Source organism: Solanum lycopersicum, chromosome 11 (genome assembly GCF_036512215.1).
Source record: "Solanum lycopersicum chromosome 11, SLM_r2.1".
Taxonomy (NCBI): Eukaryota; Viridiplantae; Streptophyta; class Magnoliopsida; order Solanales; family Solanaceae; genus Solanum; species Solanum lycopersicum.
The window spans coordinates 25,458,856-25,598,825 of NC_090810.1; the positions used below are offsets into that span (position 1 = coordinate 25,458,856).

Sequence of the window (139,970 nt, forward strand, 5' to 3'; positions counted from 1 at the left end):
CCTTGGGAGGGGATACCTGTTCTTTATTGTTACTTTGTTCAACTGCCTATAATCAATGCACATCCGCAGCGACCCATCCTTCTTCCTCACAAACAGTACTGGTGCTCCCCAAGGTGATGTACTAGACCTGATGAAGCCCTTTTCTAGCAAATCCCTCAATTGCTCTTTCAATTCTTTCAACTCAGCAGGTGCCATTCTATAAGGAGGTATAGATATAGGCTGGGTATCTGGCAGTACATCTATCGTAAACTCTATCTCCCGTTCTGGAGGAAGGCCTGAAAGTTCCTCGGGGAATACATCAGGAAATTCATTAACTACCGGGACTGATTGAAGAGTCGGTGCCTCTGCCTTTATATCATGCACCCGAATCAGATGGTAAATATAGCCTTTTCTAACCATTTTCCCGGCCTTGAGGTATGAAATGAACTTACCTTTCGGCGATACTGTACTTCCCTTCCACTCTATAATCGGTTCCCCTGGAAATTGAAATCGAACTATCTTTCCTCTGCAATCAACATTAGCATAACAAGCAGCCAACCAATCCATGCCCATGATAATATCAAACTCAATCATATTTAACTCTATTAGATCTGCTACGGTATGACAACTATATATAGCTACTGAACAATTCCTATATACTCGCATAGCTATGACAAAATCTCCTACAGGTGTAGCTACCTCAAATGGTTCTATCAACTCAGACTCTATTCCGATCCTACTAGCAACAAAGGGAGATATATATGATAAGGTGGAACCTGGGTCTACCAATGCATACACACTTCGGGAGAATAGTGATAATATACCTGTGATCACATTAGGTGACGCCTCCTGATCTTGCCTATTAGTCAAAGCATATATACGGTTTGAGGGACCGCTAGAACTGGAAGCTCCACCACGTCCTCTACCACGGCCTGCTGGTGCCTGAATACCCTGCCCCATAGGGCGCATAGCCACAGAAGAAGATGAACCAGCAATGGACCCTGTAGGCTGTGCCATACCACCTGCACTACCTCTAAGGTGACACTCCCTCATAGTATGGCCTTGACGGCCGCAAGAAAAACACGCACATGTAGCCCAACGACATTCCCCAGGATGGGACTTACCACAACGAGAACACCGAGGCAAAGGTGGCCTCGACTGGCTCAAACCCCTACCCATCTGTGACCCTGACGCCCTAGAGCTCTGACCAGGTTCCGAATATCCCATACGATCGAACCCCCTACCCATGAAACGTGGGGGGTGCACTCTGTGCTGGCTGGGAAGAAAATCTAACATGCTACTGAGACTGCCCGCTTTGAAACTCGTCAGAATAACCTGCTGATCTAGCCCTCTTATGCTGGCCTCTATTATAATCTCTATCTGGCTGACGTCCCCGGTGCCGATCCTCTACCCCCAGTGCATATGCCTGCACCCGAGCAATGTCCATACCTGGCTGAAGAGTCACTGTCATACAATCGTCAATCAGATAATGATCCAATCCCATCACATAACGATGTACCCTGTCTGTCATATCAGCCACAATAGTAGGCGCATGCCTAGCCAATGAATCAAACTCGAGGCTATACTCTCGAACGCTCCTGCCATTTTGCTTCAAACGCAAGAATTTATCGACTCTAGCTCGCTTCATCTCTGGAGGCAGGAAGTGGCCCTGGAAAGCCTCTACAAATTCATCCCATACCGCTGGAGGGGCACCCTCACCCCTAGGTAACTCTCAAGACTCATACCAATTAATAGCTACATCCCGCAAACGATACGTAGCCAACTCAACAGACTCGGTCTCCGAAGCCTTGATTATCCTCAATGTACGCTGCATCTGACGAATAAACTCTTGCGGATCATCCTGGGGCCTTGACCCAAAGAACTCTAGAGGATTACAACTTAAGAAGTCACGAGCCCTTAAGCTATCAGATCTGTCCGCATGATCAACTCCTAGTCCATGCCTGCGAGCCTGATCTGCCACTAATCTAGTCAGCAATTGAACCGCATCTCTCATGGCCCTATCCTCCGCCCCTGACTGAGGAGCTGGAGGTTCAGATGTTGGGGCCTCGGGGGCTGGTGGTGTCCCCCGAACTCGAGCTGCTGCTGCTCTAAGCTCTTCTGGCGGTGGGGGTGTAGCAGAGCTCTCCGACTGGAGCATAATACAAGGCATAGACTGGGCACGGGCCCTAGTAACTCTCCGGGTCTGACTAGTACCTTCTGCTACCGATTTTCCCTTCTGGGCGGCTGTCGCTTTCTTTGGAGGCATAGCTGAAAACACACGGATTCGTTAGAGAGGGATTATCCTGTTAATATAGCTCTATCGCACGATCTAGAATAAGAAGAAAGAATGACATCCTAAATGTCCTGTAGCTTCCTGTTTATAGATGTGGTGCACAACACACCGATAAACAAGACTCTACTAGACACGGTCTGTAGACACTTCCGAGGAAGAACCGCTCTGATACCACTCTTTGTCACGACCCAACCCGATAGGCCGTGACTAGTGCCCGTTTTGGACACCCACATACAAACCTGCTAAGTATGACCAACTGAAACTAAGACAATATGGAATTTAATCAAATCAAGCCAACCCCAACGTCATATATATATAAGAGGACCTGTCTCATAAGGAGTCATAACCATTCAACCATAACAGCATACGCGAGCCGACAAGGCCACCACTATTCAAAGCATAATAACATACGTATGCCGACAAGGCTGCCACTACACAATACACAATGATGTACGCAGCCGACAAGGCTGCCCCTGTACAAGCGGACATCCCAAACAAACCATGTCCAGACCATTATCCAAAACATATATATACAACCCACATAATGTCCACAGACCTCTAAGAGTACATTAGTGAAACTCGACGGGACAGGGCCCCGCCATACCCATAGACGAGCAAAAGACTACACAAAAGTAATGTACCAAAATGATTGGGCTCCGGAACAGTGGAGCTCTCCCAATCAGCAGAGTAGATATCCTAGGCAGGAGGATCACCGAACTGCGCGTCTACACCTGCGGGCATGAAACGCAGCCCCCCGAGGAAAGGGGGGTCAGTACGGACAATGTACTGAGTATGTAAAGCATAAGGTAAAGATGACAGGATACCAATATGGCAAGTCGAAACAAAATATCGCTACACATATACCTTTTAAGTGAAAATCATGCATATATTTAACATTTAAGGTGCCCAGCTTCCCTAGTAAGGGGCTCGGAAAAATAATCATCACGTCATCTCCGTCATCATCATCATCATAACCATCCTCATCACCAATCATATATATAATATACATACCCGGCCCTCTAGTGAGGAACTCGGTGACATATGCAAGAAACTCCGCACGAACATTACCCGGCCCGGGACTCGGTGAAATGATAAATGACTCTATGCACGAGCAGAATATTATGAGCAACCATATGCAATTAAAATCATTTCTTATAACTCAATAGAACAATCAACGTGAACCAGCAAGGAGTATTACCAAAGATTAATGTTTTATCAAGATTATGAACCTTTAATACGATATGGAAACGTAAAATCTCAATGACTCTAAGAAGCATTACCATAGATATTAGAGATCATCATAGCCTTAGACATAGCCGATATATAGAGGAATAATTGTGGAAGCAAGAATATACATCGCCTAGACGCTTTAGAGGTAAGTATCAAATCTGTCCGTTATTCGCTTATTTTTAAAAGTCATGCCAAGCAAAGAAAGAAGGGACAGCGTTACATACCGTATAATCGAGCCGCACGTCCAATATTTACTGCTCAAGCTATTAATCTATAACAAGCAACAATCGTGTCGCAATTAGATAAACATCGTGCTTTACTTTCTTGTAAGCTAGCTAATAATCTAACGAAAATTCGGCAGCACCTCCCCTATTTTCCTTACTTCGTCCCAATCCGACAACAATCCAAATTATCCACAGCAATACCAATAACACATATAACCCAAAGAATCATATTAAACAGCCCCCTCCCCAAAACAGTTCCGTCTCGGCAACTATAGCAGCGAAACAACGACACACCGAGCGATAACTCGTTTTATAATTTGCAACACATCTACCTTATCGTATTCATCCTTTGGAGTATATACTCATAATCACATTCAACATATACATAATGCCAAAACAGAATTTTCCTGCAGTTTGCTTTAATCAAAACAGCCCAAGCACCAACACGACACCACTAATAATCCGATTATGGTTTCCATTCATACTTAGCACATTCAATAACTAAAACAAACTTCCTAAGCTACTGGTCACGCCCCCTTTTTAAAATTAATGGATAATTAACAAGGGTATTCTAAAGAATTAACACACCAAACAAGGAGATTACTAACCAAATTATTTGCAGCTGCTGGCCAAGAGTTGCAGGGTTGGTTTCTCCATTTCCATGGCTGCCTAAGACAAGTGGTGAAGAAGAAGATGATATGCAGCAATGCATTTCACCACTTTATATAGCATGGAGTGGATTTCTCCACCTCATTTAATAGTATGAAGTGGAGGCAGCCCCCCTCTACACCTGTCCACTAAGGCCAGCCCACAATCTGATCCCTTTTTAATTTTTGCCTTGAGTGGTGGGGCCCATTGGATTAAATCAATCCAAATTAGCCACTAATTAATCCCTCACTTAAATTTAATGACACTTACATTAGCCAACTCATACTTAATATCACATTTGGAAATAACATCCTTGCCTAATATTTCTTTACGTCTTCTAGATCACGATGCGCACTACGTATAAAAAAATACGAGGCATAACAATTAGTGCACCTATACCCAGAAACAAAGTGAGCATAATGATAAGAGTTCACAACCCTTTTAGAGCTAGACGTGCCAATTCTTATGGTAGTATGCCACAAGGAGGTAACTTGGCTCCTACATATGCTAGGTGTGGTAGACCCCACTCAGGTATTTGTCGTGAGGGCTCCAAGGGTTTTTTCAAGTGTAGTCAGACTAGCATTTCATGCGAAAGTGTCAAAAAACATGCAAGGGAATGGTATTGGCGGAGTAACCAGCCGCTTGTATGCTATCTCAAATCACCAAGAGCAAGAGGATTCGCTGGATGTCTTCACTGGTATGATTCAAGTCTTTTACTTTACTGTTTATGCATTACCAGACCCAAGAGAGTGTTTATCTTTTGTAAGTCCATATGTTGCTATGAACTTTAATATTATTCTTTAGAAACTTAGTAAACCATTCAATATTTCCTAACCTTTAGTGAGTCCATTATAGTAGAGAGAGTGTATCGTGATTGTCCCATTTCCATCAATCACAAGAGTACCATGGATGATATAATTGAGTTCGACATGGTAGATTTTGATGTTATTCTTGGTACGAATTGGCTTCATGCCTACTATGCCTAGGTTGATTTTAGGACTCGAGTAGTAAAGTTTCAGTTTCCAAATGAGCTAGTCTTAGAGTGGAAAAGTAGTTTAGTAGTGCCTAAGGGTCAATTCATTTCATACCTTAAGGAAAGGACGTTAATTTCTAAGGGGTGTGTCTAGCATTTATTCCAGGCTAATGGCTCTAGTGTTAAGATACATCCTATCTAGTCAGTTTCACTTTCACTAGTAAAAGAGTTTCTAAAAGTCATTTAAGACTATCTTTGCGGAGTCCCACCTAAGAGAGAGATAGACTTTGGTATAGATTTTCTTCCAGATACTCGTCCTATATATATTCCGGCATATTGAATTGCACCAGCAGAGTTGAAAGACTTGAAAGAACAGTTGAAAGATTTTCTAGATAAGAGTTTTATTGGACCAAATTGACTTAGAAAATAGTTATGTTTCAACGGTCTATAACTTGTGAGAAAAGTTTTGAGGAATTGAAAAAGAAGTTGACTACCGCCAAGTTTGACTTTACCAAAAGGTAATCAAGGTTTTTGTGGCGTATTTTGATGCATCTACAATTTGTTTTGGGTTGTGTGTTAATATAGAAGGGCAAAGTTATAGCTTATGCCTCCAGGCAATTGAAAGTTCTTGAGAAGAATTACCCAATCCACAACTTAGAGTTGGCTGCTGTAGGACATCGTTATCTTTATGGTGTTCATGTAGATGTGTTCACCGATCACAATAGACTTCAATTTGTTTTAAGTTAGAAAAGAGTATAATCTCAAACAAATAGAGTAGTTATAATTGTTCAAAGAATATGAAATGAGTATTCTTTACCATCTAAGTAAGACTAATTGTGTTGTTGATGCCTTGAGAATATTATCCATGGTAGTATGACCCATTTTGAGGAAGGTATGAAAGAGTTAGCACAAGAGGTATATAGACTGACACGATTAGATGTTCGAATGATGGGTTCAAAAGAAGGAGGAATAGTGCTAACGGATGAGGATAAATCATCATTAGTGTCAAAAGTAAAAGGAACGCAAGACCATGATCCCTTTTGCTTGAATTAAAGGCAAGTGTTCATATGCAAAAATTATTAGCTTTTGAACAAGGGGGAGATAGTGTTCTGTGATATCAAGGTGGATTGTGTGATTGGGATGATCACCTATCTCATATTGAGTTGCTTACAACAATATTTACAATTCTAGTATCAAAATGGCTACTTGTGAAGATCTTTAAGGGAGAAAAGCAAATCGCCTTTTTAATGGTTTAATGTTGGTGAAGCAGGTTTGATAGGACCTGGGTTATTTCATCAAGATATGAAGAAAATGAAATTCGTTCAAGAGATATTGGTAACAACAGGGAGTTGTCAAAAATCCTACATTATTATTAGGAGAATGGAGTTAGAATTTGAGGTAGTTGATTGAGTACTTGGATGTTTCACCCACGAAAGGGTGTTAAGAGACTTGGAAAAGAGGGGAATCTCAATCCTCAATAGGTTCGTCCTTGCAGAATATCCAAGAGGATTGACAATGTATCTTATGAGTTAGAGCTACAACTAGAGTTAGCAACAGTCAATCAATCCGGTGTTTCACATCTCCATGTTGAAAAAGTGCATGGGAGATACCACACTTATCATGCCAACTGAGGATATTAAGATTAAGGATAGTATTTCTTATGAGGAGATCCCAATTCCGAATTCTAGATCGCCAAATTTGCAAGTTGAGAAAAAAGGAAGTAGCATGAAGTCAAAGTACTATGGAGAAATCAGTTTGTAGAGAAGCTACTTTAGAAAATAAAGAGATAGGAAGAAAATATATCCACATCTCTTTGAATCTGGAGAAATTATTGTGACCAATGTACTAATTTTCTTCTTAGTACCCCTAAAATTATGAGTAAGCATGTTGATTGTTCGTTTGTATTTTGTTGTTGGGTATTTGAACTAGATGTTACAACCCTTAGCATAGTCAGAGTAATCTCATTTGAGGACAAATGTTCACAAGGGGGAGATATTGCATCTTGCAATTAGAAAGAACTAGATGGAAGTGTAAAATCTAGAAATGGTTAATTTTTGAAAGTGTAAGGAAAACTGCAAAATTTTAAGTTCAAGTATGTTTTTTACCATTTTCAAATGACCTTAAATTCTAGCTGAAGATGAGTTAGAGAAATGGTGGAATATGGTTGGAAAGATCTTCGAATAAACTTTCCAACGTCGCCTTTGTTTATGCAATTTTAAGTATGCATGAGTGAGTTACGCCTTTTTGAAGTTGGGCTGTTGGATTAAGGAAATGTCCAAATGTATGATTTTAAAGATAGTCTTTTCACTATCCTATTATTTTATTCCATTTTTAGGATTTTAATATGAGTCAAGACTGACTTTTTCAGTTTTAAAAAATTAGAATTTTCATGCTAGGGCTAAGAAGAAAGGACATTAGAAATAAAGAAGGAAAACTGCGCGTTTTCATCAAGATCGATCAAGAAGGTTGGCGTTTTCGCTAAGGAATTATTCCTATCAGGTACGTGAGTCACTCATAAGTTAAGGATAGTTCTCCCATGTTCCATGCATGTTATTTCAGTTTGGATTCGTCCTTCAAGTATTAGAATATTGATGATTTGATACCTACAACTTGAATTCCTATGTTATTCTTGAATTGCCTGAGTTGAGAAGTTTCCTGAATTCGATATGTCGCATTATATGGTCATTTTAGGTTAGGTTCTTAGTTACATTTCTTGCGTATCTGTATTTAAAAGAGATTTAAGAAAAAAGAACCGAGCTTTATAAATTGGGGAAGAAAACACGGAGAAGAAATTTCGATGGGTGAAATATTAGCATAGGAGCACGTCGTGTGATCTGTTCCCAGAATTGAAAATTTTTCTCTGCATCCCAGAGCTGACGCGAGATGTTCTTCCTTAAAAGGCGTTTTTGGAACGAGAATTTAAATATGCCTCCACGTCACAGACTCACCTTCAAATCATGACTTTCCGTCTTTTCTCATGCTTAGATATCAAAAATTGTCCCTACACAACATGAGATTCTTCAAAACACAAATCTTAATGTTTGAATCCATAATGAATTCAAGGAACAGTGAAGAGTCAAGTTAAGATCACTTAAGAGTTAAGTCAAGAGCAGTTAAGATCAAAGTAAAAGAGAAGTTAAGAGTTAAGTCAAGATAAGTTCTTAAAATTTTTGAAAAGTCATTCACAAACGTTTTAACTTGTTTTAAGTCTTAAGTTTCAAAGTTAAGCAATTTGAAGTACTTTTCTTAAAAGAAGTATATGGGGACTATGTATTCCTAGAGAGGTTTAAAATGTTTTCACATTCAAATAAGCACGAAATCTGATATTTGCAGAGAGCCTTCGGGCTAATTTTCAGAAAAGAGTAATCGCTCTCTATGTTTTTAAGTAATAATCTCAAATAACAAAAGAAGTGTATTTTTTTAAAAACATAACATCTACTATATTATTGGAGTAGTATTGACCAACGATATGGGGGAGAGTTCATATAACTCCCATCCCCCATGGGTAAAAAAGGATCATACTTTTTAGATCAACCCTTTTCACAATATACTAGTGGATCCATTTGGCAATTAAGATCATAAACCTTTGGCCGGGAATGGGATGTGTTGGCAGCGTGAGGTAAATTTTTGTATCATCAGAATGGATCTTAAGTGGTGGTTGTAAGTTAGAGAAACTCCCACAATAGTTATAGCATGTTTTCTCAAGGGGTTCTGCTTAGCATGAATGGAGGTATGGGACTTCATTTATGCATTGCACATGTAGATTTTGAGAGGATGCATAGTATGTCTTTTATTATGATTATGAAATGACATCAATTTATTTTTTTCTTTTTACATACATCTTAGAGTATTTATATCTTTGTATAGATACAGAGTTGAAAACCATGTTTTAAAAAACTTTTTATGATAATGCACATGTCCTTAGACTTCCTTATATTGAAATGAGTTAGAAAGTATTCACGAGTTGAGAAAAGCCAAAGTAAATGTTTATTTTAGAATCTCTTTCAAGCCTATGTTGTTGGAATTTCAACTCACATACTTACACACAATAAACTGATGCCAATTGGCCTACATCATTTTATGATATTAATGCAGGTAACTATGATCGGTATTCCAGCGCATCGTTGATCTAGCAGTTCAGAGTTTTTTTAAAGCCTCCTTGCGCTCCGGAGCATCAATTTTCATTGTTTTCTAGTTTAGTTCATTACGATGTTGTGGGGTCTTTCCCAACATCCAATTCACTTATTAGAGGCTTCATAGATGGTCACTCAAATGTTAGTTCATTCATCATTTTTTTTATTGACTTGTGTCCAGATTTGAGTTGCCAATTTTTCTAAGTTAAATGTTTATTTTTAAAACATTTTTATTGCAGTTCCAGACAATTGAGTTAGTTAAAATTTGAATTCTTTTTGTAATGCTTTAGGTATTTTGCTGAGTAAGTAAGACAGGCCAAGGGTCTGCTCGAGCCCAGCAATGATCACTGAGTGTCAGTCTCGCATAGGGTGTAGGCTAGGGCATGACATGCATCTCCTTCAGCCAAATTGGCCTTGAAGGATAACCCTTTTCTTTGTCATTTTTTTATCCTCCTCGTAAATTATGCGACATGATGACCAAATTTTCCATAAGTAAACTTGGTTAAAATTGGGGTTATAAGGCTAGTAACCATTAGAATAGTTAACATACCGTTTGCTTTACTACTTTGGTCTTGTACTAAGTTTGCTTGCAGTGTTGATTCCTTTTTTTTTGAATGACTCATTTATGTAGTTTTTTTACCATAAACTTCTGATAGCATGACTAGAATTGTAGTCGTTATGGTAGCACCATCATAAATATTATTAGTCGTCATATCAACACATATATTCTTTGTTATAATTTATTAGACTTATTGGAAAAATATAATAGATGGGAAAATTATAATATCGATATAATAATACAAAAATTATAATATTTTAAGTATTATATATACATGAGTCGTGCTAGGCACTATCCAAAGAAACTATTTCAACAGTGTAAAATGTTCCTCAAAACTAAACAAATATTCTATAATTATTTATAGGATACAAGAATCAACAATATATAAATACTAGAAAACCAACAAGACAATTGAAGGGAAGTATTTTAAAGAAAAGTGTCTTTTATGTTTTTTTGCTAATTTGTTCTCACATAGTTCTCTCTTAGTGAAATAACTATTTATCTTTTTATAGAGGTTCTAAGTATGTTAATAACTAACTTACTTTGGTCACCAAGTGAAGGGAACACTTTGGCACCAAGTAAGACAATGCTTGGTCTCCAAGTTGGATGACAAAGTAGAATAAATATCACATGTCAAATAGTTTACTTTGGCTCATAGTAACTAAATCTTTTGAAATAATAATAATATTGCTAACAATGTAGCCCTATAATAATAAGATTGCATGATTCAAACTATGATTAAAGTGAGTGTTAGTTTTTTGGACGGTCACTTAACTTATGATAAATTATAATCTTCGAGGGACTATGATTATCATATATCGTAAAATTCGATGACCATCCAGACAACTAATTCTCACTTTAATCGTAGTCTAATTCATGTAATCTTGTTATTAGATACTATTCTTACTCAGCAAAATAGTTGTACAAGCTTATTAAGCAGTGATTTAAAGAGTTGTGATCTTGTTGGTAATTTATTTTTAAAAAATTGATCCAGAGAGTGGTTTTGATGGTGAAGTCTCGATCGAATTTCCATTTTTAATGGAGTTTGTGGTGTTTGATTTAGACTATATAAAAAGTGCATTATATTAGTGTTTCGATCTATGGTCTAAATCAAACACCACAAGATCCTTGAACATGGAAACTCGATCGGGACTTCATTCACCATCAAGACTACTTACTAGAACATTTTTGAAATAAAAATCATCAACATGATCACAACTCTTTAAATTACTGTTTGATAATCTTTTACAGCTATCATGCTGCGTAAGAACAGTATCGTATCAAACCACATGCTTCTGGTTTTGTATCTAATATTAATAATCAGAATTATGTTCTAGTTATTCCTTGTCATTGAACTCTTATAAAGTTAATAAGTAAAATCACAAAAATTTTAATGTATTTATAGGTTTGATTGCAACCTTTTTTTTCTTGATGCTGCACAAAATTGACAACCTTAAAAACATTTATCTACTTGACTAACTAAACTTCGATACACCTCCAATTTGTTGCATGACATAGCAAATTGTCTCAAACTCTTGTCGGAGCATGAGACTCCTTAAAAAAAATCGAGAGAAATGTTGTAGGGGTGTATTTCACCCGTGTTTCAAAATCAGAGGTATATTTAAGTTCCAATAGTCAAGTAACATGATGTTTTTTAAGTTAGTCAACAATTTAGAGATGAAATTAATAATTAATATCTAATATAGGTGTTTTTAATACTATATACTATTTTTTTCTTAAATTACTAAAATAAATAAATAAAAATAAACATTCACTTTTAACTTTTAATATAAGAATAAAATTTAATAAAACGGAAAGAATATTCGAGTATATTATGATACTAGTAAGTTTGACCACATGCCATAAATTATGACTTCGAAGATAGAAAAAAATTCAATCATGTTTAAATCATTTAATTTTGACACATTAATAGTATTACACTTATGGAAAAAAGGATCAAAATTATTCTTGAGTTTATTGTTAATAGGGTACTTTTACCCTACATTATCTTTTGGTGTAAAATATCATGACGATAATATATATAAGTATTAAACAACTTGTTAAGACCGAAATAAACAGGTATAATGCGGAAGCTAGCAAAGCAAACCTCAAAAGACAACGAGTAGGAAGATAGACAAGAAATATACCTACTCCAATAAAGGACATGTAACACCTCAAAAACTAGACTTAGAAAAGTGTAGAAAAATTTCACCTAAACCAGTTAACCACAGCAGGGTTCACGGACTGTGATAGGGTCCACTATATTGATCTGCCCATGTACTTCAGTCGTTACTCTTCCAGCAGTGTTGGACCACGAGACCCTTCATAGGACGTGGACCAACAGATAATCCATAGGAGAGCTCGTGAGAACTAGGCAGAACCCCACCAAGTCCATTATCAGACCACATGGACCTTTATGGTGAATCAATCCTCCGACATCCTAAGATAGTGCTAGTGGGCAATATCACCAACAAGGAGGAGATCAATATCAGTGTTATCATTGCTGAGGAAACTTTGTTAAAGAGATTTATTGGAGTGGGTGATTAGTTTTATGTAGTAAATTTAGGATTGATGTCTATAACTTGCTTGAAAATGGAACTTAACTGTCACGCCCGAGCCTTTACACTGGGGGAGGCTGGCACTCGAAGACTATTGAAATCCCTAAGAGAACCCCTGTCCTGGCTTGCTTAACTCACGAAAGACAATATTCATAATTATATAGATCGTAGAACTTAATTGAACTGAATAATAAATAATTGAGAATATTTTAAGATAAAATATTCAACTTGGTAAAAAATGGCAACCTATTTCTTAACAAATGAATAATAATGAAAACACCCAAAGGAATAACATCTGACTGTCTATCTATGAAGCCTTTAAAAATTGAAATGGATGTTAGGACAAACCCCACGACATCCTAATGAACTGAAATATGACTGAATACAATAAAGGGAGCCCTCCAGAAGGCAAGGAGGCTCACCAGATGACTCTGAGTTGCTCACTAGATTAAAATGTGTTGGATGCCAATCCTTGTCTCTTCTTCATAATGCGATGCATCCCAACTTATATCAGTACATTGAATGAACGAGTATGTGAGTGAAATGTTTACCATAACATAGGCTTGAAAAGAGTCTGAAAGAAACACTTACCTGCCTTTACTTAACTCAACTGATTTCAATATAAAGTAGTATAAATAAATGTAGTATAAAGAAAAGCTTTGAAACATGATTTTAAACAGTGTATTTACAAATATAATAATAATTTTTTATGTTTGCAAAGATACAATATAAACTCTGTTTGTATATGAAAATACAAATATTTCTGATTTATATAAAAATACGAAATACTTTTATGGGAGTTTCTCTTACCAACAACCATCACTTAAGAGATATAGTTATGATACAACATTTTACCTCATGCTGCCAAGGACCATTCTATACCTTTCCAGGGTATAGGACCTAACTCACTAAGTTGATCCACTAGTCTAAGTTAAAAATCACTAAAGGAATCATCTAAAAAGTATGATTCTTTTCTACCCACGATGGCTACAAGGTCTATGGGGGCTGTGAGTTCTATGAGCTCTCCTCCATATAGGTGCTCAATACTACTCCCAAAAATGATACTAGTTCTTATATTTAAAAACATACTTCTTTCTGTGATTTAGATAATTGCTCATAAACATAACTAAAAGGCTATCTTGGAAATCAATGTTTCACCTCTTGCTTAATTGTGAAAGCATTTACTCTTTTCTGAAAACTTTCTCAAAGTCTCTTTGGAAATCTCATTTTCCGTTCCTATTTAAATGTGAAAAACATTTAAAAAAAGTTCTTGGGAATACTTAGTTCCCTTATACTTCTTTGAAAAGAAGAACGTCAAATCTGAACACTTCGCTTAACTTTGTAACTTAAGCCTTAAGACAAGTTAAAATGTTTGTGAAAGCTTTTTGAAAAACTTTAAGAACTTATCTTGACTTAAGTCTCGACTTCTTGACTTGAATTTTTATATCTGGACTTGACTTAACTTGTTGACTTAACTCCTTACTTTCTTTGAATTGAATTCATGAATTCAAGGATCATAATTTGTGATAGGAAAAATATCATGACGTTCAGGAATAGTTTTAGATAGGAAGAACAAGGTTATTAAGAACCTTGGATTAAAAACTTGAATAGAAACCTTGAAGCCCTAGCTTGAAGGTAAATGATCAAGAAAACTTTTCTTGAGATTCTTGAATTACTTTCTTGAAATCTGTATGGCAAAGAATTAGGATTTTCACTAGTAAAGATGAAAATCTGATTGTTCCAACCTTTAATTAGTCAGCAAATTTATTTAGGGTTTTCTTGAAAGTAGATTCAATTACCTTTAATCGGATAGGTTATGGCTCACGTAACTCCTTATATTCTAAGAGATATGATCATTTTAATTTCACCCAAGTAGAAACTTACATCAAAACTTAATCCATAAGAAAACTTCAAGATAACTTATGAAGAACTCATCAAGACTCAATTTGAAAGATTTCAAGAACATAACTCATTGTAAGAAGCCTTATTCTGGTATGGACCTTGATGTCACAGACATTCCTTATCATTCAGAGAGTTAAGGGGAAGGCCAAACTATGGTAGGGTCATTGGCTACGTCAGTTCCTCGGTATTAAGTGTTAGGAGGACCGAGATTCTCCAAGGGTACACCTTAGGTAGGTGGTTTTATTGGTGCAGTTGGTGCTCCTTAGAGAAGAGTTGGGTTGATAGGTCCCAAGTAGGGTTCGTCGTTAATTTTTGACTATGTGTTGGGATTTCTAGATTGAGTAGGGTATAAACTCATATTGTTCCCTTCACATAAGCAGTTGAGTTAGGGGTTGGTAAGACGGTTGGATTTTCCTTTCCTATTAGCATCATAGCATCGAATATAGATAGAGCATATTTTTCTCCTTTTTTTGAGTCATGTGAGGGTTGTGGACCAATCATTCCTTGATATTTAGAATGATTGTGCTAAGAGTCTTTGCCATGAATATAGTAGTGACATAATTAAACTTTGAGGTGGGTATCAATTCAAAGGTCCTTCTTTCTTTTCAACCAATGTGTCCAATTGAGATGGCATCTCAGGTTCCATAAAGTTGTGAGGTAGGTCATTGTGCAGTAGGTAGAGTTTATACGAGTATTCTTATGTTGGTAATTTGGACCTTCTTGTGTTGGGTTTCATGTTATTCCAGTTGGGCCTTTGCATCCAGTAGCTCTTGGTAATTGCTTCGAGTTTTGTGGCTGATAGGCAACTATGTTAGTGTAACACAACCCCATTTTCTACGTAGACTAGTTCTATTTATAGGATAGTTATAAATTGCTTTGTGGTATAGCAATGAACTCGGTTCATATGCGACTAGTGACTACAGAATGAGTTTAAAGTGAATTGTCTATAGATATTAATGGGACCCAATTAAGTTGAAATCAATGGAAGTAATAAACTGGAGATGGTGGTTTATGAGTTTAAAGTTTAAATTGACATAGTGTATGTAAGTTTTAAGTTAAGATAAAGGTATTAAAGTCTAGAAATGGATTAAAATATTGAGATTCTTGCTTGACATAACTATGCTAGTAGTTAACATGTAGGTGGATCACCTACTTTGAGTTATTGACCATCTGAAAGAACCAAGTAGCTGCATCACCTACTAACACTCTTTTGAACATGTTATTGGGACAAATACACTACCACCTACTTGAATTAATCTAGACCAAGTTGATTAGCAGAATAAAGGGAAACAGAAAACCAATACATTACCACCTACTTGAATTAATCTAGACCATATTGATTAGCAGAATAAGGGGAAATCGAAAGCCAAGGCCCAATATTCTCAAGTACAAAAAGGCCCAATTTAAAAGTCCAAGTAGGTGGATCATCTTCTTGCATTAGTTATGGCTCAAATTGACAAGCATAGAGGGTTAATTTGCAGCAAGGCCCAACAAGTGTTTGAAGTCACGAAGTCCAAGTTAAAAGGCCTAGTAGGTGGTTCACCTACTGGAAAATATATGGCCAAAAATAGTCCAAGAAAGTGGGCATTGCTTCTCCTTTTTAAAGGGATAAAGATCAAATTTTTTGCTTCATTATTAACTTAGAAATGTAAGATTTATTAAGTTTCTCTCTTGGTCTTTCCTGGATTAACCCAATATCCCTAAAACACCTAGGTTTCTTTAATATTGTCCACTTTTCAAGTAAAATTTGGAGAGATTCAATTCTGGAAGTACAAGTTTAATAGATGAATTTCTAGAAATTAAGGTAAGGCTACTTCTCATTTTTGCCTCTCTATAAATACAGGTTTTGGGTGGAGAATTTTGTATACATTTGTCAAGAACTTATCCATGGTCCTAAATCCTTTAGTTCAATATTCTCCTGTTATGCTGAAAGATCTTTTGGGATTGATAGTGGCTACTATATTGTTGTTTGGGGCAGCTTGGGTATCTTGGCAAAGGATATATGAAGTTTTAATAATGGATAGAAGAAGGCTTTGTGGTTCACCACTTGTGTAATGGTTGTATAGGACTACATTTCTTAAAGTGTGTAGATCTTATTTTTGGAGGGCCTAAATTTGATTAGCTTCTAACATTATATTAATCGTGACTTGTATTATAGATTAGCACCAAAAAGGGTAGCTGAAACATGATATTTATATTTGTAAGAAAATAAGGTATGTTAGGCGATTCGATTTTCTATTTCATTGGCATGAATCCGACACCTGTATTACAAAGTAAGCTTTATAAGTTCTCTTGGTAGTTACTGAACCATATTTGTCTTTCCTACTCCCTAGAGCATTAAAGTGAGTACTATAATATGAGTTTATTACTAAATGTACGTGCTTACTCTACCAAGTAATAGCATGCAAGGTAAACGTATTTCCTTGTCAATGTACCCTTGACATATATTCCCCTTATATAACTAAAAAAGATCCTAGATTGCACATGGTAATATTTTTATATGTTGGATATACAATCTGACCATATCAAACCAACTTGTTTAACCTTTCTATTCTATGGTAAATATCATCTTTTAACATGTTCTTATATTCTCTTTATTAATTATTATTCCCACTATGTTAGACAATAATGTTACCCCACAAAATGTGTACTTACTCTATTGTACATTTTTATATGTACTTATTTGGGGTATGTATCCATCCTTCAGTTGAATTTGTCCACGTTCTCCCTTGGTTTCATTATCATACATACATTGTATTCGATATTAATTAGTGAGTAAATGGCTTGATTATAGAGTTCAAATCTCTTCGCTGAATGTTACTTGTCTTCACTTGATATTCTCCAATTTGAGATGTAAACATGCTTAGTGAGTCATATAAGCTCCTAAGTATTTCGTTGGTGTCACTTTTGCTTCCCATGTCATTGTTATTTTACCAAGTCCTTATTCATATGTCTTCTACTACTGGTCCATGCTCTAAATCTCAACAATAATTATTCCCACAAAAATAAAAATCTCAAAAGAGTTATGGTTATTGAACGAACAATCTCAAATGAGTTAGGAACTGATAAACAACAATTCAACTATTAAAAAGAATCTAAGTGAAACAATCAGTATAATTATGGGTGGAAGCCCAGAGGCAAATGCCTAGCATGGGTCAATCCCAATTGGTATAGAATGGTGACAACTCAGGGACGAAAGCCTTGCATGAGACAATCCGAATTTGTATAAAAGGGTGTTAACTTAGGGGAGAAAGCCTAGCATGGGTTGATCCTAATTTGTGGAATTATGAGGAAAACATCCAAGGGTTTAAAAGGCCTAGCATGGTTCATCTTCTTCTACCACTGATCTGCAGGTCATTTGTGTCATATGTCTTAAAATGATTATGACAAACAGAAAGGTAAAGAGAAGAATGTAACATACACGATTCAAAAGTATAACCAAAGACTGTCTCTAATCCCTATCTATTGGTATTTCGTTTAAGTTGAGTTCTCATTTTACATATGTTTTTATTATGCCTTACAGTACATTCTTTCGTACTGACATCCCTTATTGGGGACGCTGCATTTCATGTTGTAGGTACATGTACTCAACAAGTAGTTCTCCCTAATAGAAGAACATGATACTCAATGGTTATTGGTGAGCTCCAGGTTGATTTGAGGCTTTGTCGAGTCTTTACTATGTTTATTTTCATAGTCTTATAGTCATTGCTTCTAGTAGAGGCTTTGTATACATTGTAAAGCTATTATGTGTGTTCATAGTTTAAATTGTCAAAGGTATCAGTTCAGCTAGTCGACATGTGTTGTATATGAAGCTCCTAATTAGTAAATCTATCTGCATAGTAGTTTACTTTCTAATCATAAGCCACTTGTAAAGCATGTGTTCATATGGTACTTTTCCGCTTCATCTAGGGTTGGGGTGTGATAAAAATGTTATTTAAGCAGTTGATCTTAGGGATTCTACAAAGCCATGTCTAGTAGAGCCTTACTTATGAATGTGTTGAGCGCCACATTTATATTAGGGGCTTCTTGGGAATTTAGGAATTGTTACTTTTCTTTATAATCCAAATCGTGAGAGCAATGTTAAGAAGTCAATTTCCACTCACACTTGATCATTTAATTCATATAATGCTTACTATGTTTAAGGTTAATCGTTGCTAAAGTGTCAACATGTAACATACAGAAAGGATCATAAGTTATAAAAATTAGAGTAGATTGGGCTCATTTTATTCTACAATCCCACTCCATATAATATGTAAAGGTTTTTATGGTATTTGCATTTTAAGTTGCATTTGTACCCATTTCTACCACATTGGTTCAATTGAGAAAGATAAAGTATATGCTTAAAAAATGATTGGTTACCTAGTTACGTATATGAGCTACATCATTTCCAGGCAGATCTAGGAGGATATAACCAACTCTTGAGTTCTATATTTCCTCCATATTTGTAGGATCTATTCCTATAGAGGACACTCGTTCTTAGTTTGTGCTATACATTGAATTATTGGCATTCCACCTGTACTAGAAAGTGGTGTAGTTGAACCAGTTTCTTTTGGTTGGAAGAAAGCAGTGACACAATTTGATAGGTGAATGTATGAGTGCAATAGTGTTACTAGTGATTCCCCTATTTGGCTGACAAGGCCTATATTCTCACCATATATCATCCCGAATATGTTAATAGTTTTATTTGTATATTTCACCAGCCACCCTAAATAAGTACTAATAACATTTATATTCTTTTCATGGTTATAAAATTTAGGGATAAGTGTGGTAATTTTTGAAAATTATATATGTATGTTAGTTCCTATTAGGATGTACGTTTTTTATTCAGAGGATTAGGATGTGACTAAAGGGTAAGGTTAACAAAAGGAAAATTTATTGGTTAGACCTAAGTTGTGATTAGTCCGGTTGTACATAGTGGAATTAGAGTACATGAAGCTACTAGTTTTGATCAAAAGGTACTTAAAGGATAAAATGCAAGTGAGAATGAAGCTTGAGTGACACGGGCAGAAAATGTATGTAGAGCTTCTAGTTGGAAAGAGATGGGATATGTCAAATTCATAAACATAGGGGTGGGGTGATATGAGGATGCCCTAGAGGAGTGAGTTAGGTTGTTATGAAAGAGTGATTTCAAGTGTATGAGGAAAAAAAATGGTATCAATTCTTCAACCCTAAACTATATGGTGCACCTGGGAAAAACATTGTGAACCTTTGTTACACAAAGAAGTCAATTTTAGCATTGGTTCAAGCCTTGATATTAGGTCTTGATAACAACAAGAAAACGAGTTGAATAGAAAGGTTATCTATATAGAAGATACATGGGCCTAGTTCATCCATGTAATTAGTATAAAAGAGAAGTACAACATTAGACACATGTATATACATTAATGAAATTGATTAGAGTTACGACAAGATTCATTTAATATATGTGTGCATTAATTTGTCAATTATAGTCTATTGAATGAAGGGAGAGGAAAAATTGACCACATTCTAGTAGTTATTATTTCCTATATGCATGGTAAATGAGTCGGAGAACCCTCACTTATTATACAAAAAAAAGAGGTTCTATAAATATGACCAGACCTATCTAGTTAAGCCCAAAGCGGCTAACTCTAAGATTTTATGAATCCTGACTTTATAGTACCTGCCATTTACTTGTTAATATAGTTCTTGTTTTATAGTGCTTTCAAGCTTCACTATTAATTTTCTATTATGACTTTCAAGAGGCACCAGACATTGAGTGTGATGTAACAAGCTAGTAATGAAGGCAATGCTGACTTTGGACTCCCACTCCTACAGATGAACTATTAAGGATCTTATTTTTCTATCTTAACAGAATTATTTTTATTGACTTAGATAGAAGACAAATGTCACGACCCAACCCGATGGGCCATGACTAGTGCCCGTTTTGGACACCCACATACAAACCTGCTAAGTATAACCAACTGAAACTAAGACAATATGGAATTTAATCAAATCAAGCCAACCCCAACGTCATATATATATAAGAGGACCTGTCTCATAAGGAGTCATAACCATTCAACCATAACAGCATACGCGAGCCGACAAGGCCGCCACTATTCAAAGCATAATAACATACGTATGCCGACAAGGCTGCCACTACACAATACACAATGATGTATACAGCCTACAAGGCTGCCCCTGTACAAGCGGACATCCCAAACAAACTATGTCCAGACCATTATCCAAAACATATATATACAACCCACATAATGTCCACAGACCTCTAAGAGTACATTAGTGAAACTCGACGGGACAGGGCCCCACCATACCCATAGACGAGCAAAAGACTACACAAAAGTTATGTACCAAAACGACTGGACTCCGGAACAGTAGAGCTCTCCCAATCAGCAGAGTAGATATCCTAGGCGGGAGGATCACCGAACTGTGCGTCTACACTTGCGGGCATGAAACGCAGCCCCCCCCCCTCCCGAGGAAAGGGGGGTCAGTACGGACAATGTACTGAGTATGTAAAGTATAAGGTAAAGATGACAGGATACCAATATGGCAAGTCGAAACAAAATATCTCTACACATATACCCTTTTAAGTGAAAATCATGCATATATTTAACATTTAAGGTGCCCAGCTTCCCTAGTAAGGGGCTCGGCAAAATAATCATCACGTTATCTCCGTCATCATCATCATCATAACCATCCTCATCACCAATCATATATATAATATACATACCCGACCCTCTAGTGAAGAACTCGGTGACATATGCAAGAAACTCCAAACGAACATTACCCGGCCGGGACTCGGTGAAATGATAAATGTCTCTATGCACGAGCAGAATATTATGAGCAACCATATGCAATTAAAATCATTTCTTATAACTCAATAGAACAATCAACGTGAACCAGCAAGGAGTATTACCAAAGATTAATGTTTTATCAAGATTATGAACCTTTAATACGATATGGAAACGTAAAATCTCAATGACTCTAAGAAGCATTACCATAGATATTAGAGATCATAATAGCCTTAGACATAGCCTATATATAGAGGAATAATTGTGGAAGCAAGAATATACGTCACCAAGATGCTCTAGAGGTAAGTATCAAATCTGTCCGTTATTCGCTTATTTTTAAAAGTCATGCCAAACAGAGAAAGAAGGGACAGCGTTACATATCGTATAATCGAGCCGCACGTCCAATATTTACTGCTCAAGCTATTAATCTATAACAAGCAACAATCGTGCCGCAATTAGATAAACATCGTGCTTTACTTTCTTGTAAGCTAGCTAATAATCTAACGAAAATTCGGCAGCACTTCCCCTATTTTCCTTACTTCGTCCCAATCCGACAACAATCCAAATTATCCACAGCAATACCAATAACACATATAAAACCCAAAGAATCATATTAAACAGCCCCCTCCCCAAAACAGTTCCGTCTCGGCAACCATAGCAGCGAAGCAACGACACACCGAGCGATAACTCATTTTATAATTCGCAACACATCTACCTTATCGTATTCATCCTTTGGAGTATATACTCATAATCACATTCAACATATACATAATGCCAAAACAGAATTTTCCTGCAATTTGCTTTAATCAAAACAGCCCAAGCACCAACACGAAACCACTAATAATCCGATTATGGTTTCCGTTCATACTTAGCACATTCAATAACTAAAACAAACTTCCTAAGCTATTGGTCACGCCCCCTTCTTAAAATTAATGGATAATTAACAAGGGTATTCTAAAGAATTAACACACCAAACAAGGAGATTACTAACCAAATTATTTGCAGCTGCTGGCCAAGAGTTGCAGGGTTGGTTTCTCCATTTCCATGGCTGCCTAAGACAAGTGGTGAAGAAGAAGATGATATGCAGCAAATGCATTTCACCACTTTATTTAGCATGGAGTGGATTTCTCCACCTCATTTAATAGTATGAAGTGGAGGCAGCCCCCCTCTACACCTGTCCACTAAGGCCAGCCCACAATCTGATCCCTTTTTAATTTTTGCCTTGAGTGGTGGGGCCCACTGGATTAAATTAATCCTAATCAGCCACCAATTATGAGTGGTGGAGCCCATTGGATTAAATCAATCCAAATTAGCCACTAATTAATCCCTCACTTAAAGTTAATGGGACTTACATTAGCCAACTCATACTTAATATCACATTTGGAAATAACATCCTTGCCTAATATTTCTTTACGTCTTCTAGATCACGATGCGCACTACGTATAAAAAAATATGAGGCATAACAACAAATCCCATTAGCAGAATACCTATAAGAATTCTTAGGATATTGAAGAGCGTATGTGGGGAAATAAATTGTATGTGCTTCATAGTGAGTAAGAAATTTGAGCAGAACTATCCCACCGGTGACTTAGCGCTTAAGATAGTGTGTTTACCCTTAATATAGTAGAGTGGTTTTATAGGATATTTCGTAGTTTCCAAAGATTTCTTGTTAAATGTTATGCACAGTGCATGTTCTATAACTTATCTATTTGTATATTATTACCCTTGTGGATCACTTTCTCAAATGTTACCTAATGTCGTAGAATGCTTACATGTAACTGTTATCTGCTTCAAAGAAACCTTGTTATTGTTATATGTTTTTGTAGGACCTTTTCCTTACATGTTATTTTTTGCACAGGTTACTTTTCATATAGCAGTTTTCCAAATTGTGTGGGTAATGCATGGTAGATCATATGCTATGGTAAAAAAAAAATTAGTGCTCTTGGATTATATGACTCGCATATCACTTGTTTTCATATCATATGCATCATAACCAATTTATATATATACATATTACATGTCTCGGATCCTACTTTCTTAAACATTAGAGGCCTTATAGCCTTTCTAGCCCTTTCTCATGTGGTTATATATCATGTGTACTTAATTGACATATTATTCCACTAATCCATACAATATAACACAATTGATCAATGTGATTTTTTATGGTAGTTCATTTTCTTTTATGTCTACATGTCATATAGTCTACTTGCTTGCATAATATATATATTTATTAGCTTTTCTGCTCATGCATCATATGCTCATCTATTCAATTTCCTACAATTCTTACAATAGTTTATCCACTCACATGCTACCCTACAATTCATATGTGCGTATACACCACATTATTTTATAGCTTAATGCTTGTGTACCATGCTCTCCCTTTTGGGATAGTATGCAGGCATGTGTCATACCCAATGTGACTTGTTTATCGGTGTAGTATTCCCCTCTGTGCTTACTGACTTGAGTTTTGAATAACCTGGGAAAATGTTTCCTTGTAACATTATTTAGTGAAAAGTTTGATCGTAAAAGGCTGGTCATATAGGTAAATTTTATCACAACCATAGGTAAATAATTTATCATGATTTTGTATCAGAAGGTGAGACATAAAACATTAGAGATATTATTAATAGCTATGCATTCTTATAAGATTCACCTTTGAAAAGCATCATAGGATAAAAGAGAAGGGAAAGTAGAGCCCCAATAGATTAGGCCTATGATTTTATATGTCAGTTCCATATAAAAATTGGGAGATACCATAGTAATTCTTGATTTTTAAGGCCTGGAGGCTAGCACACAAGGTTGAAGGACTAAAATGTAACATAAGATACTTGGGTATAGAAGATGGTAGATATAATACACCTCCTCATTCTAAACATCAACATAAGGATCTGAGATCATGTTATCTCCTTATATGATTATAAGTCCTACTAACATTTGTATATTTGATATGTCAATTGAATGTCTTGTGTTTAGGTTTGTTAAATTCCTTATTTGCATGAGTTGTATTTGTGTATCTTCAGTGAATTACATGTTCAAGAAAAGGGTTTAATTTGTTATATTCTGATTTCATAAACCATATCTATTGAGACATCATGCAAGACGTGTTTTAGATAAGTCAATATATTTTTTTATAGTTCTGTTTACAAAGGAAACTCTCACAAATCACCTAATGGTATTTCAACGTTAATTAAACAGTCAGCTTCACCTATCATTCTAGGACAAATGATTATAATGGGGGTGGAGGGGGAGAATATAACACCCCTTTTTTACGTGTACTAGTTCTATTTATATGACACTTATGAATTACCTTTTGGTATAGTCATGGACTCGATTTCCTATGCGACTAGTGACAATAAAATAGGTTTGAAGTGAACAATATGTATCAATTAAGGGGACCCGATTAATTTGAAATGGATGGAAGTATTGGAACTTTAGATGGTGGTATTAGAGTCTCGTATTAAAATTGAACTAGTGTATATAAGTTTTAAACTAAGCTAAAGGTATTAAGGTCTAGAAATTGAATACAATTGTGAGGTGCTTGCTTGACTTGACTAATCTAGTAGTTGGCAAGTAGGTGCATCACCTACTTTGACTTATTGACATTCCTAAAGGACCAAGTAGGTGCATCACCTACTAAGACTCTTTTGACCATGTTATTGGGCCAAGTACATTATTACCTACTTGAATTAATCGAGTCCAACTTTATTAGAAGAATAAGGGGAATTGGAAATCCAACACCCAATATTTTCAAGTCCAAAAAGGTCCAATTTAAAAGTTCAAGTAGGTGGATTGCCTACTTTCATTAATTATGGCCCAAATTGACATAAATATAGGGATAATTGGCAAAAAGGCCCAACAAGTGTTGGAGTCAAAAAGTCCCAAGTTAAAAGGCCAAGTAGGTGGGTCATCTACTTGAAAATATATGGCCAAAATTGGCCAAGAAAGTGGGCAAATGCACCATCATTTTAAAGGGGTAAATATCAAATCTTTTACTTCATTTTTAACTTACAAAATTTAAGATTTATTAAGTTTCTCTCTTTGTCTTTGTTGGATTAATACAACAGCCCTAAAATGCCTTAAAGTTACTGAATATTGTTCAATTTTTTCAAGTAAAAATTCTCAGGAGATCTTCAGCTGTTGAAGTAGAAGTTTAACGGATGAATTTCAAGAAACTAAGGTAAGGATACTTCCAATTTTTTCTACATTTTTCAAGAACTCATGGATGGTCATAAATCCTTGAATTCAATATTCTTCTATTACGCTGAAAGATATTTGGGAATTGATAGTGGCTGGCTTATGTATATTGTTGTTGGGGGAAGCTTGGGTATGTTGTCAAATGAAGTATGAACTTGTATTAATGAGTAGAAGAAGGGTGTGGTGGTTCACCATGTGTGCAATGGTTGTATGGGCCTACTTCCCGTCAAGTGTTTAACTTCTATTTTTGGAGGGCCTTAACATTTTTAGCTTCTAACATTAAATTAATCATGATAGACTAATCAATTTTCTATTTCTTTGGCATAAATAAAAAAACACTTGTATTACAAAGTAAGATTTCTAAGTGCCCGTAGTAGTGACTGATCTACAGTTGTAGTTTTTACTAGAAAATTAAAGTGGGTACAATAATATGATTTTATGAGCAAATGTACTTGCTTACCTTACCAAGTATTAACATGGGAGGTTTAAACATATTTTATCATCAAAGTACCCTTGGTATGTGTTCCCCTTATATAAATCAAAATGATCCTATATTAGATATGGTACATATGTATACATGTTGGTTACACAATCTGCGCATATCATGCAATCTTGCTTTCTATTCCATCGTAAATGTCATATTTTCACATGTTAATATGTTCCCCTTTTTTTAGTTATTACTCCCACTATGTTATGACTTTAATGTTACCTCACAAAATCATCACTTGACCTATTTTACATTTTTATACGTACTTACATGCAATATTTATTAGTATTTAAATGGAATATGCGCACATTCTCCCATGGTTCCACGTTCATGTATACATTATTATATATTATAGTTAGCCAGTTATTTGATATGATATAGAGTTCAAATTTCTTGGCTGACTGTTAAATGTCTTCACTTGATGTGTTCCAATTTGAGATGTCAACACGCTCAATGAGTCATATAAGCTCCTTAGTTTTTTGTTGGTGTTACGTTTGCTTCCCAAATTATTGGTATTATCGCAAGTCCATATTCATATGTTTTCTAATACTGGTCAGTAGTTCTAAATATCAATAATGATTATGACCACTAAAACAACAATCTCAAAAAGTTAAGGTTATGTAAAGAACAATTTCAAAAGAGTTATGAACTGATAAACAACAGCATCAATGATTAAAGAATCTATATGAAGCAATCTGTATAATTATGGGTGAAAGCCGAGGGGTAAATTCCTAGAATGGGTAGATCCCAATTCTTATAGAAGAGTGGCATCTCAGGTGCCAAAGCCTAGCATGGGCCGTTCGCAATTGGTATAAAAGGGTGGCAGCTCAGGGGCGATAGCCTAGGATGGGTCAATCCCAATTTGTGGAATTATGAGGACATCATCCCAGGGGTTAAAATACCTAACATGGGTCATCCTCTTCTACCCCTGATCGGATGTTCATTTATATGATATGTCATATTAAGATTATCACACACGAAAAATAGAGAAAGGAATGTAACGTACACGATCCCAAAAGTATAAGCAAAGGTGGTCTCTAATTCGTATCTATTGGTTTTTTGTTTCACTCGAGCTCTCGTTTTGCATAATTGTTGTACTATTCCATACATATTTAGTAAATTCATTCATACTTACATTAATGTATTTTATGTTGCAAGTACAAATACTCAATTAATAGACTTCCCCAATTGAAGAATATGATACTCAGCGGTTGTTGGTGAGCTCCATGTTGATTCAAGGACTTTCCGTATCTTTACTATGCACATTTTCATATTCGTACTATCATTGATTTGTTATGCCTCGTATTTTTTTTATACGTAGTGCGCATCGTGATCTAGAAGACGTAAAGAAATATTAGGCAAGGATGTTATTTCCAAATGTGATATTAAGTATGAGTTGGCTAATGTAAGTGCCATTAACTTTAAGTGAGGGATTAATTAGTCGCTAATTTGGATTGATTTAATCCAATGGGCCCCACCACTCATACATGGTGGCTGATTAGGATTAATTTAATCCAGTGGGCCCCACCACTCAAGGCAAAAATTAAAAAGGGATCAGATTGTGGGCTGGCCTTAGTGGACAGGTGTAGAGGGGGGCTGCCTCCACTTCATACTATTAAATGAGGTGGAGAAATCCACTCCATGCTAAATAAAGTGGTGAAATGCATTGCTGCATATCATCTTCTTCTTCACCACTTGTCTGAGGCAGCCATGGAAATGGAGAAACCAACCCTGCAACTCTTGGCCAGCAGCTGCAAATAATTTGGTTAGTAATCTCCTTGTTTGGTGTGTTAATTCTTTAGAATACCCTTGTTAATTATCCATTAATTTTAAGAAGGGGGCGTGACCAGTAGCTTAGGAGGTTTGATTTAGTTATTGAATGTGCTAAGTATGAACGGAAACCATAATCGGATTATTAGTGGTATCGTGTTGGTGCTTGGGCTGTTTTGATTAAAGCAAACTGCAGGAAAATTCTGTTTTGGCATTATGTATATGTTGAATGTGATTATAAGTATATACTCCAAAGGATGAATACGATAAGGTAGATGTGTTGCGAATTATAAAACGAGTTATCGCTCGGTGTATCGTTGCTTCGCTGCTATGGTTGCCGAGATGGAACTGTTTTGGGGAGGGGGCTGTTTAATATGATTCTTTGGGTTATATGTGTTATTGGTATTGCTGTGGATAATTTGGATTGTTGTCGGATTGGGACGAAGTAAGGAAAATAGTGGAAGTGCTGCCGAATTTTCGTTAGATTATTAGCTAGCTTACAAGAAAGTAAAGCACGATGTTTATCTAATTACGGCACGATTGTTGCTTGTTATAGATTAATAGCTTGAGCAGTAAATATTGGACGTACGGCTCGATTATACGGTATGTAACGCTGTCCCTTTTTTCTTTGTTTGGCATGACTTTTAAAAATAAGCGAATAACAGACAGATTTGATACTTACCTCTAGAGCGTCTAGGTGACGTATATTCTTGCTTCCACAATTATTCCTCTATATATAGGCTATGTCTAAGGCTATGATGATCTCTAATATGTATGGTAGTGCTTCTTAGAGTAATTGAGATTTTACGTTTCCATATCGTACTAAAGGTTCATAATCTTGATAAAACATTAATCTTTGGTAATACTCCTTGATGGTTCACGTTGATTGTTCTATTGAGTTATAAGAAATGATTTTAATTGCATATGGTTGCTCATAATATTCTTCTCATGCATAGAGTCATTTATCATTTCACCGAGTCCCGGGCCGGGTAATGTTCGTGCGGAGTTTCTTGCATATGTCACCGAGTTCCTCACTAGAGGGCCGGGTATGTATATTATATATATGATTGGTGATGAGGATGGTTATGATGATGATGATGACGGAGATGACGTGATGATTATTTTGCCGAGCCCCTTACTAGGGAAGCTGGGTACCTTAAATGTTAAATATATGCATGATTTTCACTTAAAAGGGTATATGTGTAGCGATATTTTGTTTCGACTTGCCATATTGGTATCCTGTCATCTTTACCTTATACTTTACATACTCAGTACATTGTCCATACTGACCCCCCCTTTCCTCGGGGGGGGGGGGGCTGCGTTTCATGCCCGCAGGTGTAGACGCACAATTCGGTGATCCTCCCGCCTAGGATATCTACTCTGCTGATTGGGAGAGCTCCACTGTTCCGGAGCCCAGTCGTTTTGGTACATAACTTTTGTGTAGTCTTTTGCTCGTCTATGGGTATGGCGGGGCCCTGTCCCGTCGAGTTTCACTAATGTACTCTTAGAGGTCTGTGGACATTATGTGGGTTGTATATATGTGTTTTGGATAATGGTCTGGACATGGTTTGTTTGGGATGTCCGCTTGTACAGGGGCAGCCTTGTCGGCTGCGTACATCATTGTGTATTGTGTAGTGGCAGCCTTGTCGGCATACGTATGTTATTATGCTTTGAATAGTGGCGGCCTTGTCGGCTCGCGTATGCTGTTATGGTTGAATGGTTATGACTCCTTATGAGACAGGTCCTCTTATATATATATGACGTTGGGGTTGGCTTGATTTGATTAAATTCCATATTGTCTTAGTTTCAGTTGGTTATACTTAGCAGGTTTGTATGTGGGTGTCCAAAACGGGCCCCAGTCACGGCCCATCGGGTTGGGTCGTGACAAAGAGTGGTATCAGAGTGGTTCTTCCTCGGAAGTGTCTACAGACCGTGTCTAGTAGAGTCTTGTTTATCGGTGTGTTGTGCACCACATCTATAAACAAGAAGCTACAGGACATTTAGGATGTCATTCTTTCTTCTTATTCTAGATCGTGCGATAGAGCTATATTAACAGGATAATTCCTCTCTAACAAATCCGTGTGTTTTCAGCTATGCCTCCAAAGAAAACGACAGCCGCCCAGAAGGGAAAATCGGTAGCAGAAGGTACTAGTCAGACCCGAAGAGTTACTAGGGCCCGTGCCCAGTCTATGCCTGGTATGATGCTCCAGTCAGAGAGCTCTGCTACACCCCCACCGCCAGATGAGCTTAGAGCAGCAGCAGCTCCAGTTCGGGGGACACCACCAGCCCCCGAGGCCCCAACATCTGAACCTCCAGCTCCTCAGTCAGGGGCGGAGGATAGGGCCATGAGAGATGCGGTTCAATTGCTGACTAGATTAGTGGTAGATCAGGCTCGCAGGCATGGACTAGGAGTTGATCATGCGGACAGATCTGATAGCTTAAGGGCTCGTGACTTCTTAAGTTGTAATCCTCCAGAGTCCTTTGGGTCAAGGCCCCAGGATGATCCGCAAGAGTTTATTCGTCAGGTGCAGCGTACATTGAGGATAATCAAGGCTTCGGAGACCGAGTTTGTTGAGTTGGCTACGTATCATTTGCGGGATGTAGCTATTAATTGGTATGAGTCTTGGGAGTTATCTAGGGGTGAGGGTGCTCCTCCAGCGGTATGGGATGAATTTGTGGAGGCTTTCCAGGGCCACTTCCTGCCTCCAGAGATGAAGCGAGCTAGAGTCGATAGATTCTTGCGTTTGAAGCAAAATGGCAGGAGCGTTCGAGAGTATAGCCTCGATTTTGATTCATTGGCTAGGCATGCGCCTACTATTGTGGCTGATATGGCAGAGAGGGTACATCGTTATGTGATGGGATTGGATCGTTATCTGATTGACGGTTGTATGGCAATGACTCTTCAGCCAGGTATGGACATTGCTCGGGTGCAGGCATATGCACAGGGGGTAGAGGATCGGCATCGGGGACGTCATCCAGATAGAGATTATAATAGAGGCCAGCATAAGAGGGCTAGATCAGCAGGTTATCCTGACGAGTTTCAAAGCGGGCAGTCTCAGCAGCATGTTAGATTTTCTTCCCAGCCAGCACAGAGTGCACCCCCACGTTTCATGTGTAGAGGGTTCGATCGTATGGGATATTCGGAAGCTAGTCAGAGCTCTAGGGCGTCAGGGTCACAGATGGGCCGGGGTTTGAGCCAGTCGAGGCCACCTTTGCCTCAGTGTTCTCGTTGTGGTAAGTCCCATCCTGGGGAATGTCGTTGGGCTACAGGTGCGTGTTTTTCTTGCGGCCGTCAGGGCCATACTATGAGGGAGTGTCACCTTAGAGGTAGTGCAGGTGGTATAGCACAGCCTACAGGGTCCGTTGCTGGTTCATCTTCTTCTGTGGCAATGCGCCCTATGGGGCAGGGTATTCAGGCGCCAGCAGGCCGTGGTGGAGCTTCCAGTTCTAGCGGTCCCTCAAACCATATATATGCTTTGACTAATAGGCAAGATCAGGAGGCGTCACCTAATGTGATCACAGGTATATTATCACTATTCTCCCGAAGTGTGTATGCATTGATAGACCCAGGTTCCACCTTATCATATATATCTCCCTTTGTTGCTAGTAGGATCGGAATAGAGTCTGAGTTGATAGAACCATTTGAGGTAGCTACACCTGTAGGAGATTTTGTCATAGCTACGCGAGTATATAGGAATTGTTCAGTAGTTATATATAGTCGTTGTACCGTAGCAGATCTAATAGAGTTAAATATGATTGAGTTTGATATTATCATGGGCATGGATTGGTTGGATGCTTGTTATGCTAATGTTGATTGCAGAGGAAAGATAGTTCGATTTCAATTTCCAGGGGAACCGATTATAGAGTGGAAGGGAAGTACAGTATCGCCGAAAGGTAAGTTCATTTCATACCTCAAGGCCGGGAAGATGGTTAGAAAAGGCTATATTTACCATCTGATTCGGGTGCATGACATAAAGGCAGAGGCACCGACTCTTCAATCAGTCCCGGTAGTTAATGAATTTCCCGATGTATTCCTCGAGGAACTTCCAGGCCTTCCTCCAGAACGGGAGATAGAGTTTACTATAGATGTACTGCCAGATACCCAGCCTATATCTATACCTCCTTATAGAATGGCACCTGCTGAGTTGAAAGAATTGGAAGAGCAATTGAGGGATTTGCTAGAAAAGGGCTTCATCAGGCCTAGTATGTCACCTTGGGGAGCACCGGTACTGTTTGTGAGGAAGAAGGATGGGTCGCTGCGGATGTGCATTGATTATAGGCAGTTGAACAAAGTAACAATAAAGAACAGGTATCCCCTCCTAAGGATTGACGATCTATTTGACCAGTTGCAGGGTGCAAAGTGTTTTTCAAAGATAGACTTGCGGTCAGGTTATCATCAGGTGCGGGTAAGGGAGGCAGATATTCCAAAGACGGCATTCCGGACCCGATATGGACATTATGAGTTTGGAGTGCTGTCTTTTGGGCTGACTAATGCTCCAGCAGTGTTCATGGATTTAATGAATCGAGTATTTAAACCATTCCTTGATATGTTTGTTATTGTATTTATAGACGATATTCTGGTCTATTCACGTTCAGAAGAGGAGCATGCAGATCATTTAAGGACGGTACTTAGGGTGCTTCAGCACCAGAAGTTGTATGCTAAATTTTCTAAGTGCGAGTTCTGGTTGACTTCAGTGGCATTCTTGGGGAATATTATTGGAGCTAATGGTATTCGGGTAGACACGCAGAAGATTGAGGCAGTAAAGACTTGGCCCAGACCTACGACACCTACTGAGGTACGCAGCTTTCTGGGGTTAGCAGGATATTACAGGAGATTCGTAGAAAAGTTTGCCTCAATTTCAGCGCCTTTGACAAGGCTAACTCAAAAGGCAGCCAAGTTCTAGTGGACAGATGCTTGTGAGCAAAGCTTCCAGCTATTGAAAGACAAATTGACTACGGCTCCAGTCCTAACTCTTTCGGAGGGACTTGACGGCTATGTTATTTATTGTGATGCTTCGGGTGTTGGGCTAGGATGTGTATTGATGCAGCATGGCAAAGTTATAGCCTATGCCTCCCGACAACTTAGGAAGCATGAAAAGAACTATCCTACTCACGATCTGGAGTTAGCGGTCGTGGTTCATGCCTTGAAGATATGGAGACATTATTTATATGCTGTCCATGTGGACATCTATACATCTCATAAGAGCCTCCAATATATCTTTAAACAGAAGGAGCTGAACTTACGACAGAGGCGGTGGTTAGAGTTGCTAAAGGATTATGATGTTGATATTTTATATCATCCGGGGAAAGCGAATGTTGTAGCAGATGCTCTTAGCCGTAAGTCCATGGGTAGCTTGACAGATGTACAACCAGAAAGGAGGGATATAGTTTGGGAGATTCAGCGGCTATCCAGTCTTGGAGTCCGTCTAGCTAATTCAGAAGATAGTGAAGTTTCTATTCGAGAGGTTGTTCAGTCCTCAATCATATATGAGGTAAAGAGACACCAATACAAGGACCCTATTCTGGCACAGTATAGAGATGCAGCTCTTCAAAAGGAAAAGACCCCATTTAAGGTTACACTTGACGGAGTGTTACGATATGAAGGCAGATTGTGTACCCGATACTGCGGGGCTACGATGGCAGGTTATGGGAGAGGCACACACTCTGCCCGTTATTCTATTCACCCAGGGTCAACAAAAATGAATCATGACCTTAGATGCTTATATTGGTGGGATGGCATGAAAAGGGACATAGCAGAGTTTGTTGCTCAGTGCTCGAATTGTCAACAAGTCAAGATCGAACATCAAAAGCCTGGTGGATTATTACAGGACATAGAGATCCCGACTTGGAAATGGGAGATGATTAATATGGACTTCATTACAGGATTACCTCGCACTCAACGGAAGTATGACTCTATATGGGTTATTGTAGATAGGCTGACGAAATCGTCCCATTTTCTTCCAGTCAGGACTACTTATTCGGCTGAAGATTATGCGAGGTTATATGTCAGGGAGATAGTGAGACTTCATGGGGTTCCCACGTCCATTATATCAGACAGAGGAGCTCAATTTACAGCCAAATTTTGGAGATCGTTTCAGAAGGGATTGGGGACACAGGTGAACCTTAGCACAGCATTTCACCCTCAGACTGATGGGCAGGCTGAGCGTACTATTCAGACACTAGAAGATATGTTGCGGGCCTGTATTATTGACTTCAAAGGCAGCTGGGATGACCACTTGCCGCTCATTGAGTTTGCCTATAATAATAGCTACCATTCTAGTATCCAGATGGCACCGTACGAGGCCTTATATGGGAGGAAGTGCAGATCACCTATTGGTTGGTTTGATATTGGCGAGACTAAGTTAATAGGCCCGGATGTGATTCAGCAAGCTGTTGACAAGGTGAAGCTTATTCAAGAAAGATTATTAGCAGCCCAGAGTCGACAGAAGTCATATGCAGATAATCGGCATCGAGATTTGGAGTTTCAGATTGGTGACTGGGTATTCCTGAAGGTATCACCCATGAGGGGTGTGATGAGATTCGGCAGGAAGGGGAAGCTCAGTCCGAGATACATTGGGCCTTATCAGATTGTTCGTAGGATAGGCAATGTTGCCTATAAGTTGGATCTACCATCTGATTTGGAGGCGGTACATCCAGTCTTCCATGTATCGATGCTACGTAAATGTATTGGTAATCCTTCTAGAGTATTCCCTGTAGATGATATTCAGGTAACAGAGGAGTTGTCATATGAGGAGAAACCCGTGGCTATACTTGATCATCAGGTTAGAAGGTTACGTACTAAGGATGTGGCTTCCGTCAAAGTGTTGTGGCAAAATAACAATAGGGAGGAGATGACTTGGGAAGCGGAAGACGAAATGAAGAATAAGTATCCTTACTTGTTCCTCGTACCTGCAGGTAATTCAATTTCTAGCTTGACTATATTGATAGATAATGAGATTATGTAGCTGTGAGGCATCTGTAAGTTACGGAATGCAGGTTGATAGGTATAACTTTTAGAGAGACCTCGCTGGAATTTGTTTTTGCAAGATGCTAACTTAACATTCGAGGATGAATGTTCCAAAGGGGGTAAGGATGTTATGCCTCGTATTTTTTTTATACGTAGTGCGCATCGTGATCTAGAAGACGTAAAGAAATATTAGGCAAGGATGTTATTTCCAAATGTGATATTAAGTATGAGTTGGCTAATGTAAGTGCCATTAACTTTAAGTGAGGGATTAATTAGTGGCTAATTTGGATTGATTTAATCCAATGGGCCCCACCACTCATAATTGGTGGCTGATTAGGATTAATTTAATCCAGTGGGCCCCACCGCTCAAAACAAAAATTAAAAAGGGATCAGATTGTGGGCTGGCCTTAGTGGACAGGTGTAGAGGGGGGCTGCCTCCACTTCATACTATTAAATGAGGTGGAGAAATCCACTCCATGCTAAATAAAGTGGTGAAATGCATTGCTCCATATCATCTTCTTCTTCACCACTTGCTTAGGAAGCCATGGAAATGGAGAAACCAACCCTGCAACTCTTGGCCAGCAGCTGCAAATAATTTGGTTAGTAATCTCCTTGTTTGGTGTGTTAATTCTTTAGAATACCCTTGTTAATTATCCATTAATTTTAAGAAGGGGGCGTGACCAGTAGCTTAGGAAGTTTGTTTTAGTTATTGAATGTGCTAAGTATGAACGGAAACCATAATCGGATTATTAGTGGTGTCGTGTTGGTGCTTGGGCTGTTTTGATTAAAGCAAACTGCAGGAAAATTCTGTTTTGGCATTATGTATATGTTGAATGTGATTATGAGTATATACTCCAAAGGATGAATACGATAAGGTAGATGTGTTGCGAATTATAAAACGAGTTATCGCTCGGTGTGTCGTTGCTTCGCTGCTATGGTTGCCAAGACGGAACTGTTTTGGGGAGGGGGCTGTTTAATATGATTCTTTGGGTTATATGTGTTATTGGTATTGCTGTGGATAATTTGGATTGTTGTCGGATTGGGACGAAGTAAGGAAAATAGGGGAAGTGCTGCCGAATTTTCGTTAGATTATTAGCTAGCTTACAAGAAAGTAAAGCACGATGTTTATCTAATTGCGGCACGATTGTTGCTTGTTATAGATTAATAGCTTGAGCAGTAAATATTGGACGTGCGTCTCGATTATACGGTATGTAACGCTGTCCCTTCTTTCTTTGTTTGGCATGACTTTTAAAAATAAGCGAATAACGGACAGATTTGATACTTACCTCTAGAGCGTCTAGGTGACGTATATTCTTGCTTCCACAATTATTCCTCTATATATAGGCTATGTCTAAGGCTATGATGATCTCTGATATCTATGGTAGTGCTTCTTAGAGTCATTGAGATTTTACATTTCCATATCGTATTAAAGGTTCATAATCTTGATAAAACATTAATCTTTGGTAATACTCCTTGCTGGTTCACGTTGATTGTTCTATTGAGTTATAAGAAATGATTTTAATTGCATATGGTTGCTCATAATATTCTGCTCGTGCATAGAGTCATTTATCATTTCACCGAGTCTCGGGCCGGGTAATGTTCGTGCGGAGTTTCTTGCATATGTCACCGAGTTCCTCACTAGAGGGCCGGGTATGTATATTATATATATGATTGGTGATGAGGATGGTTATGATGATGATGATGACGGAGATGACGTGATGATTATTTTGCCGAGCCCCTTACTAGGGAAGCTGGGCACCTTAAATGTTAAATATATGCATGATTTTCACTTAAAAGGGTATATGTGTAGCGACATTTTGTTTCGACTTGCCATATTGGTATCCTGTCATCTTTACCTTATACTTTACATACTCAGTACATTGTCCGTACTGACCCCCCCTTTTCTCGGGGGGGGGGGGGAGGGGGCTGCGTTTCATGCCCGCAGGTGTAGACGCACAGTTCGGTGATCCTCCCGCCTAGGATATCTACTCTGCTGATTGGGAGAGCTCCATTGTTCCGGAGCCCAGTCGTTTTGGTACATAACTTTTGTGTAGTCTTTTGCTCGTCTATGGGTATGGCGGGGCCCTGTCCCGTCGAGTTTCACTAATGTACTCTTAGAGGTCTGTGGACATTATATGGGTTGTATATATATGTTTTGGATAATGGTCTGGACATGGTTTGTTTGGGATGTCCGCTTGTACAGGGGCAGCCTTGTCGGCTGCGTACATCATTGTGTATTGTGTAGTGGCAGCCTTGTCGGCATACGTATGTTATTATGCTTTGAATAGTGGCGGCCTTGTCGGCTCGCGTATGCATTTATGGTTGAATGGTTATGACTCCTTATGAGACAGGTCCTCTTATATATATATATTATGTTGGGGTTGGCTTGATTTGATTAAATTCCATATTGTCTTAGTTTCAGTTGGTTATACTTAGCAGGTTTGTATGTGGGTATCCAAAACGGGCACTAGTCACGGCCCATCGGGTTGGGTCGTGACATGATTAGAGCAGAGTCTTTGTAGACTTTTAAAGCTATCATCTGTATTCATAGTTTTAGTTGACACATGTATTGGTTCAACTAGTCGACATGTGTTGTTTATGAAGCTTCTCATTAATGAATCTATCTGCATAGTAGTTTATTTTCTCATCATATGTTACTTTTAAAGCATGTGTTCATATGGTACTTGTCCGCCCTACCGAGTGTTGGGGTGTGGCAGTTAGAGATTATTGAAATGCCCCCAATACAATTTTCTAGGGGTAGTTCTATCTGGCAGAGGTAGATTTGGAAGATCACCACATCCTTCATGTGGCGATTCACTCGATAGAGGTATCTATGATTGTGGAAATTTGGGTAACTTGTCTAGACTGCGCCTATTGGGATTTTATTTTTTAGGTATTGCAAATATCTTATACTACTCAAACTATTCTCTGCAACAAATTTAAAGTGTGAGCGATAGTTTTCAATGGAAAATGCTCAACTAAGAGGTGGGGTCAAATCTCACAAGGAGTGTAAGGATAAGAATCCAAAATTAAATTAAATTGTGACTAATAAATTAGAACGAATAAGACAATTGGGTAGATTATTCCATGAAATTTAATTAAGAAATTTCAAGATCAAGTATTAGTAATATGATAAACAAAAAAGATTTCAATTGATTTTTAATATGATTGTGGGGGTGTAGGGGATTGTATTGATGCAAAGAAGTGTAAAATGCATTGCTCGACAAAGCATACCAGCAATAGATAAGTTGGGTCATCTTCAGTAATGATAATTTTCTTTCGATCTCATAGTAATATTTCGTAAAATCTCCTTCCTGTCCCGTAATGTGATTCACATATCAACCAATTAATTTGCTTTTACAACTAAAGTCAGCTACATTGGAAACATTGAGCCTGTTACCCACTCTTATTGGTCTCTTTCAAGAACTAATTAGAGATGTAAAGTAGGATTAAGTTGTTCGCCTTAACCCTTATATTAATCACATGCTAAGAGATTAATCTACAGTGAACAATAATAAAATAGTGAAATGCAACATACTTGATCATTTAAATCAATATGAAATCCCATGATTACACCCCTATAAATTGGAGTTTTACCAACCCATCACAAAGTACTGAGACTTCACATATCTTGATACAAGTCATGGATGTGATGAAATAAGTTAATTGTAATAAATAATGACTTTGATTCAATCTTAATATTTTTTGTTATAAGAGAAATTTTTTTGATTGGTCCTTGAGGAGTCATACCTTGAAGTTAAACCCGTAAACACCTCATCATAAGAACGGGGAAGCAATTTTACAACATTAACCCACATATCAAACTCTGAAAATATCATGTGAAGGTGTAGTTTCACTTACTATTTTTCTGGGTGTTACGTTATGTCCCTTTTGGGAACAAACGTTCTCGAATGACATTTTTAAATACCTCTCTAAATTAAAGACTCAAGATTATCAAACCATCATGCATACAACATACTAGCATGGAGGGAACATCAACTCCATCTCAACATAGACATAAGGAAATAGGAACTACATTAATTCATGAAATTATCAGAAATAGTCATGTTCCAGGAGGAACTACCTTCTCCTTGTCATAACATGCTCAACACACTCTCATGGATCTCATATGTCATTTACTCTAAAAAAGCATTTTATTCAAGGAGAAATCTCTCGACTCCGTAATAAAGCATGGTCATATATTCTTCATATGAAGTACAATAAGCAACTCATACTCACTGCACTACAAAATGAGGAGAAGAATTCCCAGTAACTCATTTTCTGTCAAAAACAAGTTTTCATGAAAATTCATAGTATAAAGAAATCATGGGAACACCTAAACACATAATAACCTTTCTACCTAGATACACCTTTTCCACATTGGGAGTAAGGCTATAGAAACTCTTCTCAGCATCATCCATCACATAATCTTAGGAGGAACTACCTTCTCCAACTATGGAGCCAATATGGAATTTTACCAAAAGAATACAAAGCATGTTCATCAAATCATCTTATGACACATGAGGAACATATATATTAGGAACACTCATTCTGTACTAAACATAAATTTTCTTATAAACATGCATAAAATAAGGAGATCATGGAAATTTCAAAAACACTCATGACTCCAAAGACGTAAAACAAGACTGAAAAGAAATCTTGGTCTCAAGCTAGAACGAAAATAGAAGAAAGGGATGAGTATATCGGGACTCTCAATCAATCTTTCTATCTAAGCATATCTATTCCCCTTTGGAGTAAGCCCGTTACTAAGACCTCAAATAATACTCATTTCACACAATCCCAAAAGCATCACCAAAACTCATAATAACCTTATCAAGTTCTAAAACTAATAGAGGTTTAATAACAATGCATCCAAATCCTACCAACTTTAACAAGAGTAACTCTATGGTATAGGCAAATGGGACATCTTATATACACTCTCTTAGCCAGTATAAACCGAAAATGGTTCTAATAACTCTTCCGTGGGAACATCAAATCTCAATTCCATATGAGGCATCACAAAAGATAAGGTAGTACAGGGATCTAATAAAGCATATACACTATGAAAACTTTTAACCTACCGGTACATTTATCCGGAGATCCCTCTAAGTTACATGAATAGATAAGTGCATAATACTTCACTTTCCTTGGTATACTAGTACCCTAACCACTTGGAGGAGCTTGCTTCCATTCTCTTCTTCTAGCCATGAGAATCGGGCAATCTCTCATTTAGTGACTACTTTCACCACAACTATAGCAACCCTTCATGCCGGCTAGACACTTACCATCATGTCGTTTTCCATACCTATCACAAGTAGTCCTAAACACATAAGATCTACCACTACTCAGTCCTTGAGATTTAGGGCTAGCCACACTCTCTTGATTAAACTTTGGGGGAACCTTAGGAGAGATTTTTCCATAAAACCTTTGTCTATTCCTTGAATGATCTTGCCCCATGCCACCTTTCTTCGAAGGAATTATCATCAAAAAGCCTATACCTCTATTTTCCTCTAGACCTTTTTTCAAGTTTTTCCCTTTCACTACACTATTTTAGACCCACGTCCACCCCTATAAAGTGTACCCTAAACTAGCTAAGGACACACTTTTTGACTTTAGACAACACTGTTATAGGGGTTGCCTAAGCCACCATAACCTTTGATAAGGCAACACTGTTTCCTTATACACAACTCTTAAAAAGTGTTCCCTATTCTATATTATAATAAGGACACACTTCTAGAACCTTATATGAGAACATTTTTATTACCTGGAACAACACTTTTTATGTGTGGACTTTGCTTCCTTTTTTATCACAAATTCAAACGTTCCATTTGATACTCATCTAAAGTAACATTTATGAAGTGTAGTCTTTACTACTGTAAATGAAGTAATTTTATCAATAATCCACATTATTGATGTCTCTTTGATTATCTAATAAATAACACAAAAAAAACATATAATTGCAATTTACTTTGAAGAAGCAATAGCAAAAATGTCCCTTGATTTAACAGTTTAATATTCAAAAAGTCGCATGAACTTCAATTGATTGAATTGACTTGTGGCCACGATTTTAATATCCCTTGACATATCATCCTGCATCATCGTATCACCGCTGATATACAATCCCAATCAGAAAATGGAAACCTACATAAGATAATTATAAAAAATATTCATTAAATCCTTATTAGAATCCTTTCAGTACTTTCTACAACTAAATTTAAAAGAAATACTTGGATATCACAAATGTTACCGTGCAAACAATCTGTAGCAACAATGGCTTCTTACACTTTTCTTATTGAATGCTACATTTCCTGCAATAATAAATAGCAATTTGTGTTGTTGGAAACGCATCCAGCAATCAGAGTCCTATTTCAACACATGTTGCTCAAGAAATGGAAAAATCAGACAAAATTTGAAACCAAATGATGGCAAACTAAACATATTCCATGGAACACACCGTTAAGTCAAACCAGATGTAATTCAGGTAAACACATAAATATATATGTATTTGATACTTCCCTTGACCATGGGACATGCATATGCAAGGCCATATTAGCATAAACATTAAGAATATATGATTTCTTTCTTAGCAGTAATAAGTCACCTTTCCCTTAGTATGATCAGCTTAAATACAAATTTACAAACAAAGAAGGCTAAGAACACTTGAAAATGCTATCATAACAATAATTTTTGAAAATCCATAATTTTTTTGACAAGGATTTGTCAAGTCTGGTTGTCTAAAAGGAAATAGTAGTAGATTCAAAATAATATTTCAATTTAAGTTCCTAACTTCTGTGACAACCAGATTTTAAATACGTGATCACACAAACCATGAAAAAGAGAAATCCAGCTTACTTTTTTGAAGGTCATGCATGAGCCTTTGAAGTTGAATTCCAACATTGAAATTGATCAAATAGTTGTTAGTAGTTAAAGTAGAACAATGCTTATAATCCATTGCTAGCAAGGAGGAAAAAGGGAAGAGAAAGAGAGCTAAGGTTATCTGAAAGAGAATAAAAGGAAAAACAATCCCGGCATTGTATAACAGATCATATGCCTAACTCTCTAAACACAATAACAACTGATACCATGGCGAAGAAGTAATTTACAAATATACACAAATGAACTAAAGATCAGGATATATCCTCAAAAAAATCAGGGATTACATGACCCATTTAAAATGTTCTGTGTACTTTCACAGTGAAATTTAGATTGACTTATGATCATAAAAGAGTGAATTATGTAGAAACATATGAGATTATGTGATGCATAAATGTTTATAATTTACCTTCTGAGCAGGTGAAACAGTGTTGAAGGAAACATCAGGATAGTACCAAAACCATGAGGTCTGCTTTGGTACCAAAATTTCATCTTTTTCAAACTGATGAAGACAACAAGAAGTGAAATTATGAGCTATCAAGTTTCGGAATAAAGAGTAAAAGCTGACTATCAATGTGTTGCAATAAAAAAAAAGGTTTACCCCTTCTAGATGTTACCAGCGTCGTCGTCCTATTTGAGGACTAAGACTAGCCTCTTAGTCTCATGTCATTACATTCATAGATTGAAAATGCGGAAAAACTTAAACTTTTTCATTTCATCTACTTGGAGGTTTATATAGACTTCTACATACACATAATAGATATGTATCGAGTATACATACATAGATCCTTCGTATAGGAAAGTTACATAGCCTTCAACTCTTATTACACATACATATATATAAGATAGAAAGATAGTCACAAAGATTGTCTCATTTCATACCATCTAAACAATCATCACAATTTGGGCATAGCTCTACATCAAATGTAAAGAAGCAACATATAGGCTTATACAAGTCGTACGCAATGAAAGTGGTATGAACATAGAAGTATTAGAAAAACAAAGAAACTTCATAGGCAAGATATTGACATCACCCTCAGAAAGTAAGGGCCTTCCCACTTGGATGATAGAGAATATCCAAGCCTTCTTCAAGTCGTCTCGAATGAGCCTTAAACGACCAGAACCTAAAATATTTGGAAAAAGGAAGAAAATGGACTTAGTACTCCACATGTACTAAGTATGAGACCATATACACATATAAGAGCAAAACATGATAAAAAGGGACATTTAGTCAAAACATGTCATTTTACCCTTTTAAAAGTCTAATGCAAAATCAAGCAAGTTATACCAATCAACCAACATGCTTACTAACTCAAACAAGTAATATGTATCCCAACATACTTGAACCCATCATTTATTACAACCCTATCATCAAGGATACATCAAAAGCATGACTAAGAGTCAATTTTATCATAATAAGCAAGACAACTACTAATGAATCCTTAACAAGACAACAAGTGTAATGACCAAGCAAATCCCCATAATCTTACTCAATCAAGTATCCCCAACAAGAAAACCATAACCAATATCAAACTCCACATAGTATAACATTTAGATATACATTTCATCTTATTTTAACAATATAACCCAACCCATTCTCATAATTGAACTAATCAACATATATTATGAACAATGTGCATGTTCATTATGTACATATCATATATTATCATAGCATAATCATATATAAGAACATCCTCCTAAGACTCCCCTCAAGTCTAACTAGTGCAATACTTAGGTAGAGTCTCATACTCCTACCTATACTAAGCTAGACCCCTTAGGTTATCCAAGTTAGAGTTCAAATCCCTTGTTTCATTTTACCTTCTAGGAATATCTTGGCCTAACAGGCATAGACCACATGAGCTAGTGTGGAATCCGGTGTCATGAAACCCTACACCGAAAGAAGGTGGACTACTTGCAAGCTAGTACCAAAACATAAAACATAGCAACTACGTGGATCCACTAGCTAGTACTCATATGAGGACAACAAAGTTCAAGAACTAGGAGATATATTTGGAATCCTCTTAATGCTCCATGCCTTATAGTCTCCAATCTCAAGAGTAATTTAGTGCTCCTACCTTCCCTATGTGGAAGGGACACTCCTCAATCTAGTTCACTCGGTGCTAAGCTAGAGTCCCTTTTTAAAATGTCTTTAAGCCTTGTATAATCATCATCATCAATAGCTCAATAAGAATTGTATGAGTATAAATCCTTTTATCACAATTCATGTAGGTGAGGTTAACACATTACATATCACTTCATAATAAGGCACATGGGTATACATCACCATCCTTCTAGAATTTACATCTTAATTAACCTCACAACCATAATTAACACATTTTCAAGACAATTGAATGAATCACAACTCAATTTCCATCAAGATCAAACCTAGGGTTAAGGGTTAAGGATCATATTCTTCAATATGAGCCAAACCATCACAATTGATCATAATCAAGTTAAAATACATGTTAATCTATCCATTATATCCTAAAGAAATCATAAAAAACTCAGCTCACGACATCACTTTCGTAATTGGATGAAACCCACATGAAAACTCAACTTTTTGAAATACTTTGAAGGAGTCCTTTGAGGAAAGAAGACTCAAAGGTGAATTCTATCACATACTTATTTGATGAAGATTTGATGGTGAACTCATCCCTTTCCAACCCCCAAAACACCCCCTCACTTGTCTTCAATGGTGGTTTCCAAATAGAGAGAGAAAGAAGAGAGAAGAAAGAGAGTTTATTTTGGTGAGTTGTGTTTGGATTAATGAGGGTTGGGGTCTTTACAGGGGAAGCTAATTGTCACGACCCAACCCGATAGGCCGTGATTAGTGCCCGTTTTGGACACCCACATACAAACCTGCTAAGTATGACCAACTGAAACTAAGACAATATGGAATTTAATCAAATCAAGCCAACCCCAACGTCATATATATATAAGAGGACCTGTCTCATAAGGAGTCATAACCATTCAACCATAACAGCATACGCGAGCTGACAAGGCCGCCACTATTCAAAGCATAATGATGTACGCAGCCGACAAGGCTGCCCCTGTACAAGCGGACATCCCAAACAAACCATGTCCAGACCATTATCCAAAACATATATATACAACTCACATAATGTCCACAGACCTCTAAGAGTACATTAGTGAAACTCGACGGGACAGGGCCCCGCCATACCCATAGACGAGCAAAAGACTACACAAAAGTTATGTACCAAAATGACTGGGCTCCGGAATAGTGGAGCTCTCCCAATCAGCAGAGTAGATATCCTAGGCGGGAGGATCACCGAACTGCGCGTCTACACCTGCGGGCATGAAACGCAGCCCCCCGAGGAAAGGGGGGTCAGTACGGACAATGTACTGAGTATGTAAAGCATAAGGTAAAGATGACAGGATACCAATGTGGCAAGTCGAAACAAAATATCGCTACACATATACTTTTTAAGTGAAAATCATGCATATATTTAACATTTAAGGTGCCCAGCTTCCCTAGTAAGGGGCTCGGCAAAATAATCATCACGTCATCTCCGTCATCATCATCATCATAACCATCCTCATCACCAATCATATATATAATATACATACCCGGCCCTCTAGTGAGGAACTCGGTGACATATGCAAGAAACTCCGCACGAACATTACCCGGCCCGGGACTCGGTGAAATGATAAATCACTCTATGCACGAGCAGAATATTATGAGCAACCATATGCAATTAAAATCATTTCTTATAACTCAATAGAACAATAACCGTGAACCAGCAAGGAGTATTACCAAAGATTAATGTTTTATCAAGATTATGAACCTTTAATACGATATGGAAACGTAAAACCTCAATGACTCTAAGAAGCATTACCATAGATATTAGATATCATCATAGCCTTAGACATAGCCGATATATAGAGGAATAATTGAGGAAGCAAGAATATACATCACCTAGACGCTTTAGAGGTAAGTATCAAATCTGTCTGTTATTCGCTTATTTTTAAAAGTCATGCCAAGCAAAGAAAGAAGGGACAGCGTTACATACCGTATAATCGAGCCGCACGTCCAATATTTAATGCTCAAGCTATTAATCTATAACAAGCAACAATCGTGCCGCAATTAGATAAACATCGTGCTTTACTTTCTTGTAAGCTAGCTAATAATCTAACGAAAATTTCGGCAGCACCTCCCCTATTTTCCTTACTTCGTCCCAATCCGACAACAATCCAAATTATCCACAGCAATACCAATAACACATATAACCCAAAGAATCATATTAAACAGCCCCCTCCCCAAAACAGTTCCATCTCGGCAACTATAGCAGCGAAGCAACGACACACCAAGCGATAACTCGTTTTATAATTCGCAACACATCTACCTTATCGTATTCATCCTTTGGAGTATATACTCATAATCACATTCAACATATACATAATGCCAAAACAGAATTTTCCTGCAGTTTGCTTTAATCAAAACAGCCCAAGCACCAACACGACACCACTAATAATCCGATTATGGTTTTCATTCATACTCAGCACATTCAATAACTAAAACAAACTTCCTAAGCTACTGGTCACGCGCCCTTCTTAAAATTAATGGATAATTAACAAGGGTATTCTAAAGAATTAACACACCAAACAAGGAGATTACTGACCAAATTATTTGCAGCTGCTGGCCAAGAGTTGCAGGGTTGGTTTCTCCATTTCCATGGCTGCCTAAGACAAGTGGTGAAGAAGAAGATGATATGCAGCAATGCATTTCACCACTTTATATAGCATGGAGTGGATTTCTCCACCTCATTTAATAGTATGAAGTGGAGGCAGCCCCCCTCTACACCTGTCCATTAAGGCCAGCCCACAATCTGATCCCTTTTTAATTTTTGCCTTGAGTGGTGGGGCCCATTGGATTAAATCAATCCAAATTAGCCACTAATTAATCCCTCACTTAAAGTTAATGGCACTTACATTAGCCAACTCATACTTAATATCACATTTGGAAATAACATCCTTGCCTAATATTTCTTTACGTCTTCTAGATCACGATGCGCACTACGTATAAAAAAAATACGAGGCATAACATCCTTCCCCCCTTAGGAACATTCGTCCTCGAATGTTAAGTTAGCGTCTTGCAAAAACAAATTCTAGCGAGGTCTCTCTAAAAGTTATACCTATCAACCTGCATTCCGTAACTTACAGATGGCTCACAGCTACATAATCTCATTATCTATCAATATAGTCAAGCTAGGAATTGAATTACCTGCAGGTACGGGGAACAAGTAAGGATACTTATTCTTCATTTCGTCTTCCGCTTCCCAAGTCATCTCCTCCCTTTTGTTATTTTGCCACAACACTTTGACGGAAGCCACATCCTTAGTACGTAACCTTCTAACCTGACGATCAAGTATAGCCACGGGTTTCTCCTCATATGACAACTCCTCTGTTACCTGAATATCATCTACAGGGAATACTCTAGAAGGATCACCAATACATTTACGTAGCATCGATACATGGAAGACTGGATGTACCGCCTCCAAATCAGATGGTGGATCCAACTCATAGGCAACCTTGCCTATCCTACGAACAATCTGATAAGGCCCAATGTATCTCGGACTGAGCTTCCCCTTCCTGCCGAATCTCATCACAACCCTCATGGGTGATATATTCAGGATTACCCAGTCACCAATCTGAAACTCCAAATTCGACGCCGATTATCTGCATATGACTTCTGTCGACTCTGGGCTGCTAATAATCTTTCTTGAATAAGCTTCACCTTGTCAACAGCTTGCTGAATCACATCCGGGCCTATTAACTTAGTCTCGCCAACATCAAACCAACCAATAGGTGATCTGCACTTCCTCCCATATAAGGCCTCGTACGGTGCCATCTGGATACTAGAATGGTAGCTATTATTATAGGCAAATTAAATGAGCGTACTAGTGTCTGAATAGTACGCTCAGCCTGCCCATCAGTCTGAGGGTGAAATGTTGTGCTAAGGTTCACCTGTGTCCCCAATCCCTTCTGAAACAATCTCCAAAAGTTGGCTGTAAATTGAGCTCCTCTATCTGATATAATGGACGTGGGAACCCCATGAAGTCTCACTATCTCCCTGACATATAACCTCGCATAATCTTCAGCCGAATAAGTAGTCCTGACTGGAAGAAAATGGGCCGATTTCGTCAGCCTATCTACAATAACCCATATAGAGTCATACTTCCGTTGAGTGCGAGGTAAGCCTGTAATGAAGTCCATATTAATCATCTCCCATTTCCAAGTCGGGATCTCTATCTCCTGTAATAATCCACCAGGCTTTTGATGTTCGATCTTGACTTGTTGACAATTTGGGCACTGAGCAACAAACTCTGCTATGTCCTTTTTCATGCCATCCCACCAATATAAGCATCTGAGGTCATGATACATTTTTGTTGACCCTGGGTGAATAGAATAACGGGCAGAGTGTGCCTCTCCCATAACTTGCCGTCGTAGCCCCGCAGTATCGGGTACACACAATCTGCCTTCATATCGTAACACTCCATCAGGTGTAACCTTAAATGGGGTCTTTTCCTTTTGAAGAGCTGCATCTCTATACTGTGCCAGAATAGGGTCCTTGTATTGGTGTCTTTTTACCTCATCTATGATTGAGGACTCAGCAACCTCTCGAATAGAAACTCCACTATCTTCCGAATTAGCTAGACGGACTCCAAGGCTGGATAGGCGCTGAATCTCCCGAACCATATCCCTCCCTTATGGTTGTACATCTGTCAAGCTACCCATGGACTTATGGCTAAGAGCATCTGCTACAACATTCACTTTCCCTGGATGATATAAAATATAAACATCATAATCCTTTAGCAACTCTAACCACCGCCTCTGTCGTAAGTTCAGCTCCTTCTGTTTAAAGATATATTGGAGACTCTTATGATCTGTATAGATGTCCACATGGACACCATATAAATAATGTCTCCATATCTTCAAGGCATGAACCACGACCGCTAACTCCAGATCGTGAGTAGGATAGTTCTTTTCATGCTTCCTAAGTTGTCGGGAGGCATAGGCTATAACTTTGCCATGCTGCATCAATACACATCCTAGCCCAACACCCGAAGCATCACAATAAATAACATAGCCATCTGGTCCCTCTGGAAGAGTTAGGACTGGAGCTGTAGTCAATTTGTCTTTCAATAGCTGGAAGCTTCGCTCACAAGCATCTGTCCACTGGAACTTGGCTGCCTTTTGAGTTAGCCTTGTCAAAGGCACTGAAATTGAGGAAAACTTTTCTACGAATCTCCTGTAATATCCTGCTAACCCCAAAAAGCTGCGTACCTCAGTAGGTGTCGTAGGTCTGGGCCAAGTCTTTACTGCCTCAATCTTCTGCGTATCTACCCGAATACCATCAGCTCCAATAATATGCCCCAAGAATGCCACTGAAGTCAACCAGAACTCGCACTTAGAAAATTTAGCATACAACTTCTGGTGCTGAAGCACCCTAAGTACCATCCTTAAATGATCTGCATGCTCCTCTTCTGAACGTGAATAGACCAGAATATCGTCTATAAATACAATAACAAACATATCAAGGAATGGTTTAAATACTCTATTCATTAAATCCATGAACACCGCTGGAGCATTAGTCAGCCCAAAAGACAGCACTCTAAACTCATAATGCCCATATCGGGTACGGAATGCTGTCTTTGGAATATCTGCCTCCCTTACCCGCACCTGATGATAACCTGACCGCAAGTCTATCTTTGAAAAACACTTTGCACCCTGCAACTGGTCAAATAGATCGTCAATCCTTGGGAGGGGATACCTGTTCTTTATTGTTACTTTGTTCAACTGCCTATAATCAATGCACATCCGCAGCGACCCATCCTTCTTCCTCACAAACAGTACTGGTGCTCCCCAAGGTGACGTACTAGGCCTGATGAAGCCCTTTTCTAGCAAATCCCTCAATTGCTCTTTCAATTCTTTCAACTCAGCAGGTGCCATTCTATAAGGAGGTATAGATATAGGCTGGGTATCTGGCAGTACATCTATAGTAAACTCTATCTCCCATTCTGGAGGAAGGCCTGGAAGTTCCTCGGGGAATACATCAGGAAATTCATTAACTACCGGGACTGATTGAAGAGTCGGTGCCTCTGCCTTTATGTCATGCACCCGAATCAGATGGTAAATATAGCCTTTTCTAACCATCTTCCCGGCCTTGAGGTATGAAATGAACTTACCTTTCGGCGATACTGTACTTCCCTTCCACTCTATAATCGGTTCCCCTGGAAATTGAAATCGAACTATCTTTCCTCTGCAATCAACATTAGCATAACAAGCAGCCAACCAATCCATGCCCATGATAATATCAAACTCAATCATATTTAACTCTATTAGATCTGCTACGGTATGATGACTATATATAGCTACTGAACAATTCCTATATACTCGCGTAGCTATGACAAAATCTCCTACAGGTGTAGCTACCTCAAATGGTTCTATCAACTCAGACTCTATTCCGATCCTACTAGCAAAAAAGGGAGATATATATGATAAGGTGGAACCTGGGTCTATCAATGCATACACACTTCGGGAGAATAGTGATAATATACCTGTGATCACATTAGGTGACGCCTCTTGATCTTGCCTATTAGTCAAAGCATATATACGGTTTGAGGGACCACTAGAACTGGAAGCTCCACCACGTCCTCTACCACGGCCTGCTGGTGCCTGAATACCCTGCCCCGAAGGGCGCATAGCCACAGAAGAAGATGAACCAGCAACAGACCCTGTAGGCTGTGCCTTACAACCTGCACTACCTCTAAGGTGACACTCCCTCATAGTATGACCCTGACGGCCGCAAAAAAAACACGCACCTGTAGCCCAACGACATTCCCCAGGATGAGACTTACCACAACGAGAAAACCGAGGCAAAGGTGGCCTCGACTGGCTCAAACCCCTGCCCATCTGTGACCCTGACGCCCTAGAGCTCTGACCAGGTTCCGAATATCCCATACGATCGAACCCCCTACCCATGAAACGTGGGGGGGGGCACTCTGTGCTGGCTGGGAAGAAAATCTAACATGCTGCTGAGACTGCCCGCTTTGAAACTCATCAGGATAACCTGCTGATCTAGCCCTCTTATGCTGGCCTCTATTATAATCTCTATCTGGCTGACGTCCCCGGTGCCGATCCTCTACCCCCTGTGCATATGCCTGCACCCGAGCAATGTCCATACCTGGCTGAAGAGTCACTGCCATACAACCGTCAATCAGATAACGATCCAATCCCATCACATAACGATGTACCCTGTCTGCCATATCAGCCACAATAGAAGGCGCATGCCTAGCCAATGAATCAAACTCGAGGCTATACTCTCGAACGCTCCTGCCATTTTGCTTCAAACGCAAGAATTTATCGACTCTAGCTCGCTTCATCTCTGGAGGCAGGAAGTGGCCCTGGAAAGCCTCCACAAATTCATCCCATACCGCTGGAGGGGCACCCTCACCCCTAGATAACTCCCAAGACTCATACCAATTAATAGCTACATCCCGCAAATGATACGTAGCCAACCCAACAGACTCGGTCTCTGAAGCCTTGATTATCCTCAATGTACGCTGCATCTGACGAATAAACTCTTGAGGATCATCCTGTGGCCTTGACCCAAAGAACTCTGGAGGATTACAACTTAAGAAGTCACGAGCCCTTAAGCTATCAGATCTGTCCGCATGATCAACTCCTAGTCCATGCCTGCGAGCCTGATCTGCCACTAATCTAGTCAGCAATTGAACCGCATCTCTCATGGCCCTATCCTCCGCCCCTGACTGAGGAGCTGGAGGTTCAGATGTTGGGGCCTCGGGGGCTGGTGGTGTCCCCCGAACTGGAGCTGCTGCTGCTCTAAGCTCTTCTGGCGGTGGGGGTGTAGCAGAGCTCTCCAACTGGAGCATAATACCGGCATAGACTGGGCACGGGCCCTAGTAACTCTCCGGGTCTGACTAGTACCTTCTTCTACCGATTTTCCCTTCTGGGCGGCTGTCGCTTTCTTTGGAGGCATAGCTGAAAACACACGGATTCGTTAGAGAGGGATTATCCTGTTAATATAGCTCTATCGCACGATCTAGAATAAGAAGAAAGAATGACATCCTAAATGTCCTGTAGCTTCCTGTTTATAGATGTGGTGCACAACACACCAATAAACAAGACTCTACTAGACACGGTCTGTAGACACTTCCGAGGAAGAACCGCTCTGATACCACTCTTTGTCACGACCCAACCCAATAGGCCGTGATTAGTGCCCGTTTTGGACACCCACATACAAACCTGCTAAGTATGACCAACTGAAACTAAGACAATATGGAATTTAATCAAATCAAGCCAACCCCAACGTCATATATATATAAGAGGACCTGTCTCATAAGGAGTCATAACCATTCAACCATAACAGCATACGCGAGCCGACAAGGCCGCCACTATTCAAAGCATAATGATGTACGCAGCCGACAAGGCTGCCCCTGTACAAGCGGACATCCCAAACAAACCATGTCCAGACCATTATCCAAAACATATATATACAACCCACATAATGTCCACAGACCTCTAAGAGTACATTAGTGAAACTCGATGGGACAGGGCCCCGCCATACCCATAGACGAGCAAAAGACTACACAAAAGTTATGTACCAAAATGACTGGGCTCCGGAACAGTGGAGCTCTCCCAATCAGCAGAGTAGATATCCTAGGCGGGAGGATCACCGAATTGCGCGTCTACACCTGCGGGCATGAAACGCAGCCCCCCGAGGAAAGGGGGGTCAGTACGGACAATGTACTGAGTATGTAAAGCATAAGGTAAAGATGACAGGATACCAATGTGGCAAGTCGAAACAAAATATCGCTACACATATACTTTTTAAGTGAAAATCATGCATATATTTAACATTTAAGGTGCCCAGCTTCCCTAGTAAGGGGCTCGGCAAAATAATCATCACGTCATCTCCGTCATCATCATCATCATAACCATCCTCATCACCAATCATATATATAATATACATACCCGGCCCTCTAGTGAGGAACTCGGTGACATATGCAAGAAACTCCGCACGAACATTACCCGGCCCGGGACTCGGTGAAATGATAAATGACTCTATGCACGAGCAGAATATTATGAGCAACCATATGCAATTAAAATCATTCCTTATAACTCAATAGAACAATCAACGTGAACCAGCAAGGAGTATTACCAAAGATTAATGTTTTATCAAGATTATGAACCTATACGATATGGAAACGTAAAATCTCAATGACTCTAAGAAGCATTACCATAGATATTAGAGATCATCATAGCCTTAGACATAGCCGATATATAGAGGAATAATTGTGGAAGCAAGAATATACATCACCTAGACGCTTTAGAGGTAAGTATCAAATCTGTCCGTTATTCGCTTATTTTTAAAAGTCATGCCAAGCAAAGAAAGAAGGGACAGCGTTACATACCGTATAATCGAGCCGCACGTCCAATATTTACTGCTCAAGCTATTAATCTATAACAAGCAACAATCGTGCCGCAATTAGATAAACATCGTGCTTTACTTTCTTGTAAGCTAGCTAATAATCTAACGAAAATTCGGCAGCACCTCCCCTATTTTCCTTACTTCGTCCCAATCCGACAACAATCCAAATTATCCACAGCAATACCAATAACACATATAACCCAAAGAATCATATTAAACAGCCCCCTCCCCAAAACAGTTCCATCTCGGCAACTATAGCAGCGAAGCAACGACACACCGAGTGATAACTCGTTTTATAATTCGCAACACATCTACCTTATCGTATTTATCCTTTGGAGTATATACTCATAATCACATTCAACATATACATAATGCCAAAACAGAATTTTCCTGCAGTTTGCTTTAATCAAAACAGCCCAAGCACCAACACGACACCACTAATAATCCGATTATGGTTTCCATTCATACTCAGCACATTCAATAACTAAAACAAACTTCCTAAGCTACTGGTCACGCCCCCTTCTTAAAATTAATGGATAATTAACAAGGGTATTCTAAAGAATTAACACCAAACAAGGAGATTACTAACCAAATTATTTGCAGCTGCTGGCCAAGAGTTGCAGGGTTGGTTTCTCCATTTCCATGGCTGCCTAAGACAAGTGGTGAAGAAGAAGATGATATGCAGCAATGCATTTCACCACTTTATATAGCATGGAGTGGATTTCTCCACCTCATTTAATAGTATGAAGTGGAGGCAGCCCCCCTCTACACCTGTCCACTAAGGTCAGCCCACAATCTGATCCCTTTTTAATTTTTGCCTTGAGTGGTGGGGCCCATTGGATTAAATCAATCCAAATTAGCCACTAATTAATCCCTCACTTAAAGTTAATGGCACTTACATTAGCCAACTCATACTTAATATCACATTTGGAAATAACATCCTTGCCTAATATTTATTTACGTCTTCTAGATCACGATGCGCACTATGTATAAAAAAATATGAGGCATAACACTAATTAACTTAGTTAGACTCACTTAAACCCTAATTAACCTCCTAACCCCTCAACTAATTAAATGAAAAATATTAAAACATGCAGGAAAACATTGACACTCACAAACGGAACCCAGTCGACGGGCCGTCTGTGAGTCGACGGTTGGTACCCCCTCTGTCCTGCACAACCATCGTCTTGGTCAGAGACTGTTGCAGGCGGAGGCTTTCTCCATTTCTCTATGTATGATCCACGGTTGTCAATGACAACCCGTCGATCCATACACAATCATTGCCTTCATCTCGTCGATAAACACTGCCCAGGCAGTGTTTACATCAACTTGCAAAGGTCCTCTTCAAGGTCCCTTGTGGTTGGTCCTTGGTGAGTCGTACCCGGAAGTTTCGACCACGAATCACCTTAAACACATGTTATTAACCCTTCCACCTAATTTCATGGATTTCCAACTCCTAAAATCTAGTCAAATAGGCTAAGGCACACTGATACCCATTAGAACTAGTTTTCGAATGCCATCGACGTTCTTATTCTTAAACTTCCTAAATGACCTATATTCATTAAAATAGGCTCTAAGACTCATCTTGGATTTTTAAGCGTTACATTACCCCCCCCCTACCCTAGGAACATTCGTTCCCGAATGACACTAAAACTCTTTTGAAGGAAGGAATAGACTCAAGACTAGAAGCCCAACCAATCAACAATATAAAATCAACATAAATCATATCATTTCAACTAGGCAAATTTCAAAACTCCAATTATCACACATAAGGCTCAAAATACTTCATCATGAGGTATTTCCTTCTCATAACACACATGACCTCAACATACATTACATGAGGCAGTTACCACAAATTTAAACTTATTAATAGTTCACATAACTTATCACTAAGAATCACCATGTCTAAATGCATCATAACACAGATAAACCAAAAAGGCAAAATTTCAAGTTTCAAAGGTACTACTTCACTGTAATGCAACCAAAAATGCACATTTTTGCAAGACTTCACCAAAAATCATGAAACCTCAATTCCTAGTCATAATATGTTATTAAAAAGAATGACTAATCTTAATTATTAAAAAGATGAGGGTAACGGGACTTCATGGCGGCCTCAGCCTCCCATGTTGCACCCTCAACTACGTGATTCTTCCATAACACATTTATAGAAATCACCTCTTTATTCCTTAACTTGTTGAGTTGCCTATCAAGAATTTGAATTGGAACTTTCTCATAATTGAGGTTATCCTTGAAATCGAGATCCTCAATAGGAATAATGGACTCAAGATCACCGATACACTTCTTCAACATAGAAAAATGGAAAATCGGATGAACCAAACCCAATCTCTAGGGAGTTCTAATTCATAGCCCACCTTACTATCCCATTGCAAAATTTAATAGGGACCCACATAACGAGGAATCAATTTCCTCTTCTTGCCAAATCTAACCACCCCTTTCATTGGTGAAATTTTCAAATACACCTTATCACCTTTTCAAAACTCCAAATCCCTTCTCGTATGATCGGCCTAAGACTTTTGTTGTAGTTTGCTTTAATCAAAACAGCCCAAGCACCAACACGACACCACTAATAATCCGATTATGGTTTCCGTTCATACTTAGCACATTCAATAACTAAAACAAACTTCCTAAGCTACTGGTCACACCCCCTTCTTAAAATTAATGGATAATTAACAAAGGTATTCTAAAGAATTAACACACCAAACAAGGAGATTACTAACCAAATTATTTGCAGCTGATGGCCAAGAGTTGCAGGGTTGGTTTCTCCATTTCCATGGCTGCCTAAGACAAGTGGTGAAGAAGAAGATATGCAGCAATGCATTTCACCACTTTATTTAGCATGGAGTGAATTTCTCCACCTCATTTAATAGTATGAAGTGGAGGCAACCCCCCTCTACACCTGTCCACTAAGGCCAGCTCACAATCTGATCCCTTTTTTAATTTTTGCCTTGAGTGGTGGGGCCCACTGGATTAAATTAATCCTAATCAGCCACCAATTATGAGTGGTGGGGCCCATTGGATTAAATTAATCCTACTCAGTCACTAATTAATCCCTCACTTAAAGTTAATGGCACTTACATTAGCCAACTCATACTTAATATCACATTTGGAATTAACATCCTTGCCTAATATTTCTTTAATCACTTGGAACTTAAAATAAAATCTCATTCCCCGGACTTACGTCTACTAGATCATGATGCGCACTACGTACAAAAAATACGAGGCATAACATCCTTCCCCCCTTAGGAACATTCGTCCTCGAATGTTAAGTTAGCGTCTTACAAAAACAAATTCCAGCGACGTCTCTCTAACAGTTATATCTATCAACCTACATTTCGTAACGTACAGATGCCTCACAGAGTCACAACTTACTACATAATCTCGCTTATCAATCAATATAGTCAAGCTAGGAATTGAATTACCTGCAGTTACGGGGAACAATTAAGGATACTTATTCTTCATTTCGTCTTTCGCTTCCCAAGTCATCTCCTCCCTATTGTTATTTTGCCACAACACTTTGACGGAAGCCACATCCTTAGTACGTAACCTTCTAACCTGGCGATCAAGTATAGCTACGGGTTTTTCCTCATATGACAACTCCTCTGTTACCTGAACATCATCTACGGGGAATACTCTAGAAGGATAACCAATACATTTACGTAGCATCGATACATGGAAGACTGGATGTACCGTCTCCAAATCAGATGGTAGATCCAACTCATAGGCAACCTTGCTTATCCTACGAACAATATGATAAGGCCCAATGTATCTTGGACTGAGCTTCCCCTTCCTGCCGAATCTCATCACACCCCTCATGGGTGATACCTTCAGGAATACCCAGTCACCAATCTGAAACTCCAGATCTCGACGCCGATTATCTGCATATGACTTCTGTCGACTCTGGGCTGCTAATAATCTTTCTTGAATAAGCTTCACCTTGTCAACATCTTGCTGAATCATATTCAGGCCTATTAACTTAGTCTCGCCAACATCAAACCAACCAATAGGTGACCTGCACTTCCTCCCATATAAGGCCTCGTACGGTGCCATTTGGATACTAGAATGGTAGCTATTATTATAGGCAAACTCAATGAGTGGCAAGTGGTCATCCCAGCTACCTTTGAAGTCAATAATACAGGCCCGCAACATATCTTCTAATGTCTGAATAGTACGCTCAGCCTGCCCATCAGTCTGAGGGTGAAATGTTGTGCTAGGGTTCACCTGTGTCCCCAATCCCTTCTGAAACGATCTCCAAAAGTTGGCTGTAAATTGAGCTCCTCTGTCTGATATAATGGACGTGGGAACTCCATGAAGTGTCACTATCTCCTTGACATACAACCTCGCATAATTCAGCTGAATAAGTAGTCCTGACCGGAAGAAAATGGGCCGATTTCGTCAGCCTATCTACAATAACCCATATAGCGTCATACTTCCGTTGAGTGCGAGGTAAGCCTATAATGAAGTCTATATTAATCATCTCCCATTTCCAAGTCGGGATCTCTATGTCCTGTAATAATCCACCAGGCTTTTGATGTTCGATCTTGACTTGTTGACAATTCGGGCACTGAGCAACAAACTCCGCTATGTACTTTTTCATGCCATCCCACCAGTATAAGCATCTGAGGTCATGATACATTTTCGTTGACCCTAGGAGAATAAAATTACGGGTAGAGTGTGCCTCTCCCATAACCTGCCGTCGTAGCCCCGCAATATCGGGTACACACAATCTGCCTTCATATCGTAACACTCCGTCAGGTGTAACCTTAAATGGGGTCTTTTCCTTTTGAAGAGTTGTATCTCTATACTGTGCCATAATAGGGTCCTCGTATTGGTGTCTCTTTACCTCATTTATGATTGAGGACTCAGCAACCTCTTGAATAGAAACTCCACTATCTTCTGAATTAGCCAGACGGACTCCAAGGCTGGATAGCCGCTGAATCTCCCGAAGCATCACAATAAATAACATAGCCGTCTGGTCCCTCCGGAAGAGTTAGGACTGGAGCTGTAGTCAATTTGTCTTTCAATAGCTGGAAGCTTCGCTCACAAGCATCAATCCACTGGATTTTGGCTGCCTTTTGAGTTAGCCTTGTCAAAGGCGCTGAAATTGAGGCAAATTTTTCTACGAATCTCCTGTAATATCCTGCTAACCCCAGAAAGCTGCGTACCTCAGTAGGTGTCATAGATTTGGGCCAAGTCTTTACCACCTCAATCTTCTGCGTGTCTACCTGAATACCATCAGCTCCAATAATATGCCCCAAGAATGCCACTGAAGTCAACCAGAACTCGCACTTAGAAAACTTAACATACAACTTCTGGTGCTGAAGCACCCTAAGTACCGTCCTTAAATGATCTGCATGCTCCTCTTCTGAACGAGAATAGACCAGAATATCGTCTATAAATACAATAACAAACATATCAAGGAATGGTTTAAACACTCGATTCATTAAATCCATAAACACCACTGGAGCATTAGTCATCTCAAAAGACAGCACTCTAAACTCATAATGCCCATATCTAGTCCAGAATGCCGTCTTTGTAATATCTGCCTCCCTTACCCGCACCTGATGATAACCTGACAGCAAGTCTATCTTTGAAAAACACTTAGCACCCTGCAGCTGGTCAAATAGATCGTCAATCCTTGGGAGGGGATACCTGTTCTTTACTGTTACTTTGTTTAGCTGCCTATAATCAATACACATCCGCAGCGACCCATCCTTCTTCCTCACAAATAGTACCGGTGCTCTCCAAGGTGACGTACTAGGCCTGATGAAGCCCTTTTCTAGCAAATCTCTTAATTGCTCTTTCAATTCTTTCAACTCAGCAGGTGCCATTCTATAAGGAGGTATAGATATAGGCTGGGTATCTGGCAGTACATCTATAGTAAACTCCATCTCTTGTTCTGGAGGAAGGCCTAGAAGTTCCTCTAAGAATACATCGGGAAATTCATTAACTATTGGGACTGATTGAAGAGTTGGTGCCTCTGCCTTTATGTCATGCACCCGAACCAGATGATAAATATAGTCTTTTCTAACCATCTTCCCTACCTTAAGGTATGAAATTAACTTACCTTTCGGCGATACTGTACTCCCCTTCCACTCTATAATCGGTTCCCCTGGAAATTGAAATCAAACTATCTTTCCTTTGCAATCAACATTAGCATAACAAGTAGCCAACCAATCCATGCCCATGATAATATCAAACTCAATCATATTTAATTCTATTAGATCTGCTATGGTACGATGACTATATATAACAACTGAACAATTCTTATATATTCGCGTAGCTATGACAAAATCTCCTACAGGTGTAGCTACCTCAAATGGTTCTATCAACTCAGACTCTATTCCGATCCTACTAGCAACGAAGGGAGATATATATGATAAGGTGGAACCTGGGTCTATCAATGCATACACACTTCGGGAGAATAGTGATAATATACATGTGATCACATTAGGTGACACCTCCTGATCCTTCCTATTAGTCAACAGATATATACGATTCGAGGGACCGCTAGAACTGGAAGCTCCACCGCATCCTCTACCACAACCTGCTGGCGCCTGAATACCCTACCCCGTACGGAACATAGCCATAGAAGAAGATGAACCGGTAACGGACCCTGTAAGTTGTGCCATACCACCTGCACTACCTCTAAGGTGACACTCCCTCATAGTATGACCCTGACGGCCGCAAGAAAAACATGCACCTGTAGCCCAACGACATTCCCCAGGATGCGACCTACCATAGCGAGAACACCAAGACAAAGGTGGCCTCGACTGGCTCAAACCCCTGCCCATCTGTGACCCTGACGCCCTAGAGCTCTGACCAGCTTCTGAATATCCCGTACGATCGAACCCCCTACCCATGGAACGTGGGGGTGCACTCTGTGCTGGCTGGGAGGAAAATCTAAAATGCTGCTGAGCCCTCTGATCTAGCCCTCTTATGCTGGCATGTATTATAATCTCTATCTGGATGACGTCCCCGGTGCCGATCCTCTACCCCCTGGGCATATGCCTGCACCCGAGCAATGTCCATACCTGGCTGAAGAGTCACTGCCATACAACCGTCAATCAGATAACAATCCAATCCCATCACATAACGATGTACCCTGTCTGCCATATCAGCCACAATAATAGGCGCATGCCTAGCCAAATGAATCAAACTCGAGGCTATACTCTCGAACGCTCTTGCCATTCTGCCACAAATGCAAGAATCTATCGACTCTAGGTCGCTTCATCTCGGAAGGCAGGAAGTGGCCCTGGAAAGCCTCCACAAATTCATGCCATACAGCTGGAGGAGCACCCTCACCCCTAGATAACTCCCAAGACTCATACCAATTAATAGCTACATCCCGCAAAAGATATGTAGCCAACTCAACAGACTCGATCTCCGAAGCCTTGATTATCCTCAATGTATGCTGCATCTGACGAATAAACTCTTGCGGATCATCCTGGGGCCTTGACCAAAAGAACTCTAGAGGATTACAACTTAAGAAGTCACGAGCCCTTAAGCTATCAGATTTGTCCGCATGATCAACTCCTAGTCCATTCTTGTGAGCCTGACCTGCCAATAATCTAGTCAGCAACTGAACCGCATCTCTCATGGCCCTATCCTCCGCCCCTGGCTGAAGAGCTGGAGGTTCAGGTGCTGGGGCCTCGGGGCTGGTGGTGGTGTCCCCCGAACTGGAGCTGCTGCTGCTCTAAGCTCCTCTGGCGGTGGTGGTGTAGCAGAGCTCTCCGACTGGAGCACAATACCAGGCATAGACTGGGCACGGGCCCTAGTAACTCTCCGGGTCTGACTAGTACCTTCTGCTACCGATTTTCCCTTCTGGCGGCTGTCGCTTTATCGCACGATCTAGAATAAGAAGAAAGGATGATATCCTAAACATCCTGTAGCTTCCTTTTTATAGATGTGGTGCACAACACACCGATAAACAAGACTCTACTAGACACGGTCTGTAGACACTTCTGAGGAAGAACCGCTCTGATACCACTCTTTGTCACGACCCAACCCGATGGGCCGTGACTAGTGCCTGTTTTGGACAGTCACATACAAACCTGCTAAGTATAACCAACTGAAACTAAGACAATATGAAATTTAATCAAATCAAGACAACCTCAACGCCATATATATATAAAGTGGACCTGTCTCATAAGGAGTCATAACCATTCAACCGTAACAACATACGCGAGCCGACAAGGCCGCCACTATCCAAATGTAATAGCATGCGCAAGCCGACAAGGCTGCCACTACACATACACAATGATGTACGCAGCCAACAAGGCTGCCCCTGTACAAGTGGACATCCCAAACAAACCATGTCCAGACCATTATTCAAAACATATATATGCAACCCACATAATGTCCACAGACCTCTAAGAGTATAGTAGTGAAACTCGACGGGACAGGGGCCCGCCATACCCATAGACAAGCAAAAGACTACACAAAAAGTTATGTACCAAAACGACTGGGCTCCGGAACAGTGGATCTCTCCCAATCAGCAGAGTAGATATCCTAGGCGGGAGGATCACAGAACTGTGCATCTACACTTGCGGGCATGAAACGCAGCCCCCCAAGGAAAGGGGAAAAGTACGGACAATGTACTGAGTATGTAAAGCATAAGGTAAAGATGACAGGATACCAACATGATAAGTCAAAACAAGATATCGCTACGCATGTACCTTTTAAGTGAAAATCATGCATATCTTTAACATATAACGTGCCCAGCTTCCCTAGTAAGGGACTCGGCAAAATAATTATCATATATATACATCATACGTACCCGGCCCTCTAGTGAGGGACTCGGTGAAATAATCATCACATCATCTCCGTCATCATCATCATCATAACCATCCTCATCACCAATCATATATATAATATACATACCCGGCCCTCTAGTGAGGGACTCAGTGACATATGCAAGAAACTCCGCACGAACATTACCTGGCCCGGGACTCGGTGAAATGATAAATGACTATGCACGAGCAGAATATTATGAGCAACTATATGCAATTAAAATCATTTCTTATAACTCAATAGAACAATCAACATGAACCAGCAAGGAGTATAACCAAAGATTAACGTTTTATCAAGATTATGAACCTTTAATACGATATGTCCAAACGTCTTGGTCGTTTCTTGACGTTTGACTTCCAAACTCTATAATCTGACTACAAATTCTAATACTCATCCTTTTAACACATTATTAACTCATTACACACACAATAAGCTCTAGTTTGACCTATTTTATTTTGAGGGTTGTGATACAAAGGCAGGAAACCTCCACCTAGTGGATTAGGTTCAAGTGCTCAAAGCAAAAACATATTTCATGCACTCCAGACTTTCTGAGAGCAAGAGGGTTTTCCTAATGTGTCTTACGATATGTTGCAAGGCTTTCATCTTGATTTTTATGTTATGACTTATCCTAGTTATACCTTATCTTTTGCGACGCCATATGTCGATATGAGGTTTGATATTCTTCATGATGTTTTGTTAGACCTGTTTTCTATCTCTACTCCTATTAGTGAATCTATTGTTGCTAATAGAGTATATAGAAATTGCCATGTTTCCTTATCTCTACTCATGTTGATTTTGTAGATATTTATCTTCTAGATATTGATGTCCTTGGTATGTATTGGTTTCCTTCTTGTTATGCTTTTATTGAGACTATCCTAGAGTGGGAAGGAGGAATTTCTATGTCGAATGGTCGGTTTGTTTCTTGTCATAAATGTAGAAAGATGATTTCCAAGGGTTTCATATACCATCTCATTAGGGTGAGGGATATGGGTTCTAAAACTCCTACTTTTGAGTCGGTTCCCTTTATGTATGAGTTTCTGGAAGTGTTTCTAGATTGTATATCTAATATTCCTCCAAAAGAGTTATTGACCTTCTCGTACATACACAACCTATCTTTATTCCATCTTACTAAATGGATCCAACAGAGCATAATGATATGAAAGAGCAATAGAACGATTTTTTAGATAATTCTTTTATCCGACCATGTATCTCTCCATTGTTTCTCCGATTGTGTTTGTTCGAAGGAAACATTTTTTGCTTGGTATGTGAATGGATTAATGTAAAACCCTATATCCAAAACATACCAAAATGAAGATTTTTAGAAGTTGTAGGTGTCATCGACGGAGCCAACTACGGACCGTCAGTCGACGGGTCAGTCAACTCCCAGTTCTTAGTCGCAAATGATAGTCGACCAGTACAGACCGCCATTTGAATCCGTCGATTGACCAGCTAACTTCCAATTTTAGAAATGAAGAACGGTCGACCAGTACGAACCGTCAGTCGACTTAGGGTCCGCTCGTTGACTCTGCCGATGGGCCAATCAACATTAAGTTCTCAATCACAAACGACGATCGACCAGTATGGACCGTCAGTCGACATTCGGTCCGTCAGTGATTCCAAGAGCGTTTAAGTTAGGGGTCTTTTAATATTTTCCTTGTTCATTTGTCCCCTAAGCTACATCATTTAGTCTCAAAATCATGATGTTTTATTCTATTTAAGCCTAGAAAAATAACTAGAACTTACCTAAAGAAAAATCATTAATCAACACTTAGAAAATTAGAAGAAAGAGAGGAGAAAAATGTCAAGAACGCGGAAAGTTTCCATCTATTCTAGGCCAGAATCGAAAGATTTCTCCGTGGAATTCATCGCCAGGCATGTGGAATTTTGCTAGTGGGTTCCTTTATCCCATTGGGTCCCTAGAATTCAGTCAGTTTCCTTATTCCATTATTATGAATAGACCTAGGGCTTCTAGAATTATAGCATATCATCATGAAATATCCTATTTAGCATGACTTCATAACTCTATTCATTTCTATCATACTTGATACATTTTTGTACTAACACATACTCTAGCCTACATTATTTCCTACGTATAGGGTCATTTTTGTACTAATACATACTCTTGCCTACATTATTTCCTAAGTATAGGGTCCGACGTTTTACTTTTCCATTTCCGTGGTCAGGGATCACTTAGTAGATATAAAGGATTGGCAAGTCCTCATGTTTTTAGCACGGAGTCTCTATTTCATATTGTCATTACTATTCAGTATTACTGTGAGGTATGGGTCCTGATCACTCTTGATGTAATAGATGGCTTTTGAGACTATGTAAACTTCTGCTATATTTTTATCGAACTCTCTATGATGTGATTTATCTTTTAAAATCTCTTGAATTTCTATTATCTTGTTTATGCGTGCTAAGGGGCTTGTGTAGGGCCTCTCAGGGTCTGATACGCCGTCTTACTCCTAGGTTATACTTTCGGTTGTGACACTGACACATTGGAATAACAACTTCTGAAAAATCACTAATGAATCGCTGGTAGAATCTCACATGTCCAAGGAAACTGCTCATTTCCTTCATTGATATTTGGGAGGTTGCTTATCAATCACTTGGATTTTGTCCTAATTTACTTCGATACTTTCTCAAAATTTTTGTGTCAAATCACAATTCCTTCCTTAACCATAAAATAACATTTCTCCAAATTAAGAACCAAGTTTGAATCAACACATCTTTAAAGTAACAACTCTAAGTGCTTCTAGAACTGTTTAAATGAATCCCCTAAACCCGAGAAGTCATCCCTGAATACATCCATAGATTCATCTATCATATCAATAAATAGTTATAACATGTACGGTTGGGAAGTGACTGATGTGTTGTATATCACAACGGCATTCGCTTGAGAGATAAAGTCCCATAAAGGCAATTGGAAGTCATTTCTTCCTTGATCATCTGGGGCTATAAAATCACGATCCAGGGGTACACCTTATATAGAACATGGTGTACAAGACATGTAGGGACCACATACAAGCCACTTAGCTTTCATAACATAAGTTTATTAAATTTACCGCACATTTAATATATTTTCAATAATATCAAAGCACAAGTTTGTTACACTTTGTGTAAAAACATCTAAAACATGAATAATCTTGGGACAAAACCCACACAATAGTTCAAAACATAAAATGAAAGATTGAGCAAATAGGAGTAAAATCCTAGAATACTATGAGGACATACCAATCTTCAATTTTTTCTCTACTATGATCCTAGCCACCGGGATGGAAGTCAATATCGCTAGACCCTACATTTAGATATGAAATGTAGGAAAGAGTATGCGTTGGTACAAAAATGTATTAGTCAACCTAAGACATAACCCATAAGCATAAGAGATAAAAACATAATTCATAAGCATAATCAATGCACATAAATAATTATAAACTATGTGAGCAATGGGCATCGAGTGTCAGTCCCGTCTAGGGTGTAGTCTAGGGCGTGACATTCATCTCTTTCAGCTAAATTTGCCTTGTGAGGCCCTTTTCTTTGTCATTTTTTATCCTCCTCGTAAACTATGCGACATGATGACCTGGTTTTCCACAAGTAAACTTGGTTAAAATTGGGACTATAAGGCTTGTAACCATTAGATCTATTAACATACCTTTTGCTGTTACTACTTTGGTCTTGTACTAAGTTTGCTTGCAGTATTTATTCCTTTGCTTTGAATGACTCATTTATGTAGTTTGTTGTACCATAACTTCTGATACCATGACTCGAATTGTAGTCACTATGGTAGCACCATTATAAATATTATTAGTAGAATAAAGACATATATTATTTGTTATAATTTGTTAGATTGTTGGAAATATATAATAGATGGGGAAATTATAATATCGAAATAATAATACAACAATTAGGATAAATACAACTATAATAATATTTTAAGTAATATATGTAATACATGAGTCGTGCTAGGCACTATCCTAAGAAAGTATCAACAGTGTAAAATGTTTCCCCAGAGTTGAACAAGTATTCTATAATTAATTAGAGGATACAAGAATCAACAAAATATAAATACTACAAAACCAACAAGACAATTGAAAGAATGTGTTTGAAAGAAAAGTGTCTTCTATGTTTTTTTGGAAATTTGTTCTCACTTAGTTCTCTCTTAGTGAAATCACAATTTCTTTATATAGAGGTGATAAGGATGTTAATAACTGACTTACTTTGGTAACCAAGTGAAGGCAACAGTTTTGCGCCAACTAAGACAATACTTTGGCACCAAGTAACACAATACTTGGTCACCAAGTTGGATGACAAAGTAGAATAAATATCACATGTTAAATGTTTTACTTTGGATCATAGTAACTAAATCCTTTGAAATAATAATAATCTTGCTAACAATGTAGCCCTATAATGACAAGATTGCATGATTCAAATTATGATTTAAGTGAGCGTTAGTTATTTATATTCTCACTTTAACTTATGGTAAATGATAATCTTCGAGGGACTACAATTATCATTTATCCTAAATTGGGTGACCATCCAGATAACTAACTCTCACTTTAATCGTTTGTCTAATTCATGTAGTCTTGTTATTAGATATTGTTCTTACTCAACAAAAATAGATGTATAAGATTATCAAGCAGTGATTTAAAGAGTTGTGATCATATTAGTGCTTTGTTTTTAAAAAGTGATCCAGTGACTGGTTTTAATGGTGAAGTCCCGATCGAATTTCCATGTTGAAGGAGCTTGTGGTTTTTGATTTAGACCATATAAACAGTACATCATATTACTGTTTCGATATATGGTCTGAATGAAACACCACAAGCTCCTTGAACATGGAAATTCGATCAGGACTTCACCATCAAGACCACTCACTGGAACATTTTTGAAATAAAAATCATCAACATGGTCACAACTCTTTAAATTACTATTTGATAATCTTTTACAGCATCTTGCTGAGTTAGAATAGTATCGTACCGAACCAGAAGCTTTTATGCTTGTGGTTTTGTATCTAATATTAATAATTCGAATTCTGTTCTACTTATTGCCTGTCATTGAACTCTTATAAAGTTCATGGATAAATATTAGTACTGGCTAGTAATAAGTTAATCACTAAAATGTTAATGCATTTATAGGTTTGATTCCCAACTTTTTGTTCTTGATGCTTCACAAAATTGACAACCTTAAAAATATTTATCTACTTAACTAACTAAATTTGGATGCACCCCCGATCTGTTGCATGACATAGCAAATTGCCTCAAACTCTTGTCGAAGCATGAGTCTCTCGATAAAAAAAAATCGAGAGAAAATGTTAGATTCACCCCTAATTTAGGGGTGTATTTTGCTCATGTTTCAAATTCAGTGGTACATTTAAGTTCAGTTAGTCAATTAAATTGATATTTTTTAAGTTAATCACCAGTTTTGAGATGAAACTAATAATTCGTACCTAATATAGGTATTTTTAATACTATATAATGTTTTTTTATATTACTAAAATAAATAAATCAAAATAAACTTTTTAACTTTTCATATAAGAAAAAAACATAATGAAACTTAAAGAGTATTTGAATATCTTATGATGATAGTAAGTTTGACCACATGCCATAAATTATGATTTCGGAGATAGAAAAAAATAATAAATCATGTTCCAATCATTAAATTTTGATGCATTTATAGTATTATACTTGTGGATAAAAAGGATCAAAATTATTCTTTAAATTATTGGAAATAGGGTACTTTACTCTTTATCTTTTCGTAAAAAAATATCATGATTATCATATAAGTATTACACAACTTGTTAGGATCGAAATAAACAGGTTTAATGCGGAAGCTAGCATAATAAAACTGTAAATACCACGAGTAAGAAGATAGATGAGAAATATACCAAATGACACAAAATTTAACATGGTTCGCTCAATCAACCTACATCCACAAAGAAGATGTAACGCATCAGAACCCAGACTTGGAAAAGTGCAGAAAAATTTCACCTAAACCAGTTAACCATAACAGCGTTCAAAGACCGTGATAGGTTCCACTACCCATTGACATACCCATGTACTTTAGTCGTTACTCTTCCCAACAGAGTTGGACCACGAGACCCTTCATAGATTGTGGACCACCACACAAGCCATAGGATAGCTCGTGAGAACTAGGCAGAACCCCACCAAGTCCATTATTTGACCACGGGGACCTTTATGGTCAAGAAATCCTCCGACATCCTAAGATAGTTCTAGTGGGCAATATCACCTACAAGGAAGAGATCAATGTCAGTGTTATCATTGCCGAGGAAACATTGTTAAAGAGATTTATAAGAGTGGGTAATTAGTTTGATAATTTAGGATTGATGTCTATAACTTGGTTGAAAATAGCGTCCCGAGCCTATACCCCAGGAGAGGCTGGCACTCAGAGACCATTGCTGGCCCCAAGCGAACCCCTGGCCTGGCTTGGTTAACTGAACGAAAGACAATAGGCATAATTATAAATATAGTAGCACTTAACTGAACTAAATAATAAAATGAATGTGAATATTTTAATATTAATCATTCAATTTGGCCAAAAATGACAACCCAAAACAAATGAATAATAATGAAAACACCCAAAGGAATAACATTTGACTGTCTGTCTATGAAGCCTTTATAACTGAGATGGATGTTGGGACAAACCCCACAACATCCTAATGAACTGAAATATGACTGAAAGCAATAAAAGGAGTCCTTCAGAAGGCAAGGAGGCTCACCAAATGACTCTGAGCTTCTCACTAGATTAAAATACATTGGATACCAATCTTCGTTACCTGCATCTGCATTATAATATGATGCAGATCAACTTGCATTAGTATATTGAATGCACGAATAAGAGAGTTGGAATGTTTACCATAACATAGGCTGGAAAAAATTCTGAAAGAAACACTTACCTGGGCTTTACTTAACTCAATTGAACTTAACTGATTTCAATATAAAGTTGTATAAATAAATGTAGTATAAAGAAAAGCTGAAATATGATTTTAAACTGTGTATTTAGATTTACAATAATAATTTTGTATATACGCAAAGATACAATATGAACTCTGTTTGTATATAAAAATACAAATATTTCTAATGTATATAAAAATATGAAATACTTCTGTGGGAGTTTTTCTTACCGACAACCATCACTTAAGAGCTTTAGTTATGATATAACACTTCACCTCATGCTACCAAAGACCATCCTATACCTTGTCAGGGTATAGCACTTAACTCACTAAGTTGATCCACTAGTTTATGCTAAAAATCACTAAAGAAATATTATGAAAAATAAAAACTTTTTCTACCCATCATTGCTACATGGTTTATGGGGTTGTGAGTTATCTGAACTCTCCTTCATATCGATGCTCAATACTACTCCCAAATATGATACTAGCTCTTATATTTAAAAACATACTTTTTTGTGATTTAAATAATGCTCAAAAACATACCTAAAAGGCTATCTTGGAAATCAATGTTTCACCTCTTGCTTAAATGTGAAAGCATTTACTCTTTTATGAAAACTTTCTCAAAGGCTCTTTGGAAATCTCATTTTTCGTTGCTATTGAAATGTGAAAAACATTTTGTAGTTTTTGGGAATACTTAGTTCATATATACTTTCTTTGAAGAAAAGAACTTCAAATCTGAACACTATCCTTAGCTTTGTAGCCTAAGTCTTAAAACAAGTTAAAACATTTGTGAAAGACTTTTGAAAAACTTTAAGAACTTATCTTGACTTGACTCTCGGCTTCTTGACTTGAATTTTTGTATCTTGACTTGATTTTTAACTTGTTGGCTTGACTCTTGACTTTCCTTGAATTGAATTCATGAATTCAAGGATCATAATTTGTGATAGAAAATATCTCATGATGTTCACAAATGGTTTTAGATAGGAAGAACAACGTTCTTGAGAACCTTTGATAAGAACTTGAATAGAAACCTTGAAGCCGTATCTTAAAGGTAAATGATCAAAAAACTTTTTTGAGATTCTTGAATTACTTTCTTGGAATCTGTATGGAAAATAATTAAAATTTTCATTAGTAAAAATAAAAATCTGATTCGTTTGAACCTTTTATTAGTTAGGAAATTCATTTAGGGTTTTTTTGGAGGTAAAAAAACCCTTAATAAATTTGGTGGTGTTGGAAAGTAGATTCAATTACCTTTAATTGGGTAGGCTATAGCTCATGTAACTCCTTATATTCTAAGAGATATGATTAGGTTGTCAAAAATGAACCAAACATAGGTAACCCCGCTTAACCCGCCAAAAACTTACGGGTTGGGCTCAAGATAATTTGAATTGGGTTCAATCTCAACCCATTAAAGCTTATCCCATTTGAAGAGAATTTTAAGTTGAGCCCAATTCATTCTTCAATTTAAACCTGTTTTAAAACTTTTTATTAAGATATATTTCTATATTAAAGGTATGAATTATTATCTATTTAACATCTTTTAGAATTTACATATCTATTTATTACTTTTTTAACAAAAAATTTATGAGCAGAAATTCAAATTGTGATTATAAAAGTTAAATATCAATATGTTAAATTATTGAGATTAATCAAGTCAAATTGGGTGGGTCAAGACCGAACACATATTTTAGCCCCCATTTGAGTCCAAAGTAAACTTGGGCACGTCAAGACCCAACCCAATTTCTATTCAACCCATTAAATATTTTTAATTTTAACACGACATGCCCATTTGACACCCCTAGATATGGTCATATTAATTTGACCAAGTAGAAACTTACACTAAAACTTAATTGATAAGGAAAATTCAAGGTAACTTTTCAAGAAATTTCCAAGAACTCAATTTGAAAGATTTCAAAAACATAATTCGTTGTAAGAGGCCTTATTCGGCATGGACCTTGAAGTCACACGCATTCCTTAGCATTCAGAGAGTCAAGGGGAAGTCCAAACTATGGTAGGGTCATCGGCGACCTCAATTCCTTGGTATTCAGTGTTAGGAGGACTGACCTTCTCTAAGGGTATACCTCAGGTAGGTGCATTTCTTGGTGCATTTAGTGCTCTACTTCTCTAAGGGTACACCTCAGATAGGTGCATTTCTTGGTGCAGTTGGTGATCCTTAGAGGAGAGTTGGGTTGATAGGTCCCAAGTATGGTTCATCATCCATTTTTGACTATGTGTTGGGATTTCTAGATTAAGTAAGGCATAAACTCACATTGTTCCCTTCAGATAAGCAGTTAAGTTAGGGGTTGGTAAGAGGGTTGGTTTTTCCTTTCCAGTTAGCATCAACGCATCAAATATAAACGGGGCATATATGTCCCCATGTCATGTGAGGGTTGTGGACCAGTCATTCCTTGAGATTTACAATGATGGTGCTAAGAGTCTTCCATGAGTACAATAGTGACATAATTAACTTTGAGGTAAATATCAATTCAAATAGGGAGATCTTTCTTTTTAACCAATGTTTCCTATTGAGATGGCATTTCAGGTTCTAGAGAGTTGTAAGGTAGGTCATTGTGCTGGCAGTAGGTAGAGTTTATACCAGTATTCTTATGTTGGTCAATTGGACATTCCAGTGTTGAGTTTCATGTTATTCCATTTGGGTATTTACATACAGTTGCTCTTTGTAATGGTTTCAAGTTTTGATGCTGATAGGCAATCATGTTAGTGTAACACCCCGTATTCTATGTATACTAGTTATATTTATAGGACGCTTATAATTTCTTTGATGTATAGTTATAGACTTGGTTCATATGAGACTAATGACAATAGAATAATTTAAAATTAATTGTCTCTAGATATTAATGAGTCTCAATTAAGTTGAAATCGTTGGAAGTATTTAAACTTGAAATGGTGGTATATGAGTTTAAAGTATAAAGTATATGAGTAGTTAAAATAAAGGTATCAAGGTCTATAAAATGAAATAAAATATTGAGGTGCTTGCTTGACTTAATTATACTAGTATTTGATAAGTAGGTGCATCACCTACTTTGACTTATTGACCGTCCAAACAACTAAGTAGGTGCATCACCTACTAAGAATCTTTTGACCACGCTATTGTGACAAAAACACTACAGCCTACTTGAATTAATCTAGAACAAGTTGGATTAGAAGAATAAGGGGAAATGGAAAGCCAAGGACCGATATTCTCAAGTACAAGGAGGCTCAATTTAAAAGTCCAAGTAGGTGGATCACCTTCATGCATTAATTATAGCCAAAATTGACAAGAATTTAGGTATAATTGGAAGCAAGGCCCAAAAAGTATTGAAGTCACAATGGTCAAGTTAAAAGGCCTAGTATATGGGTCACTTACTTGAAAATATATGGCCAAAAATTGTCCTAGTAAGTGGGCCAATGCATCTCCTTTTTAAATGGATAAAGATCAAATCTTTTTCTTCATTTTTAACTTGCAAAATTTAAGGTTTATTAAGTTTCTCTCTTGGTCTTTCTTGGATTAACCTAACATCCCTAAAACTCCTTATGGTTCTTGAATATTGTCCATTTTTTCATGTAAAAGTTTGAAGGAGAGATACAGTTCTTGAAATACAAGTTTAATGGATAAATTTCTAGAACCAAGGTAATACTAGTTCCATTTATGCCTCATTATAAATACAGGTTTTGGGTGGAGAATTTTGTATAAATTTGTCAAGAACTCATCGATGGTTATAAATCCTTTGGTTAAATATTTTCCTGTTATGCTGAAAGATTTTTGGGGAATAATAGTTGTTTCCTTATGTATATTGTTGTTGGAGGCAGCTTGGGTACCTTGCAAAGGATGTATGAAGTTGTATTAATGTATAGAAGAAGGGTGTGATGGTTCACCGTTTGTGTAAGGATTGTATGGTCCTACATTCCATAAATTGTTTAGCTATTATTTTTGGAGGGCCTAAATGTTATTAGCTTCCAACATTAGATTAATCATGACTTATATCGTAGATTTAGCTCCAAAAATGTTAGCTGAATCATGATAGTTATATTGGTCAGAAAATAAGGTATATAAGGCTATTTTATTTTCTATTCCATTGGCATGAATCCAACACCTGTATTATAGAGTACACTTGCTAAGTTCCCTTGGTAGTGACTGATTCATAGTTGTCTTTCCTACTCCCTAGATCATTAAAGTGAGTACTATAATATGAGTTTATTACTAAATGTACATGCTTACTCTACCAAGTATTTGCATGCAAGGTTTAAACATACTTTATTGTCAATGTAGCCTTGGCATATATTCCCCTTATATAAATCAAAAAGATCCTAGATTGCACATGGTACATATGTTTATATGTTTGATATACAATTTGCCTATATCAAACCAACTTGTTTTTAACCTTTCTATTCCATGGTAAATGTCATATTTTCACATAGTCATATATTCTCTTTATTAGTTGTTATTGCCACTAGGTTAGACAGTAATGTTATCTCACAAAATTTCTACTTGCTCTATTGTACATTTTTATATGTACTTACTTGGGATATGTATCCGTCCATAAGTTGAATTTGTCCACGTTCTTCCTTGGTTTAACGATCATATATACATTGTATTTGATATTAATTAGTGAGTATTTTGGCTATCATATATAGTTCAAATCACTTGGCTGAATGTACATATCTTCACTTGATGTTCTCTAATTTGAGATGTCAACATGCTTAGTGAGTCATATAAGCTCCTAAGTATTTCGTTGGTGTCATATTTGCTTCCCATGTCATTGTTATTATTGCAAGTCCATATTCATATGTCTTCTACTACTGGTCCATAGTTCTAAGACTCAACAATGACTATGCCCACCAAAACAAAACTCTCAGAAGAGTTATGCTTATTGAAAGAACAATCTCAAAAGAATCATGAACTAATAAACAAAAATCTCAACGATTAGATTATCTAAGTGAAGCAATCTGTATAATTATGGGTGAAAGCCCAGAGGCAAATGCCTAGCATGGGTCAATTCTAATTGGTATAGAACATCTCAGGGGTGAAAGCCTTGCATGGGCAGATCGCAATTGGTATAAAAGGTGGCGAAAGCCCAGCATGGATAGATCCCAATTTGTGAAATTATGAGGTCAACATCCTACGGGTTAAAATTCCTGGCACGGGTCATCCTCTTCTACCATTGATATGCAAGTCATTTGTGTCATATAACTTCAAATGAGTATGACAAACAGAAAGGTAAAGAGAAGATTGTAACATACACGATTCCAAAAGTATACCCAATAATCCCTATCTATTGGTATTTCGTTTTAGTTGAGTTCTCATTTCACATATGGTTGTATTATACCTTAAATATTCCTTACATTCTTTTGTACTAACATCCCTTATTGGGGATGTTGTATTTCATGTTGTAGGTACATGCACTCAACTAGTAGTTCTCCCTAATAGAAGAACATTATACTTTTCCGCCTCACCTAGGGTTGGGGTGTGACAAAAATGTTATTTGAGCAGTTCATCCTAGGGAATCTACAAAGTCATGTCTAGTAGAACCTTACTTATGAATGTGTTGTGCACCACATTTATAATTAGAGGGCTTTCTTAGGAATTTAGCAATTGTTACTTTTCTTCATAATCCAAACTGTGTGATAGAGCAATGTTAAGAAGCTAATTTCCACTTGTACCTGATCATTTTATTCTTATAATGCTTACTATGGTTAAGGTTAATCGTTTCTAAATTGTCATTATGTAATATACAGAAAGGATCATAAGTTATAAAATTTCGACTAGATTGGGCTCATTTTTTTCTACCATCCCAGATAAGGCATGTAAAGCTTTTTATGGTATTTGCATTTTAAGTTGCATTTGTACCCAGTTATATCACATTGGTTCAATTGAGAAAGTTATTACTATGCTTAAAATTGATTGGTTACCTAGTTACATCTATGAGCTATAGCATTTCCAGGCAGATCTAGGAGGATATCATCGACTTTTGAGTTCTATATTTCCTCAATAATTGTAGGATCTATTCCTATAGAGGACACTCGTTCTTAGTCTGTGCTATATATTGAATTGACGGAATTACACATGTACTCAAAAGTGGTGTAGTTGAACCAGTTTCTTTTAGTTGGAAGAAGGCAGTGACACAATCTGATTGGTGAATGCATCAATGCAATGTTGTTACTATCGAATAAGTACTAAGAACATTTGTTCTTTAGGGTTATAAAACTTAAGGATAAGGGTGATAATTGCTGAAAATGATATATGTATGTTAGTGCCTATTAGGATCTATGTTTTTGCTACAGAGGATTAGGAGATGACTAAAGGGTAAGGTTAACAACAAAAGGAAAATTTATTGGCTAGACCTAAGTTGTGATTAGTCAGGTTGTACATAGTTGGATTAGAGTACAAGAAGCTACTAGTTTTGATCAAAAGGTACTTGTTAGATAGAAAGCATGTGAGAATGAAGCTTGGATGAAACGTGCAAAAAATGTACGTAGAGCTTCTAGTTAGAAAGAGATGGGATATGTCAATTTTCTAAACATAGGGGTGGGGATGATATGATGCACTAGAGGAGTTAGATAGGTGGTTATAAAAGAGTGATTGCAAGTGTATGAGGCAAGAAAATGGTATCAATTATTAACCCTAATGAGTTATAATGGTGAACCTAGGAAAATTTTTGTGAACCTTTGTTAGACAAAGAAGTCAATTTTAGTATTGATTCAAGTCTTGGTATAAGCTCTTGAAAACAACAAGAATAAGAGTTGAATAGAAAGGTTACTATATAGAAGATACATGGGCATAGCTCATCCACATAATTAGTACAAAAGAAAAGTAGAGCATTATACATATGTATAGACTTTAATCAAATTGATTAGAGTTACTACATGATTCATTTAATATATACCTGCATTAATTCGTTAATAATAGTCTATCGAAGGGAGAGGAAATATTGATCACATTCTAGTTGTTCTTATTTTCTATATTGCATGGGAAAGGAGTCGTAGAACCCTTAAGTTATACAACAAAAAAGAGGAATTCTATTATTATGGCTAGACCTATCTAGTGAAGCCCAAAGCGGCTAACTCTACGATTTTACAAATCCTTACATAACTTTATAGTACCTGCCATTTACTTGTTAATAGATTTCATATTTTAGAGTAATTTCAAGGTTCACTATTAATTTTCTATTATGACTTTCAAAAGGCACCAGACATTGAGTGTGATGTAACACAAGCTAGTAATGAGGGCGAAGTTCACTTCGGCCTCCCACTCCTAGAGATGAACTATTGAGAATTTTCTTTTTCTATCTTAACAGAATTATTTTTATTGGCCTAGATTGAAGCGAAGTCCCATTAGCATAATACCTATAAGAATTGTTAGGAGATTCAATATCGTAGATGGGGAAATAAATTGTATGTGCCTTGATGTGAGTAAGGAATCTGAGCAGAACTACCCCACCCGTGACTTAGCGCTTAAGATAGCGTGTTCTCCCTTAATATGGTAGAGTGGTTCTATAGGATATCTCATAGTTTCCAAAGATTGCTTGTTAAACATTATACAAAATACATGTTCTATACATTATCTATTTGTATATCATTTGCCCTTGTGGATCACTTTCTCATATGTTACCTAATGTCATAGAATGCTTACATATTATTGTTATCCGCTTCAAAGAACCTTGTTAGTGTTATATGTTTTTTAAGACCTTTCCGTTACATGTTATTTATTGTACATGTTACTTTTCACATATCAGTTGTCCATATTGTGTGAGTAATGCATGCTAATTCATCATATTCTATGGTAAAAAAAATAAGTGCTCTTGGATTATATGACTCATATATCACTTGTTTACATATCATATGCATCATAAACAATATATAGCTTATTTTCTTAAGCATTAGAGGCCTTAGAGATTTTCTAGACATGTGTCATGTGGTCATATATCATGTGTACTTAATTTTACATGTTAGTCCACCAATTCATATAATATAACATACTTTCTCAATGTGATTTTCATATGATAGTTCAGTTTCTTATATGTCTACATGTCATATAGTCTACCTGCTTACATATAATATAACATACTTTCTTAGCTTTTATACTCATGGATCATATGCTCATCCATTCAATTTCCTACATTTCTTATGATATTTTATTCACATACACACTACCCTACAGTTTATATGCACGCGTACACCACATATTTTTTTTATAGCTTAATGCATGTGGCTCTCCCTTTTGGGCTAGTCTGCAAGCATGTTTCATACCCAATGAAGTCCCTTCGACAGAAAGCCATAGTACTAACTTGTTGATAAGGACGGGGCACAACCTCCCTGTTTGCTTGAGCCGTCATAGCTTAGGCTTGAGTCTTGGCCGCTTGTGCTTTAGTGGTGATAGCTTGGTCCATTTGATGAAGAGTGGTTCTTATATTGTCATCCCTTGTTCATGTGGAGGAACTTGATGGAGGAGCTCCCGCAATGGCAATTTCCTCTTCAAGTCTCCGAACCACATTTCTTCGAGTGTTCATTCTTCATAAGCACAACAATAGGATTATATGCAAAAGAACACCATAGGTATACTCTAATGGCACGATATAAGATTTCCAAGAAAGTGAGTGATTGCTAAGCATCACATAGGTCCTATTCTTAAGTGTGGCGCTTCACAATTATGAATACAAACCTACATAGACGTGGTAGAGAGAGAGAAAGGGACATAACTCAACAATATTCAACCTGGCTATGACACCAAGTTTGTCACATTCGAGTTTACCCCCTAGACGAAACCAGCGTCGTCATCCTATTTGAGGACTAAGACTAGCCTCTTAGTCTCATTTCATTACATTTATAGATTGAAAATGCGGAAAAATTTAAAACATTTCATTTTTTCTACTTGGAGGTTTATATAGACCTCTACATACACATAATATATACGTATCGAGTATACATATACCCTCGTATAAGAAGGTCACATAGACTTCTACTCTTATTCCATATACATTTAAGATAGTCTCAAAGATTGTCTCATCTCAGACCAACTAAACGATCATCATAATTTTTCCATAGCCCTACATCAAATGTAAAGAAGCCACATATAGGCTTATTCAAGTCGTACGCAATAGAAGTGTAATGGACATAGAAGTATTAGAAAAACAAAGGAACTTTATAGGCAATATATTGGCATCGCCCTCAGAAAATGAGGACCTACCCACTTGGATGATAGAGAATATCCAAGCCTTCTTCAAGTCATTTCGAATGAGCCTTAAACGACCCAAACCTAAAATATTTGTGAAAAAGGAAGAAAATGGGTTTAGTACTCCACATGTACTAAGTATGAGACCATATTCACATATAAGAGCAAAACAACAAGGGACATTTAGTCAAAACATGTCGGTTTACTCTTTTAAAAGTCTAATGCAAAATCAAGCAAGTCATTCCAATCAATCAAACATGCTTACTAACTCAAACAAGTAATATGTATCCCAACATACTTGAACCCATGATTTACTACAACCCTATCATCAAGAAATAACATCACAAGCATGGCTAACAGTCAATTATATCACAATAAGCACAACAACTACTCATGAATCCTTATCAAGTCAACAAGTTCAATGACCAAGCCAATCCCCATAACCTTACTCAATCAACTAGCCCCATCAAGAAACCATAACCAATTTCCAACTCCACATAGTATTAACAGATGTGCAAGTTCATTATGTACATATCATATATTATCATAACATAATCATATATAAGAACATCCTCCTAAGACTCCCCTCAAGGCTAACTACTGCAATACTTAGGTAGAGTCACATACCCCTACCTATACTAAGCTAGACCCCTTAGGTTATCCAAGTTAGAGTTCAAATCCTTTAATTCATTTTACCTTTCGGAAACATCTTTACTTAACCAACATAGACCACATGAGCTAGTGTGGAATCCGGTGTCATGAAACCCTACACAAAAAGAAGGCGGACTACTTGACAAGCTAGTACCAAAACATAAAACATAGCAACTACATGTATCTACTAGCTAGTACTCCTTTGGTGGCAACATAGTTAAAGAACTAGGAGCTATATTTGGAACTCTCTTTAAGCTCCATGCATTATAGTCTCCAATCTCAAGAGTAATTTAGTGCTTCTACCATCCCTATGTGGGAAGGGACACTCCTTAATCTAGTTCCTCGGTGCTAAGATAGAGTCACTTATGGAAATGTCTTTAAGGCTTTAATAATCAATCATAGCTTAGTTTAGGTCATAGGTTCTACCCCTTGTATAATCATCATCATCAATAGCTCAATAAGAATTGTATGAGTATAAATCCTTTCATCACAATTCATATCAGTGAGCTTAACACATTACATATCACTTCATAATAAGGCACAATTGTATACATCACCATCCTTATAGAATTTACATCTTAATCAACCTAACAACCATTAAAAGCACATTTCAATTCAACATCATACCACCCTATAAACCTAAATAAGGCATACTCCATTGCATCATGACTTAATCACAATTAACCACAAGTTGAAGTAACGAATAGAGATTGCAAGACTTACCAAGTCTCCTTCATAGTTCATCATAAGGGTCTTACCATCAACCCATAATTCAACCCAATTTATATGTTCAACATCATAATACAATATTCAACATGATAACAAGACTAGAATAAACACTATAGCACAATTCAATACTAGATCATAGCTTAAAATAAGATGCCTAGGTCAATTCACCTTCTAACCTAGATCATCTTCTCAAAACTAGTATGAAAGACTACAATTCACTCCAATTTGTTAATGATTATTGTAACGACATCATCTAATAGTGATTTAACCCATAATCAAGACAATTGAATCGATCACAACCCAATTTACTTCAGGATCAAACCTAGGGTTAAGGGTTAATGATCATATTCTTCAATTTGAGTCAAACCATCACAATTGATCATAATAAAGTAAACATACATGTTAATCTATCCATTATATACTAAATAAACCATAAACAACTCAGTTCACAACATCAATTTCGTAATTGGATGAAACCCATATGAAATCTCAACTTTTTGAAATAATTTGAAGGAGCCCATTGAGGAAAGAAGTCTCAAAGGTGAATTAGATATCATACCTTAATGTTTGATAAAGATTTAATGGTGAAATCATCCTTTTTTATCCCCCAAAACCTCTCTCTAGCTTGTCTTCAATGGTTGTTTTCAAATAGAGTGATAAAGATGAGAGTTTATTTTGGGGAGTTGTGTTTAGATTAGTGAGGGTTGAGGTCTTTATAGGGGAAGTTAATTAACTTAGTTAGACTCATTTAAACCTTTAATTAACCTCCTAACCACTTAAATAATTAAATGAACCAACATTAAAACATGTAGGAAAACTTTGACCCTCACAAACGGAACCCCATTGACGGGCTGTCTATGAGTTGACTGTTGGTCCCACCTCCATCCTGCACAACCCTCGTCTTGGTAAGAGACTTGTGCAGGCGGAGGCTTCCTCTATTTTTCTAAGTATGGATTGACGTTTGGCAATAACGCCCCGTCGATCCATACACGTAGCATTGCCTGCATCTCGTCGATGCACAATTCCTAGGCAGTGTTGACATCAACTTGCAAGGGGCCTACTCAAGGGCCTCTGGTTCGTCCTTGCGGAGTCGTACCTAGACATTTCAGCCACGAATCACCTTAAAGAAATGTTCTTCACCATTCCACCTAATTTCATGGATTTTCGACTCCTAAAAGCTAGTCAAATAGGCTAAGACACGCTAATACCCATTATAACTAGTTTCCGAACGTCATATATGGTCTTGGATGTTTTGGTTCTTAAAATTTCTAAATGACCTATATCCATTAAAATAGGTCTTAAAACAGTGCTTAGACCCCATGGCACCTATGTTAGGCTCTAAGACTCGTCTTGAATTTTCAAAATGTTACAATATTCCATACTCATTGTTCTAAGTACTAAATTTTCCAAGCTTCCAAGCCTTTTGTTGTCATTAGAGTTTCTGTGTACCTCATTGTTGAGTAATGTAAGAAACTTACATACTTTTCTATATTTAGGTATGTCCTGTAAAGCGTGAAATACCACAAAAGAATTCCGATAAGATCAGCGAAGAATGATGAGCTAAATTTTTTGTTTTAGACAACAAAGAGGAATATTTTTATTGATGAAATTTCCATTGAAAGAAAATAACGGCTTAGTATACTTCTAATATAAATAACTTTCGCATTTGAAACAAATAAGTTTTATACAGATATAGCAAAATCACATAATTTGTTACTTACATTTAGGATTTTTATTTGACCTGCAGGAGCAAAAAGTGCGAGGAATTGCATTAAAGGATAATATTTAATAAAGGACTACATAGTTGCATCAGTGCATATGAAATGAGAAGGGCGGACCTGGATAAAATTGGTGTAAATCGCTAACTTGAGCAAAGAGTCTTCAAGAATGCTTTGATAACTCACTGAAAATAGAGAAGAATCAGTACAATATAATGCTTCCCCAAAACATGACTAAGAGAAGTTCAAAATGTCTAGTTCATCATGGGGTCAAAGGGAACATACACCGCGGAAGGGAATATAAGTTATCCCAACATGAGGACCAGCTAGAGGTATAAGATTCCTCACCTGGTTACATATACTACTGGAAATGGAATAGAGGTACTCATTGAATATACTAGATAATTTTTTAACTTCTTACCGGAGGTCCATCATCACAGAACTCAATAACCCCCCTCTCTGCCTACCATATTCCCCGTAAAGAAAAGATAAGAGGGATTTCCATACCTGTGAAAAAAGGAGATTAAAATATATTAACTTCTTCTATATTGTTATGGAACACGGAACTACCCTTGGTAGTCCGAAGAAACTCTCACTCATTTAGTATGATGCGATTATATTAAATATATAAACTAGAAATATTGTTTATGAACCACAATTCATGAATTTTTTGAGGCGTTTTTCATCTACAAAACTTTCTCCTACAGTTCAACCAGTTACTTTTGAATATAAGTCTAATAATCATGATGCTTCTTCTCTCCTCTGCTACTCTCCTATGTATATCCTAGCAAGAAAGAGTAGTCCATGAAAGATTAAAATTCTACCCTTCTTTGTTAGGCATCTCAGGCAAACTCAAATTCTACACAACATGTACTATCATTGAACTACACCTCAATCAATAATGATGCTTCTACTCTCCTATGCTACTCTCCTCTGTATATCCTAGCAAGAAAGAGTAGTCCATGTAATACTAAAAATCTAACCTTCTTTGTTAGCCATCTCAGGCAAACTCAAATTCTCCACAACATGTATTATCAATGAACTACACCTCAATCTCTAATAATTTTGGGGCCATTAAACCAATGTTTTTTTTGAAACTGGTAACATAAACCATTAAAGCAAAGTAAATACCACAAATACATATGGGCAATGGAAATACAACTTTTCTGAAAATCATTCCTGGAATACACAAGGTAGATAATGCACATTAGAGTTCAATGCAATTTCGAAATGATAGTCTTCCTTATTTATCACATTGGTTTTAGATGTGATTCAACAAATGAAAACATTATTTACATAATGGTGCTATAATAGAAATTAACCTTAGACATCGACCAATACTTATATTTCAATTTCGTTATATTCGATACTCACCTTCTCCACATTTTTAAAGGAACGTAGATTCATTGCTTGAGGTACTTCTTGGATAGAAATACTTTACTTCACATCAACTGGTTACATGTGAACGTATATCTAATAATCACGATGCCTCCATTCTCCTTACAACTATTGTTTGATTAAAAGTCAACTGGTTACAATTAAAAATTTACTATACATTAAGGTGTATGATTTTTCTTTTACCGTGTTTCTTACAATGAAAATTTTAAGCTGGCAGTGGAAAAGCAAAACAAATGAGCAGATTTAAGTTTAGATAGTGTGCACACATAATTATAGTTGAATAAAAGTTTCACAAAAAAGAGGAATGGAGTTAGACTTACAAACAATAACAATTGTTAGGTTAGTAGTATATTGACAATGAAATCTTGGTTCGATATTCATACATACACCTTAATCTCTAGTTATACAAATCAGAATAAACTCAAACGAGGCATGAAAAAAAGTTAACCACTATTTTAAAATAAAACTTGTAATTATTAAACAATGTCTTCTATTTTCAAAATCAACAGAAATCCTTGAATAAAAACTATAATAAACTATGTACTGAGTTACGTAACTTTTCTTTGAACTAGGCTTGTTTGGAATCAGAAAATGTTGTTAAGAGTTGCATTCAAAATTCCTAAAAATTGATTTATTCTTTAGCTGGAAGTGGAGGAAAGATATTTCTAATTAAAGGAAGATTATTTAGTGTGGGAATTCATTAAGAAGCTGATAGCAGCTATTTATGTGACTAATACCATGTAATCTGCTCATCCTCTATTTGTTGAATTTGATTTGATTACTGCATTATGGGATAACTTCACTAGATTGTTCTGGTAGACTCTACAACAGCAGGACGTTGAAAAATCTCTGCTCATACTAAAGATCAAGCATTAATGAGAAGGAAGAAAGATATTCTAGTTGCTGGATTGGGAGCTTAAGTATACCATATTTGGATAGCTAGATATTGAAATATATAATGGGATAATACTGTATATAAAGATACTATCATATAAGAAATATAAATACAACTTAGAAAAATGATTGACATGTTCTCAAAGTCATAAAGAGTTAGGAAACATAATTTTTCATGGACAAAATATGCAACTGACGTCCATGATAGCCTTCTTGAAGGAAGTCAGGGAGCGGAGTGCTCTTTAAGTATACAAATTTAGTTGTTAAAACAAAACTAGTTAATACTCATACATACATACACTCATTTATATACATAATTATGTCCGAGTTTTTTGAAATGTTTTCCCACTTCCCCAAACGAAGGTGTAGAAGAAGAGAGAAATGTACAATAAAAACAAGATATGTAGAAAGAAGAACTATAAAAAGCTACAATAGAGAACTTATGTGATTAAATGTGAAGGAGATGGAAATAGGGTTTTGTGTCTGAGTGAATTGATTTAGCAGCTCCTATTTTGATCTGGGGAAAAAGGTACAGTGAGCTTCTTTTTTCTTTTATATATAAATTCTTTTTTTGGGACGATTGAAAATTGGAGGGAGTGTTAATTATATTGGAGGGAATACAATATTTTAGTGATAATTTTAGAAAAAATTATAATGCAACACTTGTAAAGTGTTTTTTTTTATAGATTTATAAAAACAAAACACTTTAAAATTGTAGCCATATGTGTAAATAAGTATTACCAATTATATCATGACATGACAACACTTAGAAGTATAGCCTATACCACTAAAGATCATACTTTAAAAGTGTTGCTAAAGTACTTTAGACAACACTTGTAAAGTGTTGTCAAGATCTAGTGTGACCTTCGGCCTAAAATGGTGTAGTGTTTCAGATCGTTGAACATGAAGCATAAGAAAATAACACATCATAATCCTACATAACCATACAACATTCTTTTGCTATAAAGCAAGACACACATGAAACAAACTTACTCATCTTCATCTCATGGTCGGTAACTATGAATGAAGCATATCTTTACAACTTAGTGAACACTCGAGAATACTCCTCAACACTCATCCTATCTTTGCAATGGTTGATAAACTCAAGTATCTTAGCCTCTCTCATCTCTAAAGGGAAAAACCTATCAAGAAACCCATTCTTAAATCTTTCCCATTCTATGGGACACGCTTGTAACGACCTTGCTTTTTTTAATTGGTCAAACAAAGTTAAGCAACTTCCATCGATTAATAAGACATCAATTTTGCCTTTTCTACCGAAGTAAATCGCATAAATTCAACACCTTAGAGATCTCATATATGAACTCCTAAGGCTCTTACACCATCTTTGACCCATAGAATTTTGGAATTTTTATCCCAAGTTGAGTCAATAATTGAAAACCACACCTTATCTTCTCATTAGAGAATAAGTCAACCGAAACTAGAGAGCTGCAAGAGGGGTTCCTTTATAAACATTGTATCCTTCAAATCCATCAGTGAAAACTCCTTAATAGTCATATCATATGGACAACCACATAAGGATTAGAAAAAAATACCCTATGACGTTAAAATCTATCACACAATTTTAGAGTAATGAAGAAGTGGAATTTCTTAAGCATCTTGCAGCCTCTCATTTATAAATGTGGTATGCTTCACAATATGAATATGACTCTACTAGATGTGGATTATGAGACATAATCCTAGAATCATTCCAAACTTTGTTCTCTGATACAATGTTTTTTATGACCTAGGGGTACCCTTCAGATGTAACATAACATACAAGCCCATAGAATATCATAAACATAAGTAATAGAAATGATGCGGAATTTAAAAGTTTTTACAATTGAAGTCATTCATAAAATCAAATAGAAGTCTAGACATTTTTACTACAAGTCATCTAACACAATCAAGTATCACTAAGGGTCACAATCCTTTACAACATACTCTCAATAGACAATGTAAGAAAGACACTAGAAATCAAAAAATTTCATCCTCAAACTCTGAGGACTCACCAAGAGTGTGGAGAGAATAAATCAAAGATTTGACAATAGAAGAAGCACACCTCAACAACCAGGCCCTACACTCATAGAAAACATAGAAAAATGGGTTAGTACAAAAATTTCACTAGGCATTATAACAATGTATAAAAATCCTTAAAACACGGTAAAGGTGACATTTTTAGTTGAATCATGCTAGATGCCAATTTTGAACATCATCTTTGAAATAGTTGGAGAATCTAACTCATAAGAAAACTCATGTACAATTCATCTTAGCACAAAGGATATCAACATAAACACAAGGATAACCTCCAACAAAAACATAATGCATACCCCAATCATCATAAGGCATATTTCATATACATAATTAAATAATAATAGAACCATTACATAAGTAACCCTAAATTTACTTGTGAAAGTCATAGATAAGATATCATAATCCCATCTACACTAAGTACCACTTTTATGCCACCAAGATCATACTTATAATACTTTGATTTCATCCATAGTTAATACTCATAGATAAGGAAACATTTATGTTCATAGCTTATAAGAAGAAAAACTACTTTTAGCAACAATCCATATCATACAGGCATAATTCATATATCTTAATATCATAAGGAAATCACACCATAACACATTTCAAAGCCAACTTGTGCAATGCATGAATGAAGTCTCATACACTCACTTACACTTAGTAAAGCTCCTTGAGAAGTCATAAGTATAGTTCATATTCATGTTCATATTTCATATAAAGCATGCATTAACTCATAGGTCATCGTATCATAAGAGAAACCTACCACGACCATTCTCAAAGCCTACTTGTGCAATGAAAGGATGAAATCCCATACCCCCACACACATTAAGTAGAGCCTCTGAAAAAACCATGGTGCATAACTCATGTTCTTGTTCATAGTTCATGTTCTTGTTCATAGAGGGAAATAGTCTTCACAAACATAGACCATGTGAAATACATGGAATCCAGTCTCATGCCCCACACCGTAAAGTGGTTTCCTACTTGCCTCACAATTGATGTTTATTAACTTAGGTGAATCCACTAGCTAAAGACCTACATGGACATATAGTTATAAGATAAGGAGATTGTTACTAGAAATTCAGACTTACTGAGGTAAAAGGTTTCAATCTTATGAGATAACTCTTTTGGGAACGCTGACTAGCGTAAAAGGAATCCATTTAGAAAGCCGGACTAACTAATGTAAACTCTTTTATTTGGAATTCTAGACTAACTTACATGAACTCTTACATTTCGGATACCAGACTAAGTGACATAAATTCTTTCATTTGGGATGTCGGACTAACTGCATAAAAGCTTCTATCTAATATTCATATCCACTCGGTGATAGGTATATTTCCCTTTAAGTTCATGTTGAGTCTTGACTTAACTTCATATTTTTGGGAGAGTGACTTAACACTTAATCCACAAAAATATGAGGATATATGTTCTAGGATCATTAGGTGAGAATTGCTTTTCAACCATAGAATCATTTATATGTGACTAACCTTTCATATCATTTTCACTATGTGTTCATGCGAATAGCCTTTCATTCAATACAACAAGATTATCATAGTCATATAAGTTTCATGATTAGCCATGTGTAAGGGTTTATATAATCATAACCTTTCAACAACACCATAGTTACATCATAATTACATTCATGCATGAAGTGTGTGTGAGGTTGTCCTTTCAATAACATTACGATAATATCATTATTATACACACTTCACTTTAAAAGTATTCATAAAACATGTACATAATATCGCAATCATGCATAATTCTCATATCTTGAATTCAAGGATCACATATCATATTAAATCAACATATCCAGCCCTCACTACACTAGACATGAATAGAATCACATTTCAGCCAATGCAATTAGTTTGTGCTCAAACTCAATATTACTCAACCATGATCCATGATATAAACCCTAATTTACTTAATTCATGCGTAGGAGATTTAATTTTAAGTAATTCATATCCAAGTGTTCTAATCTCAAGCAATTCATAAAGAAAGTCATCAATCTTTAAAGGTCACATCTAAGCCCTCAATCCCCTCTTTTATAGCCTAATACTGACTATATCAATTTCACCCTAGAAACACACTTTAATTAAGAATACATGTATAATCATAATAAAATCATTTAATTTCACGATACACAACAATACCCACACTTAAGATGCAAACTGGGGAAATAGGGGATTTCATGGGTTCTTGGGGTAGTTAATCATAAACCTAATAATTCATCAATTCAATCATAATTCATCGTAAATAAACCATTGAAATGTTTTGTAAGACAACCCATGACTGTGAGTGAAACCAAAATCTTTTGGAGAAACACTAGTTTCAAAATTGAACTTGGAAGGGGCTCTATTGGTGAAAGCTATCATATATGATAAAATACCATAAAATATGAAGATTCCTCTTGAAATTGAGCTAAAATATAAGTCTTTGAACCTTAAACCTTAAGATGTTTTTCTTCTACAATAGTGGTTCTAGTGAGAGAAATATGTGGGAAAAAAGGTGGTTATTATTTCAGTCTTGTGATTTCATAAAAAGTAAAGTATTACTACAACAATATTAAACTAAGCTATAATAAAATAATTAAAATAAGAATTACCAAAATTAAACTTACCATGGCTGAACTTAGGCAAATTTGCAAGAAGGATCCACGACCTAGGACCCACAGTCTGTGAGTAGACTCATGTTGCATCCTTCTGGTCCTTCTATGGTGGCTTGAATCTCACAATATGGGGTCTTCACTCACGTGGTGTGGATGGACCTACGCCCCTTAGTTCCCATCTGTAGCTCACTCTTTTAGGCAGTTTTAGGAACTGCTTTGGGGTCCTCCTCAAGGACCCCTTTGGTTTTTCCTTGAGGACTCGTACCTTGATGTTAGACTCCTAAAAACCTAATCCTAAGTATGGGAATCAATTTTATAAAATTAACTTACATATAAAAATCTAAAACTCTCATGTGAGGCTCTAATTTTACCTACTAGATTAAGGTTCTTCAATTGGCAGGTAAGGACACACTTCAATTCAAAGATGAATTTTACTTGCATTAACCATGGTTACAACAATGTTTTCTAACCTCTTATCTTATGGTTTTAACTTGGTATTTTCATTTCTTGAAAAGTTCCTTTTTAGCATGACTTTGTAAATCTATGCATTTCTATAATCAAAGGTACATTTTAAACTAACACATACTCTTTCCTACATTGTTTTTTTTCCAAATGTAGGGTCTGACATTCAAATTTTCCATCTTTGTGGCTAGGGATCACTTAATATATGTTGAAGATCGGTGAGTCCTCATATTCCTTGGACTGCGCCTTCATTTCTTATTATACCTAATTTTCTGTATTATTGTGATATAAGAGTTACTTCACAATCACTGTTAATGTCATAGATGGATTTTGAGACTATTATATTTTTATGCATTGTAAGTGGCTTTTGTAAGGCCTCTTGGTGTCGTATACACCATGTTACAAAAAGGGTATATTTTGGGTCATGACAAAGTTAGTATTCAGAGCATAAAATTTAGGAAGGTCTTATGATTTGTCATTAGCCTTGTCAAGTAGAGTCTTGTTCATAAATGTGAAGAGCGTCATATATATTAATGAGAAGCTATAAAATGATTAGGAAAAATCAACTTCTTTCATTACTCAGTCGTGCGATAGAGTGTAACTCTATATGTCGTTTTTCCTATCCCTATCGAATAACTTTTAGGAATTTCCCCTCGAAAAGCATGTGTTAGGAGGAATGTGAATGAGAATATGGAATAAGAAGCTCCTCAAGTTTCAGTTGATCCTTTGGTCAAGCAAGTGAATTATGCAAAGTTTAGGGCTGCTTTTAAAGTGTTGGCTCAATCCAATAGGTAGTTGTTGTTTCTCCTAAACTCTAATATGGGTACGACGACATCTAGACTAAGAATTCACTAGAATTAAACCCCCAGAGTTTCGTTTTTCTAAGGTTGAGAACATTCTCAAGAATTCATTTATGAAGTGTATAAGGTGTTGATAATAATGGGATTGACACCAGTGAAAAATGTGGGATTTTTCTTTTGTAAATGTAAGGGTGTTGGTCATGTTTGGTTCTACCAATGGAAGGAAGAAAGGGTAGATCATTTGGGTCCTCTCAATTGGGAAAAGTTTAAGATTGAATTGCTTGATAGGTTGTTTCCCATAAAGATGAGGGAGGCAAAGGTTCTTGCATTCATCAACTTTCATCAAGGAAACATGAGTCTAGGTAAAGGATGAGTAAGTTTGTGTTTGAATTTTATGAGATAGTAGTCAAGGAATATCGTATCACTATGCTTCTCAATGATACATTTCTTGTCTAATAGTACATGCTACACAAATTGAAGAACAGAAACTTAGGGGAAGATTACAGGAGTCAATGAAGGCAAGGACCGATGATGGTTACTTTTCACATTCAAGGTTCAATGGATGTTGTCATTCTAGATTGAACAAATATAATGTCTCTAATACTAAACCTCAAGGAGGAAGTGTTAGTATATCTTTGTTGTCTACTTGTGCTAAGTGTTGAAGGAAGAATGGGGGTAAATGCTTAGATGCTACAGAAAGTTATGGTAAGAGTGTTTGTAAAGATAATAGATTGTCAAACACTTACGGCTAAGGGAACAGTGTAACAACCCGAGAGCACCCCCATGTCACTACACTGTGTACTCAACCTCTCACAATCTTATACTAGCCCTTAGACATCATTCATCGCATATATATGAAAAGCAGTGGTGAATTAAAAATTTTCACAACAGTAGTCTAAATCTTCATAGAATTTAAGAAAAAATTAAGTATCAACATACTCCATCTTAGACACATATAATATCATAGAGTCACGGCCCTTACATCAATTTGAAAAGGAAATATAGTCTATTATAAAGTCTTTTAGAAAAGGAAACAAAACATAAGCCTTGTCCTCGAACATATGAGGACATACAAATCTTGCGAGAATGCTATTCCCAAGATTTAACTTCTAAGAAATTACTTTCCACCTACACTTGTAGACCTAGAAAACATGTGGAATTAGCACATTGAATGTACAAAGTATCATGAACATGCAAGAAAGCTATGGTAAAATAGACATTTACTTTAAAATATACTTTTCATGCTCTTTTGATAGAAATCTTCCTCATAAGAGTTTAAAAGACATATACCATTCAACCAAAACATATAAGAGACGTTCAACATTAACTAAATAAGCCTTTTCATTCCTTTAGATCCTCTACCTAAAGTTTACTCTAAAACTCACTAGAATATGACATGAAGAGGTCGCCATACACCCTCTTCAAGCACACCTAAGTTATCCTCAAATCTACCTTAGATAAGAACCTTTTCAATTAGACATTCTTTACTAAGAGAACCTTATATATTAGAGTCATTTAAAAGACAAACAAGCAATTAGAGGACTTCACATAATGGTCTTGCAGGACCTAGGGAACCCATCCTAGCATTATCAAAGCCTACTCGTTCTATGTATAGATAGCGTCCTATTCCACTACCTATACGTTCTAGATCTTCTCCAATACTACAATGCACATACCATATGATGAGAATAGGCACTAACACACATAGACCACACGAACTAGGTATGGAATTTGGTGTCATAAATGACCCTACACAATGGAAGTTGTTTTAGTTGCCAAAGGTAGAACTAGTAACCATCCCATGTTGGCATAACGGATATTAAGGGCTTGTTTGTACTCTAGTCTCCTACTCAAGTAGAGCTACTACCATAAGCATATCCTCTCGGTGGTTTGACTTGTTTCTTATAGAGTAATTCATTCCCTACTTGTGTTAGAGAAGGTACCATCAGTATTTTTTACCAACTCGTAATACTTCTTCTTTTAAGGATGGGTCCATTAGGGCTGCCAAACAATGTCTATTAGGAAAAATAACTTGACTACTCTTGAAAGGGCGCCTTAAGCCTACTGATCAAAAAGTTATCATTAACCTTCTTTACATTATTCAAGGATTCACATTAAATTAAGTTTGTAGATTAATCAAGAAGGGGCACCATGCTTAGGCCTACCGGTCGAGACATACTCTAGAATACCTCATATAATCATTCAAAGGAAGGACACTAATTTAGGTCTACTGATTCTAGACTTTTATTCTTTCATTCATTTAATACCTTTCAAGTTACAAGTAGGGGCAACTAGTCTACCACACATTATACATCATCATTTCCTAAAGGCTCTCGCTAGTCCTTTATCATCATATATCAACAACTAGAGAAGCAATACATTCAATCATATCCATACAAGATCATCACATGAGTACCTTCACTTTATACTTTTGCATATACCATATCATGATCATACAATAGTTCACTTAATAATACAGACTAGGTCATGTACATAACATATAACAATTAACCACTGCCACTATAAGTGGAACTTACCAATCATTGAGTATTGAATCTCAATCGGTGTTGAACACAGGAATAATGTCAATTCACCACCTTCAAATAGCCATAATCACCATTCCCTAGCCTTTCCAAAAAAATCCATATATCAAGAGACCTTTACAATAATAATGAATATAAGACTAGGTCAATAATTCGTTAAAGCATGCTATGAACAATTCTAACATTGATCAATACACAATTAAATAGCCCAATACGATCTACACATAAATTCAATAAGATTAAGTCATGATCAATTCACCCACTTTAGAGCAAAAATTAGAAATTCATAGAATGCATGGGTTCATAGAATTTTTGACCTTAACACATTCAATTAACATTGATCAATCCATAAAACATCACTTAAAACCTTTTCATGCAAGACCCCATGCTTAGACTTCAAAATAGGCCTTTAAGGTTTCGAATGAATCTTCGAAAAGCCTTTGGAATTGGCTCCTTTAATGGAAAGGGAATCAAGAAAGAAACAACATGCCTTTAATGAAGAATTCACACAAAATTGATGGAGAAATAAATGAAGATCTTCAATCCTACATTCAACCTTGCTTCAAGCTTCAATGGAGTCTAGAGAAACTTAATTGATCTTGAGTTTTGATTTTGAAAAGTGAGGTCTAACATAGGTTTAGGTTTATAAACTAACTTAAAATACCTAAAAACACCTAAATTAACTGTCGAGGACTTAATTATGACCTTGGTTTATTTCCTAAAATACCCTTACCTTGGTTGAGAAGACACATGCAAAAAGTTGTAGTTGTCAAATGACGGTTGCATTTACTGGTTGTCGTTTGATCAATGAGGCATCCTTCCGGGCGTCGTTTTGGTCAGATACTTGTATTTTAGGGCTAATCTTCCACCGCTAAGTGTAGAGTCAGGACCCAATTGATGGTGCGGTGATGGAACTACTGGACGTATTTGAGGGTCGTGGTTTGGACTGCCTTTTGGCAGTTTCTTGCAAAGGCTTGGATCCTCGTCAAGGACCCTTAGGGTGGTCCTTGGGGAATCGTACCGGGATGTTTCCACCCTAAACATGTTACTATAGGTGTTTGAGTCCTCTCGTACCGATTTTTACATCAAACAATACATAAAACATGCAAAGTTGCACTCAACGACTAGTTTCCCAACGTCTTGGTTGTTCTTTGATGTTTGAATTCCAAACTCAACAACCTGACTTCTAATGCTAATATTCATATTTTTAACACCTTATTAACGCATAACACACATGATAGTCTCTATTATAACCTAGTTCATTTTGAGGGTTGTGACATTCTCTCCCACTTAGATAAACATTCATCCTCGAATGACACTAAAATACTTTCAACACTTTCAAATGATAAAGACTCAAGACTAGCAGCTCATAACCATACCACATCATACAAAAACACATATAGCTAGGAGGAACATCAACTTCATATAATCAAGGGACTCAAATGACAACAAGAAAGTAGGATCAAAATCTACATCTTATAATGCAATAAGACTCTACCTTTTCATTTCACATAGGAGTAACTTCCTTCTCCACATATCATCATATTATCACATTAATTCTAAGAACATTTTGCCAAGATCTCATAAAACACATTTATGCATTAACTTCAAGAAAATCATTGTTAAGCATGTCTTCAAGCTCACTCATGCAACATATAAGCAATTTACTATACACACATAAAAATATGCAAGACAAAATCATATGAACCCAATTTACACATAAACATAAACTCATGGAAATATGCACAATGCAAGGAATTAATGAAATTCATTTTCACTTATACTCCTAAACACATGCAACATGCTGCTTAAAGTTCTAACTCTCAAGCTTAAATAAAATAAAATAGAAGAGAAGAGAAGAGACATGATTCATCAACCCAACTATTCAGCTACTCCCCCACTTAGGAAAAACTCATCAACACACAAAATAGAGAACCATAACTTACCGGGACCTTCATCTGGAATTGATTTAGCTTGAGAGTGATAGAAACAACAACAATTTGGAGGAATAGAAATCGTACCTTCACTATGAGCTTTCTTGACCTTTCTCCCTTGCCGCAATAGTGGGACAATCTTTCACCTAGTGATCATCCTTTCCACAACCATAACACCCACTAGTACTGGCTAGACTTCACAAAATGTTTTTCCCACAATTTGAGAAAGTAGGTTCATATATGTGGGAACCACCACCCCTCTCACAGTTAGCCTTAGGAGCATTAGGAACATGTTAATTTGGAGTTCTCTTCTTAAACCTAGGTTGACCTTGCTCATTGGTTCTTCCCCTCTTAGCATCTCTACCTCTCCTCCCAAGCTTAAACTATTCAATAGATTGACCATACACCATAAGCCTAGATAGGGTCATATCACCATGAAACATTTGCTTATGACACTTTTCCTTCACGAGGTCGATACACCGGTCAAGAACATACTTATCTGATCTCTAGGATTAGACACCAAGGGTGGAGGAAGAAACTTAGACAATAGGGTAAATTCAAGGGATACTTCTCAACACTCATGAACAAGACGCTACTATATGTGGATTTATGAGACTTTGAATCCTAAAGACTACTTCATAGCCTTGATCAGATTTAAAGTTTGTAAGGATCCTAGAGCACCCCCAGGTTGCTAAACTGTGTACTCAACCTCTCATAGGTCTTATAACAGCCCTTAGACGTCATTCATCTCTCTCTCTTACACACACACACAAAAAAAATGCACACACACACACACACACACACACACACACACATATATATATGAAAACTAGTGTGAAATTAAAACTTTTTATAACAATAGTCTGAACCTTTATAGAATATAAGAAAGGCTAAATGTCAACATGCACTATCTTATACACATATAATATCATAGAGTCACGAACCTTACATCAATTATAAAAGGAACTATAGTTTTTTACAAAGTCTTTTAGAAAAGGAAATTAACATAAGTAATATCCTCGTACATATGAGGACATACCAATCTTAAGAGAATGTGATTCCCAAGCTTCAACTTCTAAGAATAATCCTCACTTTCTCCTACACCTTTAGACATAGAAAATATATGGAATTAGCGCATTGAATGCACTAAGTATGGTGAACATTTAAGAAAGTTATGCTAAAATGTAGATTTACTTTAAAACATACTTTTCATGTTCTTTTGGTAGAAATCTCATCATAAGAGTTTAAAAGACATATACAATTCAACCATAACATATAAGAGACATTCAACATTCACAAAATAAGCATTTTCAATCCTTTAGACCCTCAATCAAAAGTAACTCTAAGACTCACTTAATTATGACATGAAGAGACCGCCCATATACCCTCTTCAAGCAGACCTAAGTGATCCTTAAATCCACCTTAGATAAGAACCTTTTCGAAAAGACATTATTTACTAAGAGAACCTTATACATTAGATTTATTTGAAAGATAGGCAATCAATTAGAGGACTTCACATAATGGTCTTGGAGAACCTAGGGAACTCAGCCTAGATTCTTCATGTACAAATAGCGTCCCATTCAACTACCTACATGGTGTAGAACTTCTCCAATACTAGAATGCACATCTCATATGATGAAAATAGACACTAAGAAACATAGACCAAATGAGCTAGGTATGGAATTCGGTGTCATAAAGGACACCACAGCATGGAAGGTGTTCTAATTTAAAAAGGTAGAACTAGTAATCATCCCATGTTAGCACATGGTTAAGGTATCAAGGGCTTTTTTGTACAATTGTCTCCTACTCAAGTAGAGCTACTACCACAAGCATATTCTCTCAGTGCTTTGCCCTGTTTCACATAGAGTAATTCATTTTGTAGGTGTATTGGAGAAGGTACCATCAGTAAGTGCTACCAACTCATAATACTTTTTCTTCCAAGGATAGGTCCACTAGGCTGCCAACCAAGGTCTACTAGGATGGATCACTTCACTACTCTTTAAAGGGAGCCTTAAACCTACCGATCCAAAAGTAATCACTAACATCTTCATGTTATTCAAGGTCTCACATTCACTTAGGGATCTAGAATTGTCAAGAAGGGGCACCATGATTAGCTCTATTGGTTCAAGACATACTCTAGAATATCTCATATATTCATTCAAGGAAGGGCACCAACTTAGGTCTATCAATCCTAAACTTTCATTCTTTCATTCATTCAAAATACCTTTCAAGTACCAAGTAGGGTCAAGTAATCTACCACATACGATACATCATCATTCTATAAAAGGCTCTCCCTAGTCCTTCATCATCATATGTCAACAACTAGAGGAGCAATAAATTCAATCGTATCATTATAGTACCCATACAAGATCATCACATGAGTACCCTCACTTTATCCCTTCACATATATCATATCATAATCATACTATAGTTCACTTAATAATGCTGACAATGCTATGTTTATCACAGATAACAATTAAACACCGCCACCATAAGTGGACCATACTAATAAATCCAAATTCAATATCAATTCTATGCTAAACAAGAAATTAGGTCAACCCACAACAATCCAATATCCATAATCACCATTCCTTAGCCTTTCCAACAAGTCCACATAACAAGAGATCTTATAATAATAATGAGTACAAGACTACGCCAATAATTCATATAAATGAGCCATCAAAACTCAATATAGATATTAAATGTATAAATCAAGCTATGAAAAACTCTAACATTGATCAATACATTATTCAATAGCCCAATACAATCTACATTTGTATTCAATAAGATTAAGTTATGATCAATTCACCCACTTTAGAGCCAAAATTAGAAATTTAAAAAATACATAGGTTCATAGAGTTTTTAATCTTAAAACAATAATTAACATTTATTAATTAATACATAAAACATCACATAAAACCTTTTCATGCAAGAACCATGCTTAGAATTAAAAATAGGACTTAAAGGTTCTGAAAGAATCTTTAAAAACCCTTTGGAATTGTCCCATTGAGTGGAAGAAGAATAAAGGATTAAAAACCATACCTTTAATAAAGAATACCTATAATAAAGAATTCACAATAAATTCATGGTGAATTAAATGAATAACTTCAATCCTAGCTTCAACCTTACTTCAAACTTCAATGGAGTCTAGAGAGAACACAATTTGATCTTGGGTTTTGATTTGGTAAAGTGAGGTCTAATTTAGGTTTTAGGTTAATAAAATAACTTTAATACCTAAAAAAACTAAAATAAAAATCTAGAACTTATTTAAGACCTTATTTTAGTTTCCTTAAACACCCTTATCTTGGTCAAGACACCTGCAGAAAGTTGTCGGTGTCAAAAATGACGGTTGCATCTACTGGCAGTCGTTCGATCGGCGAGGCATCCTGTTGGGCATCATTTTCGTTAGACACTGTTCATTTGGGGTTTGATATTTCAATGGTAAGTGTGGATCCACACACCTAATTGGTGGGGCGTCAATCAAAATAGTGGACGTTGTTTGAGGGTCGTGGTTTTGGACTGCCTTTTGGCATTTTTTCATGGTTTGGGTCCTTCTCAAGGACCCTTAGGGTTGTCCTTGGGGATTCTTACCCGGAAATTTCGACCCTGAACATGTTCCTCTAGATTTTAGAGTCATATCCTATCAATTTATTCACCAAAAAACATGTAAAACATGCAAAGGCACACTAGCACACACAAAGACTAGTTTCCAAACGCCTTGGTTATTTCTTGACGATTGACTTCCAAACTCTATAATGTGACTACAAATTCTAATACTCATCCTTTTAACACATTATTAACTCATAACACAGACAATAAGCTCTAGTTTGACCTATTTTATTTTGAGGGTTGTGATACAAAGGCAGGAAACCTCCGCCTAGTGGATTAGGTTCAAGTGCTCAAAGCAAAAACATATTTCATGCACTCCGGACTTTCTGAGAGCAAGAGGGTTTCTCCTAATGTGTCTTACGATATGTTGCAAGTCTTTCATCTTGATTTTTATGTTATGCCTTATCCTAGTTATACCTTATCTTTTGCGACGCCATATGTCGATATGAGGTTTGTGTTATGCCTCGTATTTTTTTTATACGTAGTGCGCATCGTGATCTAGAAGACGTAAAGAAATATTAGGCAAGGATGTTATTTCCAAATGTGATATTAAGTATGAGTTGGCTATGTAAGTGCCATTAACTTTAAGTGAGGGATTAATTAGTGGCTAATTTGGATTGATTTAATCCAATGGGCCCCACCACTCAAGGCAAAAATTAAAAAGGGATCAAATTGTGGGCTGGCCTTAGTGGACAGGTGTAGAGGGGGGCTGCCTCCACTTCATACTATTAAATGAGGTGGAGAAATCAAATCCATGCTATATAAAGTGGTGAAATGCATTGCTGCATATCATCTTCTTCTCCACCACTTGTCTTAGGCAGCCATGGAAATGGAGAAACCAACCCTGCAACTCTTGGCCAGCAGCTGCAAATAATTTGGTTAGTAATCTCCTTGTTTGGTGTGTTAATTCTTTAGAATACCCTTGTTAATTATCCGTTAATTTTAAGAAGGGGGCGTGACCAATAGCTTAGGAAGTTTGTTTTAGTTATTGAATGTGCTAAGTATGAATGGAAACCATAATCGGATTATTAGTGGTGTCGTGTTGGTGCTTGGGCTGTTTTGATTAAAGCAAACTGCAGGAAAATTCTATTTTGGCATTATGTATATGTTGAATGTGATTATGAGTATATAATCCAAAGGATGAATACGATAAGGTAGATGTGTTGCGAATTATAAAACGAGTTATCACTCGGTGTGTGTCGTTGCTTCGCTGCTATAGTTGCCGAGACGGAACTGTTTTGGGGAGGGGGCTGTTTAATATGATTCTTTGGGTTATATGTGTTATTGGTATTGCTGTGGATAATTTGGATTGTTGTCAGATTGGGACGAAGTAAGGAAAATGGGGGAGGTGCTGCCGAATTTTCGTTAGATTATTAGCTAGCTTACAAGAAAGTAAAGCACGATGTTTATCTAATTGCGGCACGATTGTTGCTTGTTATAGATTAATAGCTTGAGCAGTAAATATTGGACGTGCGGCTCGATTATACGGTATGTAACGCTGTCCCTTCTTTCTTTGCTTGGCATGACTTTTAAAAATAAGCGAATAACGGACAGATTTGATACTTACCTCTAAAGCGTCTAGGTGATGTATATTCTTGCTTCCACAATTATTCCTCTATATATTGGCTATGTCTAAGGCTATGATGATCTCTAATATCTATGGTAATGCTTCTTAGAGTCATTGAGATTTTACGTTTCCATATCGTATTAAAGGTTCATAATCATGATAAAACATTAATCTTTGGTAATACTCCTTGCTGGTTCACGTTGATTGTTCTATTGAGTTATAAGAAATGATTTTAATTGCATATGGTTGCTCATAATATTCTGCTCGTGCATAGAGTCATTTATCATTTCACCGAGTCCCGGGCCGGGTAATGTTCGTGCGGAGTTTCTTGCATATGTCACCGAGTTCCTCACTAGAGGACCGGGTATGTATATTATATATATGATTGGTGATGAGGATGGTTATGATGATGATGATGACGGAGATGATGTGATGATTATTTTGCCGAGCCCCTTACTAGGGAAGCTGGGCACCTTAAATGTTAAATATATACATGATTTTCACTTAAAAGGTATATGTGTAGCGATATTTTGTTTCGACTTGCCATATTGGTATCCTGTCATTTTTACCTTATGCTTTACATACTCAGTACATTGTCCGTACTGACCCCCCTTTCCTCGGGGGGCTGCGTTTCATGCCCGCAGGTGTAGACGCGCAGTTCGGTGATCCTCCCGCCTAGGATATCTGCTCTGCTGATTGGGAGAGCTCCACTGTTCCGGAGCCCAGTCGTTTTGGTACATAACTTTTGTGTAGTCTTTTGCTCGTCTATGGGTATGGCGGGGCCCTGTCCCGTCGAGTTTCACTAATGTACTCTTAGAGGTCTGTGGACATTATGTGGGTTGTATATATATGTTTTGGATAATGGTCTGGACATGGTTTCTTTGGGATGTCCGCTTGTACAGGGGCAGCCTTGTCGGCTGCGTACATCATTGTGTATTGTGTAGTGGCAGCCTTGTCGGCATACGTATGTTATTATGCTTTTAATAGTGGCGGCCTTGTCGGCTCGCGTATGCTGTTATGGTTGAATGGTTATGACTCCTTATGAGACAGGTCCTCTTATATATATATATATGACGTTGGGGTTGGCTTGATTTGATTAAATTCCACATTGTCTTAGTTTCAGTTGGTCATACTTAGCAGGTTTGTATGTGGGTGTCCAAAACGGGCATTAGTCACGGCCTATCGGGTTGGGTCGTGACAAAGAGTGGTATCAGAGCGGTTCTTCCTCGGAAGTGTCTACAGACCGTGTCTAGTAGAGTCTTGTTTATCGGTGTGTTGTGCACCACATCTATAAATAGGAAGCTACAGGACATTTAGGATGTCATTCTTTCTTCTTATTCTAGATCGTGCGATAGAGCTATATTAACGGGATAATCCCTCTCTAACGAATCCGTGTGTTTTCAGTTATGCCTCCAAAGAAAGCGACAGCCGCCCAGAAGGGAAAATTGGTAGCAGAAGGTACTAGTTAGACCCGGAGAGTTACTAGGGCCCGTGCCCAGTCTATGCCTGGTATTATGCTCCAGTCGGAGAGCTCTGCTACACCCCCACCGCCAGAAGAGCTTAGAGCAGCAGCAGCTCCAGTTCGGGGGACACCACCAGCCCCCGAGGCCCCAACACCTGAACCTCCAGCTCCTCAGTCAGGGGCGGAGGATAGGGCCATGAGAGATGCGGTTCAATTGCTGACTAGATTAGTGGCAGATCAGGCTCGCAGGCATGGACTAGGAGTTGATCGTGTGGACAGATCTGATAGCTTAAGGGCTCGTGACTTCTTAAGTTGTAATCCTCCAGAGTTCTTTGGGTCAAGGCCCCAGGATGATCCGCAAGAGTTTATTCGTTAGCTGCAGTGTACATTGAGGATAATCAAGGCTTCGGAGACCGAGTCTGTTGAGTTGGCTACGTATTGTTTGCAAGATGTAGCTATTAATTGGTATGAGTCTTGGGAGTTATCTAGGGGTGAGGGTGCTCCTCCAGCGGTATGGGATGAATTTGTGGAGGCTTTCCAGGGCCACTTCCTGCCTCCAGAGATGAAGCGAGCTAGAGTCGATAGATTTGCGTTTGAAGCAAAATGGCAGGAGTGTTCGAGAGTATAGCCTCGAGTTTGATTCATTGGCTAGGCATGCGCCTACTATTGTGGCTGATATGGCAGACAGGGTACATCGTTATGTGATGGGATTGGATCGTTATCTGATTGACGGTTGTATGGCAGTGACTCTTCAGCCAGGTATGGACATTGCTCGGGTGCAGGCATATGCACAGGGGGTAGAGGATCGGCACCGGGGACGTCAGCCAGATAGAGATTATAATAGAGGCCAACATAAGAGGGCTAGATCAGCAGGTTATCCTGACGAGTTTCAAAACGGGCAGTCTCAGCAGCATGTTAGATTTTCTTCCCAGCCAGCACAGAGTGCACCCCCACGTTTCATGGGTAGGGGGTTCGATCGTATGGGATATTCGGAACCTGGTCAGAGCTCTAGGGTGTCAGGGTCACAGATGGGCAGGGGTTTGAGCCAGTCGAGGCCACCTTTGCCTCGGTGTTCTCGTTGTGGTAATTCCCATCCTGGGGAATGTCGTTGGGCTACAGGTGCGTGTTTTTCTTGCGGCCGTCAGGGCCATACTATGAGGGAGTGTCACCTTAGAGGTAGTGCGGGTGGTATGGCACAGCCTACAGGGTCCGTTGCTGGTTCATCTTCTTCTGTGGCTATGCGCCCTACGGGGCAGGGTATTCAGGCACCAGCAGGCCGTGGTAGAGGACATGGTGGAGCTTCCAGTTCTAGCGGTTCCTCAAACCGTATATATGATTTGACTAATAGGCAAGATCAGGAGGCGTCACCTAATGTGATCACAGGTATATTATCACTATTCTCCCGAAGTGTGTATGCATTGATAGACCTAGGTTCCACCTTATCATATATATCTCCCTTTGTTGCTAGTAGGATCGGAATAGAGTCTGAGTTGATAGAACCATTTGAGGTAGCTACACCTTTAGGAGATTTTGTCATAGCTACGCGAGTATATAGGAATTGTTCAGTAGCTATATATAGTCGTCATACCGTAGCAGATCTAATAGAGTTAAATATGATTGAGTTTGATATTATCATGGGCATGGATTGGTTGGCTGCTTGTTATGCTAATGTTGATTGCAGAGTAAAGATAGTTCGGTTTCAATTTCCAGGGGAACCGATTATAAAGTGGAAGGGAAGTACAGTATCACCGAAAGGTAAGTTCATTTCATACCTCAAGGCCGGGAAGATGGTTAGAAAAGGCTATATTTACCATCTGATTCGGGTGCATGACATAAAGGCAGAGGCACCGACTCTTCAATCAGTCCCGGTAGTTAATGAATTTCCTGATGTATTCCCCGAGGAACTTCCAGGCCTTCCTCCAGAACGGGAGATAGAGTTTACTATAGATGTACTGCCAGATACCCAGCCTATATCTATACCTCCTTATAGAATGGCACCTGCTGAGTTGAAAGAATTGAAAGAGCAATTGAAGGATTTGCTAGAAAAGGGCTTCATCAGGCCTAGTACGTCACTTTGGGGAGCACCAGTACTGTTTGTGAGGAAGAAGGATGGGTCGCTGCGGATGTGTATTGATTATAGGCAGTTGAACAAAGTAACAATAAAGAATAGGTATCCCCTCCCAAGGATTGACGATCTATTTGACCAGTTGCAGGGTGCAAAGTGTTTTTCAAAGATAGACTTGCGGTCAGGTTATCATCAGGTGCGGGTAAGGGAGGCAGATATTCCAAAGACAGCATTCCGGACCCGATATGGGCATTATGAGTTTAGAGTGCTGTCTTTTGGGCTGACTAATGCTCCAGCGGTGTTCATGGATTTAATGAATCGAGTATTTAAACCATTCCTTGATATGTTTGTTATTGTATTTATAGACGATATTCTGGTCTATTCACGTTCAGAAGAGGAGCATGCAGATCATTTAAGGACGGTACTTAGGGTGCTTCAACACCAGAAGTTGTATGCTAAATTTAAGTGCGAGTTCTGGTTGACTTCAGTGGCATTCTTGGGGCATATTATTGGAGCTGATGGTATTCGGGTAGACACGCAGAAGATTGAGGCAGTAAAGACTTGGCCCAGACCTACGACACCTACTGAGGTACGCAGCTTTTTGGGGTTAGCAGGATATTACAGGAGGTTCGTAGAAAAGTTTGCCTCAATTTCAGTGCCTTTGACAAGGCTAACTCAAAAGGCAGCCAAGTTCCAGTGGACAGATGCTTGTGAGCGAAGCTTCCAGCTATTGAAAGACAAATTGACTACAGCTCCAGTCCTAACTCTTCCAGAGGGACCAGACGGCTATGTTATTTATTGTGATGCTTCGGGTGTTGGGCTAGGATGTGTATTGATGCAGCATGGCAAAGTTATAGCCTATGCCTCCCGACAACTTAGGAAGCATGAAAAGAACTATCCTACTCACGATCTGGAGTTAGCGGTTGTGGTTCATGCCTTGAAGATATGGAGACATTATTTATATGGTGTCCATGTGGACATCTATACAGATCATAAGAGTCTCCAATATATCTTTAAACAGAAGGAGCTGAACTTACGACAGAGGCGGTGGTTAGAGTTGCTAAAGGATTATGATGTTGATATTTTATATCATCCAGGGAAAGCGAATGTTGTAGCAGATGCTCTTAGCCGTAAGTCCATGGGTAGCTTGATAGATGTACGACCAGAAGGGAGGGATATGGTTCGGGAGATTCAGCGGCTATCCATCCTTGGAAGTCCGTCTAGCTAATTCGGAAGATAGTGGAGTTTCTATTCGAGAGGTTGATGAGTCCTCAATCATAGATGAGGTAAAGAGACACCAATACAAGGACCCTATTCTGGCACAGTATAGTGATGCAGCTCTTCAAAAGGAAAAGACCCCATTTAAGGTTACACCTGATGGAGTGTTACGATATGAAGGCAGATTGTGTGTACCCGATATTGCGGGGCTACGACGGCAAGTTATGGGAGAGGCACACTCTGCCCGTTATTCTATTCACCCAAGGTCAACAAAAATGTATCATGACCTCAGATGCTTATATTGGTGGGATAGCATGAAAAAGGACATAGCAGAGTTTGTTGCTCAGTGCCCAAATTGTCAACAAGTCAAGATCGAACATCAAAAGCCTGGTGGATTATTACAGGAGATAGAGATCCCGACTTGGAAATGGGAGATGATTAATATGGACTTCATTACAGGAGATAGAGATCCCGACTTGGAAATGGGAGATGATTAATATGTACTTCATTACAGGCTTACCTCGCACTCAACAGAAGTATGACTCTATATGGGTTATTGTAGATAGGCTGACGAAATCGGCCCATTTTCTTCCAGTCAAGACTACTTATTCGGCTGAAGATTATGCGAGGTTATATGTCAGGGAAATAGTGAGACTTCATGGGGTTCCCACGTCCATTATATCAGACAGAGGAGCTCAATTTACAGCCAACTTTTGGAGATCGTTTCAGAAGGGATTGGGGACACAGGTGAACCTTAGCACAGCATTTCACCCTCAGACTGATGGGCAGGCTGAGCGTACTATTCAGACACTAGAAGATATGTTGCGGGCTTGTATTATTGACTTCAAAGGCAGCTGGGATGACCACTTGCCGCTCATTGAGTTTGCCTATAATAATAGCTACCATTCTAGTATCCAGATGGCACCGTACGAGGCCTTATATGGGAGGAAGTGCAGATCACCTATTGGTTGGTTTGATGTTGGCGAGACTAAGTTAATAGGCCCGGATGTGATTCAGCAAGCTGTTGACAAGGTGAAGCTTATTCAAGAAAGATTATTAGCAGCCCAGAGTCGATAGAAGTCATATGCAGATAATCGGCGTCGAGATTTGGAGTTTCAGATTGGTGACTGGGTATTCCTGAAAGGTATCACCCATGAGGGGTGTGATGAGATTCGGTAGGAAGGGGAAGCTCAGTCCGAGATACATTGGGCTTTATCAGATTGTTCGTAGGACAGGCAAGGTGCCTATGAGTTGGATCTACCATCTGATTTGGAGGCGGTACATCCAGTCTTCCATGTATCGATGCTACGTAAATGTATTGGTGATCCTTCTAGAGTATTCCCTGTAGATGATATTCAGGTAACAGAGGAGTTGTCATATGAGGAGAACCCCGTGGCTATACTTGATCGTCAGGTTAGAAGGTTACGTACTAAGGATGTGGCTTCCGTCAAAGTGTTGTGGAAAAATAACAATAGGGAGGAGATGACTTGGGAAGCGGAAGACGAAATGAAGAATAAGTATCCTTACTTGTTCCCCGTACCTGCAGGTAATTCAATTCCTAGCTTGACTATATTGATAGATAATGAGATTATGTAGCTGTGAGGCATCTGTAAGTTACATAATGCAGGTTGATAGGTATAACTTTTAGAGAGACCTCGCTGGAATTTGGTTTTGCAAGACGCTAACTTAACATTCGAGGACGAATGTTCCTAAGGGGGGAAGGATGTTATGCCTCGTATTTTTTTATACGTAGTGCGCATCGTGATCTAGAAGACGTAAAGAAATATTAGGCAAGGATGTTATTTCCAAATGTGATATTAAGTATGAGTTGGCTATGTAAGTGCCATTAAATTTAAGTGAGGGATTAATTAGTTGCTAATTTGGATTGATTTAATCCAATGGGCCCCACCACTCAAGGCAAAAATTAAAAAGGGATCAGATTGTGGGCTGGCCTTAGTGGACAGGTGTAGAGGGGGGCTGCCTCCACTTCATACTATTAAATGAGGTGGAGAAATCCACTCCATGCTATATAAAGTGGTGAAATGCATTGCTGCATATCATCTTCTTCTCCACCACTTGTCTTAGGCAGCCATGGAAATGGAGAAACCAACCCTGCAACTCTTGGCCGGCAGCTGCAAATAATTTGGTTAGTAATCTCCTTGTTTGGTGTGTTAATTCTTTAGAATACCCTTGTTAATTATCCATTAATTTTAAGAAGGGGGCGTGACCAGTAGCTTAGGAAGTTTGTTTTAGTTATTAAATGTGCTAAGTATGAATGGAAACCATAATCGGATTATTAGTGGTGTCGTGTTGGTGCTTGGGCTGTTTTGATTAAAGCAAACTGCAGGAAAATTCTATTTTGGCATTATGTATATGTTGAATGTGATTATGAGTATATACTCCAAAGGATGAATACGATAAGGTCGATGTGTTGCGAATTATAAAACGAGTTATCGCTCGGTGTGTCGTTGCTTCGCTGCTATAGTTGCCGAGACGGAACTGTTTTGGGGAGGGGGCTGTTTAATATGATTTCTTGGGTTATATGTGTTATTGGTATTGCTGTGGATAATTTGGATTGTTGTCAGATTGGGACGAAGTAAGGAAAATAGGGGAGGTGCTGCCGAATTTTTAGCTAGCTTACAAGAAAGTAAAGCACGATGTTTATCTAATTGCAGCACGATTGTTGCTTGTTATAGATTAATAGCTTGAGCAGTAAATATTGGACGTGCGGCTCGATTATACGGTATGTAACGCTGTCCCTTCTTTCTTTGCTTGGCATTACTTTTAAAAATAAGCGAATAACGGACAGATTTGATACTTACCTCTAAAGCGTCTAGGTGATGTATATTCTTGCTTCCACAATTATTCCTCTATATATTGGCTATGTCTAAGGCTATGATGATCTCTAATATCTATGGTAATGCTTCTTAGAGTCATTGAGATTTTACGTTTCCATATCGTATTAAAGGTTCATAATCTTGATAAAACATTAATCTTTGGTAATACTCCTTGCTGGTTCACGTTGATTGTTCTATTGAGTTATAAGAAATGATTTTAATTGCATATGGTTGCTCATAATATTCTGCTCGTGCATAGAGTCATTTATCATTTCACCGAGTCCCGGGCCGGGTAATGTTCGTGCGGAGTTTCTTGCATATGTCACCGAGTTCCTCACTAGAGGACCGGGTATGTATATTATATATATGATTGGTGATGAGGATGGTTATGATGATGATGATGACGGAAATGACATGATGATTATTTTGCCGAGCCCCTTACTAGGGAAGCTGGGCACCTTAAATGTTAAATATATGCATGATTTTCACTTAAAAGGTATATGTGTAGCGATATTTTGTTTCGACTTGCCATATTGGTATCCTGTCATTTTTACCTTATGCTTTACATACTCAGTACATTGTCCGTACTGACCCCCCTTTCCTCGGGGGGCTGCGTTTCATGCCCGCAGGTGTAGACGCGCAGTTCGGTGATCCTCCCGCCTAGGATATCTACTCTGCTGATTGGGAGAGCTCCACTGTTCCGGAGCCCAGTCGTTTTGGTACATAACTTTTGTGTAGTCTTTTGCTCGTCTATGGGTATGGCGGGGCCCTGTCCCGTCGAGTTTCACTAATGTACTCTTAGAGGTTTGTGGACATTATGTGGGTTGTATATATATGTTTTGGATAATGGTCTGGACATGGTTTGTTTGGGATGTCCGCTTGTACAGGGGCAGCCTTGTCGGCTGCGTACATCATTGTGTATTGTGTAGTGGCAGCCTTGTCGGCATACGTATGTTATTATGCTTTGAATAGTGGCGGCCTTGTCGGCTCGCGTATGCTGTTATGGTTGAATGGTTATGACTCCTTATGAGACAGGTCCTCTTATATATATATGACGTTGGGGTTGGCTTGATTTGATTAAATTCCACATTGTCTTAGTTTCAGTTGGTCATACTTAGCAGGTTTGTATGTGGGTGTCCAAAACGGGCACTAGTCACGGCCTATCGGGTTGGGTCGTGACAGTTTGATATCCTTCATGATATTTTGTTATACCTGTTTTCTATCTCTACTCCTATTAGTGAATCTATTGTTGCTAATAGAGTATATAGAAATCGCCATGTTTCCTTAACTCTACTCATGTTGATTTTGTAGATATTTGTCTTCTAGATATTGATGTCCTTGGTATGTATTGGTTTCCTTCTTGTTATGCTTTTATTGAGACTATCCTAGAGTTGGAAGGAGGAATTTCTATGTCGAATGGTCGATTTGTTTCTTTTCATAAATGTAGAAAAATGATTTCCAAGGGTTTCATATACCATCTCGTTAGGGTGAGGGATATGGGTTCTAAAACCCCTACTTTTGAGTCGGTTCCCTTTGTGTATGAGTTTCTGGAAGTGTTTCTAGATTGTATATCTAATATTCCTCCAAAAGAGTTATTGACCTTCTCCTAGATACACAACCTATCTTTATTCCATCTTACCAAATGGATCCAACAGAACATAATGATATGAAAGAGCAATAGAACAATTTTTTAGATAATTCTTTTATCCCACCGAGTATCTCTCCATTGTTTCTCCGATTGTGTTTGTTTGAAGGAAACATTTTTTGCTTGGTATGTGAATGGATTAATGTAAAACCATTTATCCAAACATACCAAAATGAAGATTTTTAGAAGTTGTAGGTGTCATCAATGGAGCCAACTACGGACCGTCAGTCGACGGGCCAGTCAACTCTCAGTTCTTAGTCGCAAATGGCAGTCGACCAGTACAGTATACCATATTTGGATAGCTAGATATTGAAATATATAATGGGATCATATTGTATATATAGATACTATCATATAAGAAATATAAATACAACTTAGAAAAATGATTGACATGTTCTCAGAGTCATAAAGAGTTAGGAAATATAATTTTTCATGGACAAAATATATAACTGACGTCCATGATAGCCTTCTTGAAGGAAGTCAGGGAGTGGAGTGCTCTTTAAGTATACAAATTTAGTTGTTAAAACAAAACTAGTTAATATTCATACATACATACATTCATTTATATACATAATGATGTCCGAGTTATTTGAAATGTTTCCCCACTTTCCCAAACGAAGGTGTAGAAGAAGAGAGAAATGTACAATAAAAACAAGATATGTAGAAAGAAGAACTATATAAAGCTACAATAGAGAACTTATGTGATTAAATGTGAAGGAGATGGAAATAGGGTTTTGTGTCTGAGTGAATTGATTTAGCAGCTCCTATTTTGATCTGGGGAAAAAGGTACAGTGAGCTTCTTTTTTCTTTTATATATAAATTCTTTTTTTGGGCCGATTGGAAATTGGAGGGAGTGTTAAATATATTGGAGGGAATACAATATTTTAGTGATAATTTTAGAGAAAACTATAATGCAACACTTGTAAAGTGTTTTTTTTTTATAGAATTATAAAAACAAAACACTTTAAAATTGTAGCCATATGTGTAAATAAGTATTACCAATTATATCATGACATGACAACACTTAGAAGTGTAGCCTATACCACTAAAGATCATACTTTAAAAGTGTTGCTAATGTCATCGTGGCCAAAAACGAAAAGTTAAGGCTACACTTTAATAGCGTACCCAAAAGTACTTTAGACAACACTTTACAAGTGTTGTCAAGATCTAGTGTGACCTTCGGCCTAAAATGGTGTAGTGTTTCAGATCATTGAACATGAAGCATAAGAAAATCAATACGCACATCATAATCCTACATAACCATACAACATTCTTTTGCTATAAAGCAAGACAAACATGACACAAACTTACTCATCTTCATCTCATGGTCGGCAACTATGAATGAAGCATATCTTGACAACTTAGTGAACACTCGAGAATACTCCTCAACACACATCCTATCTGTGCAATGGTTCATAAACTCAAGTATCTTAGCCTCTCTCGTCTCTAAAGGGAAAAACCTATCAAGAAACCCATTCTTAAATCTTTCCCATTCTATGGGACACGCTTGTAACGACCTTGCTTTTTTTAATTGGTCAAACAAAGTTAAGAAACTTCCATCGATTAATAAAACATCAATTTTGCCTTTTCTACCGAAGTAAATCGCATAAATTCAACATCTTAGAGATCTCATCTATGAACTCCTAAGGCTCTTCCACCATCTTTGACCCATAGAATTTTGGAATTTTTATCCCAAGTTGAGTCAATAATTGAAAACCACACCTTATCTTCTCATTAGAGAATAAGTCAACCGAAACTAGAGAGCTGCAAGAGGGGTTCCTTTATTAACATTGTATTCTTCAAATCCATCCGTGAAAACTCCTTAATAGTCATATCATATGGACAACCGCATAAGGATTGGAAAAAATATCCTATGACGTTAAAATCTATCGCACAATTTTAGAGTAATGAAGAAGTGGAATTTCTTAAGCATCTTGCAGCCTCTCATTTATAAATGTGGTATGCTTCACAATATGAATATGACTCTACTAGATGTGGATTATGAGACATAATCCTAGAATCATTCCAAACTTTGTTCTCTGATACAAAGTTTTTTATGACCTAGGGGTACCCTTCAGATGTAACATAACATACAAGCCCATAGAATATCATAAACGTAAGTAATAGAAATGATGCGGAATTTAAAAGTTTTTACAATTGAAGTCATTCATAAAATCAAATAGAAGTCAAGACATTTTTACTACAAGTCATCTAATACAATCAAGTATCACTAAGGGTCACAATCCTTTACAACATACTTTCAATATACAATGTAAGAAAGACACTAGAAATAAAAAAAGTTCGTCCTCAAACTCTGAGGACTCACTAAGAGGGTGGAGAGAATATGTTATGCCTCGTATTTTTTTATACATATTGCGCATCATGATCTAGTAGACGTAAGTCCGGGGAATGAGATTTTATTTTAAGTTCCAAGTGATTAAAGAAATATTAGGCAAGGATGTTAATTACAAATGTTATATTAAGTATGAGTTGGCTAATGTAAGTGTCATTAACTTTAAGTGAGGGATTAATTAGTGACTGATTAGGATTAATTTAATCCAATGGGCCCCACCACTCATAATTGGTGGCTGATTAGGATTAATTTAATCAAGTGGGCCCCACCACTCAAGGCAAAAATTAAAAAAGGGATCAGATTGTGAGCTGACCTTAGTGGACAGGTGTAGAGGGGGGCTGCCTCCACTTCATACTATTAAATGAGGTGGAGAAATCCACTCCATGCTAAATAAAGTGGTGAAATGCATTGCTGCATATCATCTTCTTCTTCAACACTTGTCTTAGGCAGCCATGGAAATGGAGAAACCAACCCTGCAACTCTTGGCCAGCAGCTGCAAATAATTTGGTTAGTAATCTCCTTGTTTGGTGTGTTAATTCTTTAGAATACATTTTTAATTATCCATTAATTTTAAGAAGGGGGCGTGACCAGTAGCTTAGGAAGTTTGTTTTAGTTATTGAATGTACTAAGTATGAACGGAAACCATAATTGGATTATTAGTTGTGTCGTGTTGGTGCTTGGGCTGTTTTGATTAAAGCAAACTGCGGGAAAATTCTGTTTTGGCATTATGTATATGTTAAATGTGATTATGAGTATATACTCCAAAGGATGAATACAATAAGGTAGATGTGTTGCGAATTATAAGATGAGTTATCGCTCGGTGTGTCATTGCTTCGCTGCTATGGTTGCCGAGACGGAACTGTTTTGGGGAGGGGGCTGTTTAATATGATTTCTTGGGTTATATGTGTTATTGGTATTGCTGTGGATAATTTGGGTTATTGTCGGATTGGGACGAAGTAAGGAAAATAGGGGAAGTGCTGTCGAATTTTCGTTAGATTATTAGCTAGCTTACAAGAAAGTAAAGCGCGATGTTTATCTAATTGCGGCACGATTGTTGCTTGTTATAGATTAATAGCTTGAGCAGTAAATATTGGACGTGCGGCTCGATTATACGGTATGTAACGCTGTCCCTTCTTTCTTTGTTTGGCATGACTTTTAAAAATAAGCGAATAACAGACAGGTTTGATACTTACCTCTAGAGAGTCTAGGTGACGTATATTCTTGCTTCCACAATTATTCCTCTATATATCGGCTATGCTAAGGCTATGATGATCTCTCATATCTATGGTAGTGCTTCTTAGAGTCATTGAGATTTTACGTTTCCATATCGTATTAAAGGTTCATAATCTTGATAAAACATTAATCATTGGTAATACTCCTTGCTGGTTCACGTTGTTTGTTCTATTGAGTTATAAGAAATGATTTTAATTGCATATGGTTGCTCATAATATTCTGCTCGTGCATAGAGTCATTTATCATTTCACCGAGTCCCGGGCCGGGTAATGTTCGTGCGGAGTTTCTTGCATATGTCACCGAGTTCCTCACTAGAGGGCCGGGTATGTATATTATATATATGATTGGTGATGAGGATGGTTATGATGATGATGATAACGGAGATGACGTGATGATTATTTTGCCGAGCCCCTTACTAGGGAAGCTGGGCACCTTATATGTTAAAGATATGGATGATTTTTACTTAAAAGGGTACATGTGTAGTGATATTTTTTTCGACTTGCCATATTGGTATCCTGTCATCTTTACCTTATACTTTACATACTCAGTACATTGTCCGTACTGACCCCCCCTTTCCTCGGGGGGCTGCATTTCATGCCCGCAGGTGTAGACGCGCAGTTCGGTGATCCTCCCGCCTAGGATATCTACTATGCTGATTGGGAGAGCTCCACTGTTCCGGAGCCCAATCGTTTTGGTACATAACTTTTGTGTTGTCTTTTGCTCGTCTATGGGTATGGCGGGGCCCTGTCCCGTCGAGTTTCACTAATATACTCTTAGAGGTCTGTGGACATTATGTGGGTTGTAAATATATGTTTTGGGTAATGGTCTGGACATGGTTTGTTTGGGATGTCCTCTTGTACAGGGGCAGCCTTGTCGGCTGCGTACATCATTGTGTATTGTGTAGTGGCAGCCTTGTTAGCTTACGTATGTTACTATGCTTTGAATAGTGGCGGCCTTGTCGGCTCGCGTATGTTGTTACGGTTGAATGGTTATGACTCCTTATGAGACAGGTCCTCTTTATATATATATATGACGTTGGGGTTGACTTGATTTGATTAAATTCCATATTGTCTTAGTTTCAGATGGTTATACTTAGCAGGTTTGTATGTGGGTGTCCAAAATGGGCACTAATCACGGCCCATCGGGTTGGGTCGTGACAAAGAGTGGTATCAGAGCGGTTCTTCCTCGGAAGTGTCTAGAGACTGTGTCTAGTAGAGTCTTGTTTATCGGTGTGTTGTGCACCACATCTATAAACAGGAAGCTAAAGGACATTTAGGATGTCATCCTTTCTTCTTATTCTAGATCGTGCGATAGAGCTATATTAACAGGATAATCCCTCTCTAACGAATCCATGTGTTTTCAGCTATGCCTCCAAAGAAAGCGATAGCCGCCCAGAAGGGCAAATCAGTAGCAGAAGGTACTAGTCAGACCCGGAGAGTTACTAGGGCCCGTGCCCAGTCTATGCCTGGTATTATGCTGCAGTCGGAGAGCTCTGCTACACCGCCACCGCCAGAGGAGCTTAGAGCAGCAGCAGCTCCAGTTCGGGGGACACCACCAGCCCCCGAGGCCCCAACACCTGAACCTCCAGCTCCTCAGTCAGGGGCGGAGGATAGGGCCATGAGAGATGCGGTTCAATTGCTGACTAGATTAGTGGCAGATCAGGCTCGCAGGCATGGACTAGGAGTTGATCATGTGGACAGATCTGATAGCTTAAGGGCTCGTGACTTCTTAAGTTGTAATCCTCCAGAGTTCTTTGGGTCAAGGCCCCAGGATGATCCGCAAGAGTTTATTCGTTAGCTGCAGCGTACATTGAGGATAATCAAGGCTTCGGAGACCGAGTCTGTTGAGTTGGCTACGTATTGTTTGCGAGATGTAGCTATTAATTGGTATGAGTCTTGGGAGTTATCTAGGGGTGAGGGTGCTCCTCCAGCGGTATGGGATGAATTTGTGGAGGCTTTCCAGGGCCACTTCCTGCCTCCAGAGATGAAGCGAGCTAGAGTCGATAGATTTGCGTTTGAAGCAAAATGGCAGGAGTGTTCGAGAGTATAGCCTCGAGTTCGATTCATTGGCTAGGCATGCGCCTACTATTGTGGCTGATATGGCAGACAAGGTACATCGTTATGTGATGGGATTGGATCGTTATCTGATTGATGGTTGTATGGCAGTGACTCTTCAGCCAGGTATAGACATTACTCGGGTGCAGGCATATGCACAAGGGGTAGAGGATCGGCACCGGGGACGTCAGCCAGATAGAGATTATAATAGAGGTCAGCATAAGAGGGCAGCAGGTTACCCTGACGAGTTTCGAAGCGGGCAGTCTCAGCAGCATGTTAGATTTTCTTCCCAGCCAGCACAGAGTGCACCCCCACGTTTCATGGGTAGGGGGTTCGATCGTATGGGATATTCGGAAGCTGGTCAGAGCTCTAGGGCGTCAGGGTCACAGATGGGCAGGGGTTTGAGCGAGTCGAGGCCACCTTTGCCTTGGTGTTCTCGCTGTGGTAAGTCCCATCATCCTGGGGAATGTCGTTGAGCTACAGGTGCGTGTTTTTCTTGCGGCCATCAGGGCCATACTATGAGGTAGTGCAGGTGGTATGGCACAGCCTACAGGGTACGTTGCTGGTTCATCTTCTTCTGTGGCTATGCGCCCTACGGGGCAGGGTATTCAGGCGCCAGCAGGCCGTGGTAGAGGACGTGGTGGAGTTTCCAGTTCTCGCGGTCCCTCAAACCGTATATATGCTTTGACTAATAGGCAGGATCAGGAGGCGTCACCTAATGTGATCACATGTATATTATCACTATTCTCCCGAAGTGTGTATGCATTGATAGACCCAGGTTCCACCTTATCATTTATATCTCCCTTTGTTGCTAGTAGGATCGGAATAGAGTCTGAGTTGATAGAACCATTTGAGGTAGCTACACCTGTAGGAGATTTTGTCATAGCTACGCGAATATATAGGAATTGTTCAGTAGTTATATATAGTCGTCGTACCGTAGCAGATCTAATAGAGTTAAATATGATTGAGTTTGATATTATCATGGGCATGGATTGGTTGGCTGCTTGTTATGCTAATGTTGATTGCAGAGGAAAGATAGTTTGATTTCAATTTCCAGGGGAACCGATTATAGAGTGGAAGGGGAGTAGAGTATCACCGAAAGGTAAGTTCATTTCATACCTCAAGGCCGGGAAGATGGTTAGTAAAGGCTATATTTACCATCTGATTCGGGTGCATGACATAAAGGCAGAGGCACCGACTCTTCAATCAGTCCCGGTAGTTAATGAATTTCCCAATGTATTCCCCGAGGAACTTCCAGGCCTTCCTCCAGAACGAGAGATAGAGTTTACTATAAATGTACTGCCAGAAACCCAGCCTATATCTATACCTCCTTATGGAATGGCACCTGCTGAGTTGAAAGAATTGAAAGAGCAATTGAGGGATTTGCTAGAAAAGGGCTTCATCAGGCCTAGTATGTCACCTTGGGGAGCATCGGTACTGTTTGTGAGGAAGAAGGATGGGTTGCTACGGATGTGCATTGATTATAGGCAGCTGAACAAAGTAACAATAAAGAACAGGTATCCCCTCCCAAGGATTGACGATCTATTTGACCAGTTGCAGGGTGCAAAGTGTTTTTCAAAGATACACTTGCGGTCAGGTTATCATCAGGTGCGGGTAAGGGAGGCAGATATTCCAAAGACGGCATTCCGGACCCGATATGGGCATTATGAGTTTAGAGTGCTGTCTTTTGGGCTGACTAATGCTCCAACGATGTTCATGGATTTAATGAATCGAGTATTTAAACCATTCCTTGATATGTTTGTTATTGTATTTATAGACGATATTCTGGTCTATTCACGTTCAGAAGAGGAGCATGCAGACCATTTAAGGACGGTACTTAGGGTGCTTCAGCACCAGAAGTTGTATGCTAAATTTTCTAAGTGCGAGTTCTGGTTGACTTCGGTGGCATTCTTGGGGCATATTATTGGAGATGATGGTATTCGGGTAGACACGCAGAAGATTGAGGCGGTAAAGACTTGGCCCAGACCTACGACACCTACTGAGGTACGCAGCTTTCTGGGGTTAGCAGGATATTACAGGAGATTCGTAGAAAAGTTTGCCTCAATTTCAGCGCCTTTGACAAGGCTAACTCAAAAGGCAGCCAAGTTCCAGTGGACTGATGCTTGTGAGCGAAGCTTCTAGCTATTGAAAGACAAATTGACTACAGCTCCAGTCCTAACTCTTCTGGAGGGACCAGACGGCTATGTTATTTATTGTGATGCTTTGGGTGTTGGGCTAGGATGTGTATTGATGCAGCGTGGCAAAGTTATAGCCTATGCCTCCTGACAACTTAGGAAGCATGAAAAGAACTATCCTACTCACGATCTGGAGTTAGCGGTCGTGGTTCATGCCTTGAAGATATGGAGACATTATTTATATGGTGTCCATGTGGACATCTATACAGATCATAAGAGTCTCCAATATATCTTTAAACAGAAGGAGCTAAACTTACGACAGAGGCGGTGGTTAGAGTTGCTAAAGGATTATGATATTGATATTATATATCATCCAGGGAAAGCGAATGTTGTAGCAGATGCTCTTAGCCGTAAGTCCATGGGTAGCTTTACAGATGTACAACCAGAAAGGAGGGATATGGTTCGGGAGATTCAGCGGCTATCCAGCCTTGGAGTCCGTCTGGCTAATTCAGAAGATAGTGGAGTTTCTATTCGAGAGGTTGTTGGGTCCTCAATCATAGATGAGGTAAAGAGACACCAATACAAGGACCCTATTCTGGCACAGTATAGAGACGCAACTCTTCAAAAGGAAAAGACCCCATTTAAGGTTACACCTGATGGAGTGTTACGATATGAAGGCAGATTGTGTGTACCTGACACTGCGGGGCTACGACGGCAGGTTATGGGAGAGGCACACTCTGCCCGTTATTCTATTCCCCAGGGTCAACGAAAATGTATCATGACCTCAGATGCTTATATTGGTGGGATGGCATGAAAAAGGACATAGCGGAGTTTGTTGCTCAGTGCCCGAATTGTCAACAAGTCAAGATCGAACATCAAAAGTCTGGTGGATTATTATAGGAGATAGAGATCCCAACTTGGAAATGGGAGATGATTAATATGGACTTCTTTACAGGCTTACCTCGCACTCAACGGAAGTATGACTCTGTATGGGTTATTTTAGATAGGATGACGAAATCGGCCCATTTTCTTCCAGTTAGACTACTTATTCGGCTGAAGATTATGTGAGGTTATATGTCAGGGAGATAGTGAGACTTCATGGGGTTCCCATGTCCATTATATCAGACAGAGGAGCTCATTTTACAGCCAACTTTTGGAGATCGTTTCAGAAGGGATTGGGGACACAGGTGAACCTTAGCACAACATTTCACCCTCAGACTGATGGGCAGGCTGAGCGTACTATTCAGACATTAGAAGATATGTTGTGGTCCTGTATTATTGACTTCAAAGGTAGCTGGGATGACCACTTGCCGCTCATTGAGTTTGCCTATAATAATAGCTATCATTCTAGTATCCAGATGGCACCGTACGAGGCCTTATATGGGAGGAAGTGCAGATCACCTATTGGTTGGTTTAATGTTGGCGAGACTAAGTTAATAGACCCGGATGTGATTCAGCAAGCTGTTGACAAGGTGAAGCTTATTCAAGAAAGATTATTAGCAGCCCAGAGTCGACAAAAGTCATATGCAGATAATCAGCGTCGAGATTTGGAGTTTCAGATTGGTGACTGGGTATTCCTGAAGGTATCACCCATGAGGGGTGTGATGAGATTCGGCAGGTTGGGGAAGCTCAGTCCGAGATACATTGGGCCTTATCAGATTGTTCGTAGGATAGGCAAGGTTGCATATGATTTCGATCTACCATCTGATTTGGAGGCGGTACATCCAATCTTCCATGTATCGATGCTACGTAAATGTATTGTTGATCCTTCTAGAGTATTCCCAGTAGATGATGTTCAGGTAACAGAGGAGTTGTCATATGAGGAGAAACCCATAGCTCTACTTGATCATCAGGTTAGAAGGTTACGTACTAAGGATGTGGCTTCCGTCAAAGTGTTGTGGCAAAATAACAATAGGGAGGAGATGACTTTGGAAGCAGAAGACGAAATGAAGAATAAGTATCCTTACTTGTTCCCCGTACCTGCAGGTAATTCAATTCCTAGCTTGACTATATTGATTGATAAGCGAGATTATATAGTAAGTTGTGACTCTGTGAGGCATCTGTAAGTTACGAAATGTAGGTTGATAGGTATAACCATTAGAGAGACCTCGCTGGAATTTGTTTTTGTAAGATGCTAACTTAACATTCGAGGACAAATGTTCCCAAGGGGGGAAGGATGTTATGCCTCGTATTTTTTTATACGTAGTGCGCATCATGATCTAGTAGACGTAAGTCCGGGGAATGAGATTTTATTTTAAGTTCCAAGTGATTAAAGAAATATTAGGCAAGGATGTTAATTCCAAATGTTATATTAAGTATGAGTTGGCTAATGTAAGTGTCATTAACTTTAAGTGAGAGATTAATTAGTGACTAATTAGGATTAATTTAATCCAATGGACCCCACCACTCATAATTGGTGGCTGATTAGGATTAATTTAATCAAGTGGGACCCACCACTCAAGGCAAAAATTAAAAAAGGGATCAGATTGTGAGCTGGCCTTAGTGGACAGGTGTAGAGGGGGGCTGCCTCCACTTCATACTAATAAATGAGGTGGAGAAATCCACTCCATGCTAAATAAAGTGGTGAAATGCATTGCTGCATATCATCTTCTTCTTCACCACTTGTCTTAGGCAGCCATGGAAATAGAGAAACCAACCCTGCAACTCTTGGCCAGTAGCTGCAAATAATTTGGTTAGTAATCTCCTTGTTTGGTGTGTTAATTCTTTAGAATACCTTTGTTAATTATCCGTTAATTTTAAGAAGGGGGTGTGACCAGTAGCTTAGGAAGTTTGTTTTAGTTATTGAATGTGCTAAGTATAAACGGAAACCATAATCGGATTATTAGTGGTGTCGTGTTGGTGCTTGGGCTGTTTTGATTAAAGCAAACTGCAGGAAAATTCTGTATTGGCGTTATGTATATGTTCAATGTGATTATGAGTATATACTCCAAAGGATGAATACAATAAGGTAGATGTGTTGCGAATTATAAAACAAGTTATCGCTCGGTGTGTCGTTGCTTCACTGCTATGGTTGCCGAGACGAAACTGTTTTGGGGAGGGGGCTGTTTAATAAGATTCGTTGGGATATATGTGTTATTTGTATTTCTGTGGATAATTTGGGTTGTTGTCGGATTGGGACGAAGTAAGGAAAATAGGGGAAGTGCTGCCGAATTTTCGTTAGATTATTAGCTAGCTTACAAGAAAGTAAAGCGCGATGTTTATCTAATTGCGGCACGATTGTTTCTTGTTATAGATTAATAGCTTGAGCAGTAAATATTGGACGTGCGGCTCGATTATATGGTATGTAACGCTGTCCCTTCTTTCTTTGTTTGGCATGACTATTAAAATAAAGCGAATAACGGACAGGTTTGATACTTACCTCTAGAGCGTCTAGGTGACGTATATTCTTGCTTCCACAATTATTCCTCTATATATCAGCTATGTCTAAGGCTATGATGATCTCTCATATCTATGTTAGTGCTTCTTAGAGTCATTGAGATTTTACGTTTCCATATCGTATTAAAGGTTCATAATCTTGATAAAACATTAATCTTTGGTAATACTCCTTACTAGGGAAGCTGGGCACCTTAAATGTTAAAGATATGCATGATTTTCACTTAAAAGGGTACATGTGTAGCGATATTTTGTTTCGACTTGCTATATTGGTATCCTGTCATCTTTACCTTATACTTTACATACTCAGTGCATTGTCCGTACTGACCCCCCTTTCCTCGGGGGGCTGCGTTTCATGCCCGCAGGTGTAGACGCGCAGTTCGGTGATCCTCCCGCCTAGGATATCTTCTCTGCTGATTGGGAGAGCTCCATTGTTCCAGAGCCCAGTCGTTTTGGTACATAACTTTTGTGTTGTCTTTTGCTCGTCTATGGGTATGGCGGGGCCCTGTCCTATCGAGTTTCACTAATGTACTCTTAGAGGTCTGTGGACATTATGTGGGTTGTAAATATATGTTTTGGGTAATGGTCTGGACATGGTTTGTTTGGGATGTCCGCTTGTACAGGGGCAGCCTTGTCGGCTGCGTACGTCATTGTGTATTGTGTAGTGGCAGCCTTGTTGGCTTACGTATGTTATTATGCTTTGAATAGTGGCGGCCTTGTCGGCTCGCGTATGTTGTTACGGTTGAATGGTTATGACTCCTTATGAGACAGGTCCTCTTTATATATATATATATGACGTTGGGGTTGGCTTGATTAGATTAAATTCCATATTGTCTTAGTTTCAGATGGTTATTCTTAGCAGCTTTGTATGTGGGTGTCCAAAACGGGCACTAATCACGGCCCATCGGGTTGGGTCGTGATAGAATAAATCAAAGATTTGAACAATAGAAGAAGCACACCTCAACAATCAGGCCCTACACTCATAGAAAACATAGAAATATGGGTTAGTACAAAAATTTCACTAGGCATTATAACAATGTATAAAAATCCTTAAAACACAGTAAAGGTGGCATTTTTAGTTAAATCATGCTAGATGCCAATTTTGAACATCATCTTTGAAATAGTTGGGGAATCTAACTCATAAGAAAACTCATGTACAATTCATCTTAGCACAAAGGATATCAACATAAACACAAGAATAACCTCCAACAAAAACATAATGCATACCCCAATAATCATAAGGCATATTTCATATACATAATTAAATATCAAGATCATCTCATCATAATAGAACCATTACATAAGTAACCCTAAATTTACTTGTGAAAGTCATAGATAAGATATCATAATCCCATCTACACTAAGTACCACTTTTATGCCACCAAGATCATACTTATCATACTTTGATTTCATCCATAGTTAATACTCATAGATAAGGAAACATTTATGTTCATAGCTTATAAGAAGAAAAACTACTCTTAGCAACAATCCATATCATACAGGCATAATTCATATATCTTAATATCATAAGGAAATCACACCATAAAACATTTCAAAGCCTACTAGTGCAATGCATGAATGAAGTCTCATACACTCACTTACACTTAGTAAAGGTCCTTGAAAAGTCGTAAGTATAGTTCGTATTCATGTTCATATTTCATATAAAGCATGCATTAACTCATAGGTCATCGTATCATAAGAGAAACCTACCACGACCATTCTCAAAGCCTACTTGTGCAATGCAAGGATGAAATCCCATAACCCCACACACATTAAGTAGAGCCTCTGAAAAAACCATGGTGCATAACTCATGTTCTTGTTCATAGTTGATGTTCTTGTTCATAGAGGGAAATAGTCTTCACAAACATAGACCATGTGAAATACATGGAATCCAGTGTCATGCCCCACACTGTAAAGTGGTTTCCTACTTGCCTAAGGTACAATTGATGTTTATTAACTTAGGTGAATCCACTAGCTAAAGACCTACATGGACATATAGTTATAAGATAAGGAGATTGTTACTAGAAACTCGGACTTACTGAGGTAAAAGGTTTCAATCTTATGAGATAACTCTTTTGGGAACGCTGACTAGCGTAAAAGGAATCCATTTAGAAAGCCGGACTAACTAATGTAAACTCTTTTATTTGGAATTCCAAACTAACTTACATGAACTCTTTTCATTTTGGATACCAGACTAAGTGACATAAATTATTTCATTTGGGATGTCGGACTAACTGCATAAAAGCTTCTATCTAATATTCATATCCACTCGGTGATAGGTATATTTCCCTTTAAGTTCATGTTGAGTCTTGACTTAACTTCATGTTTTTGGGAGAGTGACTTAACACTTAATCCACAAAAATATGAGGATATATGTTCTAGGATCATTAGGTGAGAATTGCTTTTCAACCATAGAATCATTTATATGTGACTAACCTTTCATATCATTTTCACTGTGTGTTCATGCGAATAGCCTTTCATTCAATACAACAAGATTATCATAGTCATATAAGTTTCATGATTAGCCATGTGTAAGGGTTTATATAATCATAACCTTTCAATAACACCATAGTTACATCATAATTACATTCATGCATGAAGTGTGTGTGAGGTTGTCCTTTCAATAACATTACGATAATATCATTATTATACACACTTCGCTTTAAAAGTATTCATAAAACATGTACATAATATCGCAATCATGCATAATTCTCATATCTTGAATTCAAGGATCACATATCATATTAAATCAACATATCCAGCCCTCACTACACTAGACATGAATAGAATCACATTTCAGCCAATGCAATTAGTTTGTGCTCAAACTCAATATTATTCAACCATGATCCATGATATAAACCCTAATTTACTTAATTCATGTGTAGGAGATTTAATTTTAAGTAATTCATATCCAAGTGTTCTAATCTCAAGCAATTCATAAAGAAAGTCATCAATCTTTAAAGGTCACATCTAAGCCCTCAATCACCTCTTTTATAGCCTAATACTAACTATATCAATTTCACCCTAGAAACACATTTTAATTAAGAATACACGTATAATCATAATAAAATCATATAATTTCACGATATACAACAATACCCACACTTAAGATGCAAACTAGGGAAATAGGGGATTTCATGGGTTCTTGGGGTAGTTAATCATAAACCTAATAATTCATCAATTCAATCATAATTCATCGTAAAAAAACCATTGAAATGTTTTGTAAGACAACCCATGACTGTGAGTGAAACCATAATCTTTTGGAGAAACACTAGTTTCAAAATTGAACTTGGAAGGGGCTCTATGGGTGAAAGTTATCATATATGATAAAATACCATAAAATATGAAGATTCCTCATGAAATTAAGTTAAAATATAAGTCTTTGAACCTTAAACCTTAAGATGTTTTTCTTCTACAATAGTGGTTTTAGTGAGAGAAATATGTGGGGGAAAAGGTGGTTATTATTTCAGTCTTGTGATTTCATAAAAAGTAAAGTATAACCACAACAATATTAAACTAAGCTACAATAAAATAATTAAAATAAGAATTACCAAAATTAAACTTACCATGGCTGAACTTAGGCAAATTTGCAAGAAGGATCCACGACCTAGGACCCACAGTCTGTGAGTAGACTCATGTTGCATCCTTCTGTCCTTATATGGTGGATTGAAGCTCACAATATGGGGTCTTCACCCACGTGGTGTGGATGGACCTACGCCCCTTAGTTCCCATCTGTAGCTCACTCTTTTAGGCAGTTTTTGGAACTGCTTTGGGGTCCTCCTCAAGGACCCCTTTGGTTTGTCCTTGAGGACTCGTACCTTGATGTTAGACTCCTAAAAACCTCATCCCAAGTATGGGAATCAAATTTATAAAATTAACTTACATATCAAAATCTAAAACTCTCATGTGAGGCTCTAATTTTACCTACTAGATTAAGGTTCTTCAATTGGCAGGTAACTAAATCCTTTGAAATAATAATAATCTTGCTAACAATGTAGCCCTATAATGACAAGATTGCATGATTCAAATTATGATTTAAGTGAGTGTTAGTTATTTATATCGTCACTTTAACTTATGGTAAATGATAATCTTCGAGGGACTATGATTATCATATATCCTAAATTGGGTAAACATCCAGATAACTAACTCTCACTTTAATCGTTTGTCTAATTCATGTAGTCTTGTTATTAGATATTGTTCTTACTCAACAAAAATAGATGTATAAGATTATCAAGCAGTGATTTAAAGAGTTGTGATCATATTAGTGCTTTGTTTTTAAAAGTTATCCAGTGAGTGGTTTTAATGGTGAAGTCCCAATCGAATTTCCATGTTGAAGGAGCTTGTGGTGTTTGATTTAGACCATATAAACTGTACATCATATTACTGTTTCGATATATGGTCTGAATGAAACACCACAAGCTCCTTGAACATGGAAATTCGATCGGGACTTCACCATCAAGACCACTCACTGGAACATTTTTGAAATAAAAATCATCAACATGGTCACAACTCTTTAAATTACTGTTTGATAATCTTTTACAGCATCTTGCTGAGTGAGAATAGTATCATACCGAACCAGAAGCTTTTATGCTTCTGGTTTTGTATCTAATATTAATAATTCAAATTCTGTTCTACTTATTACCTGTCATTGAACTCTTATAAAGTTCATGCTTAAATATTAGTACTGGCTAGTAATAAGTTAATCACTAAAATGTTAATGCATTTATAGGTTTGATTCCCAACTTTTTGTTCTTGATGCTTCATAAAATTGACAACCTTAAAAATATTTATCTACTTAACTAACTAAATTTGGATGCACCTCCGATCTGTTGCATGACATAGCAAATTGCCTCAAACTCTTGTCGAAGCATGAGTCTCTTGATAAAAAAATTGAGAGAAATGTTAGATTCACCCCAAAATTTGATAATAATTTAGGGATGTATTTTACTCATGTTTCAAATTCAGTGGTACATTTAAGTTCAGTTAGTCAATTAAATTGATATTTTTTAAGTTAATCACCAGTTTAGAGATGAAACTAATAATTCGTACCTAATATAGGTATTTTTAATACTATATAATATTTTTTTTATATTACTAAAATAAATAAATCAAAATAAACATTTTAACTTTTCATATAAGAAAAAAACATAATGAAACTTAAAGAGTATTTGAATATCTTATGATGATAGTAAGTTTGACCACATACCATAAATTATGATTTCGTAGATAGAAAAAAATAATAAATCATGTTTCAATCATTAAATTTTGATGCATTTATTGTATTATACTTGTGGATAAAAGGATCAAAATTATTCTTTAAATTATTGGAGATAGGGTACTTTACCCTACTTTATCTTTTCGTATAAAAATATCATGATTATCATATAAGTATTACACAACTTGTTAGGATCGAAATAAATAGGTTTAATGCGGAAGCTAGCATAATAAAACTGTAAATACCACGAGTAAGAAGATAGATGAGAAATATACCAAAAGACACAAAATTTAACATGGTTCACTCAATCGACCTACATCCACAAAGGAGATGTAACACATCAGAACCCAGACTTAGAAAAGTGCAGAAAAATTTCACCTAAACCAGTTAACCATAACAGCGTTCAAAGACCGTGATAGGGTCCACTACCCGTTGACATACCCATGTACTTCAGTCGTTACTCTTCCCAACAGAGTTGGACCACGAGACCCTTCATAGATTGTGGACCTCCACACAAGCCATAGGATAGCTCGTGAGAACTAGGCAGAACCCCACCAAGTCCATTATTTGACCACGGGGACCTTTATGGTCAAGAATCCTCCGACATCCTAAGATATTTCTAGTGGGCAATCTCACCTACAAGAAAGAGATCAATGTCAGTGTTGTCATTGCCGAGGAACATTGTTAAAGAGATTTATAAGAGTGGGTAATTAGTTTGATAATTTAGGATTGATGTCTATTACTTGCTTGAAAATAGCGTCCCGAGCCTATACCCCAGGGGAGGCTGGCACTTAGAGACCATTGCTGGCCCCAAGCGAACCCCTGGCCTGGCTTGGTTAACTGAACGAAAGACAATATGCATAATTATAAATATAGTAGCACTTAACTGAACTAAATAATAAAATGAATGTGAATATTTTAAGATTAATCATTCAACTTGGCCAAAAATGACAACCCAAAACAGATGAATAATAATGAAAACACCCAAAGGAATAACATTTGATTGTCTGTCTATGAAGCCTTTATAACTGAGATGGATGTTGGGACAAACCCCACAACATCCTAATGAACTGAAATATGACTGAAAGCAATAAAAGGAGTCCTTCAGAAGGCAATAAGGATCACCAAATGACTCTGAGCTGCTCACTAGATTAAAATGCATTGGATACCAATCTTCCTTACCTGCATCTGCATTATAATATGATGCAGACCAACTTGCATTAGTATATTTAATGCACGAATAAGAGAGTTGGATGTTTACATAACATAGGCTGGAAAAAATTCTGAAAGAAACACTTACGTGGGCTTTACTTAACTCAATTGAACTTAAATGATTTCAATATAAAGTTGTATAAATAAATGTAGTATAAAGAAAAGTTGAAATATGATTTTAAACTGTGTATTTAGAAATACAATAATAATTTTGTATATACGCAAAGATACAATATGAACTCTGTTTGTATATAAAAATATAAATATTTCTAATGTATATAAAAATATGAAATACTTCTGTGGGAGTTTTTCTTTCCGACAACCATCACTTAAGAGCATTAGTTATGATATAACACTTCAACTCATGCTACCAAAGACCATCCTATACCTTGCTAGGGTATAGGACTTAAATCACTAAGTTGATCCACTAGTTTATGCTAAAAATCACTAAAGGAATATTATGAAAAATAAAAAAAAATTCTACCCATCATGGCTACATGGTTTATGGGGTTGTGAGTTATCTGAACTCTCCTTCATATCGATGCTCAATACTACTCCCAAATATGATACTAGCTCTTATATTTAAAAACATACTTTTTTTGTGATTTAGATAATGCTCAAAAACATAGCTAAAAGGCTATCTTGGAAATCAATGTTTCACCTCTTGCTTAAATGTGAAAGCATTTACTCTTTTCTGAAAACTTTCTCAAAGGCTCTTTGGAAATCTCATTTTCCGTTGCTATTGAAATGGGAAAAATATTTTGTAGTTTTTGGGAATACTTAGTTCATATATACTTTCTTTGAAGAAAAGAACTTCAAATCTGAACACTATCCTTAACTTTGTAGCTTAAGTCTTAAAACAAGTTAAAACGTTTGTGAAACACTTTTGAAAAACTTTAAGAACTTATCTTGACTTGACTCTCGACTTCTTGACTTGAATTTTTGTATCTTGACTTGACTCTTAACTTGTTCGCTTGACTCTTGACTTTCCTTGAATTGAATTCATGAATTCAAGGATCATAATTTGTGATAGAAAATATCTCATGATGTTCACAAATGGTTTTAGATAGGAAGAACAACGTTCTTGAGAACCTTTGATAAGAACTTGAATAGAAACCTTGAAGCCGTATCCTAAAGGTAAATGATCAAAAAACATTTTTGAGATTCTTGAATTACTTTCTTGGAATCTGTATGGAAAATAATTAAAATTTTCATTAGTAAAGATAAAAATCTGATTCGCTTGAACCTTTTATTAGTTAGGAAATTCATTTAGGGTTTTTTGGAGGTAAAAAAACCCTGAATAAATTTGGTGGTGTTGGAAAGTAGATTCAATTACCTTTAATTGGGTAGGTTATAGCTCATGTAACTCCTTATATTCTAAGAGATATGATTAGGTTGTCAAAAATGAACCAAACATAGGTAACCCCGCTTAACCCGCCAAAAACTTACGGGTTGGGCTCAAGATAATTTGAATTGGGTTCAATCTCAACCCATTAAAGCTTATCCCATTTGAAGAGAATTTTAAGTTGAGCCCAATTCAATCTTCAATTTAAACCTGTTTTAAAACTTTTTATTAAGATATATTTCTATATTAAAGGTATGAATTATTATCTATTTAACATCTTTTAGAATTTACATATCTATTTATTACTTTTTTAACAAAAAATTCCTGAGCAGAAATTCAAATTGTGATTATAAAAGTTAAATATCAATATGTTAAATTATTGAAATTAATCAAGTCAAATTGGGTGGGTCAAGACCCAACACATATTTTAGCCCCCATTTGAGTCCAAAGTAAACTTGGACAGGTCAAGACCCAACCCAATTTCTATTCAACCCATTTAAATATTTTCAATTTTAACACGACATGCCCATTTGACACCCCTAGATATGGTCATATTAATTTGACCAAGTAGAAACTTACATTAAAACTTAATTGATAAGGAAAATTCAAGATAACTTATCAAGAAATTTCCAAGAACTCAATTTGAAAGATTTCAAGAACATAATTCGTTATAAGAGGCCTTATTCGGCATGGACCTTGAAGTCACACGCATTCCTTAGCATTCAGAGAGTCAAGGGGAAGTCCAAACTATGGTAGGGTCATTGGCGACCTCAATTCCTTGGTATTCAGTGATAGGAGGACTGACCTTCTCTAAGGGTACACCTCAGGTAGGTGCATTTCTTGGTGCATTTAGTGCTCTACTTCTCTAAGGGTACACCTCAGATAGGTGCATTTCTTGGTGCAGTTGGTGATCCTTAGAGGAGAGTTGGGTTGATAGGTCCCAAGTATGGTTCGTCATCCATTTTTGACTATGTGTTGGGATTTCTAGATTAAGTAAGGCATAAACTCACATTGTTCCCTTCAGATAAGCAGTTAAGTTAGGGGTTGGTAAGAGGGTTGGTTTTTCCTTTCCAGTTAGCATCGAAGCATCAAATATAAACGGGGCATATATGTCCCCATGTCATGTGAGGGTTGTGGACCAGTCATTCCTTGAGATTTACAATGATGGTGCTAAGAGTCTTCCATGAGTACAATAGTGACATAATTGACTTTGAGGTAAGTATCAATTCAAAAAGGGAGATCTTTCTTTTTAACCAATGTTTCCTATTGAGATGGCATCTCAGGTTCTAGAGAGTTGTAAGGTAGGTCATTGTGCTGGCAGTAGGTAGAGTTTATACCAGTATTCTTATGTTGGTCAATTGGACATTCCAGTGTTGTGTTTCATGTTATTCCATTTGGGTATTTACATACAGTTGCTCTTTGTAATGGTTTCAAGTTTTGATGCTGATAGGCAATTATGTTAGTGTAACACCCCGTATTCTATGTATACTAGTTCTATTTATAGGACGCTTATAATTTCTTTGATGTATAGTTATAGACTTGGTTCATATGAGACTAATGACAATAGAATAATTTAAAATGAATTGTCTCTAGATATTAATGAGTCTCAATTAAGTTGAAATCGTTGGAAGTATTTAAACTTGAAATGGTGGTATATGAGTTTAAAGTATAAATTGACATAATGTATATGACTAGTTAAGATAAAGGTATCAAGGTCTATAAAATGAAATAAAATATTGAGGTGCTTGTTAATTATACTAGTATTTGATAAGTAGGTGCATCACCTACTTTGACTTATTGACCGTCCAAACAACCAAGTAGGTGCATCACCTACTAAGAATCTTTTGACCATGCTATTGTGACAAAAACTCTACAGCCTACTTGAATTAATCTAGAACAAGTTGGATTAGAAGAATAAGGGGAAATGGAAAGCCAAGGACCGATATTCTCAAGTACAAGGAGGCCCAATTTAAAAGTCCAAGTAGGTGGACCACCTTCTTGCATTAATTATAGCCAAAATTGACAAGAATTGAGGTATAATTGGAAGCAAGGCCCAAAAGTATTGAAGTCACGATGGCCAAGTTAAAAGGCCTAGTATGTGGGTCACTTACTTAAAAATATATGGCCAAAAATTGTCCTAGTAAGTGGGCCAATGCATCTCCTTTTTAAATGGATAAAGATCAATCTTTTTCTTCATTTTTAACTTGCAAAATTTAAGGTTTATTAAGTTTCTCTCTTGGTCTTTCTTGGATTAACCTAACATCCCTAAAACTCCTTATGGTTCTTGAATATTGTCCATTTTTTCATGTAAAAGTTTGAAGGAGAGATACAGTTCTTGAAGTACAAGTTTAATGGATGAATTTCTAGAACCAAGGTAATACTACTTCCATTTATGCCTCATTATAAATACAGGTTTTGGGTGGAGAATTTTGTATAAATTTGTCAAGAACTCATCGATGGTTATAAATCCTTTGGTTAAATATTTTCCTGTTATGCTGAAAGATTTTTGGGGAATAATAGTTGTTTCCTTATGTATATTGTTGTTGGAGGCAGCTTGGGTACCTTGCAAAGGATGTATGAAGTTGTATTAATGTATAGAAGAAGGGTGTGATGGTTCACCGTTTGTGTAAGGATTATATGGTCCTACATTCCATAAATTGTTTAGCTATTATTTTTGGAGGGCCTAAATGTTATTAGCTTCCAACATTAGATTAATCATGACTTATATCGTAGATTTAGCTCCAAAAATGTTAGCTGAATCATGATCGTTATATTGGTCAGAAAATAAGGTATGTAAGGCTATTTTATTTTTTATTCCATTGGCATGAATCCAACACCTGTATTACAGAGTACACTTGCTAAGTTCCCTTGGTAGTGACTGATTCATAGTTGTCTTTCCTACTCCCTAGAGCATTAAAGTGAGTACTATAATATAAGTTTATTACTAAATGTACATGCTTACTCTACCAAGTATTCGCATGCAAGGTTTAAACATACTTCATTGTCAATGTAGCTTGGCATATATTCCCCTTATATAAATAAAAAAGATCCTAGATTGCACATGGTACATATGTTTATATGTTTGATATACAATTTGCCCATATCAAACCAACTTGTTTCACCTTTCTATTCCATGGTAAATGTCATCTTTTCACATAGTCATATATTCTCTTTATTAGTTGTTATTCCCACTAGGTTAGACAGTAATGTTACCTCACAAAATTTCTACTTGCTCTATTGTACATTTTTATATGTACTTACTTGGGATATGTATCCGTCCATAAGTTGAATTGTCCACATTCTTCCTTGGTTTAACGATCATATATACATTGTATTTGATATTAATTAGTGAGTATTTTGGCTATCATAGATAGCTCAAATCTCTTGGCTGAATGTACATATCTTCACTTGATGTTCTCTAAGTTGAGATGTCAACATGCTTAGTGAGTCATATAAGCTCCTAAGTATTTCGTTGGTGTCATATTTGCCTCCCATGTCATTGTTATTATTGCAAGTCCATATTCATATGTCTTCTACTACTGGTCCATAGTTCTAAGACTCAACAATGACTATACCCACCAATACAAAAATCTCAGAAGAGTTATGATTATTGAAAGAACAATCTCAAAAGAGTCATGAACTAATAAACAAAAATCTCAACGATTAAATTATCTAAGTGAAGCAATCTGTAAAATTATGGGTGGAAGCCCAGAGGGAAATGCCTAGCATGGGTCGATTCTAATTGGTATAGAACATCTCAGGGGTGAAAGCCTTGCATGGGCCGATCGCAATTGGTACAAAAGGGTGGCAAAAGCCCAGCATGGATAGATCCCAATTTGTGAAATTATAAGGTCAACATCCTATGGGTTAAAATTCCTAGCACGGGTCATCCTTTTCTACCATTGATATGCAAGTCATTTGTGTCATATAACTTCAAATGAGTATGACAAACAGAAAGGTAAAGAGAAGATTGTAACATATACCATTCCAAAAGTATACCCAAAGGTGGTCTCTAATCCCTATCTATTGGTATTTCGTTTTAGTTGAGTTCTCATTTCACATATGGTTGTATTATACCTTAAATATTCCTTACATTCTTTTGTACTAACATCCCTTATTGGGGATGTTGTATTTCATGTTGTAGGTACATGCACTCAACTAGTAGTTCTCCCTAATAGAAGAACATGATACTTTTCCGCCTCACCTAGGGTTGGGGTGTGACAAAAATGTTATTTGAGCAGTTCGTCCTAGGGAATCTACAAAGTCATTTCTAGTAGAGCCTTACTTATGAATGTGTTGTGCACCAAATTTATAATTAGAGGGCTTTCTTAGGAATTTAGCAATTGTTACTTTTCTTTATAATCCAAACTGTGTGATAGAGCAATGGTAAGAAGCTAATTTCCACTTGTACCTGATCATTTTATTCTTATAATGCTTACTATGGTTAAGGTTAATCGTTTCTAAATTGTCATTATGTAATATACAGAAAGGATCATAAGTTATAAAATTTCGACTAGATTGGGCTCATTTTTTTCTACCGTCCCAGATAAGGCATGTAAAGCTTTTTCTGGTATTTGCATTTTAAGTTGCATTTGTACCCATTTATATCACATTGTTTCAATTGAGAAAGTTATTACTATGCTTAAAAATGATTGGTTACCTAGTTACATCTATGAGCTATAGCGTTTCCAGGCAGATCTAGGAGGATATCATCGACTCTTGTGTTTTATATTTCCTCAATAATTGTAGGATCTATTCCTATAGAGGACACTCGTTCTTAGTTTGTGCTATATATTGAATTGACGGCATTACACATGTACTCAAAAGTGGTGTAGTTGAACCAGTTTCTTTTAGTTTGAAGAATGCAGTGACATAATCTGATAGGTGAATGCATCAATGCAATGCTGTTACTATCGAATAAGTACTAATAACATTTGTTCTTTTTAGGGTTATAAAACTTAAGGATAAGGGTGATAATTGCTGAAAATGATATATGTATGTTAGTGCCTATTAGGATCTATGTTTTTGCTACAGAGGATTAGGAGATGACTAAAGGGTAAGGTTAACAACATAAGGAAAATTTATTGGCTAGACCTAAGTTGTGATTAGTCAGGTTGTACATAGTTGGATTAGAGTACATGAAGCTACTAGTTTTGATCAAAAGGTACTTGTTAGATAGAAAGCATGTGAGAATGAAGCTTGAATGACACGTGCAAAAAATGTACGTAGAGCTTCTAGTTAGAAGGAGATGGGATATGTCAATTTTCTAAACATAGGGGTGGGGATGATATGATGCACTAGAGGAGTTAGATAGGTGGTTATAAAAGAGTGATTGCAAGTGTATGAGGCAAGAAAATGGTATCAATTATTAACCCTAATGATTTATAATGGTGCACCTAGGAAAATTTTTGTGAACCTTTGTTAGACAAAGAAGTCAATTTTAGTATTTATTCAAGTCTTGATATAAGCTCTTGATAACAACAAGAATAAGAGTGAATAGAAAGTTTATTATATAGAAGATACATGGGCATATCTCATCCACATAATTAGTACAAAAGAGAAGTAGAGAATTATACATATGTATAAACTTTAATCAAATTGATTAGAGTTACTACATGATTCATTTAATATATACCTGCATTAATTCGTTAATAATAGTCTATCGAAGGGAGAGGAAATATTGATCACATTCTAGTTGTTCTTATTTTCTATATTGCATGGGAAATGAGTCGTAGAACCCTTAAGTTATACAAAAAAAAAGAGGAATTCTATTATTATGGCTAGACCTATCTAGTGAAGCCCAAAGAGGTTAACTCTACGATTTTACAAATCCTGATATAACTTTATGGTACCTGCCATTTACTTGTTAATAGATCTCATATTTTATAGTAATTTCAAGCTTCACTATGAATTTTCTATTATGACTTTCAAAAGGCACCAGAGATTGAGTGTGATGTAACACAAGCTAGTAATGAGGGCAAAGTTCACTTCGGCCTCCCACTCCTAGAGATGAACTATTGAGAATTTTCTTTTTGTATCTTAACAGAATTATCTTTATTGGCCTAGATTGAAGCGAAGTCCCATTAGCATAATACCTATAAGAATTGTTAGGAGATTCAAGATCGTAGACGGGGAAATAAATTGTATGTGCCTTGAAGTGAGTAAGGAATCTGAGCAGAACTACCCCACCCGTGACTTAAGATGGCGTGTTCTCCCTTAATATGGTAGAGTGGTTCTATAGGATATCTCATAGTTTCCAAAGATTGCTTGTTAAACATTATACAAAATACATGTTCTATACATTATCTATTTGTATATCATTTGCCCTTGTGGATCACTTTCTCATATGTTACATAATGTCATAGAATGCTTACATATTATTGTTATCCGCTTCAAAGAACCTTGTTTAGTGTTATATGTTTTTTTAAGACCTTTCTGTTACATGTATTTATTGCACAAGTTACTTTTCACATATCAGTTGTCCATATTGTGTGAGTAATGCATGCTAATTCATCATATGCTATGGTAAAAAAAATAAGTGCTCTTGGATTATATGACTCATATATCACTTGTTTACATATCATATGCATCATAAACAATATATAGCTTATTTTCTTAAGCATTAGAGGCCTTATAGATTTTCTAGACATGTGTCATGTGGTCATATATCATGTGTACTTAATTTTACATGTTAGTCCACCAATTCATACAATATAACATACTTTCTCAATGTGATTTTCATATGATAGTTCAATTTCTTATATGTCTGTATGTCATATAGTCTACTTGCTTACGTATTATATATTCTTAGCTTTTGTACTCATGGATCATATGCTCATCCATTCAATTTCCTCCATTTCTTATGATTACACGCTACCCTACAGTTTATATGCGCGCGTACACCACATATTTTTTTATAGCTTAATGCATGTGTATCATGCTCTCCCTTTTGGGCTAGTCTGCAAGCATGTTTCATACCCCATGTGACTTGTTTATCCGTATAGTATTCCCCTTTGTGTTTATTGACTTGAGTTTTGAATAATTTGGGAAAATGTTTCCTTGTAACAGTATTTAGTGAAAAATTTGATCATAAAAGGCTCGTCATATAGGTAAATTTTATCACAACCATAGATAAAGTAACTTAGCATAATACCTTATCAGAAGGTGCGATATAAAACTTTAGAGATATTACTAATAACTATGTGTTCTTATAAGATTCACTTTTGAAAAGAGTCATAGGATAAAAGAGAAGGGAAAGAAGAGCCCTGATAGATTACGCCTATGATTTTATATGTCAGTTCCATATAAAAGTTGGGAGATACCATAATAATTCTTGATTTTTAAGGCCTGGAGGCTAAGCACAAAAGGCATAACCTCTATTGAAGTATTGTTGAAGGACTAAAATGTAACATAAGATACTTGGGGATAGAAGATGGTTGAGATCCTAAATACATCTCCTCATTCTAAACAGCAACATAAGTATCTGAGATCATGTTGTCTCTTGATCATAAGTCCTACAAATATTTGTTCATTTGATATGTCAATTGCATGTCTCATGTTTAGGTATATTAAATTCCTTATTTGTATGAGTTGTACTTGTGTATCTTCAGTGAATTACATGTTCAAGAAAAGGGTTTGATTTTTTATATTCTAATTTCATAAAACATATGTATTGAGACGTCATGCGACACTTATCTATATGTGTTAGTCAATATATTTTTGATAGTTCTGTTTGCAGAGGAAACTCTCGTGAATCACCCAATGATATTCCAAGGTTAATTAAACTGTCAGCTTCACCTATCATTCAAAGACGAATAATGATAATGGGGGAGGGGGAGAATATAACACTAGTACACGTAGAATAGTTATGGAATCGGTTTCCTATGAGACTAATGACAATAGAATAGGTTTAAAGTGAACAATATGTAGATATTAATGGGATCCAATAAATTTAAATGGATGGAAGTATTTAAACTTGAGATGATTGTATTAGAGTTTACTGTTTAAATTGGCATAGTGTATATATGTTTTAAATTACGCTAAAGGTATTAAGGTATAGAAATGGAACACAATTGTGAGGTGCTTGCTTGACTTAACTAATCTAGCAGGTTACAAGTAGGTGCATCACGTACTTTGACTTATTGACCAGCCCAAAGGACCAATAAGGTGGATCACCAACTAAGACTCTTTTAACCATGTTATTGGGCCAAGTATACTACCACCTAATTGAATTAATCTAGCCCAAGTTTATTAGAAGAATAAGGGTAAACGGAAAGCCAACGCCGAATACTATCAAATCCTAAAAGGCCCAATTTAAAAGTTGAAGTAGGTGAATCGCATACTTACATTAATTATGGCCCAAATTGACAAGAATAGAAGGACAATTGGCAGTAAGTCCTAACAAGTTTTGAAGTCACAAAGACCCAAGTTAAAAGACCAAGTAGGCAGGTCACCTACTTTAAAATATATATGGCCAAAATTGTCCAAGAAAGTGCTCCAATGCACCACCTTTTTAAAAGGATAAATATCATATCTTTTACTTCATCTTTTACTTTCAAAATTTAGGATTTATTAAGTTTCTCTCTTTGTGTTTTTTTGGATTAACACAACACTCATCAAAAACCTTTGGTTCTTGAATATTGTTCACTTTTTCAAGTAAAAAATCACAGGAGAGTTTCAGTTCTTTAATTACAAGTTAAATGGATTAATTTCCAGGAACTAAGGTAAGGATACTTTCCATTTTTTCCTCACTTTAAATAGAGGTTTTGCCTAGAGAAATTTGTATACATTTTTCAAGAAATCATGGATGGTCATAAATCCTTAAGTTTCATATTATCCTATTACGCTAAAGATATTTGGGGAATGCTAGTGGGTGGCTTATGTATATTGTTGTTGGGGGAAGCTTGGGTATCCTTGCAAATAATGTATGAAGTTGTATTAATGTATTGAAGAAGGGTCTTGTGGTTCACCATTTGTGTAAGGGTTGTATGAGCCTGATTTCTGTCAAGTGTTTAACTACTATTGTTGGAGGGCCTTTAATGTTATTAGCTTCTAACATTAAACTAATCATGAATTATACTGTAGGTTAGCACCAAAAAGGGTGGTTGAATGGTGATAGTTATATTAGTAAAAAAATAAAGTATGCAAGGCTATTTGATTTCCTATTTCTTTGGCATAAATCCAACACTTATATTACAAAGTAAGATTTCTAAGTCCCCTTGCTAGTGACTTATATATAGTTGCAGTTCTTAATCCCTAGAGCATTAAAGTGGGTATTACAATATGAGTTTATGACTAAATGTACTTGCTTATCTTACCAAGTATTAGACTGCAAGGTTTAAACATATTTATCATCAAAGTACCCTGACACTTATTCCCCTTATATAAATCAAAATGATCCTAGATTACAAATGTTTATATGTTGGATATATAATCTGCCCATATCACGCAATCTTGATTCACCTTTCTATTCCATCTTGCTTCACCTTTCTATTCCATCATAAATGTCATATTTTCACATCTTAATATATTCCCTTTATTAGTTATTACTCCCACTATGTTAGACTATAATATTACCTCACAAAATCACTACTTGCTCTATTTTACATTTTTATATGTACATACATGGAAGTCTTTAAGTTGAATATACCCACTTTCTCCTATGGTTCCACGTTCATGTCTACATTATATTTGATATTAGTTAGTGAGTGTTTTGATATCATATAGAGTTCAAATTTTATGGCTGAATGTTAAATGTCTTCACTTGATGTGCTCCAATTTGAGATGTTAACATGATTAATGAGTCATATAAGCTCCTAAGTGTTTCGTTGGTGTCACGTTTGCTTCCCAAATTATTGGTATTGTCGCAAGTCCATATTAATATGTCTTCTGCTACTGATCAGCAGTTCTAAATCTCAACAATGATTATGACCACCAAAACAACAATCTCAAAAGAATTATCCAAAGAACAATCTCAAAAGAGCTATGAACTTGTAAACAACAATTTCAATGATTAAAGAATCTATGTGAAGCAATCTGTGTAATTATCAGTGGAAGCCCAGGGGCCTAGCATGGGTCTATCCTAATTTGTATAGAAGGGTGGGAGTTGAGGGGCTAAAGCCTAGCATGGGCTGATCGTAATTGATATAAAAGGGTGCCAGTTCAGGGGTGATAGCCTAGGATGGGCCGATCCCAAGTTGTGGAATTTGTAACCTATGTAACTACTATTGTAACCTATGAAACTCCTAAGGTCATTATCTTCACTATTTACTACCTCCATTATCTTACTATTCAATGCTAGGAAGACTTCTTCTAGTATAAATAGTAGTGGTCTTCATTTGGATTGATAGATACAATACACAAAAAAAAAACATAGAGTGAAAGTGTTAGCCTAAAAGAGAGTTCTTATTAGTTGAAGGAAGGTGTTCTTTTTTGTGGAGCTTTGGACTCAAATCTTGTCCAGAGTTTTTGAGTTATAATTATTGAAGGTTGTTGTATCTTGGAGGGGACAAGTCAAAGAGGACTACTACTGGACCGATGAAAACATTTGCTGCAGTGGGCTTGAATCTCCTTAAAGAGAGTGAGATATCCGCGCCTTAGCCTTGAAGATATGTATTTTCTTCATTATTTATTTTTTTCAATTGTAATATTGTTTTTTTGTTATCTAGTAAGTTTTTCACTAAAATATATTATTATAAGTTATAAGCTCCAAAATAAAAAGTTGAATTACCATTTTATCCCTACATTAAATATAAATTTAATCAAATATCTTAATAAATAATAAAATTTTAATTATATAAAGATAAAACTAAAAGTCCAACAACTACAATTTTAAAAATATAAAATTTATTAATAATCATATGCATTGAACATGATAAATAATAGATGGTTCATCTACCAGTAATTATTATAGTAGCATATTTCCTCAATATTAATTAGAATACAACTTTTTCATATTTGAACATTCATTAGTTTGATTGAAGCGTCTACTTGTTATATTTGTTCATCTATCAATACTTGCTCGTATTATGTTGATGTGTAGTAATTTAGAATACGATGTATTCTGAACAGAATATTTTGTTTGATTTTGTTCATTCTTTTTCTTAGTTTTTTGTACTTTCAATGTATAAATATCATAACAATGGATACACGTAGTTGTGGTTGGGAAAAGCCTTTTCTTCTCCAACAATAAAATTTTTGATTTTCATTGAGCATAACTTAATGGAATAGATAAGATCATTCATTATCAAGATTGATTTTCGATCCTCTTATATGTCATACCTTTACAATAGCTTTGATTTGAGTCTTTTCTAATCTTGGAGTTATTTGAAACTTTAATTTTTAATACTTTGATTTGCTAAAGTTGGTATAAAAAAGCGGATAAATGAAAAAGATATTCATAAATAATTTTTGGTGATATATGTTAATTAATGTTTTCCTAATTATATAGTTTAAGTGGATGAATGAAACTACTCTAACCGTTGAAATCGATCATCGAAACAACAAATGGAATATACATCAACAACATTACTTATGAAAAAGTATCATGTAATCAACACTTAAATTTTGGTCAATATATATATAATTCACTATATGTTTTACCTATCTAGATAAATTTTGTTGCTGAATTTTGTAGTTTCAAATAATATTTAATAATCTAATATTGTACTTTTCACGTTATTCACTCATTACAATGTATTTTTAATATGATTTATTCTGTATGAACTACTTGTGTCACACACACACGCACGCACGCACGCACACACAAAAAAAAGTCCCAAAAACCAATTGTTTAGTGGTCTTATGATATGACACCCCTAATTGGTATATTCACCTTATTTGTCACATGTCATAATTTTAGTGATTCATTTATTTAACTTGAATCGCCATGTCATTGAACGCGTGGCATGAGCCTGAATTTAATCTGAAGTCCAAACATTTTGTTACTATTTTAAATAAAAACAATAAGAAACAATACAACTTGTTCATTATTAAACTATGTTGATTAAGTACCTTGTTATTAACATCACTAAATATGGTGTTCATAAGTTTCTTGTATCTAGGATTCTCATTGGTCTTCTGCCAGTTGAGCAACATCGGTATATGGTCATCAACCTTTTGAGTGACCTAAAAATTAATACTCGAACTACACTCAAACAACCATACTTGGAATACAATAGGCATTCCACTGATTCTATAAAATTATTTTTTACTATTCAACTTTTTGCTCAAGCTCTTCATCAACAAGTAGAAAACTTTTTTCCCACATGGAAACTGACTGTACCTGCCACTTTCAACAAGATCAAAATATAATCTACGAACTTTTTTGGTAGCTCTTTCACCAGAAAAAATCACTGTCTGGATGAAGTATAATATTGCAAACATCACTCCATCCTAATCATTCTCCCCCCACACTTTTTGATGAAAACTCCTCTCTATATTGATTTTTTTGATCAAATTAGCACCCTCAAAATATTGTTCCATGAACCTATTTGGTTCTGACTTGTCAAAGATGAAATCATTTTCTTCGTTGACACAATTTAATCCACTAATCAAAGCAAATTCTCTCAAAGTGAAACGCAGCGTAGATCCATTTACACGCATTACAAATGCTTGGCGAGAACTACAATTGAGTTCTAAAGCCATGCAACACCTATGTATTTGTTCGTGAGCACGACGTCGATGCATTTCCATATAATTATTGAAATAGGTGCTCTCACGGAATACATTGTATACATGACCATGTAAATACTTCACCAAATCAGCTCTTATGTCATGTTTAAAAGAAACAATGAATATGGGGAGCTTTTTTTGGTTTATTTTTGACATAATATTCATTTGACTGCACATGTTCAACAATAAAATGAATACATACTCAAATATTTGCTGATATATAAATCTATTTCTAGTTCATAAAATAGAATAAGAGAAACTACATTGTATACAAAA

The 139,970-nt window shown here is 37.3% G+C and overlaps 1 protein-coding gene and 2 long non-coding RNA genes across 12 annotated transcripts; 2 read left to right on the plus strand and 1 right to left on the minus strand.

Moving 5' to 3' along the window:
- Positions 1–12,824: 12,824 nt before the first annotated feature.
- LOC138339520 (uncharacterized) lies at positions 12,825–22,391 on the minus strand. Its single transcript, XR_011212324.1, has 2 exons — positions 22,258–22,391; positions 12,825–13,101 (listed from the first exon to the last, which is right to left on the minus strand). It is a non-coding gene; the product is annotated as an uncharacterized lncRNA (long non-coding RNA).
- A 5,074-nt stretch (positions 22,392–27,465) lies between these two features.
- On the plus strand, positions 27,466–112,696 carry LOC138339519 (uncharacterized). Of its 10 annotated transcripts, none has more exons than XM_069291196.1 (4): positions 28,274–28,320; positions 99,500–99,589; positions 100,260–101,700; positions 112,273–112,696. In XM_069291196.1, exons 3-4 carry the CDS (start codon positions 100,995–100,997, stop codon positions 112,305–112,307), a joined length of 741 nt encoding a protein of 246 aa, XP_069147297.1. In that variant the 5' UTR covers positions 28,274–28,320; positions 99,500–99,589; positions 100,260–100,994; the 3' UTR covers positions 112,308–112,696. The 10 variants fall into 10 exon arrangements, 4 of the variants coding, with proteins under 4 accessions (XP_069147297.1, XP_069147300.1, XP_069147298.1 ...); XM_069291199.1 differs by lacking the exons at positions 99,500–99,589; positions 112,273–112,696 and adding exons at positions 36,630–36,719; positions 107,067–107,519; XM_069291197.1 differs by lacking the exon at positions 112,273–112,696 and adding an exon at positions 107,067–107,519.
- Positions 112,697–118,385: 5,689 nt separating this feature from the next.
- LOC138339521 (uncharacterized) lies at positions 118,386–120,073 on the plus strand. The gene is made up of 3 exons (XR_011212325.1): positions 118,386–118,549; positions 119,111–119,157; positions 119,616–120,073. It is a non-coding gene; the product is annotated as an uncharacterized lncRNA (long non-coding RNA).
- The last annotated feature ends 19,897 nt before the right edge of the window (positions 120,074–139,970 follow it).

What these genes read in the sequence shown, in the direction of transcription:
- LOC138339519 (XM_069291196.1), top strand. Translation starts at nt 100,995, where the DNA reads ATGGCAGACAGGGTACATCGTTATGTGATGGGATTGGATCGTTATCTG. An exon ending in GTCACCTAATGTGATCACAG is followed by an intron (nt 101,701 to 112,272) that starts GTATATTATCAC and finishes TCATGCCCGCAG; the next exon opens with GTGTAGACGCGCAGTTCGGT.